The 144179-nt window shown below is 44.0% G+C and overlaps 1 protein-coding gene and 1 pseudogene across 4 annotated transcripts; both read right to left on the bottom strand.

Moving 5' to 3' along the window:
- Positions 1–14778: 14778 nt before the first annotated feature.
- Positions 14779–15105, bottom strand: LOC132523001 (anaphase-promoting complex subunit 15-like; annotated as a pseudogene).
- Positions 15106–28830: 13725 nt separating this feature from the next.
- On the bottom strand, positions 28831–132813 carry SYK (spleen associated tyrosine kinase). Of its 4 annotated transcripts, XM_060153567.1 has the most exons (14): positions 132667–132813; positions 91144–91572; positions 88641–88801; positions 75509–75644; positions 72256–72337; positions 71829–71872; positions 70068–70136; positions 60920–61001; positions 59321–59498; positions 48131–48340; positions 47100–47289; positions 35741–35881; positions 34254–34366; positions 28831–31471 (listed from the first exon to the last, which is right to left on the bottom strand). In XM_060153567.1, the coding sequence occupies exons 2-14, from the start codon at positions 91543–91545 to the stop codon at positions 31399–31401; spliced, it is 1881 nt and encodes a 626-aa protein (XP_060009550.1). In that variant the 5' UTR covers positions 91546–91572; positions 132667–132813; the 3' UTR covers positions 28831–31398. The 4 variants fall into 4 exon arrangements, with proteins under 4 accessions (XP_060009550.1, XP_060009551.1, XP_060009553.1 ...); XM_060153568.1 differs by lacking the exon at positions 70068–70136; XM_060153569.1 differs by lacking the exons at positions 28831–31471; positions 34254–34366; positions 35741–35881 and adding an exon at positions 44763–45220.
- Positions 132814–144179: the final 11366 nt, after the last annotated feature.

Below are 144179 nucleotides of genomic sequence, written 5' to 3'. Positions count from 1 at the left end.
ACGGTCTCCATTTATACACTGTGCTTCCACAAATAAGTTATCATTTGACAACATTTACCAAAGCTAACAAGAGGTGAAAACCACTGATCTATTGCAGGTCGTTATTTTACAAATGAGAAAACTGGGCACAGAGAAACAGGACTGATCCAGGACTCCCAAACAGAAGGATCAGCAGATAGCTGAGAGCTGTCAAACATCAAAGAAAAATGAACATTATGAAAAAGTGGCAATCCAATTCAACAAATGGAAAAAGGGCATACAGCAAAGTCTTGAAGGTAATTATAATTAATATAGTCAAGGAAATTAGAGAATGTAAACTATCTATAAAACACGAAGAGTTTGTTATGAAAAAGAACTAGGGAAATTGGAAAATCAAAAAAATGATTGCTAATTACAATATCAATAGGCTCAGTAGCAAAATAGACATGATTGAGGAATGAATTAGTGAACTGAAAGACCAGGCATTTCTTGCAGACTGTTCATGAGGACAAAGAAATCAGAATAAGAGAGAAAAGTGGACACATAAATGGGAGAACCAGAAGTCTCGTTACTTATTTTCCTAGAGTTCCAGGAAAACAGAGAGAATCCAGGGAGGAAAATAATCAATTAACAAATAGAAGAACACTTACCAGATTTTTTTCAGTTCTAAGCAGGACTAGCCTCACTGCTGTGTCACACGGGGACCTCTGCTCAGAAGACCCTCCATTTGATTTAATGCCCTTCTGTCACCAACTTGAAATCGTTAATAATTTAAGCTTTGAACTTGTGTTTTGTAGGTGAGGTCTGGCGGGATAATGAAGCGTGCCTGTGAGCAGAGGAGACATCATGCAGAACTAATCTCTGCCGGGTTTTTGCTGCCGGATTCGAGTTCACAGCACCCCATACATAGGGTTCCTATGCACTCAGGATGTGTGGAGTTTATTCAGCAAAACTCAAATCATGTACAGGTAAGTGTGTACCTTTATAGCCGAGGGAGTGGGGCGCTGACAGCTTGAGGAGCCACACTCTTCACTTGAACCAGAATTTGCTTCAAATGCAAATGGAAGGCAGTGGCCTTCTCAGCAACAAGAACACCCAAGGCAGCCCGGCCTAGCTTCTCTCACCTGTTTACATCCCTGTAACAGCCAAACACTTACTCTAAAGTGATGATGACACAGCAGGAAAGGGAAACACCTTTTTTTTTTTTTTTTTGCGGTACGCGGGCCTCTCACTGTTGTGGCCTCTCCCGTTGCGGAGCACAGGCTCCAGACGCGCAGGCTCAGCGGCCATGGCTCACGGGCCCAGCCGCTCCGCGGCATGTGGGATCTTCCCAGACCGGAGCACGAACCCGTGTCCCCTGCATCGGCAGGTGGATTCTCAACCACTGTGCCACCAAGGAAGCCTGGGAAGCACCTTCTGATTCAGTCCTTCCTTTCTCCTCACCAAGCCAAAGTGTCAATAAGTGAACTAAAAATACTTGAGTTGGTTTTTTGCAGTGTTTCCATTGTTCTGGTAAGAATGAAGTACACCTGCATGTATGAGGTACAAAATAAGCTAGGTAATCTCAATCGTTCTTCATGTGACTTAAAACGCTCTTTCATTTGCATTTAAAACTGGCATTGCACAATATAAAGGTGAATGCTAAAATGCACACTAACAATTTAAAATTTCAACTTTTCTTTATTTGGAACAACATTAAATAAAAACACCATGGCTAGTCAAGAAAGACTGTGAAGGAAAGGAAAGCTTTATACTTTGGTACCTTTAAGCATACTGTTTTCCTATGTTTTGAACAAGGGTCCCCCATTTAAATTTTGCATGAGGTCCTGCGAATGAGGTAACTGGCCCTGTTTAAAAAGCCTGACAAATTCACAGCAGGATACATTTTAAACATGCTTATTTTGGAATTTCAAAGGTAAAGGGGAATTTTTGAGGTTTCCAAAGAGAAAAAGAAGAGCTCATTTACAAGAAATGAAAGTGACCAGGACAAGTGATGGCCGAGCTGGGTAAAGATTCCTTTGCTGACCACTTGGGATGTGGGCACCGAGGGGTCCCCTTCCCAGGGCTCCCCACTCTGAACAGCCAGGTGGCCCAGCCTGCATCTTCTCTTCATCTGGTCTAGAAAGCAATGGAGGTGGAGAAGCCAGCATCCTGGGGCAGTAAGCAGGCTGGTTGTGAAACTCCTAGGGCTATCTCCTCACAGAAGCAGCAGGGCTGGCTCTGGATCCAGTCCAGTTTCCCGGGATGTGCAGAGATGCAACTCAGCTGGGCTGTCTCCGTGGGGCTGTGGGTGGTGGGCTGCAGCTCGAGGACACATTGGAACAAAGCGTCCCACTGCTCCAGCACCTGGACATCTGGGCCCAGCAGAAAGCCCAGGAAGATGGAGTGGGTAGTGGAGGCCAACTGCCATTTTCCATGTCAGAGGATAGCCAGGACTAACTCTGAGTTCACGCCCTGTGTTCATGTGCTGGTAGACAGCACACACACACACACACACACACACATCTACAGGAATCCACAGACATACAGACACACACAGATACCTATAGACACACACAACACACATACATTAATATACGTTACACAGATACATACATAGGCACACATGCACAAATATGCACGGACACACATGGACACACCCAGACACATACTTATATATACACACAGACACGCACATATACAGACATAGACATATACACATCGGTAGATACACAAACACACACACAGACACACAGACACAGACACACACAGCAGTGGAAATTTCTCCCTTGGCTCTTCAAATACAGAAATATACCAACCATTCACTTTGGCCAAGCAAACTCCTGTGCAATGTTAGGACCTGGTGAACGACACGGTCAGTCAGGGATCTGCCTTTCATCCCGTCCTCTTCATCCCCTGATAGAGGCACTAATGAGCAAACCCAGCCAAGCTGTCCAGGAGGAGGGATGCAGAGCAACAAAGCATTGGGAAAAAGTCCAGTCAGCCAGGGGTGTTGGCTGACCCGCTAGGTGCACACTCAGCAGCGTCCTTGCTGCTCTGGTCCAGGTTCAGGAAGGAATGGAATGCAACTTCTGCTTCAAAGCACTTACAGCCAAACGTCCATAAAACATACAATTGGATGGTACATCGTGTTACAGGCGCTTGGCAGTGGAAGGAAGGGAAGATTTATGGGGAAAGAGGGGTGGGCCAACTTCTCTGGCTGGAAGAGCTCAGGCCAGAGAGTGAGGCCAGGGCGGGCAGACAGGTGCTTTCGCTGGGCAGGCGTGAAGGGTGGTGCCGGGCCAAGGACCCCGAAGACATACGGGGTCACGTGAACAGGTTCCTGTGATGCAGGCATTCTGTGCATTTTAAACGTGCTTTCTGGATCTCTAATAGGAAACCAGTCGACACAGGTTTCCATAAGAATTCAACCACGGACTCTGTTCTGCTGGGCAGAACGCAGTCTGTAAATCCTCATGCGAGCGGATGGTGCAGGCCGTAAGGCTTATGGGGAGGTGACACGTTGCAGTTGGGAGACGGGACGAGAGGGTCTTGATTCTAATGCACAGCAGAGTTGATCCACTCGGCTAGGTCAACAGCGTGTGGAGCTGGAAAGCTGCTGTTGGCTGAAAAGGACTGGCCCTGGGGAGGAGTGAGTCCCTCACCCAGGTGCTCACAGCTCTTGGTCGAATTTGAAGCCCATTTGCAGGGAAATGCAAAGTGTAGGGTGAGTCTGCTCAGCCCACCTTCAGAATGAAATGCAAAATGACCTCGAAGGGGAAATCTTGTCTTTCTAACACAGCTGAACTTCCAGAAGTGTCACTAACCACGTGAAAGGAGGAAACCACATGTGGGGGGCAGTGGCAGCCATCAATTTTGACTTTTAAAATGCCTTTAAACTCTCCACGTGCTGGAGATGGTTGCAGAAAATGACTTCCCCTGATGGTGCTTCTGTCTGTGTGGTTAGAGACTTGCCTTAGAGGATAAAGGGCCAAGCTAAAGGTTAAGGGGATAAGTGAGGGATGAGGGAATGGATCTCATTTAATCGTTCTCTCTGTGGTTGGAAAGAGAAGGCACACAATAAAATCTCCAAGTCCAGACATTTAAAAACAAAAACAAGTGTATATTGACAAACCCACTCTGTGAAGGCCGTTCTACTCCTGTGGGAGTGGGTGATGTAGGTCAGGCAGCATCTGTGCCATAGGAGCAGGCTCTGTGCTGGGCCTGAGGTCTGGAGAATCACTCTGGACCATCCAAGGGTGCCAGGCCCGAGCTTGGCCCTGGGTTATAGCAGGGGCCCCCAGGCACAAGGCACCCCCCAGCCTTGGGGTCCGCGTGCATAGAGAAGTCCTTGGCCCTCCATCCTGGGACGCCTGGGCAAGTGAGGATCATGTGGTAGCTGCCCTTGCTCTTACGGGTCCACCTTTGGAACTTGGTTCCAGAGTTGCTCCTGGGTGCTGAGGACCACTTGGACTCCTTGTGCAGGGCCCAGCTCTGTAGATACCTGGGAGGCAAAGTCTGAGGAGTCTCCACCCACTGCCATCAAAGCCTGCCCTTTTCCTTCTCCAGCACATTCCTCAGCCTGTGCATAACTTCTAAGTCTAACCTCACCCTCTCATGCTGCAGAAACATGTGATAAGTCACGATGCACTGGTTGGAACATAAAAGCTTTCTTCCCAAGCTGAACCTCCCCATGCATGGACTGGAACTTTGCCTGGAGGAGCTGTGGTGAGAGGGTTGGGACTCAGCTCCCAAGCGGGTCGCTTGAAATTTTTCACAGTGATGTGCCCAAGTGTAGGGGAAATTGGAGGACAAAACACATTTATCTGGGGTCTAAATCCCTGCCCTCTGTGTAGTGCTTTCCATAGGCCAGTTGTCAGTTAACTAAAAGGAGGCAAAAGAATATGTAGAAATGCATCTCTTTTCTCCAACCTAGAAGAATCACCTGTCACTCTTCTTGACATTTCTCAAACATTTGGGGGGGTGTGTCAAGAAGGTGCCTCATCCTTGGCTTCGCTCCGTGTCTGGGAATCAAGAAAAGACAGCTCAGCCCTTCAATGTGATTTCCTCCACTCACTGAGGCTCTGTGACCCGGGCAGAGTGGAGAGAGCGCCAAACAAGCAGGTATGAGGTCCACGGGCTCAATGCACACCATATTGGGGGCTTAGTTGCTCCCTCTGTAAAACAGGGTGGATTAGACCTGGGATCCTTTGTGTTACCCCCTTAGAACCTACATCCAAACCATGTTGACTACATAGTAAACCTATTGTTTTTAGATTTCTTTTAATCAAAGGCCTGGACTATTCGAACTCGAATTAAGGAACCCAAGTCTTTCTGACGTCTAAGTGGCCTTCTCCAGGAATACGTGGTATGTCCTTCAATTCCCAAGGCCTCTAGATTGTGGATGAACAAGCCTGGATGAAGGGCCCTTCCAGCTCAAACTTTCGGCATCCCGCCTCAAAATGAGCCCACCTCGAGTTCAGGCCAGCAGGAGTGAACATGCACCGGGCAGATCTTTAACAAGAGGACATAAGAAACCTTTCCAATTCCCTTTCAGCCCTCAATACATAATGGCAAAGATGAGACATTGCTTCCCTGAATTGAGCAGCCAGATGCCAACCACTTACTTCGAAAATAAATCACTTACTACATCTTTTTTACCTGCCGAAATGTGATTTCCAATACTGCATCCAGTTGGCAAATTTCAGGCTTTTGTGAAAATAGGTGGAACCTAAATCACTGTCTCCAAGACTGGCAAGCTCTCGCCCAGGTGTCATGCTGCCACCTAGTGGACGCTTGGGGAGCAGCCACATGCGGTGCCCGTCCTGCAGCAAAGCGCTCCCCTGTGTCAGCCATGCCCGTGGAAGGGGCCCAGCAAGCCTGCTGCCTTCCTGCCAAGGTCAGGCCAGACCGCCTATGTTGACTCGATGGGATGGTCATCGCTCCCGTCTTTCCCTTCTTTTCTTCCCCTCCCATCTCTTAAAAGAGGTTCAACCCAATGAAATGAATCCCCCTTGGAGGCAGCTCCTGCAGCAGAGGACCAGGTTTTTACTTGGAGAGAACACTGCCGACTCTTAGAAGTCGGCAGGGTGTGGCCCTGGCACAGGTGGACTCAACCCTAGCAGGTCGGGGGCTGTTAGATTCCGGAGGACAGGGCCCCTCCCCATCAGGGTTTCAGGAATAAGGCTCACTTAGGGATCGTCATTCTGCCCTGGTCCCCCTAGTTCACTATAACAGGGTGCCTAGGGGCCCAGCACGAGCTGATCAAGTTGTCACTTGGTGGCTTCACAGGGGCCCACACATGTGCCAGGTTGGTGCCCCCCGAACATGAACTGCATAGAACTGCCATCCCACACCTGGACGGACCCAGAGCTGGTGTCTGTGGACCTTGTCAGACAGCTTGAGAAACCATCTTACAGGCTTGTGGGCCCAAGGGGTTGTGAGCTCTGGGTGGCAGAAACCAGGGTTCCATACCTGGTTCCCCTCCTGCCCCAGTGTCTCATCAGCTCCTCCCCAGGAAGCCCCAGATGCAGGTGCGATGATCATTACCGATTTAACAGCGAAAGCAGTGCCAGGCAGAAGGTGGTTTTCTCCAGGGCTCCCTGGGAGGGCCACTGGGAACTGGAGTCTGGTCCAACTCCACAGGCCACAGACAGGTTATGGGGAAAATCATCCCAAGTTCCAGGCTCCTGCTTCCGCATTGGTCCTTCCCTAGGACACTGGAATTTACTTTTACTAGAACAAAATACTACCTGGGGCGTTTCCCCAGGTATTGGCTCTGGGCCTTCTTTGGGCTATAGAAAACCTTCTGCTGGCCTTTTCATCTTCTCTCTTCTCTAGTTCTTTCTCTCTCTCTCTCTCTCTCTCTCTCTCTCTCTCTCACACACACACACACACACATACACACACACACACACACACACACACCCCTGGCTGAATCCCAGATTTTGAAAATCCCCACATATAAACCTGTCTCTCAGCCCTCCCAGGGTTTCTTTGTCCCTCTGAGGAAGGATGACAATGGGTGGCAGGGTGACATTTATCTTTGACCTCCAAAGCCCTTGAGCTGTTTCCTTGGGAGGGGGCTGGAGAGCAGAGGGGACTCAACCCTGGGGCCCTGCAGGGTGGAGTTAAAACTGATGACCTTGGGATGACCAAGGCCTCCTAGGGTCAGAGGGCAAAGCCAGAACACAGTGGTTGGACTGCGCACAATCCCCGCCAGATCTGGCTGGGCAAATCCACACGGAGAGGCCCTGATGACAGCCAGGGAGCCACCCGTGACTGTCCATCCTCTCACTGTTCTCTTGTCCATGTGGGCGGGAACCTCGGGAAATCTCTTCCAGTGCCTTTATCTGCCTGCTCCACCCCCGGACTGCCTGTGTCCGACACCAACAGGTGAACACAGCGGCTGTTAGACATCAACCACCAATGCCTGGGCACTTTCTCCAGGTGAGCCTGGCCTCCTCCAGTGCTCCCAGAGGCTCAGTGTCTCCCTGTGGATGATGTCACACCAGTGCCTGGTCCAGTCTGTGAAAAGCCTGCGGGGCCGTGTAGGGTGGGCCGAACCCGGGGAGCAGGGAAAGGAATACTGGACTCTAGCAGCTTCTAGCACAGCCCCCTTTTGTCCAGGTGACTTCTGACGTCTGCCTCCCCTCCACCACTTTGCCCACTGTCCCGGCTGGCCAGAGTCAGGGTGACTGCTGGGTCCAGAGAAAGAACCCATGGCCGTGAAGGCAGGGTGTCTCTAGGTTGTTAAACACAGCCGTTCAGAGATCAAAGTCAGGGGCCTCAGCCGGTCCCCAGTTCTCTGGTTGACCTGGAAGCAGGGGCCCGGGGCTGTCTCAGAGGATGGGGGCTGTGGTGCCCTGGCAGGCTGTTAGACGCATGGGTCAGTGAGGGCCCTCTTTACACAAATGCAATCACATCTGATGTCGGATTCTCTGAATGAGAGTACTCCTCTAAGGTCAGCATTTCTGAGCCTACAGGCCACCGTGGGAAACAGAGGAGCGGACACACAGGCACACGGTGTTCACACGTGGTTTTTCCCGGGATGCCCCAGTGACTCCCAGGGCCCTGTGCTCTTGCTGGGATGATGTGGCCAAAGCCTGGTCCGTGCAGGTGGGGAAGCTGAGGGGACAGAGAGGAAGAGAGAGTCAGGGCAGGAACAGCCAGTCCTGGCCAGGCTGCCTGCCCACAGCTGCCCCCATTTACACAGCACTGTGTCCTCAGCCCACACTCAGGTGAGCAGGGGACACAAGGTGAACATGGTGCTCCCCTCCTGCCCGTGACCCTCACCCCGACCCCTGCAGGCTTGCAGACTCTCTGGGGACAGAGTCCTTTCTTCTCCTGCCTCAGGCCTCGGGAAGCTGCCAAGTGTTGGAGGGATCAGGGGGGATGGGCCAGGTACCCTCACTGACAAGCAGTGGAGTCCAGGGGACAGTCTGGTCACAGCTGCCAGTAGCTAAAGTGCACATGTCTACAGATTGCCAACAGACACATAAAAGAGTGCTCAACATCGTTAATCATTAGAGAAATGCAAATCACAACTACAATGAGATATCATCTCACACCAGTCAGAATGGCCATCATCAAAAAATCTAGAAACAATAAATGCTGGAGAGGGTGTGGAGAAAAGGGAACACTCTTGCACTGCTGGTGGGAATGTAAATTGATACGGCCACTATGGAGAACAGTATGGAGGTTCCTTAAAAAACTACAAATAGAACTACCATATAACCCAGCAATCCCACTACTGGGCATATACGCTGAGAAAACCATAATTCAAAAACAGTCATGTACCACAATGTTCATTGCAGCTCTGTTTACAATAGCCAGGAGATGGAAGCAACCTAAGTGACCATCATCGGATGAATGGATAAAGAAGATGTGGCACATATACACAATGGAATATTACTCAGCCATAAAATAAATGAAATTGAGTTATTTGTAGTGAGGTGGATGGACCTAGAGTCTGTCATACAGAGTGAAGTAAGTCAGAAAGAGAAAGACAAATACTGTATGCTAACACATATATATGGAATCTAAGAAAAAAATAATCTCATGAAGAACCTAGGAGTAAGACGGGAATAAAGACACAGACTTACTAGAGAATGGACTTGAGGTTATGGGGAGGGGGAAGGGTAAGCTGTGACAAAGTGAGAGAGTGGCATGGACATATATACACTACCAAACATAAAATACATAGCTAGTGGGAAGCAGCCACATAGCACAGGGAGATCAGCTCAGTGCTTTGTGACCACCTAGAGGGGTGGGATAGAGAGGGTGGGAGGGAGGGAGATGCAAGAGGGAAGAGATATGGGGACATCTGTATATGTATAACTGATTCACTTTGTTGTAAAGCAGAAACTAACACACCATTGTAAAGCAATTATACTCCAATTATACTCCAATTATAAAGATGTTAAAAAAATAAAATAAAATAAAGTGCACCTGTCGGTACTTCCCTGGTGGCGTAGTGGTTAAGAATCCACCTGCCAATGCAGGGGATATGGGTTCGAGCCCTGGTCCGGGAAGATCCCACATGCCGTGGAGCAACTAATCCTGTGAACCACAACTACTGAGCCTGCCTGCCACAACTACTGAAGCCTGCGCGTCTAGAGCCTGTGCTCTGCAACAAGAGAAGCCACCACAATGAGAAGCCTGCACACTGCAATGAAGAGTGGCCCTGGCTCGCTGCAACTGGAGAAAGCCTGCACACAGCAACAAGACCCAACACAGCCAAACATAAATAAATAAATAAATAAATTTAAAAAATAAAGTACACATGTCCTCTGACCCCCAGCAGTCCACACTCACCACAACACAGGACACACAGGAGTGGAGTCCCAAGGGCACTGGTTTCTTTGGAAAGAGCCTGAAAGCAGGTGGTCCTCTGGGAAGCTGACTCTGAGGGAGCGTCAGGGCAAGCGTTTATCAATGAGGGTGCAGAGTCCATACCATCAGCAGTGGACAAAGGAAGGGGCACAGCAGCTTTTCCACGGGGGCTCCAGGGCTCACATGACCCAGCAGAGCTGTCCCAGGTGGGTCAAAACTGCCAGACCTGCACAGACCTGGACAACCCATCTGGTTGGAGACCCACCCGCAGCCTCCCTCAGGAGACCTGCCTATGCCATGAAGCTGAGAGGCGCTTAAACTCCACACTGGATGAAGTCAGGTCCCTGGGAACCCGAGATACTCCTTCAGGCCCTGGGTTTCCCTCTGGGACAGCTTCTGGCTCAGTCCTGGGAGCTCCTCCTAGTGGCCCTAACTTATGACCAGAGGCAGGTCATGGCTCAGGATGGGGCCCTCATCCTCTTCTTCCCAGGGTGGGGGACGTACTTCAGTGACTCGTTCACATGACTAGATGTTCTAGTAAAAGGGAGGCATTTTGAGCACAGTGCATGAGGCCATGGTCTCCCTTCTGGACTTTCCCAGTGCATTCACATTTGTCTATTCTTACAAAGGGGTCCCAGACTGAACGAGATTCAGGCTCTGGAGATGCTTCTGCTCCCCCTGCCCCCTGAACACCCAGGGAGTGTCTTCCTCCCAAAGGCTGCACATCAGACTCACCCAGGGGCCTTTAAACATTGCCAACACCCAGGCCACAGCCCAGACCCGAGGAAACCAGCATGACATTCCTCTGCAGGCAAGTCTGAAGGGCAGCAAATCGAGTACCAGAACCCAGACTCCTTGTTACTCCGGTGGGGCCACATCAGCCTCACCCAGGAGCTGAAAGGAATATAGGCCCCACTGTAGACCCACTGAGTCAGAATCTGCTTTTCAACCAGATCTGCAAAATCCGTGAGCACAGGAAGAAGTGAGAAAGCAACTGGGAGCCACTCGGCCCTCTCCTGGGTCTCCCTGGCACTAGCCTCCGCTGCCACTGAGAGAAGGGGGACCTGGCAGAGGAGGCAGGGCCATGGGAGCCCGGGTTTCCCTGCTGACACTTGTATTCATTTCCTGCAGCTGCCGTAACAAAGCACCACAGACTGGGCAGCTTAAACAACAGAAATGTATTGCCTCACAGTCCTGGAGGCTGGAAGTCCAAGATCAAATGATTGGTAGGGCTGGTTCCTTCTGAGATTGTGAGGGAAGGATCTGGTCCAGGCCTCTCTCCTGGGCCTGTAAATGACTGTCTTCAAGTTCATGTGGCATCTCCCTCTGTACATGTCTCTCTGTCCAAATTTCCCCTTTTTATAAGGACAAAGTCATTCTGGATTAGGACCCACCATCGCGACCTCATCATACCTAAATCATGTGCAAAGACCCCGTCTCTGAGTCAGTTCACACTAGCAGGTACTAGGCTAGGACTTCAACATCATGTTGGGGACACAACTCAACCACACTTTTTCCAGAGTGTCTCAGGGTGAGGCTGGTGCAGCAGCCCCCTCCTGATGGGTTGGAGCTGCCCACCGTCAAGGGAAATGTAGCGAGTCTCCCAGAAGGTGGCAAGCTGACTTTAGCTGCCCCAGCCATCTTCAGAAAGCATCCTCACCAACTCACAGCAAAGCCTCAGGGTCCAGCTCTGAAGGAACCATTGAGTTCAGAGCTAGAATCTCTCCAAGCTGGGAGTGAAGCTCTGGTTGGGCCCCAGTGGGGACCCAGCCATTTCCAGTCTCTTGAGATGAGCCAGTGAACAGAATGACATAGAGTCCATCTGCACAGTGTTATGGGCTGTGTCATGTGACCCAAATTCTAAAATCCTAACGAAGGGGAAATATGGACTCAAAGACAGACACTCACGGAAGGATGGCCACGTGAGGACATGGAGAAAGTAGCCGTCTGCAAGCCAAGGAGAGAGGCCTCAGGAGAAACCAGCCCTGCCCACACCTTGATCTTGAACTTCCAGCCTCCAGGACTGTGAAGCGATAAATGTCTGCTGTTTAAGCCACCTTGTGTGTGGAGCTTTGTTACAGCAGCCCTGGGACACTGCTGCACACAGGGATGTTGACCGGGGGAGGACTTGGTTCTGCTGTCCTAAGGGAAAGGTTGGTCACAGGAAAGAGCATGTAGAATGTGGTCTTGGGGGCAGGGCCTGATGGCCACACCCAGCTGCAGACATACACACAGGTGTGTAGACAGGTGTGGCAGGCAGTCTGAAGAACATAATTTGGTTCTTGTTCCGTGAGACATGGGCCAGGAGCAGCCCCACTGGGCCTTGGTCCCTGCATGGACTCCAGGGCAGGCTGCCCTGAATACCCATCAGTGTCCCTGGCCAGGGATTGCAAAGTCTGTTGGGGCCACATGTGAGACCCTGGGGTGCTCAGCAATAAGATGGGGTGTTCACAGATGCCAGGAGCCAGGGACATTATCATTGTCTCTATGAATCTGGCCTTAGTTTCATCCACAGGTGGTGTGACCTGGTGAAAAGGAGGATGGAGAATGTGGGGGCCAGGAGGGGCCCTTCTCAGAGCCTGATGATGTCCTGATGGGGCTGAGCTCCAGGGGGCCCAGCTTGGGGGTGTAGAGGGGGTAGTAAGGGTCCAGGCAGAACCCACAGTAGAGTGTGGCCCTAGCAGGTGACTTCTCTCCTCTTTTTTGGCACTACTCGCCCACCTCCTCTCACACCACCTACACCCAGTTTCTCCCCTCCCTCCCTCCCTCCTCCATTCTCTCTCTTGCTCTCTCACTCTCTTGTTCTCTCTCTCCCAACACCCAACTTCTCTCTATCGTATTGGCTGTTGGCAGAGATGGGTTCACCATGCAGCTATCTATAATTCGTATAATCCTCAGGGCCTGGGGTTTGCATGGGCTCCTTCCAAGATCCTTGGAGAGGACCTAGCAAGGTAGTTATGTTTTTTACATAAAATTTTCCCAAGTAAGAAATTTGATCTACAATCTCTCAAGACAGCTGTCTCTTTCCCTTCCATGTTCCTGGGTAGCATTGGAATAGCCATGGGCACTGTTAAAATTCTGGGAAAGGAAAGCCAAGTTAGGGATGCAGAGAGCCTGGGCTCCCTGCAGCAGAGTAGCTTGGTTCCCTGCGTCTTCCATGTATACTTAGGTCACCGCCAGCCTTCCAGGCAGCCAAGGCCACCACCCATTCTACTGAGCACGTGGTTTGAGACGGGAAGGTCACAGGTGATAGGATAGTGTCCTGTTTGCTAGCACTGGATTGGTGGGGGGGGGACTTGCAGGAGGAATATGGTGGCCACGTGCAGGGCTGGAAGCGTGTCTGAGAAAACCTCCTCATGGTGGGAGGAGGGGAGGTCCTTACTGTGAGGTGAATCCCCCTGGCAGCCACACGCCCTGCACAGTGAGACTTATACAATCATTCATATGATTGCACCATGCTTTTGTTTTTTCTTTTTGATGGGAATTAATGGAATTTACCAGAATTCCTATTTTCTTGCATCAAACCTGTAGCCATCTTACACTCAGTATGCAGAATTGCACGTTTTATATCTCCCAGCACTTTGGACCAGTCTTAGCACACCTGGACCAAAGCTGATTCTGGTGGTTCCGATGAAATCTCTTTCTTAAAGTCGGCTCCACAACCCTGCGTGTGCGCTTCAGACTCCACGAGCCTGGATCCGCCCTGGCCTCCGCGGTAGACATAAAAGGTATTCGGTTTCCCTGTTCCAGGGCTTCAGGGATGTGGCCCTCCACCGGGATGTTTGTAAGGGAATGGCTTCAAGCTGAAATTACCGTGGATTTTGCTCATTGTTGGGCATCCTGCAAGTCATCTGGGGACCCAGGTGCTGAGGCTCATGCATTCGAGGCTGAGATCTCCCAGATTCTTCTCCTGAGCGAGGCCTGAACCTCACAGGTTCCTCTGAGCCACCCTGAGCTGACAACAGCTCCTGACGCCTTCTCAGGTCCCCCAAACCCCATCCCCCTGTTTGTCAGACTCTGCCAGCAGAGAGGGAGTGAAGGAGGCAGCTCAGTTCCCAGGCTGTTCCCCAATTTGCTGACCAACACCGACAGGCTGTTCCCTGTTCTTCCATGAAAAGTTGGAACCCACATCACAGAAAACTGATGAAGTTTAACAGGGAAAACCACGAAGTCAGATTTCTACCAGCCAAGAGAATTTTAGACCTTCACTCTTCACTGGGCCACTTTGGGATTGCAGGGACCTCTTAGAGGACTGTCCTGGCAGGTGTTCAGTGACCCATCGTAGAAAACATCGGTCCACGCTGTTTGGCTTCATTGGAGAAACCCAACCTGCTGGAACTCAAGTGAGGCTCTGACCTTAACTTCCTGTCCCAGGACCCCAAATGATTCCAAGTCCCCTAAGTCAGAGCCCTGATAAAAAGGAGCACCAGTGATGGGCCACACAACGGGAGTGGATTGTACTTTTAAATATTGTCAATGCCTTGACCTCCCTGGGCCCCATTTCAGAGGAATGCAGCCATGCTCTGGGAACGCAGCCTGGACATGAGCCTTTTTAAGGCTCCAGCTGATTCTGCTGTGCAGTCTGTCCTGGGACCCAGTGGTATTAGACAAAGACATCTGGGCTGGCCACTTTCTGGGTGCTCTTTTCTGAGTCAGGGACTTTTCATTTGTAACATAAGGAGTTAATAATCACAGCTATCTCAAAAGTTGGTTGTTTTTTTTATTTTTATATCAGTCCTGTGTCTTTATTAAAGAGAGTTAGAAAGAGACTAGGTCTGGCAACCAAGGAGTGAGGTACTGGCCAGAAAGGTGGGGATGCAAGGGCAGACTGATGGGCTGGGAGGGGCTGAGGATACCAGGTGCTGGCAGCAGCTGAGGAGGTGCCCGAGGGTGAGCTTTCAGGCACTGGGGTCGGTGTGGGGGGTGTTGGGTGATCAGCTGGTTCCGCAGGGCATCCAGGATAGATTGGGCGGGCCTGGAATCTCCCTAGATCATCCAGTGGTCCTGATCCTGTGAGCTGCCTTCCATGTCCACCTCACTGACCTCTCCATCATCGGGTGACTCATTGTAGCCATTCGTCTCATCCATGCCCTGCGCGTCCCCGTCAACCTCTGAGTCCTCTTCACCATCTTCATCCTCATCTTCATCTTCCTCGTCATCACAGTGTTAGGCCTGATGCTGCTGTTCCTGCTGCTGCAGCCCTGTCTCCTCCACACAGGGTCGATCCAGATTAAACCACAATGTCTCAGTCACACAGGGGAAGGACGAGGGGAACAAGGGGCGCATGGCTTCTAGACTGGGTTTGAGTCCTGGCTGCACCACTTACTAGCTGTTTGACTTTGGCCGAGTCACTTAACCTCTCCAAGACTCAGTTTCCTCATTGCACCGTGAGGTGGCAGCTGGCGGCAACCCAGAAGCACTTCACTTTCAAAAGTTGGTTGTTTTTAGGCTTAAAATAGAAAATATATCTGAAAAGCCTTTGCCAGCTGTATTATGCAAATGCAACTTCTATTACAGAGGGCTCAAAAATGACACTGCACATACCTAGTCTACCAAAGCAGGCTGAACCATTTGTGTGCCTGAGCAATGCTCTGGGCATTCACACACTGTTTGAGTTTTTTACTATAAAGCCCTTTGCGTGCTGGTGCTCAGTGGTCAGAAGTGCAACCCATGGGCTGCTGCAGGGCATCATAGAGACATTCATTTCTCTGACCCGTGAGTGCTCACTGGGTGCTCTCCAAAAGCTGAGAATGGGGAGAGAGGAAGACTATGACCCCCACAGACTCCAATTTCACCCTGAAGTGATGTGGATAAGTAGTCTAACTTTGTTTTCTCTCCTGATGAAGCCTCCAAGAATCACCAGTGGCCTGAGGCTTCACCCAAGGACCAAGTAATGTCCGCCCCTCCCTGTTGACCATGCAGGGAGTTGTCTTTGGGAAAACCTGGGCCATGGCTGGCTTCCAAGTGCCGTGCACCGTCGCTCTGCTGGTTAGGCTGGTTCCTCAGGGGCAGGAGGACAGGGAATTGCAGCAAAAGTCCAAGTTCCACTGAAGAAGTACCTGCAGGTCCGGAAAGGATGCCCCCTGCTCCCGGTGGACCCGATTCTCGCCTGACTTGGGGCTTCCCAGCACCCACCCCACCCTCTCACCGCAGAGCAGGGGGTCAATCTCTGCACAGTGCAGGGAAAGCAGACCTTTCCTTATGCACTGAAATACTTGGCTCTTTCGAAGACGTCAGTAACAGTGCGTCAGGCCCCAGGTCCATGCAAGTAAGCGGGGGAAACCTGTTCTACACACTGAGAACTGAAAGGGGAAAAACAGTTTAAGCTGGTTAATAAGAGAGAGTTATTTTCATGTTGAGAAGAGCATTAAAAGTACAGGAAGTTCTGAAAAAAAGAATAGACACAGACACCTGTTTGACAGAGTCACACACACTCACACATACACACAAAGAATCCCTGGGGAAACATTACAAAAGAATACAGGTCCCATGAGCCAACTGTGGACCCTGTGTTTCCAAACGATAACATACAGAAGTAGGAATTCGGAATAGAATGAACTCTCTGGCACTTTAGCCAGAGAGTTCTCATCGCAGAATGTTCAGGAAAGGATGTCGTACTGACTTTAAGAGAAGAGTGTCCCAGAATGAACAAATGTCTAAAAGTTTTGATTGCAGAGTAAAGTCGATTGACGTGGCTCTCTGTTCCATTCTATGCTTTACCTCGGCAGCCCTTTTCTTTGGAGAGAGCTCCTCTGCTCAATTCTGTCCATCTCAGGACAGAACTCATCTCTGAGCCAAGGAGAGTCTGCTCGGGTCCTAATGTCCTGATACCCGTTGTGTGTTTAGGTCACTTTTTTTCTGTCTGATTTCCCCGCCATGTTCATAATCGTGTGAGGTACAAAGTGCTGGTAAGTGGGATTGGCTTCATCAAGCATCCTCTTTTCTTTCTTTTTCAGGGTTGAATGCTGACAGAAGTAAGAAGAGGTGGGGAGGGATGGAGCGGGATGGAGCAGTCTGGAGGCTTATCAGGCAGCTCGTGCTCCTCAATTCTGACAGGTGGTGGGGGTGGCAGCATGCTGCAGTGTAAATTTGCTCACCTGGGCACCCTGGCAGGCAGAAAGCTCCCTGGCATCCCTGGGAACATAAGCAGTGTCCAGGGGTCCTGCTCTCCCAGATGCCTTCAGTATGAGAGGAGACACTTCTCTGGATGTTCTCCAAGTACCTCCAGGTGCATCATGAAATTGAAAACTCATGTCCTGCACAGCAGATGCAGATGACTCGCTTACTTCGGTGAAAATCACTTTCTTTCTGGAACAACCCACCTGAGGACTCGAATTCAACAAAATGGTTTTCTTTTTTTTTTTTTAACATCTTTATTGGAGTATAATTGCTTTACAGTGTTGTGTTAGTTTCTGCTGTATAACAATGTGAATCAGCTATACATATACATATACATATATCCCCGTATCCCTTCCCTCTTGCATCTCCCTCTCACCCTCCCTATCCCACCCCTCTAGGTGGTCACAAAGCACCGAGCTGATCTCCCTATGCAATTCAGCTGCTTCCCACTAGCTATCTATTTTACATTTGGTAGTGTATATATGTCAATGCTACTTTCTCACTTTGTCCCACCTTACACTTGCCCCTCCCCTAGTACTCAATTCCATTCTCTACGTCTTCGTCTTTATTCCTGTACCGTCCCTAGGTTCATCAGCACCATTTTTTTTTTTTTGTTTTTTTAGATTCCATATATATGTGTTAGCATACAGTATTTGTTTTTCTCTTTCTGACTTACTTCACTCTGTATGACAGACTATAGGTCCATCCACCTCACTACAAATAACTCAATTTTGATTCCTTTTATGGCTGAGTAATATTCCATTGTGTATATATATATATATATATATATATGTATATGTATATATATACCACATCTTCTTTATCCATTCATCTGTCGATGGACACTTAGGCTGCTTCCATGTCCTGGCTATTGTAAATAGAGCTGCAATGAACATTGTGGTTCATGACTCTTTTTGAATTATGGTTTTCTCAGCGTATATGCCCAGTAGTGGGATTGCTGGGTCATATGGTAGTTCTACTTTTAGTTTTTTAAGGAACCTCCATACTGTTCTCCATAGTGGCTGTATCAATTTACATTCCCACCAACACTGCAAGAGGGTTCCCTTTTCTCCACACCCTCTCCAGCATTTATTGTTTCTAGATTTTTTGATGATGGCCATTCTGACTGGTGTGAGATGATATCTCATTGTAGTTTTGATTTGCATTTCTCTAATGATTAATGATGTTGAGAATCCTTTCATGTGTCTGTTGGCAATCTGTATATCTTCTTTGGAGAAATGTCTATTTAGATCTTCTGCCCATTTTTGGATTAGGTTGTTTGTTTTTTTTTGATATTGAGCTACATGAACTGTTGTATATTTTTGGAGGTTAATCCATTGTCAGTTGCTTCGTTTGCAAATATTTTCTCCCATTCTGAGCGTTGTCTTTTGTCTTGTTTATGGTTTCCTTTGCTGTGCAAAGCTCTTAATTTTGATTAGGTCTCATTTGCTTATTTTTGTTTTTATTTCCATTTCTCTAGGAGGTGGGTCAAAAGGGATCTTGCTGTGATTTATGTCAAAGAGTATTCTTCCTATGTTTTCCTCTAAGAGTTTTATAGTGTCTGGACTTACATTTAGGTCTTTAATCCATTTTGAGTTTATTTTTGTTATTGTGTTAGGGAGTGTTGTAATTTCATTCTTTTACATGTAGCTGTCCAGTTTTCCCAGCACCACTTATTGAAGAGGCTGTCTTTTATCCATTGTATATTCCTGCCTCCTTTATCAAAGATAAGTTGACCATAGGTATATGGGTTTATCTCTGGGCTTTCTATCCTATTCCATTGATCCATATTTATGTTTCTGAGCCAGTACTATGTTGTCTTGATTACTGTAGCTTTGTAGTATAGGCTGAAACAGGGAACCTGATTTCTCCAGCTCCATTTTTCTTTCTCAAGATTGTTTTGGCTATTCGGGGTCGTTTGTGTTTCCATACAAATTGTGAAAGTTTTTGTCCTAGTTCTGTGAAAAATGCCAGTGGTAGTTTGATAGGAATTGCATTGAATCTGTAGATTGCTTTGGGTAGTATAGTCATTTTCACAATGTTGATTCTTCCAATCCAAGAACATGGTATATCTCTCCCTCTGTTTGTATCATCTTTAATTTCTTTCATCAGTGTCTTATAGTTTTCTGCATACAGTTCTTTTGTCTCCTTAGATACGTTTATTCCTAGGTATTTTCTTTTTGCTGCAATGGTAAATGGGAATGTTTCCTTAATTTCTCTTTCAGATTTTTCATCATTAGTGTATAGGGATGCAAGAGATTTCTGTGCATTAATTTTGTATCCTGCTAGTTTACCAAATTCATTGATTAGTTCTAGTAGTTTTCTGGTAGCATCTTTAGGATTCTCTAGTATAGTATCATGTCATCTGCAAACAGTGACAACTTTACTTCTTCTTTTCAGATTTGTATTCCTTTTATTTCTTTTTCTTCTCTGATTGCTGTGGCTAAAACTTCCAAAACTATGTTGAATAATAGTGGTGAGAGTGTGTATCCTTGTCTTCTTCCTGATTTTAGAGGAAATGGTTTCAGTTTTTCACCACTAAGAATGATGTTGGCTGTGGCTTTGTCATATATGGCCTTTATTATGTTTAGGTGAGTTCCCTCTATGCCTACTTTCTGAAGGGTTTTCATCATAAATCGGTGTTGAATTTTGTCAAAAGGTTGTTCTGCACGTATTGAGATGATAATATGGTTTCTTTCTTCAACTTGTTAATATGGTATATCACATTGATTGATTTGCATCTATTGAAGAATCCTAGCATTCCTGGGAACCCACTTGTTCATGGTGTATGATCCTTTTTTTTTTTTTAACATCTTTATTGGGGTATAATTGCTTTACAATGGTGTGTTAGTTTCTGCTTTATAACAAAGTGAATCAGTTATGTTCATATGTTCCCATATCTCTTCCCTCTTGCGTCTCCCTCCCTCCCTCCCTCCCTATCCCACCCCTCCAGGCTGTCACAAAGCACCAAGCCAATATTCCTGTGCCATGCGGCTGCTTCCAACTAGCTATCTACCTAACTACGTTTGTTAGTGTGTATATGTCCATGACTCTCTCTCGCCCTGTCACAGCTCACCCTTCCCCCTCCCCATAACCTCAAGTCCGTTCTCTAGGAGGTCTGCCTCTTTATTCCTGCCTTACCCCTAGGTTCTTCAGGACATTTTTTTTTCTTAAATTCCATATATATGTATTAGCATACGGTATTTGTCTTTTTCTTTCTGACTTACTTCACTCTGTATGACAGACTCTAGGTCTATCCACCTCATTACAAATAGCTCAATTTCGTTTCTTTTTATGGCTGAGTAATATTCCATTGTATATATGTGCCACATCTTCTTTATCCATTCATCCGATGATGGGCAATTAGGTTGTTTCCATCTCCGGGCTATTGTAAATAGAGCTGCAATGAACATTTTGGTACATGACTCTTTTTGAATTTCGGTTTTCTCAGGGTATATGCCCAGTAGTGGGATTGCTGGGTCATATGGTAGTTCTATTTGTAGCTTTTTAAGGAACCTCCATACTGTTCTCCATAGTGGCTGAACCAATTCACATTCCCACCAGCAGTGCAAGAGTGTCCCCTTTTCTCCACACCCTCTCCAGCATTTATTGTTTCTAGATTTTTTGATGATGGCCATTCTGACTGGTGTGAGATGATATCTCATTGTAGTTGTGATTTGCATTTCTCTAATGATTAATGATGTTGATAATTCTTTCATGTGTTTGTTGGCAGTCTGTATATCTTCTTTGGAGAAATGTCTATTTAGGTCTTCTGCCCATTTTTGGATTGGGTTGTTTGTTTTTTTGTTATTGAGCTGCATGAGCTGCTTGTAAATTTTGGAGATTAATCCTTTGTCGGTTACTTCATTTGCAAATATTTTCTCCCATTCTGAGGGTTGTCTTTTGGTCTTGTTTATGGTTTCCTTTGCTGTGCAAAAGCTTTGAAGTTTCATTAGGTCCCATTTGTTTATTTTTGTTTTTATTTCCATTACTCTAGGAGGTGGGTCAGAAAGGATCTTGCTGTGATTTATGTCATAGAGTGTTCTGCCTATGTTTTCCTCTAAGAGTTTGATAGTTTCTGGCCTTATATTTAGGTCTTTAATCCATTTTGAGCTTATTTTTGTGTATGGTGTTAGGGAGTGTTCTAATTTCATTCTTTTACATGTACCTGTCCAGTTTTCCCAGCACCACTTATTGAAGAGGCTGTCCTTTCTCCACTGTACATTCCTGCCACCTTTATCAAAGATAAGGTGTCCATATGTGCATGGGTTTATCTCTGGGCTTTCTATCCTGTTCCATTGATCTATCTTTCTGTTTTTGTGCCAGTACCATACCGTCTTGATAACTGTAGCTTTGTAGTATAGTCTGAAGTCAGGGAGCCTGATTCCTCCAGTTCCTTCTTTCGTTCTCAAGATTGCTTTGGCTATTCGGGGTCTTTTGTGTTTCCATACAAATTGCAAAATTTTTTGTTCTAGTTCTGTGAAAAATGCCAGTGGTAGTTTGATAGGGATTGCATTGAATCTATAGATTGCTTTGGGTAGTAGAGTCATTTTCACAATGTTGATTCTTCCAATCCAAGACCATGGTATATGTCTCCATCTATTTGTATCATCTTTAATTTCTTTCATCAGTGTCTTATAATTTTCTGCATACAGGTCTTTTGTCTCCTTAGGTAGGTTTATTCCTAGATATTTTATTCTTTTTGTTGCAATGGTAAATAGGAGTGTCTTCTTGATTTCACTTTCAGATTTTTCATCATTAGTATATAAGAATGCCAGAGATTTCTGTGCACTAATTTTGTATCCTGCCACTTTACCAAATTCATTGATTAGTTCTAGTAGTTTTCTGGTAGCATCTTTAGGATTCTCTATGTATAGGATCATGTCATCTGCAAACAGTGACAGCTTTACTTCTTCTTTTCCGATTTGGATTCCTTTTATTTCCTTTTCTTCTCTGATTGCTGTGGCTAAAACTTCCAAAACTATGTTGAATAAGAGTGGTGAGAGTGGGCAACCTTGTCTTGTTCCTGATCTTAGTGGAAATGCTTTCAGTTTTTCACCATTGAGGATGATGTTTGCTATGGGCTTGTCATATATGGCCTTTATTATGTTGAGGAAAGTTCCCTCTATGCCTACTTTCTGCAGGGTTTTTATCATAAATGGGTGTTGAATTTTGTCAAAAGCTTTCTCTGCATCTATTGAGATGATCATGTGGTTTTTCTTCTTCAGTTTGTTAATATGGTTTATCACATTGATAGATTTGCGTATATTGAAGAATCCTTGCATTCCTGGAATAAACCCCACTTGGTCATGGTGTATGATCCTTTTAATGTGCTGTTGGATTCTGTTTGCTAGTATTTTGTTGAGGATTTTTGCATCTATGTTCATCAGTGATATTGGCCTGTAGTTTTCTTTCTTTGTGACATCCTTGTCTGGTTTTGGTATCAAGGTGATGGTGGCCTCGTAGAAGGAGTTTGGGAGTGTTCCTTCCTCTGCTATATTCTGGAAGAGTTTGAGAAGGATAGGTGTTAGCTCTTCTCTAAATGTTTGATAGAATTCACCTGTGAAGCCATCTGGTCCTGGGCTTTTCTTTGTTGGAAGATTTTTAATCACAGTTTCAATTTCAGTGCTTGTGATTGGTCTGTTCATATTTTCTATTTCTTCCTGATTCAGTCTTGGCAGGTTGTGCTTTTCTAAGAATTTGTCCATTTCTTCCAGGTTGTTCATTTTATTGGCATATAGTTGCTTGTAGTAATCTCTCATGATGCTTTGTATTTCTGCAGTGTCAGTTGTTACTTCTCCTTTTTCATTTCTAATTCTATTGATTTGAGTCTTCTCCCTTTTTTTCTTGATGAGTCTGGCAGTGGTTTATTAGTTTTGTTTATCTTCTCAAAGAACCAGCTTTTAGTTTTATTGATCTTTGAGATCATTTCCTTCATTTCTTTTTCATTTATTTCTGATCTGATCTTTATGATTTCTTTGCTTCTGCTAACTTTGGGTTTTTTTGTTCTTCTTTCTCTGATTGCTTTAGGTGTAAGGTTAGGTTGTTTATTTGAGATTTTTCTACTTTCTTGAGGTAGGATTGTATTGCTGTAAACTTCTCTCTTAGAACTGCTGTTATGGTATCCCATAGGTTTTCACTCATCGTGTTTTCATTGTCATTTATTTCTAGGTATTTTTTGATTTCCTTTTTGATTTTTCAGTGATTTTTTAGTTATTTAGTAGTGTATTGTTTAGACTCCATGTGTTTGTATTTTTTATAGTTTTTTTCCTGTTATTGATATCTAGTCTCATAGCACTGTGATCGGAAAAGGTACTTGATATGATTTCAATTTTCTTAAATTTACCAAGGCTTGATTTGTGACCCAAGATATGATCTATCCTGGAGAATGTTCCATGAGCACTTGAGAAGAAAGTGTATTCTGTTGTTTTTGGATGGAATGCCCTACAAATATCAGTTTCAATTAGGTCTATCTCGTTTAATGTGTCATTTAAAGCTTGTGTTTCCTTATTTATTTTCATTTTGGTTGATCTGTCCATTCGTGAAAGTAGGGTGTTAAAGTCCCCTACTATGATTGTGTTACTGTCGATTTCCCCTTTTATGGCTTTTAGCATTTGCCTTATGTATCGAGTGCTCCTATATTGGGTGCATAAATGTTACAATGTTATATTTTCTTGGATTGATCCCTTGATCATTATGTAGTGTCCTTCTTTGTCTCTTTAATAATAGTCTTTATTTTAAAGTCTATTTTGTCTGATATGAGAATTGCTACTCCAGCTTTCTTTTGATTTCTATTTGCATGGAATATCTTTTTCCATCCCCTCACTTTCAGTTTGTATGTGTCCCTAGGTCTGAAGTGGGTCTCTTGTAGACAGAATATATATGGGTCATGTTTTTGTATCCATTCAGCCAGTCTATATCTTTTGGTTGGAATATTTAATCCATTTACATTTAAGGTAATTATCGATGTATATGTTCCTATTACCCTTTTCTTAATTGTTTTTTGGTTTTTTAGGTCTTTTCCTTTTCTTGTGTTTCCTGCCTAGAGAAATCCCTTTAGCATTTGTTGTAAAGCTGGTTTGATGGTGCTGAATTCTCTTAAGTTTTGCTTGTCTGCAGAAGTTTTAATTTCTCCATCGAATCTGAATGAGATCCTTGCTGGGTAGGGTAATTTTGGTTTTAGGTTTTTCCCTTTCATCACTTTAAATATGTCCTGCCACTCTCTTCTGGCTTACAGAGTTTCTGCTGAAAGCTCAGCTGTTAACCTTATGGGGATTCCCTTGTATGTTATTTGTTGCTTTTCCCTTGCTGCTGTTAATATTTTTTCTTTGTATTTAATTTTTGATAGTTTGATTAATATGTGTCTTTGTGTGTTTCTCCTTGGATTTATCCTGTATGGGACTCTCTGCACTTCCAGTACTTGAGTGACTATTTCCTTTCCCATGTTGGGGAAGTTTTGAACTATAATCCCTTCAATATTTTCACAGACACTTTCATTTTCTCTTCTTTCTCTGGGACCCCTGTAGTTTGAATGTTGGTGTGTTTAATGTTGTCCCAGAGGTCTCTGAGACTGTCTTCAATTCTTTTCATTCTTTTTTTTTTTAATTCTGCTCCCTGGCAGTTATTTCCATTATTTTATCTTCCAGCTGTTTTATCTGTCCTTCTTCCTCAGTTATTCTACCGTTGATTCCTTCTAGAGAATATTTAATTTCATTTATTGTGTTGTTCATCATTGTTTGTTTGCTCTTTAGTTCTTCTAGGTCCTTGTTAAATGTTTCTTTTATTTTCTTTATTCTATTTCCAAGATTTTGGATCACTTTACCATCATTACTCTGAATTCTTTTTCAGGTAGTCTGCCTATTTTCTCTTCATTTCTTTGGTCTGGTGGGTTTTTACGTTGCTCCTTCATCTGCTGCATATTTCTCTGTCTTCCCATTTTGCTTAACTTACTGTGTTTAGGGGCTGATTTTTGCAGGCTGCAGGTTCATAGTTCCCGTTGTTTTTGATTTCTGCCCACAGTGGTTAAGGCTGGTTCATGGCTTGTGTAGGCTTCCTGGTGGAGGGGACTGGTGCTTGTATTCTGGTGGGTGGGGCTCGATCTTGTCTTTCTGGTGGGCAGGGCTGCATCCGGTGGTGTGCTTTGTGGTGTCTGTGAACTTATTATGATTTTAGGCAGCCTCTCTGCTAATGTGTGGTGTTGTGTTCTTGTCTTGCTAGTTGTTTGTCATGGGGGATTCAACACTGGAGTTTGCTGGCCATTGGGTGGAGCTGGGCCTTAGCATTGGGATGGAGATCTCTGGGAGAGCTGTTACCGATTGATATTACATGGGGCTGGGAGGTCTCTGGTGTACAGTGTCCTGAACTCGGCTCTCCCACCTCAGAAGCTTAGGCCTGACACCAGGCCGGGCCACTGAGACCCTGTCAGCCACACGGCCAGGTACGTGGGGATTTTCTTGCCTTTTGGGATGTCTGAGATCTTCTGCCAGCATTCAGTAGATATTCTGTAGGAGTTGTTCCACATGTAGATGTATTTTTGATATATTTGTGGGAGGAAGGTTATCTCCACATGTTACTCCTCCGCCATCTTGAAGGTCCCTCAAATGGTTTTCTTTTTTTATTTTCCAGATGGTTTTCTTGATCAATGATCTTTCCTACCTTTCCTTTCCTGTTCATTGTCTGTGAAGCTGAGGCGCCACCTCTTCCCCCATGTTGGGGGAGGAGGGACTCAGAGCAACTGTTCACAAGCCGTGGGTATTAACAGTGCTGTCTTCCAAAGAGCTTTGACATCCTTGGTGGTTTATAGAAATTCATGGTGTCATTTCATATGCGCTATGCAGAATAAACAGTACTAGACACTGGCTCTTTACTTTTATGAACGAGGAAGAGTTGTTTGTGACCAACATACAATTTCCACTCACTGTTCCACAGTTGAATGGTTGTCATGGAAAACTGAGTCATTTGAAGACCTCAAAGACTGCAAAGGCATAAAGTCTCATGAATCACGACTTGGGTAAAATAACGCCTCGCTGAGAAAATAGCTCCTGGAAATATCCTCAGCTGAGTAACATGTGGGCTGAGAGCATCACTTAGTCAGCTAATGCCCCATAAAGGGGCAGTGACTGGCAGTGCCCAGCTGGTGAGATCATGAGTTTAAACAGGCACAGGACGGGTTTGAATCAGCTCAGGACGTGCTGGGTGTCCAGGTGGATTTTTGCTGGATTTGGTGGTGGTGGCTCTGGAAATGTGTACTTTCTTAATGTAGGTTAATTTTGTAAAACTACAAAATAATAAATAAGTGGTCTTAAAAAGAGCTCTATGTAATGAAACATCAAGTTATGTGCCCTGGGCCCTCCTTCTGTATATAAATGCTATCATTTTATTTCTTTTTCTTGGAAGGAAAGATTGATTATATGTGTCCCAGTGTTGTGTGTATGTGTGTTTGTGTTTGTGTGTGTGTGTATGAGAGAGAGAGAGAGAGAGAGAGAGAAGGAAAGAGAGAGAGGGAACATGATGTATAAATAATCCACATTTGAGAACAGGACAGGGCTGGTTTTTCAGCTAATAAGAACAGGGTAACTGTTTCCTTGGACGATTTCAGGGACAGAATTACGTTCCCACAAGTGCACAGTCTCCCACTGTAGAGACCCCTCCCTCCTGCGTGGTAAGTCTGGCATTTCCTAAAGTCTGTGAGGAACACCAGCTTGGTCTTGCTAGTAGGCATTGAGCACAATAGTGCTTCTGTGGTCAAAGAAGCCGGGAAAATGATGAGCTAGAAAAAAATGTGTGAAAAGGTCTTTGTTGCACTTTATTCCTTGAACTTTGGGCTAATGGGGCACCAGAGTCCTTACATGGGAATGCACTCAGCCGTGTTATTTGATCAGGGAACTGCTGGGTGCAGAGCACAGCTCTGTCTTCCAGACTCATGTTTGCAGGAAGACACCTGTGAGCTATTTCTCCGGTTTTTCTTTGGATGGACAGCAGGGAGAAGGAAAAGGTGTAGGGCCTGGGGCCTGACTGTGCTTTGCCTCTGCTGGGCTCCCAATACCTGAGAAAGGCCATGATTCAGGAGGACTTGCTTTCCCTGAAGCAGGGACAAATTCCACCCTGAGGCCACAAGCCAGTGTCTAGATGGAAGCAACTGCTGCATAAAGTGGGAAATGGCAGCATCGTTTGTCCTGAACTAGAATCTCTTTCTGGCTCTTTCAAATTATTTTCATTTTTCTGAAAATCAGCTTTATGTTTCAGAAGCTGGGAGCCACTCATGCTCCTGGCCTTAGGTGTTCTACAAATTGATAGGCAGTTCAGGGTCACACAATGAGTTGTCACGTCCATGTATCAGGTGGTCATTTGATACGTTTCTTTATAGCAATGTCATTCATAGCCCCCTCCCCCCCCCATATGGGGGGTTAGTTTTCAGACCCCTCGGTTTGGCCTGTGTGGGTGGGATGGGAAAAACACATTCTCTTCCTCCAGTCAACACCACCAGAATGGGCCAATTTCAATGAAATGGAACTCTTGAGTGGACAAGAAGTCACCCAAGCTTACAGGAAGTCAGCTGTTCTCTGCCGCCCCCCTTTCCTTCAGGCCCCAGCAGCTCTCATCTTAACAGCAGCTCGGGACAGACAAGGTCTAATGGGTGCTTCTTCTAAAAAGAGAAAGTGTTTATTGGCTGGTTCTGAAGTCCCCTCCTCCCCTTGGAAAGACAAGGGTAGGTCTTAAAATCTCTCTCTGCCCGAGCTCACTTTGGTGACAAAGCCATCTCACATCCCTGCTTCCAAGGATCACAAACATGTGATTACCTGGGTTCTGCGCCCTCCCTGGGGTTGAAGAAGTCACTTCCTGAGCTGTCACACAGTGCCACCTGCTGGCCTACAGAATCCCCATCGACCAGGTCGCCCATTGCTCTTGGGGGCACAGGCTGTGGGGCCCACTGGCATTTTTAGAATATGGCTCCTGGCCTCTGTGGCCAGCACTTACACATGTCATCGTAGGTCAGTGGGTAACCCTCAGCTGCAGTCATGCACATCAAGAGGTTGAGTTTGCATGACTCGCCCAAGGTCAGTGCCGGAGACCACCTGTTGTGCCCTGCTTCCAGGGAAACCAGCCAAAGGGCTTTTTGGCAGTCATCCTCCTTCTGGGGCCCTCCTGGTCTCAGGGCCCACCAATGGAGTGTGAGGCCAGCCAACCCAGGTCTCCTCCAAACCTCTGCCTGCCAGGAGCCGGGGGACCTCTAGTGGGGCTGGGAGGGAGGCTGATGGCCAGGAGAGACTCTGGTACTTTACCTAGGCCCAGAGCAGGTAGAAGAGAGATGACTAGATCCACTAGCATGTATTCTGAGGCAGGATGTCTGCCCCACAGTGGCATTGAAGTGGTCATTCAGAATAAGGTTCAGTGTGCATGTGTGCTTATTGCAGTGTGTGTATGTGCATGGTGTGTGTGTGTATGTATGTGTATGTATGCGATGTCCATGCATGTGTGTAACCTCCTTTAAAACGGGATGGGGGCTCTGGATATCTTTTCTTGATACCCCCAATGCTCCCTAAGCTATCTGTACAGAGAAAGGGAAAGTTCACCAGCCACAATGCTGCTCTGGCCTCTTTTGGGATTTCTGTCTTGTTAGCCCACCTCTCATTAGTGTACGATGTGAGCTGTGAGGCTCTCGCTGGACAGATCCCCTGCCCGTGAACATAGGATCATGGTGGGCCAGGGCCCTCCTTGACAGGCCTTTTCCTTCTGTGCATGGCAGAAGCTTCCAGATCTGCTCCGACCAGCCTGCATACATCCATCTTTTTAGGATGTGGCTGGGGACTTACCATTTTTTAAAATACATGTTGCACATTTGACAATGCTGTTTGGCACCGTGTATTTGACAGTATAACCTATCATACTTTAATCACATCCATGAAAATCATCACAAAGCTCATTTAAAAGTTTTATTAAAAATCACAGTTGAAAAAAAGTCCAGTGACAAAAGATTGCTCTTCTGAAATGAATGGAGAATATGATGCCCGGATTGACAGGTAGAGTGTGCTCTTTGGGAGTGTGGGAGCCTGATAAACCGGCGGTCACCCCTACATGTGAAAACCCAGGTGGGGTTGCAGTCATTGGGCTGGGGTAAATGTGAAGTCACCACGCAAAGGACAAAGGCAAGGCTGGTACCAGCAAGTGCAGGGGAAGGACATGCTCAAACAAAAAGCACTTGTAATTATTTTAACCACAGAATGAACTGTGTTTCTGCTACAAAAACTTTTGGTCCCACTGAGGTGACAAAGTGTTTGTGGCATCAGCAGACAATTGGTACTGGCCAGGGCCGTGTGTCTGATGTGCTGTCCTTTTGTTCCTGCTAAACATGGACCAAAAGGTGAAGGCACATGGAGGGCGCCCAGACCCAGGTAAAGACGTGGTTAGACCCATCAGAAGGGCAGCATGCATGTGAAAGCCCAGCCCTGCAGTAAGCCCTAAGCTTCCAAATTTTGCTCATTTACATCATAAATCCTTCCACAAAGGTGCCTTTCCCTATGTGCCTTCCTCTGTGACCCCAGGGATGAGAACAGTTATCTCTAACGCAGGACACAATTTTCACTAGACAAGATTTGGGCGAGCGGCCACAGTGAAAATTCTACACACAGGCCTCTTTCCACTAGGGGGAGAAGCAGAGGACAGAGCGGAGGGGAGTGCTGGCTGCCTCCTGGGCAGGGTATCTCTTGCCCACTCACATTCTAGATGTTCTTCATCCCCAGACTCCTGGGAAGTGCGTTGAGCTGCTAGACAGTGTGGAAAATCCCACTGGAAAGAAGGCAAGAGTTCTACATGTTTATGACATGCATGCCCTCTATTCCTGTAAGTGTGTGGCCTTGCTACAGACACACTTTGCGGGTAGAAGAAGGACCCTGGGAGTTCAGCAGTGTGTATGGATGGTCTCTTTCTCAGATGCCATTACTGCTTTATCCAGCCCTTTCTGTGATGATTCTACAAACAACCTGACCACAGAGATTGTGTCACTCATCTTTATAATCTCAGGGACTCTAAATGTGCATTGCCATTGTTTTGAGTATCTGCTCAGCACACAGGGATCCTCTCTTTAACACGATGATTAAACCACCATGTGGCAAAAAAGCACGGGCGGCTTCTGAAAGTTTCTTAACACAAGTTCTACCAGTGGACCCATGTCTTCTGCTGGCTAAGCTGGGGTGCCGACTGCTGCCTTTCTCCGTGCCTGGCTCCCCTGTCATGAGTGGGGCCTCCTCTCTGGCCATAGGCTGGATGTACACTTTTAAATGTTTAGGTACCACTGAAGACAAGATGGTCTGAGTTTATGTGTCTCGACTGACCTAAGAAGGATGGCTACAGCAAATCTGATATCAATGAGATCAAACATTAGCCAAGGATTAACTAAGACTCAGGGACTAGAAAAAAATTCTCGGGTCTTGTATCTTCAACCCAAAGTCACACTCAATGAGGTTTACTTGTGGAGAGGGTCAGGATCTGTGGCTTTATTGTGAATTGATACTTGCCTTAGAAACTCCTCTTTAGATGACCTTGGCCACCAGGTTGTCCCTCACTATGAATACAGAAAAAGTCAGGGAATTCTGGCTGCGGCCCCTCTCTAGGGGAGAGCAAGCTTGGACCCCACTAAGCAGACGACAGCCCGCTGTACCCTGCTGTCTGTCCTAGGTCAGACCTGAGATGACAGACATCCTCTTCCCTACTGGGTCTCCACGAAGAACTTTATTTATTAGTCTCCAGTCAAGTACAGTCTTCAGAGAGGTTTTTGGGGAGAAAGTAAGCCAAGCCAATTCATTCCAACAGGCTCCATTTTTCATACAGATGTGAGTCTTCTGCCTCAGAACACATAGAGCAAAAGCGGTATCCATACTTCTTATTTTCCCTTAACTGGGCTACAGGCTTAGAAATTGCAGTGGTCCAGCCTGATTTTTTTAAGCCTCAAAACACTTTTATCGGGGAATGTTTTTCAGTGGCAGGGCTCAGTCTTGGGACCTGTAGGAGCCATGTTCTGGAGGCAGTCAAACCTCTTCTCCTCTCCCTTCCTTCCCTCCACGGCAGGCATCACAAGCCAAGGGCACCCTCTGGCCACTGAAAATGCAGCCGAAATGGGCAAGAGGGTTCAGCACCCTATGGTGATGCTGGGTATTCAAATGCAGCCCAGGAGCCCGAGAACTGAAAAGACAGAAAGAAATTTGGAAACAAATCCTGCAAATAACCTGCCACACAGACAAGAAACACACATGAATCCACGGGACCCTTGGTCCTGGTGTCCGTCTGTCTTCCCACCGCTCCTCTGGGACGGGCTGCTTTGTGGAGGGCGTGTTCCAGGACAGGCTTTGGGGAATGACAGTCAGTGGAACATTCCACCTGAGCTGGCTCTCCGGGGCGGAGGAAGATGGAGACTCAAAATCAAAGCATTGGAATAGTCTTCCCTCGACTGCTCATTTGCTCAAAGGCAGCCACAGAAGGGCGCGGGAGCCGTTAGTTAACCACATCGTAGTAGTAATTGCGCAGCCGCAGTTCCACTGCTACAAATCCGGGCCTGTTCTCCACGCTGCAAAGGGAAGAGAGGCATTATTGTTTGTTATCAATGCTTGTGAAAAAGTGCTGGTCACAGCAGGGGTCTTTGCAGGCCAAGCGCTAGTGGAGTGGCGCGTCCCACTTCCTCATGAGCCTGCGGTCACACTGCATCCCTGCTCTAAGTGTGGCTGACCAGAAGCCTCTGGGGAATACAGTGTTAGGCCCACCCCAGACCTAAAGAACCCAATCTGCATTCAACAAGGTTCCCAGGTGACTCCTGTCCACCTTAAAGATGGGAAAGTTTTGTTCTCAAAGTCAGGATCTTTTAACCGCAGGTTCAGAGACTGTCTCCTTATGACCTAGCAAAACAGAACGTGTCTGAAAATACTTAGTTGGTCAGTGTGCTGCAGATATATATTTAACATTTGACTCAATCTTTTTTTAAAAAAAAATGTGGACACAATTTAAACTTCCCCTCCCCACACCCCAATCAGATGGCTCTGGATTTTCTGAAAAGACGCTGCTATTCTAAACCTTAATGTGGCCAGGCCTTACTTCTGTCACTGTTGGCAGGTGAGGCGATGATGTATATAAACCATGGGTAAAAGTTTTTTTAACAACTTGCAACCTCTAAACAAACTTCTATAGACAACTCTGCTTTCTCTAACATGGGCATACTGAACAGAATCAGTTGGAAGCAAGTATTTCTTAAAATTCGGAGAGTCTATCCTTGCTTGGAAGTTAATTTTATTTTGCAAGAGTTTTGGCTATATTGCAAGTGGGTAAAATTGCCCAAAAAGTGACATAGAACTTGAGGTTAAACTGCATGAACTGTCCACATTCAACCTTTTTGACCTACAACAACTGTGATTTCACACGGTTCAGTCTAGTTATAAGAGAACAGCCAGGGACCACCCATGGGAACCAAGAATCATTTACTGTTATAAGGGCAGGGTGGCTTCTACAGAACCAAAATAGGTTGTCTTGTCAAAGGGCATCAAACAAATGGTTGCACCTACAGCTTTCAAGAGCAGGCAATAAAACTGCGTAAAAATATCAGCCATCTGTGGTCATGTCTATAGACCACACTCACTGTGGGAAGATGTCTCTGGCCACCACATTGTGTTGCAGGAGGGGACGTGATGGCCAAGCCTGGGATGTAGGACCATGTGTGGAAACCTGTGTCCACACGGAAGGAAAGCCCCCCTCCTGCTACTAAACTTCAAGCCAAAGAACACAACTTCAACATCTTTGCCAAACAGGGTGTTCTACTCCTACCATGGGGATCCAAATGCACCAAGAGTCCCTTTGAGTCTTGCTATAAGGGTTTCATCCACCCAGCAGCCTAGCACCAAGCAAACAAACTAGTGTAGGGAAACAGGAGTACAGACTGGCCCTCAGCAAAGACACCTGGTCAGGTTTCCCAGGGAACCTCTCCTTTATACCACGGGTGAGGTTGCCTCTAGGACATCACTGAGCTTCTGCAGAGGAGGGTGGTCAAGTGTCCTGTGTGTGTGCCAGCGTCCTGGTCACTCCCGACTACCTGGGTCTGGGGTGCTCTTTCCGCTCTGACCCTCGTGCCTAGTGGGGGCATTGCCGGCACTCAAGCTCCTCAACCTGCAGTTCTCGGTTGGAATGCCCCTCCCTAAAAGAGGCCAGTATGGACTCTCCAATGGAAGTATGACCCTCCCCCCAAAACTCTCTACTCTCATTCAAAGCTCCCTGTAGCTTGCTCTATAGCACCCATCACAATACATAATCAGGCGTTTATGTTGGGGTTAATTTGTTTCCTGTTTGCCTAGCCCAGAATTGTAACCTCCATGAGGAAAGTGGCAGGGAAATAACTGCCCTCTCTTTTGCTGACCCTGGGTCACTTCTAGATAATAATGAGATTCTTCACTTCCACTCCCAGCTACAGTTGTGGAAGATGCTTCCCGGGGTGTTGCAGAATCCCAGGTGGCATCTGAAAGCACCTGCAATATCCATCATCCTGAAGATACTCTTGCAATATCAGCTGTCATATCTGAGAACAAACCTGACCCTCGAAGTACCAAATCTACTGGCAGATATATGAGCTCCCCTGGATGACAGACCTGCATCATTGCCAAGTTGCAAGGGCACTATATGCACACTTCAGTGTCAGAGGGACAGAGACCATGGCTTGGAGGTTTCCCCATGATGCATGTCCAGGCTGCCAAACCCAGGCAAGGTCAAAGGCCACGTCCCTGATTCTTAGGTGCAGTGTGTTTCCCTTGCCAGCTGAGCTGCCCTGGACATCACCTGCCTACAACGTCACATGTGCTCTACCAGGCAGGCCATGTGAGGCCCCTCAGTGCAGACTCTAGGGCCACTGTTCCAAGTTCTGAGTTGCTTCTCGGGAAGTGCTACCTTGGCCAATCCATCTGTGAACTGGCCACCATCCGTGGTCATGCCTCACTCTGAAAGGTGGTCAGGAATTAGGAAGTATGACATCCCCCTGCTAAGTACCTCTGCCATCCGCTCATGCCAAAATAGCACGTATCACCAGACCAGACCCTTAAGCGTATGTTTTTACTTTGACCACCCCTCCACCCTTTGGCCAATATTATCTACGTTTAAATTTTGATATCCCGAATTAGAGTAATTGTCTATACTCTTTAGACTAAAGAATATAAGTGTGTGGTCCAGGAAGCAAGACCTCTCCCCCCATTGTTTGTTTAGAAAGGAGCCCATCCCTGATTCATGAAAAGACAGAATTCATGCTCCTTTTTAGTGCTCAGCAATTCTATCTGCCACCAGAGCATTGGGCTAAATGGCAGGAAGGGCTGGGTACTCACTCATAGGTCCAGCACAGGGTCATCAGCTCGTACATCTCTCTCGGACACCCTGGAGGGCACCCCATCCTCTCTCCTTTCTCCAGCATAGCAGAAACTTCACTGCCTTTCATTCCCTAAAACACACAAAATATTCTTGAGCTTTTTAAACATAGCACGCAGCAAAACAAAACAAATACATCCTACCCCCCAAAAGAAACAAAAGAGTACATGCTGTGTGATTTCAACTATATAAAGTACAAAAAATAGGAGCACCTAATCTATTTTTTTAATATTTATTTGGCTGCTCTGGGTTTTAGTTGCAGCACACGGGATCTTCATTGTCATGTGCAAGATCTTTAGTTGTGGCATGTGGGATCTTTTTAGCTGCGGCATGTGGGATCTAGTTCTCTGACCAGGGACCGAACCTGGGCCCCCCTCATTGGAAGCGTGAAGTCTTAACCACTGGACCACCAGGGAAGTACCAGGAGCACCTAATCTATGATGCTAGAAGTCAGATGGGTTACCCTTGGGGTAAGTTTTGTGTGTGCAGGGGGAAAGGGGGGCTTCTGTTCTGTTTCTTCATTTGGGGGCTGGCTTCATGGGTGTGTCCCAATTGTGAAAATCCATCAAGCTGTGGCCTAGGATTTGTGCACTTTTCAGTATATATATATATATGAAAGAAAAAAGGTAACAGCTACAAATTTGATAACGGGAATAGCCATTATTTCTATTTCAAATCTAATAAATGGTGATTTGGGTATACATTTGATGAAATAAAATTTATATTTTAAGGCAGGACAAGAAAAAAATTAAACAAAATTCTGTGTTTGTTTGGACATTCTCCCTCCCTCCCTGCTGTGCAGTGTGCATCTGCATTACACATTAACCAGAGCTCCTCAAAGATGGGAGTGTCTGTTTGACCATAAAGATCACTTTTTTTCCTTTCTTCTGACGCTAGCACTGTAACTTCTTTAAAAAACAGTGCTCTTTCCTAGCTCTGTAGGTCATGGTGACTTGCCGCTCCCTCTGTACATGTTTACCTGGACTGTGTATCCCTAGTGACCTTTATGTAAAATATCGGTATGTCATTTTGATGTATGATCCTTTGTCTCAAAAATATATATGACTGTGCCTTTGACTTCTAACGGTGGAACAGTTCTCAGAGCTTTCCGAGAATCTACTTCCTGGGTTATAGTCCTCAGTTTGGCTCAAATAAAATTCCCTTTTACCCTTCTTAACTTGATAGTTAATTGAATTTTTGTTGACATATTTTATGCATATTTATATGTGTAATACACAATTAAAAAAACCCCACATACTGTCCAGATAGCTTCAAATATTTCTTTCAGTTTAGAATAAAGTGAGATCATATTCACCCCCCACTCTCAAAAGATAAAGACTCAGAAAGGGTGTCCAGATTTGATGATTTTCAGGGTCCTTTAAAGATAATCTGGGGCTTATCTGTTTTGATGGTCTGTTAATTAGGAAATGAAACAAATGTAGCTCACCCGATACGGCTTCTGCCCGTAGGAAAATGCTTCCCACATTAACACTCCAAAGCTCCAGACGTCACTCTTGCTGGAGAACTTGAAGTAGTTGATGCATTCCGGAGCGTACCACTTCACGGGCCACTTCCCGTGGGTCTGGGCCTGAAAACCAAGCACATAAAGAGATGTTTCATTAAGAATAAAATGGTGGACATCATGTTTGTTCATAGCAGCACTATTCACAACAGCCAAAGGTGGAAGCAACCCAAATGTCCATCGACAAATGAATGGATAAACAAAATGGGGTATATTGATACAGTGGAGTATCATTCAGCCTTAGGAAGGAAGGGAACTCTGATACACGCCACGACATGGATGAACCATGCGGTTACCCTTTATTATGCTCAGTGAAGTAGGCAATTCAAGTCACTAAAGGACAAATATTGTATGATTCCACTCATCTGATGCCCCTGGAGTAGTCCCATTCATAGAGACAGAAAGTAGAATAATGGTTGCCTGGGGCTGTGGAGAGAGGGTGGGATGGACAGTAGCTGTTTAATGGGTATAGAGTTTCGGTTTGGGAAGATGAAAAGAATTCTAGAGATGGGTTGTGAGCAAAGTGAATGTACTGAACATTACTAAACTGTACCCTTAAAGACAGTTAAGATGGTAAAATTTATGTTATGTGCATTTTACCATAATTAAAAAAAAGAAATAAAATCATGACTCACAAAATGCCTGTGTGTATATAACTGGTCTGAATCTTAAAAATATGTTAAATATTAACATCTTAAATTTAAAAAATTTAAATACATATTTTTAAGGTTCAGACTGAATTTTTTGTATTTTTAGTCGCTTTCTCTTACCTCTTCCTTTGTCTACTCACAGCTTCTTGGAGCTTGGCGTGGCAATGCAAGAGTCAGGCCTGAATATTACTTCATGGTTTTGCTCCAAGAAATACTAGGTTGTTCATAATATATTTAACTATTACTGTACATTTGTCTACATCTTTAAGCCAACACTGTTTTGGGGGAGATGGTTTGCTAGTATTTAAAACAAAGTTGTAAACTTTCTAATTTAAAAAAGCAGGTGCTAGTAAAGAGATAAAAATCTTGCCTAGCAAAACTCTTTCTTTGGGGCTTTAGGGTTCAGCGTGGTGTAGTGAAGTCTTGATACCTCCCATGGAAGTCACTCTAACCTGGGTGACATCTCTTGAAGTGGAGGGAGGGAGGTGAGTTGCCCTACGGTGGTCAGAGGAGACAACTCGGGGATATCAATCTGAGACCACAGGTGCTAGGGCACTTCTCTAAATGACACACTGCTTATATGTCTGTCTCATTCATGTTATGTATCATTTCCAGATTTTGATTTCAAAAGTTGTGGACAATCTAGTCATGTGTGTTATTTCAAGTTTATTCTGAATTTTAAACTGATCACAAGATAAACCTTTGACAAACCCTAAATATGATGAAAAGGGAATCTCTCTCCACCACAAGCTCCAAATCCTCACCAAGAGAGACAGCACGTTTGATCGTTTTTCTTGAATCCTTCCAGAAAAATCTACATATAAGTATAAACTGGTAATATATGCTTTCTTGAGGGGTAATCAAGCTATAGGTATATACATTTTGCACTTTTTACTTTTTCTACTTAACCATGTGTCATAGATATATGTCTATGTCAGCACATGCAAAGAAAGTCACTTTTAGGAGAGTTAATTGTATGCTTCGCATAAATCTGCTACAACTGATTTAACCAGCCTCCTACTGAGAGGTCATTAAGTCGTTTACTGATTTTTGCTATTACACATCATGCTAGAATGAACATTACTGACAGTGTGTATCTTCCCTGTGTGTAGAGTACTTGTAAGGAGTTGCTGGATTAAAGGGCATTTGCATTTACAGTCCTGCTGCACAAATTCACGCTGTCATGCACAGTTCTCTGAGCACTGAGCTAATCTGCTTTCATCACTATCATTTCTCTTTAATCTTGCTTAACTCTTTAATGTTTTCCATTTCACTTTGTTTTCTTAAAGAAATTCTCCATGTTCCCATCTTTTCATTTGTGTTCAGTCTCTTTTAGCTGCTTCTAACATGGCTTCTTTTTTTTGTATAGTATGATGATTGAGACACGTATATATTGCAAAATGTTTACAACATAAGGTTAGTTAACACATCCTTCACCTGACAAAATTGCTAATTTTTGTTGTCACTGTTGTAATGGTGAGAACACTTAAGATCTACTTTCTCAGTAACTTCCAAGTACTATACAATGTAGTACTGTTAACTCTAGGCACCGAGCTGCAGATTAGATTCCCAGAATTTATTCCTCTTATAACTAGAACTTTGTACCCTTTGACCAACATCTTCTCATTTCCCCCACCTCCCAAACCCTGGCAACCAAAATCTACTCTCTGTTTCTATGAGTTGGGCTTTTTAAAATTCCACATATAAATGATATCATACAGTATTTGTCTTTCTCTGACTTATTTCATTTAGCATAATGCCCTCAAGGTCCATCTATGTTATTGCAAATGGCAAGATTTCCTTCTTTTTTATGTCTGAATACATTCTATATATTTGTCTACAGTTTTAAGCCAACACACACATACACACACACACACATGCACACACACACACATACACATATCATATTTTCTTTATCCATTCATCTATTGATGGATATTAGGTTGTTTCCATGTCTTGGCTATTGTAAATAATGCTGTAATGAACATGGGGGTAAAGATATCTTTACGAGATAGTGATTTCATTACCTTTGGATACATATACAGAATGGGATTGCCAGATGATACAGCAGTTCTATTGTTAATTTTTGAGGAAATTCCATACTGCTTTCCATAGTGGCTGCACCAATTTACATTCCCACCAGCAGTGTACAAGGATTCCCCTTTCTCCATATCCTCAACAACACTTGTTATCTCTTATCTTTTTGGTGATCGCTATTTTAACAGGTATGAAGAGACATCTCATTGTGGTTCTGATTTGCATTTCTCTGATGCTTAGTGATGTCAAATACCCTTACATGTATTTGTTGGCCATTTGAATGTCTTCTTTTGTCATAGAAATATAGAAAAAAATAGAATACTTCTATTCAGGTCCTTTGCCCATTTAAAAATCTGATTATTTGGGGGGCTTTACTATTGAGTTGTATGAGTTACTTATATATTTTGGATAATTACCAATTATCAGATAGATGGCTTGCAAATATTTTCTCCCATTCTGTAGGTTGAACTTTCATCCTGTTGATGTTTCTTTTGTTGTACAGAAACTTTTTAGTTTGATGTAGTCCCACTTGTTGATTTCTGCTTTTGTTGCATGTGCATTTGGTGTCATATCCAAAAAATCATTGCCAAGACCAACACTGAGGAGCTTTTTCCATATGTTTTCTTCTAGGAGTTTTATGGTTTCAAGTCTTACAATCAAGTCCTTAATCCATTTTGAGTTAATTTTTGTGAATGTTATAATATAGAGGTCCAATTTCATTCTTTTGCATGTGAATATCCAGTTTTTTAACACTATTTATTGAAGAGACTATTTTTTCTCCATTGAACATTCTTGACTCTCTTGTCAAATGTTAGTTGACTATATATGCATGGGTTTATTTCTAGTTTCTTGATTCTGTTCCAGTGATCTATGTGTCTGTTTTTATGTCAGTACCACACTGTTTTGATTACTACAGTTTTGTAGCATAGTTTGAAATCAGGAAGCATAATGCTTTCAGCTTTGTTCTTTCTCAAGATTGCTTTGGCTATTCAGGGTTTTTTTGGGTTCCATATGAATTTTAGGATTATTTTTTCTATTTTTGTGAAAAATGCCACTGGAATTCTAATAGGGATTTGTATTGAATCTATAGATGGCTTTGGGTAGCATAGTCATTTTAACAATATTAACTCTTCTGATCCATGAACACAGGTTATCTTTCCATTTCTTCAATTTTTTTCCATCAATTTCTTATTTTTGGTACATAGATCTTTCACTTTCTTGGTTAAATTTATCCCTAAGTACTCTATTGCTTTGATGCAATTGTAAATGAGATTTTTTTCCTTTATTTCTTTTTCGGATAGTTCACTATTAGTGTATAGAAATGCAACTGCTTTTTGTGTGTTGATTTTGTATCTTGCTATTTTACTGAATTTGTTGATTAGTTTTCAGTTTTTTGAGGGAGTCTTTAGGGTTTTCTATATACAGTTGACCCTTGAACAACGTAGGGGTTGGGGGTGCCGACACTTCACACAGTCAAAAATCCATATATAACCTTACAGTTGGCCCTCTGTATCCACAGTTCTGCATCCATGGATTCAACCCATAGTGGATTGTGTAGTACTGTAGTACATACTAATGAAAGAAATCCATGTGTAAGTGGACCTGCACAGTTCAAATCTGTGTTGTTCAAGGGTCAACTGTATAAGATCATGTCATCTGCAAATAGAGATGAGGTAATTTTGGTTTATAAGCCTTTTATTTCTCTTCTTTTCTTTCTTTCTTTTTTTTTTTTTTTTTTTTTTTTTTGCCTAATTGCTCTGGCTAGGACTTCCAGTACTGTTTAATCAGTGGTGTGAGTGGGCACCCTTGTCTTATTCCTTATCTTAGATGAAAAACTTTCAACCTTTCTCCACTGAGTCTGATGTTAGCTGTAGGCTTGCCATACATGGCCTTTATTGTGTTGAGGTATGTTCCTTCTATACTGACTTTTTTGAGACTGTTTATTATGAAATGATGTGAATTATGTCAAATGCTTTTTCTGCACCTAATAAGATGACCATATGATTTTTATCTTTCACTCTATTAATGTGGGGTATCATATTTATTGATTTGAGTATATTGAACTATCCTTGAATTCAAGAATAAATCCCACTTGACCATGGTGTATGATCTTTTTAACGTGTTGTTCAATTTAGTTTGCTAGTATTTTGTTGAGAATTTTTGCATCTATATTCATCAGGGATATTGGCCTATAGTTTTCTTTCCTTGTATCTGGCTTTTGTATCAGGATAATGTTGGCCTTGAAAAATGAATTTGAGAGTATTTCCTCCTCTTCCATTTTTGGGAATAGTTTGAGAAGGACTGGCGTTAATTCTTCTTGATATGTTTAATAGAATTCTCTTGTAAATTCTGTTAGGTCCATTTGGTCTAAAGCACAAGTCAAGTCCAATGTTTCCTTATTGATTTTCTCTCTCTATGACTTATCCATTGTTAAAAGTGGGGTATTGAAGACTGCTACTATTATTATATTGTTATCTATTTCACCCTTCAGATATGTTAATATTTGATTAATATATTCAGGTTCTCCAATGTTGGGTACATGTATATTTACAATTATTTTATCTTCTTAATGAATTGACCCCTTTACCATTATAAGATGACTGACCTCCTTTGTCTCTTGTACCAGTTTCTGGATTAAAGTCTGTTTTGTCTGATATAAACATAGGTATACCTGCTACTTCTTGGTTTACATTTGCATGGAATATATTTTTCTATCCCTTCACTTTGAGTTTTTCTGTGTCCTTAAAGTTGAAATGAGTCTCTTGTAGGCAGCATATAGTTGACTTTTTTTTTTGTCCATTCAGCCACTCTATGCTTTTTTGATTGGAAAATTTCATCCATTTACAATTAAAGTAATTATTCATAGGTAAAGACTTACTAATACCATATTACGGTTTTCTGGATGTTTTAAATTTCTTTTGCTCCTTTCTTCCGCTCTTACTGTCTTCCTTTTTGATTTGATGAATTTCCATAGTGGTATACTTTGCTTCCCTTTTCTCTATCTTGTATGTATCTGTGACAAGTTTTTGACTTGTGGTTACCCTGAGGCTTACATAAAACATCTTATAAATATAAGTCTATTTTAAGGTGATAACAGCTTAACTTCGATTGTATGCAGAAACTCTACCCTTGTACTCCTCCCCACATGTTATGTTTTGTTTTGTTTTGTTTTTTGTGGTATGCGGGCCTCTCACTGTTGTGACCTCTCCCATTGTGGAGCACAGGCTCCGGACGCGCAGGCTCAGCCGGCCATGGCTCACAGACCCAGCCACTCTGTGGCGTGTGGGATCTTCCCGGACTGGGACACGAACCCATGTCCCCTATACCGGCAGGCGGACTCTCAACCACTGCGCCATGAGGGAAGCCCATGTTATGTTTTTGATATCACAATTTATGTCTTTTTGTATCATGTATCCATTAACAAATTATTGTAGCTATAGCTATTTTTAATACTTCTGTTCTTTAATCTTTATATCAGCATTAAGTGATTAACACAACAGCATATTAGAGTAATGGGGTATGCTGAATTTGACTATATACTTACCTTTAACAGTACGTTTTATATTTTCATATGCTTCCATGTTCCTAATTAGCTTCCTTTTATTTCAGCTTGAAGAACTCAGAATTTCTTGTAAGGAAGATCTAGTGGTGATAAACTCTCTCAGCTTTTGTTTGCCTGGGAAAGTCTTTGTCTCACCTTCCTTTCTGAAGGACAGTTTTGGAACATAAAGTATTCTTGGTTGGCAACGTTTTTCTTTCAGAACTTTGAATGTATCATTCCAGTCTCTCCTGGCCTGTAGGTTTGTGCTGAGAAATCTGGTGGTAGCCTTATGGGGAGCTCCCTTGTAAGGGACAAGCTTTTTTTCCTCTTGTTGTTTTTAAGATTCTCTCTTTGCCTGATTTTTGACAATTTTATTATTTTGTGTCTTGGAGAAGATCTATTTGAATTGAATTTATTTGGGGACCTATGAGCTTCATGAACTTGGATGTCCAAATCTCTCCTCAGATTTGGGAAGTCTCAGCCATTATTTTTTTATTTTTAATTTTTTGTTTTCAGTATGCGGGCTTCTCACTGCTGTGGCCTCTCCCGTTGCGGAGCACAGGCTCTGGATGCACAGGCTCAGCGGCCATGGCTCACGGGCCCAGCCGCTCTGCAGCATGTGGGATCTTCCCGGACCGGGGCACGAACCCGTGTCCCCTGCATCAGCAGGCAGACTCTCAACCACTGCGCCACCAGGGAAGCCCTCAGCCATTATTTTTAAAAATAAGTTCTCTGCCCCTTTCACCTTCTCTTCTTCTTGGACTTCAGAAATATATAACTTGTTTCTCTTAATGGTGTCCCATAAGTCCCGTAGGCTTTCCTCACTTCTTTTTATTCTTTTTTTCCTTTTTGCTCCTCTGACTAGCTAATTGCAAATGACCTGTCTTTGACTTCACTGATTCTTTCTTCTGCTTGGTCCAGTTTGTGGTTGAAACTCTCATTGAATTCTTCAGTTCAGTCTTTGTATTGTACAACTCCAGAAGTTCTGTTTGCTTCTTTTTTATGTTCTCTATGTCTTTGTTGAACTTATTTTGTTTTTGTACTGTTTTTCTGATTTTTATTAAATTGTTTATCTGTGTTCTTTTGTAGCTCTCTGAGCAGAATTATTTTGAATTATTTGTTAGACAATCTGTGTATCTCCATTTTGGGGGGATCAGTTATTGGGAGTTTACCATGTTATTTTGGTTGTGTCATGTTTCCCTGATTCTTCATGATCCTTGCAGCCTTGTGTAGGTATCTGTACATTTGAAGATGCAGCCACCTCTTCCAGACTGTATGGGGTGACTTCAGTAAGGAAGGACTTTCACCTGTGGGTGGGAGCATGCTGGAGCATACTTTGACCCTGGGTCTAGGGCATGGGTCCCCAACCCCTGGGCCAAAGACCAGTACTGGGCTGTACAGCAGGAGGTAAGCAGCAGGCAAGCGAGAAAAGCTTCATCTGTATTTACAACCACTCCCCATTGCTCGCATTACCACCTGAGCTCCGCCTCCTGTCAGATCAGTGGCAGCATAGATTCTCATAGGAGCACGAACCCTGCTGTGAACAGCACATGCAAGGGATCTACGTTGCGTGCTCCGTATGAGAATCTAATGCCTGATGATCTCAGGTGGAGCTGAGGTGGTGATGCTAGCTCTGGGGAGTGGCTGCAAATACAGATTATCATTAGCAGAGAGGTTTGACTGCACAGAGCCCATAATAAATCAATTGCTTGCAGACTCATATCAAAACCTTATCAGTGAGTGGCAAGTGAAAACAAGCCCCGGGCTCCCACTGATTCTGCATTATGGTGAGTTGTATAATTATTTCATTATATATTACAATGTAGTAATAATAGAAATAAAGTACACAATACATGTAATGTGCTTGAATCATCCCCAAACCATCCCCACCCCCGGTGTGTGGAAAAACTGTCTTCCACAAAACTGGTCCCTGGTGCCGAAAAGGTTGGGGACTGCTGGTCTAGGGTACAGGATATCAAGTGCAAGGGTATGTGATAGCTCCAGGTCTGGGGGTAGGGCTTGATGTTTCACTTGCTTACATCTCTGTGGTTCACAAAACAACAACTGTGTGCTCCTTGGCAATAGCTATAGGGGATCTGCAGTGGCTTCAAGGGCTGTTGGGGTCCTCAGTGGTACCTCCAGGCCCAGCAGCTAGGGACCAGGCAGGTGTTGGCAGTGGCCAGAGCCAGTGGTGTGCATACACTCAGCTGTGGGGGCTGGCTGCAGCTGCCTCTGTAGTGACTGGGGCTGGCTGCAAAACACATAGTGGCAAGGGCTGGGCCTAGCAGCACAGGTTGAGGCCAACTGTGGGTGCGCTAGCAGCTGCAGTGACCCTGGGCTACTGACATGCTCTTTTGTGGCTGCAGAGACTTGCCGTGGGTACATGCGTGGCACTAAAGGTGATGGGAGTTGGGCTGACAGTGTGTAAGTGTACAGCTGCAGGTGAGCCCAGTGGTGCAGGCCAGTGACAGGAGACAGGGCTATATCCAAGCCCACAAGATGCCATAGGGGCCTTGGCTGTCAGAGTGCACTCCTGCAGCCGCACAGGCTCATCCCAGGTATATGCACAGCAGTGGAGGCCAGTAATGGGATTTGAGCTGGCAGCGTGCAGGTGCACAGCTGCAGGAGATAGCCACGAGTGCACACATGCTGGTGGGGATCAGCCATTGGGGTCCAGGCAGCTGCAGCAGCTGGAGCGGGCTGCTGGTATGGATCCTGCTCCCCAGTGGGTGAGGTGGGGGGAGTAGGGAGGGACTCAGGTGTCTGGTGAATTAGAAAACCTGTAGGGCAAAAACCCTCAGCAGTGAAATCTGTGGGGAGTCCATGATGAGATCCTGCGTGATGAAAGCTGGGGGGATCTGCAGCATCTGCAAGGGAGGTTGAAGTCCTCAGTAGTGAAGGCTGCTGGGGTTCCTTTGCAGAGTAGGTCACCAGGAACCATGCTCACTCCTGCTGTGTAGCTGATAGTGGTAGCCCCCGCTCTTCTCCCTTCTTCCTTGTTCCTAGCTGTCTCTAGACAGCTCAGTTTTGCTGGCCTCTGGGTTGGGTGAAACTGAAGCAGGTCCTTCGTGCACTGCTCCAAAAGGCTGGGGAAGCTGGTTGCTCACCCTGCTTTCCCTTTCCTGGTGAAGAGAACTCTTTCTAGCTGGGTTCTTGCCTCCACTGAGCAGTGCTGACCTGAGGGATGGGATGACGTAAGCAAAATTAAGCTATTGTTCCTTCCCCTTTTATGTAGTTATTCTCAAGTTTTTCATTCCACTGTGCTGCTAAAGCTTCTTAAGTGGACTCCAGCATTCTCCCAGAGCTGTTTCATTCACGGATAGCTGTCTAACTGTTGATCTTTGTTGGGGGACAGAAGCCGGGGTCTCCTACTCCATCGTCTTGTTCCTGATCCTTTGCCTTTTACTTCTATACTGCCTTCTATATTTTCTTCCCCACTGATTTTCAGAGATTCACTGGTTTACTTTCAATGGTATGTTGTTTAATATCTGTGGCAGTTGAAAAAATTGGCCCTCGTGTTCTTTGACATTCCTCCCCACTCCCTTGAATATGGGTGGTCTGTGGCTGCTCTGACCAATAGAATAAGTGGACATGACTCTGAGTCAGTTCCTGGGCCCTGAACTTAGGAGCCTGGCGGCCTCCACTTCCTGCCTCTTGAGTAACTTGCTCTTAGGACCCAGCTGCCATGCTGTGAGTAAGCTCAGGGGCACATGGAGAGGCCACATGTAGTTAAGTTATTGTTTAATGGGTACAGCCCAGTGGAGGTCCCAGACCACAGCCCATGTCAAATCAGTCATTCGCTGTGTGAGTGAGCAGAGTGGAAGTAAATCCTCTGCCCCCTTGGAACCACCTCCTGAGACACTGTGTGGAGCACAGATGCACCATTTCCACCAAGCTCTGCCTACAGTGTAGAACTGTGTGTAAATAAATGCTTGGCATTGTTTTAATGCACTAAGTTTTGGGATTATTTGTCATCTCAACTTCTTCATCTCCTCTTTGAGTCCTTGTTTTAGTCTATATTTTCTTCTAATTATCTTGATGAAGTGTATGTTACAAAGTGTCTCCAACATAAAATCTATTTTTTTTCTGGTGTGCATGTGTGATTGTTATTCTAGGCTATTGTTCCCTTTGCTCCATCTCCCAGCAGTCCCTGCAAAGGGCTCACTTGATACTTTGCTCATGATGGCTCATTTCTGAAGCAGCTTTGCTTTGGGGCCAGCTTCTCTATGAAGAATGGAGTGAGGAGCTGTGATGGGAGCTCTGCTACTGTTGCTCGTACCTTTGTGCTGACCCTTAGCTGACCAAGAGCTGCTATCTGCTGCTATCTGTCATACCCACACCTGGCTCTCAGAGAAAGGGTGGGTGGGTAGGTGTGGATACTTAGGCATATTTCTCCAGCCACTCCAGGGTGTGGCACACAGGGCAATCCCACAGATCCCATCCTGCCATTCACTAGTTAGATCTTCAAGGTATGCTGTCTATTTCTGAGGTGGCTGGACATTCCCAGGGACCTGAAGAGGTGGGAATCTGTTCTTGGTACACTCTTCCACCACCTGGTCTCAATCCTAGTACATCTTCTAATTGATCAACATAGACTCTACATACAGACTGTGATTGAATTCATATGAGGATGGGGCTTTCTTATTTTTTCCCCTTCTTTTAGTTGCTATTAGTTCATTTGAGGGTTCAGAGAGGAGCTTTGAAAAGTCCTGCAAGAGTCAACTTGTTCAACGCATATTTTCCAAAACAATTTAACAAAGGAATTCTATTCTTGTTTTTTTCCAAATGAATCATCATTAATACCTTGATTCCCTATTGCTCCAAGGAACATAGTTTGGAAGATACTATTCTGAGTAAATCCCAAGTTGTGACATATTAGAGTATTTCCATTTTTTAAACAATAGAATCAAAGCTTAAGAAGAAAGTTTCTTACATAGTTATTTTTAAATAAGGAAATTGCTTCTTGAAACCCTACCATAATAAATTAAGAAACCATACATTTGCATTTCAGATTTTTACTACCTGATGCTCTGAATACTGGCTAAGTTGTTCCTACCTTGTAGTAGTTTTCATCAGCACGAAGTGCTTTGGAAAGTCCAAAATCACTGATCTTGGCATAATGTTGAGTAACCAGCAATACATTTCTTGCAGCCAGATCTCTGTGCACAAAATTGCACTCTTCCAAATACTTCATTCCCATAGACACCTGATGAACCAGCTCTATGATGTTCTTATCCTTGACATGCCTGAAAGTCACAAATGTGTTATTAGTGATAGTGAACAAGAGTCCATTTTAGAACAACCAACCATGCACACAGAATATGAACCCACTCACTTCCTATTCTTCTTAAGCAAGAGTCACAAATGGTGGTGACTGGTGTTCAGCTGGTAGAATTTTCAAGGTATGCTTTGAATTGCATGAAAAGCAGTATAATGGGGTGGTCAGACCTGGCTCACCAACAGACAGGCTTCAGTTGGAATCCCCCTTCCAATATTGGATAGCTAGCAAAACCAACCCTGAGTCTCAGTTAAGTATAAACATAATGTAGCAAATGCGATAAAGTAATCAGTGGCTATTATTACGACTTATTCCATGTGAGTTCCTCCATCTCAACCATGGCTGGAGATGAGCACAGAATGATTACTCCATCGATGGTTGTAATCAGTTAATAGCAACGGATGTTTTCAGAAGTAATTACTCAAGGGAATGTAGAGGTCAGCCAGACATGTAAAATATCACTGTTTTCTTTTATAATTGTTTATTTAAATATTTCTTTTAAAAGAGCATGTTTTTTCTGCTTGGTGAGGGGAGACTGCTTGCCAAGATAGTCTAAGGCTGATTCTATCACCAGGCCAGTACAGAGTGAGCAAAGGAGACCAAATTGTTGGATTAGAGTTTTTCTTTACACATTAAGAACTAAAGAGCACTTGATCCAAAGACTACAGCTCTCTTGTCTCCCTGAGTGTGGACCAACCCTGGGAAGGTGTGGGAGGAGACAAGGCTTCCTGTAGAAATCAGGTTATGATGTGCATTGGGCAGGTGGGCCCTGCCCCTCACAGTATGAGCTTCTGGGGTACCAAAGATACCTGTTCTGCTGTAAATATTTGTTGAGTGGACCAAGTTCCGCCATCTCCATAACCAGCATCCAGGACTCGGCTTCGCATATCCCAATCATGCGCACGATGTAAGGGTTGTCAAGTTGCTGCATGACGTTTGCTTCTGCTAATAACTCATCTTTAAGCGCGGGGTCATTGGCCTCGTTTTTCAGGATTTTCACAGCCACTGTTTTCACAACTCTGCAAAAGAAATCACAACACATAAGAAGCTTTTCAAAGTGGCTCACATGTAGGTAACTATCTTTCATGAAGCATAATTCCTACGCTAGAAATGATGTTATAGAAATATCTGTCACAGAATGGAAATGCGTCTTAAGAAGCCATGTTATACATGACTAATTTTCCAATCATGTTCTCTCATTTTATAGACAAGGAGAGGAACACTCAATTGGTTAAAAATAATGGGAGAGTGCTGAAGAATGCCGCAGCCAAGCAGAAAGCCAACACATTGTAGAATATTTAAATAACTTTCCAACAAACTTTACAAACTATGACATACAGGAATTCCAGTAACATCTTGAGATGTATCATCTCAGATTATGTGTAGTGTATGTAAATACAACATGCCTTTAATATATGTTACAATGAATTTCTAGCTGGAGAATTAAAAAACATATACTGTTAAAGCTCATAATTTATAAAACTTTTAAAAACTGAGCTTTGCTAATTTTAAGCACACTTCAACGAGTTTGAAAAAAACTAATTACTTTCCATTTTCTAATAAAAACACCACCTGGGTCATGTTTCAACTCTTGAAAATATTCTGATATAGTGGGGCTTAAATAAATGAATGGAACTTAACTACGTATGATTTGAGAAACTGCATCTCTCCATGATACAGTTCCCACAAATACAAGAAATATACCTCTTTTGTTGAACTCTGAAATGGGAGAATAAAAACAGAACTATCCCATAAAATAGGTAAAATAACAGAGTAACAGACTAAGTCTGACATACATTCAGAAAAGAACATACAGCTTCAGTGCAGAACTCAGAAGAGTATTTACACATTGGACACATGCTATAGCTCCTACACAGATAGAGATACACAGCATCACCAGCACCCTAGAAGACCCCTGCATCCTCTTCCTGAGACCAAGGAAATATTATCCTATGCTATCTCTAGACAGTTTATTGTTTTACCTTTCACATTTCAGTCTGCCATCCACCTGGAACTGGTTTCATGTATGGTGTGAGGTAGGGGTCAAAATTAACAAGGAAAAACCTCTTGATTCTTCCCAATGTTTAAGGAAGAGAGAACACCCACAAACTCTTCCAGAAACAAAAAGAGGAAGGGAACTTCTCAACTCATTTTATGAGGATGACATTAACCTCATTAAAAAAAAAAGAAGTTACAAGAAAATAATTTACTGATATCCCTCACGAACGTAGATGTAAAAATTCAAAGGGAAATATTAATAAATTAAATTCAGTGATTTATGAAAAAGATATGATGAATATATAATTCATGAACAAGATGGGTTTATTCCAGGAATGCAAGGTGGGTTGAACATCTGAAAGTCAATCAGTATAATTCACCACATGAACACAATAAAGGAGAAAAAGCCCGTGGTCCTAGCAGCAGAGGAGAAGAAGTATACAAAAAATGTAATACACATTTAGGATTAAAAACAAATCCCTCAGAAAAGTAGAATAGAAGGAAACTTTCATAATCTGATAAACAGTAGCTATAAACCTAATGGTGAAATGTGGAAAGTTTTCCCCCTGAAATCAGGAAGGAGGAATGAGGCTACTGTCACTTTTATTCAACACTGAACCACAGTTCCTAGTTAGTACAATAAGGCAAGGAAGAAATATAAAAATATAAGGATTGGATGGGATGAAATAAAACTGTTGTTATTTATAGATATATTTCTGGGTCAAAGAATACATAGATAAACTACTGGAAATAATAAGTGAGAAATAATAGGGGACTTTAAGCAAAGTTGCTGGGTATCAGGCCAACAGACTAAACCAGTCATATCCCGCATTCAAGCAATGCCAAGGAATAACAAGTAAGAATTTCTAAATTATACCACATATATTAACATCAAAAATACTAAATACCTATGAATGAATCCAACAAAGAAGTTGTACAAGACCTCTACACAAAAAAACTAAACAACTCTGCTCAGAGAAATAAAAGACCCAAGTAAATGGAAGGATGGGTCACTGTTATTGATTGGAAGACTCGGGATTGTAAAGACATCATTTTGCCCCCAATTCACCTATATGGCCTCTCCTCTCCCCAAATCTCTAGCTGAAATTATGTATCTATAGTTATATCTATGTTAATTTATATATTTAATTAAGCAAGGAATTTGAGTATCACAAACTAGTTGAGAACATCTATACCTTAATACAGGATAATTTATATTCATTTTACAAAATAACTGTGATATATATATGTATACACATATATTTAAAAATAAGCATAGCAGTCACATATATATATATACATATACATATACATATATATATATATATATATATATATATACATGTATCCACACACACATACGGTGGAAGGGGCAGGATTAAAAGTGTAAGTTTCTGTGCATACTTTTGTCTATATTTTTGACCCTTGAATCATTTACATGATTCAAGGGTCAAGAAAAAAAAATTACACTAATTCCTTAAATTTAAAATAGCATCAAACAACCAAACCCAATTATATTCCTGTCAAACAGATTTTCAGAGAAGATTTGTTTCAAAGGACTTTAGAAACCAGTATTTTTCAAAGTACTTAGGGACCAGTACTTTTACTGAACATTCCCTGTTGGATTCCTTCTAAAGACCAAATGAAGTACAAAGAGATTTTTAGTAATTTAGCAATTCTAACTGTTATGTAATATATACTATTATTTGAAATTACAGGATAAAGTAAATAATTATGCTAAGGATATTTGTAATCAAGAATTTTCTGGAGGGAGAGCAGGAAGATGGCGGAAGAGTAAGACGCGGAGATCACCTTCCTCCCCACAGATACACCAGAAATACATCTACACGTGGAACAACTCCTACAGAACACCTACTGAAGGCTGGCAGAAGACCTCAGACCTCCCAAAAGGCAAGAAACTCCCCACGTACCTGGGTAGGGCAAAAGAAAAAAAGAATAAACAGAGACAAAAGAATAGGGACGGCACCTGCACCAGTGGGAGGGAGCTGTGAAGGAGGAAAAGTTTCCACACACTAGGAAGCCCCTTCGCGGGCGGAGACTGCGGGAGGCGGAGGGGGGAGCTTCGAAGCCGCGGAGGAGTGCACAGCAACGGGTGCGGAGGGCAAAGCGGGGAGATTCCCGCACAGAGGATCGGTGCCGACCGGCACTCACCAGCCCGAGAGGCTTGTCTGCTCACCCGCCGGGGCGGGCGGGGCTGCGAGCTGAGGCTCTGAGGCTCGGGTTTCGGTTTCGGACGGAGCGCAGGGAGAGGACTGGGGTTGGTAGCTTGAACATAGCCTGAAGGGGTTAGTGCACCACAGCTAGCCGGGAGGGAGTCCGGGGAAAAGTCTGCACCTGCCGAAGAGGCAGGAGACTTTTCCTTCCCTCTTTGTTTCCTGGGGCGTGAGGAGAGGGGTTTAAGAACGCTGCTTAAAGGAACTCCAGAGACGGGCGCGAGCCGCGGCTAAAAGCGCGAACCCCAGAGACGGGCGCGAGCCGCGGCTGAAAGCGCGGACCCCAGAGACGGGCGCGAGCCGCGGCTGAGGGCGCGGACCCCAGAGACGGGCGCGAGTCGCGGCTGAGGGCACGGACTCCAGAGATGGGCGCAAGCCGCGGCTGGAGGCGCGGACCCCAGAGGCGGGCGGGAGACGTTGGGGCTGCTGCTGCCGCCACCAAGGGGCCTGTGTGCGAGCGCAGGTCGCTCTCCACGCCCCTCTTCCGCGGAGCCTGTGCAGTCCGCCACTGCCGGGTTCCCGGGACCCGGGGACGACTTCCCCGGGAGAGCGCACAGCGCGCCTCGGGCTGGTGCAGGGTCACGCCGGACTTTGCCGCCGCAGGCCCGCCCCGCATTCCGTGCCCCTCCCTCCCCGCCGGCCTCAGTACGCCAGAACCCCCGAATCAGCGGCTCCTTTAACCCCGTCCTGTCTGAGCAAAAAACAGACGCCCTCCAGCGACCTACACGCAGAGGCAGGGCCAAATCCAAAGCTAAGCCCCTGTGAGCTGTGAGAACAAAGAAGGGAAAGGGAAATCTCTCCCGGCAGCCTCAGAAGCAGCGGATTAAAGCTCCACAATCAACTTGATGTACCCTGCATCTGTGGAATACCTGAATAGACAACCAATCATCCCAAATTAAGGAGGTGGACTTTGGGAGCAAGATCTATGATTTTTTTCCCTATTCCTCTTTTTGTGAATGTGTATGTGTATGCTTCTGTGTGAGATCTTGTCTGTATAGTCTTGCTTCCACCATTTGTCCTAGGGTTCTATCCGTCCATGGTTTTTTCTTAAAATTTTTTTCTTAATAATCAATTTTAATTTTAAGAACGTTATTATACTTTACCTTCGTCCTTTCTTTCTTTCTTTCTTTCTTTCCTTCCTTCTTTCCCTCCTTTAGACAACGAATCATCCCAAATTGAGGAGGTGGTCTCTGACAGCAAGATTTATGATTTTTCCCCCTTTACCTCTTTTGGTGAGGGTGTATGTGTATGCTTCTGTGTAAGATTTTGTCTGTATAGCTTTGCTTCCAACATTTGTCCTAAGGTTCTATCCGTCCCTTTTTTTTTTTTTAAAATAAGAATTTTTTAATTCAGTAACTTTATTATACTTTATTTTATTTTTACTGTATCTTCTTTCTTTCTGTTTTTCCTTCTTTCCCTCCTTCCTTCCTTCCTCCCTCCCTCCCTCCCTCCCTCCTTTCGTTCCTTCTTGCCTTCTTTCCTTCTTTGCTTCTTTCTTTCTTTCTTCCTTCCTTCCTTCCTTCCCTCCTTCCTTCCCTCCTTTCCTTCTTTCTTTCCTCATACTTCTACTAATTCCCTCTACTTTTTCTCCCTTTTATTCTGAGCCGTGTGGATGAAAGGCTCTTGGTGCTCCAGCCAGGAGTCAGGGCTCTGCCTCTGAGGTAGGAGAGCCAACTTCAGGACACTGGTCCACAAGAGACCTCCCAGCTCCACATAATATCAAACGGCGAAAATCTCCCAGAGACCTCCATCTTAACACCAGCACCCAGCTTCACTCAACGACCAGCAAGCCACAGTGCTGGACAACCTGTGCCAAACAACTAGCAAAACAGGAACACAACCCCACCCATTAGCAGAGAGGCTGCCTAAAATCATAATAAGGCCACAGACACCCCAAAACACACCACCAGACGTGAACCTGCCCACTAGAGAGACAAGATCCAGCCTCATCCACCACAACACAGGCACTAGTCCCCTCCACCAGGAAGCCTACACAACCCACTGAACCAACCTTAGCCACTGGAGACAGACATCAAAAACAGGAGGAACTACGAACCTGCAGCCTGCAAAAAGGAGACCCCAAACACAGTAAGATAAGCAAAATGAGAAAACAGAAAAACACACAGCAGATAAAGGAGCAAGATAAAAATGCACCAGACCTAACAAATGAAGAGGAAATAGGCAGTCTACCTGAAAAAGAATTCAGAATAATGATAGTAAGGATGATCCGAAATCTTGGAGATAGAATGGACAATAGAATGGACAAAATGCAAGAATCAGTTAACAAGGACCTAGAAGAACTAAAGATGAAACAAGCAACGATGAACAACACAATAAATGAAATTAAAAATACTCTAGATGGGATCAATAGCAGAATAACTGAGGCAGAAGAACGGATAAGTGACCTGGAAGATAAAATAGTGGAAATAACTACTGCAGAGCAGAATAAAGAAAAAAGAAGGAAAAGAACTGAGGACAGTCTCAGAGACCTCTGGGACAACATTAAACGCACCAACATTCGAATTATAGGGGTTCCAGAAGAAGAAGAGAAAAAGAAAGGGACTGAGAAAATATTTGAAGAGATTATAGTTGAAAACTTCCCTAATATGGGAAAGGAAATAGTTAATCAAGTCCAGGAAGCACAGAGAGTCCCATACAGGATAAATACAAGGAGAAATACGCCAAGACACATATTAATCAAACTGTCAAAAATTAAATACAAAGAAAGCATATTAAAAGCAGCAAGGGAAAAACAACAAATAACACATAAGGGAATCCCCATAAGGTTAACAGCTGATCTCTCAGCAGAAACCCTACAAGCCAGAAGGGAGTGGCAGGACATACTGAAAGTGATGAAGGAGAAAAACCTGCAGCCAAGACTACTCTACCCAGCAAGGATCTCATTCAGATTTGATGGAGAAATTAAAACCTTTACAGACAAGCAAAAGCTGAGAGAGTTCAGCACCACCAAACCAGCTTTACAACAAATGCTAAAGGATCTTCTCTAGGCAAGAAACACAAGAGAAGGAAAAGACCTATAATAACGAACCCAAAACAATTTAGAAAATGGGAATAGGAACATACATATCGATAATTACCTTAAATGTAAATGGACTAAATGCTCCCACCAAAAGACACAGATTAGCTGAATGGATACAAAAACAAGACCCTTATATATGCTGTCTACAAGAGATCCACTTCAGACCTAGAGACACATACAGACTGAAAGTAAGGGGATGGAAAAAGATATTCCATGCAAATGGAAACCAAAAGAAAGCTGGAGTAGCAATTCTCATATCAGACAAAATAGACTTTAAAATAAGGACTATTAAAAGAGACAAAGAAGGACACTACATAATGATCAAGGGATCGATCCAAGAAGAAGATATAACAATTGTAAATATTTATGCACCCAACATAGGAGCACCTCAATACATAAGGCAAATACTAACAGCCATAAAAGGGGAAATCGACAGTAACACATTCATAGTAGGGGACTTAAACACCCCACTTTCACCCATGGACAGATCATCCAAAATGAAAATAAATAAGGAAACACAAGCTTTAAATGATACATTAAACAAGATGGACTTAATTGATATTTATAGGACACTCCATCCAAAAACAACAGAATACACATTTTTCTCAAGTGCTCATGGAACATTCTCCAGGATAGATCATATCTTGGGTCACAAATCAAGCCTTGGCAAATTTAAGAAAATTGAAATTGTATCAAGTATCTTTTCTGACCACAACGCCATGAGACTAGATATCAATTACAGGAAAAGATCTGTAAAAAATACAAACACATGGAGGCTAAACAATACGCTACTTAATAATGAAGTGATCACTGAAGAAATCAAAGAGGAAATCAAAAAATACCTAGAAACAAATGACAATGGAGACACAACGACCCAAAACCTGTGGGATGCAGCAAAAGCAGTTCTAAGGGGGAAGTTTATAGCAATACAAGCCCACCTTAAGAAGCAGGAAACATCTCGAATAAACAACCTAACCTTGCACCTCAAGCAATTAGAGAAAGAAGAACAAAAAAACCCCAAAGCTAGCAGAAGGAAAGAAATCATAAAAGTCAGATCAGAAATAAATGAAAAAGAAATGAAGGAAACAATAGCAAAGATCAATAAAACTAAAAGCTGGTTCTTTGAGAAGATAAACAAAATAGATAAACCACTAGCCAGACTCATCAAGAAAAAAAGGGAGAAGACTCAAATCAATAGAATTAGAAATGAAAAAGGAGAGGTAACAACTGACACTGCAGAAATAAAAGAGATCATGAGAGATTACTACAAGCAACTCTATGCCAATAAAATGGACAATCTGGAAGAAATGGACAAATTCTTAGAAATGCACAACCTGCCAAGACTGAATCAGGAAGAAATAGAAAATATGAACAGACCAATCACAAGCACTGAAATTGAAACTGTGATTAAAAATCTTCCAACAAAGAAAAGCCCAGGACCAGATGGCTTCACAGGCGAATTCTATCAAACATTTAGAGAAGAGCTAACACCTATCCTTCTCAAACTCTTCCAAAATATAGCAGAGGAAGGAACACTCCCAAACTCCTTCTACGAGGCCACCATCACCTTGATACCAAAACCAGGCAAGGATGTCACAAAGAAAGAAAACTACAGACCAATATCACTGATGAACATAGATGCAAAAATCCTCAACAAAATACTAGCAAACAGAATCCAACAGCACATTAAAAGGATCATACACCATGATCAAGTGGGGTTTATTCCAGGAATGCAAGGATTCTTCAATATACGCAAATCTATCAATGTGATAAACCATATTAACAAATTGAAGGAGAAAAACCATATGATCATCTCAATAGATGCAGAGAAAGCTTTTGACAAAATTCAACACCCATTTATGATAAAAACCCTGCAGAAAGTAGGCATAGAGGGAACTTTCCTCAACATAATAAAGGCCATATACGACAAGCCCACAGCAAACATCATCCTCAATGGTGAAAAACTGAAACAATTTCCACTAAGATCAGGAACAAGACAAGGGTGCCCACTCTCACCACTCTTATTCAACATAGTTTTGGAAGTTTTAGCCACAGCAATCAGAGAAGAGAAGGAAATAAAAGGAATCCAAATCGGAAAAGAAGAAGTAAAGCTGTCACTGTTTGCAGATGACATGATCCTATACATAGAGAATCCTAAAGATGCTACCAGAAAACTACTAGAGCTAATCAATGAATTTGGTAAAGTGGCAGGATACAAAATTAATGCACAGAAATCTCTGGCATTCCTATATACTAATGATGAAAAATCTGAAAATGAAATCAAGAAAACACTCCCATTTACCATTGCAACAAAAAGAATAAAATATCTAGGAATAAACCTACCTAAGGAGACAAAAGACCTGTATGCAGAAAATTATAAGACACTGATGAAAGAAATTAAAGATGATACAAATAGATGGAGACATATACCATGTTCTTGGATTGGAAGAATCAACATTGTGAAAATGACTCTACTACCCAAAGCAATCTATAGATTCAATGCAATCCCTATCAAACTACCACTGGCATTTTTCACAGAACTAGAACAAAAAATTTTGCAATTTGTATGGAAACACAAAAGACCCCGAATAGCCAAAGCAATCTTGAGAACAAAAAAAGGAACTGGAGGAATCAGGCTCCCTGACTTCAGACTATACTACAAAGCTACAGTTATCAAGACGGTATGGTGCTGGCACAAAAACAGAAAGATAGATCAATGGAACAGGATAGAAAGCCCAGAGATAAACCCACGCACATATGGACACCTTATCTTTGATAAAGGTGGCAGGAATGTACAGTGGAGAAAGGACAGCCTCTTCAATAAGTGGTGCTGGGAAAACTGGACAGGTACATGTAAAAGAATGAAATTAGAACACTCCCTAACACCATACACAAAAATAAGCTCAAAATGGATTAAAGACCTAAATATAAGGCCAGAAACTATCAAACTCTTAGAGGAAAACATAGGCAGAACACTCTATGACATAAATCACAGCAAGATTCTTTCTGACCCACCTCCTAGAGTAATGGAAATAAAAACAAAAATAAACAAATGGGACCTAATGAAACTTCAAAGCTTTTGCACAGCAAAGGAAACCATAAACAAGACCAAAAGACAACCCTCAGAATGGGAGAAAATATTTGCAAATGAAGCAACCGACAAAGGATTAATCTCCAAAATTTACAAGCAGCTCATGCAGCTCAATAACAAAAAAACAAACAACCCAATCCAAAAATGGGCAGAAGACCTAAATAGACATTTCTCCAAAGAAGATATACAGACTGCCAACAAACACATGAAAGAATGCTCAACATCATTAATCATTAGAGAAATGCAAATCACAACTACAATGAGATATCATCTCACACCAGTCAGAATGGCCATCATCAAAAAATCTAGAAACAATAAATGCTGGAGAGGGTGTGGAGAAAAGGGAACCCTCTTGCACTGCTGGTGGGAATGTGAATTGGTTCAGCCACTATGGAGAACAGTATGGAGGTTCCTTAAAAAGCTACAAATAGAACTACCATATGACCCAGCAATCCCACTACTGGGCATATACCCTGAGAAAACCGAAACTCAAAAAGAGTCATGTACCAAAATGTTCATTGCAGCTCTATTTACAATAGCCCGGAGATGGAAACAACCTAAGTGACCATCATCGGATGAATGGATAAAGAAGATGTGGCACATATATACAATGGAATATTACTCAGCCATAAAAAGAAACGAAATTGAGCTATTTGTAATGAGGTGGATAGACCTAGAGTCTGTCATACACAGTGAAGTAAGTCAGAAAGAAAAGGACAAATACCGTATGCTAACACATATATATGGAATTTAAGAAAAAAAAAATGTCATGAAGAACCTAGGGGTAAGGCAGGAATAAAGACGCAGACCTCCTAGAGAACGGACTTGAGGTTATGCGGAGGGAGAAGGGTGAGCTGTGACGGGGCGAGAGAGAGTCATGGACATATACACACTAACAAACGTAGTAAGGTAGATAGCTAGTGGGAAGCAGCCGCATGGCACAGGGATATTGGCTCGGTGCTTTGTGACAGCCTGGAGGGGTGGGATAGGGAGGGTGGGAGGGAGGGAGACGCAAGAGGGAAGAGATATGGGAACATATGTATATGTATAACTGATTCACTTTGTTATAAAGCAGAAACTAACACACCATTGTAAAGCAATTATACCCCAATAAAGATGTTAAAAAAAGAAGAAAAAAAAAAGAATTTTCTGGTTAAGGGAAATGAGATACAATTTTTAAAAATCAAAGAAAATAAGTGAGAACACTGGGTTATCACTGAATGATTGCATTTTAATTAATTAGTACATATGTGCACGTGTGTACATATAAAGATCAAAAAAAATATAGACACGTTTGTTAACAGTAGCGGTGTTTGAGTAGTAAAGTAGGATGTTTTTATTTTCTTATATTTTGCTTGTTTCTATTTTCTAATTCTCTGGAAGGGACACATAATACATCTAAACTAATATGTATATAACTATTACATACACAGTTAATATATATAATGGATGCTTTCACTTCAATTGTACCAGAACAGAACAAAAACTACACTGTTGATAACAAAGGATTTAGCCATGCCAGGTTAAATTTTGCATCTGAGATTAAATAAACACAATACATGTATATGTGGTAGTTTCTAGAATGTAAGCTCACATGAGAATGAGTGTGTTGTGACAGGGCACAGCTTTGACTTACTTTTTCATCTGGTAGTAGCCCTTCTTCACCGTCCCAAAGTTCCCAGAGCCCAGTTCCTTGTCCTCCAGGGTCAGCAGCTTCCGGTCCAGGTAGACCTCTTTGGGCCTGATCTCCTCGGGGTCTGCATAGGGGCTTTCATAGACCTCGGTGTCCATGGGCAAGGCTTCTCTCTGGGCTTCTGCAACGCAGTCAAGAAATGCACAACCCTGGGGCTGGATTCCCCATGAAACTGCCATCGTCCCTCCAACCCCTACCTCCTGGGCTCACAGCTTGCCTTTTAAGACCTTGGTTACCTTGGGCAGTTATGGTGTCTGTGAGCGCTCAAGGCACTCAAGGCAGCTGGTAGCGGGGTAGGAAAAAGCCCTTCATCCCTGTTGTACTTGACCCCTGTTCTTGCACTAATGAACATTGAGAAAGGGTCTTCCTGCCAGAGGCAAAGACAGATGGGGCCCTCCTAATGGGCCGTGGTGGCTTTAAACTATGTCTGAAAATTGTGACCCTCCTTCATTGAGAGGTGGAATCTATGTCACCTCACCTCAGTGGCTTTTGTAATCATGTCAACCAATAGAGTATATCAGAAGTGATGTCTGTGATATACTCAGGCAAGGTTCTAAAAGGCTATGCACCTTCTGCCTGGGTTGCTGGAAATCTGCCTCTTGAAGCTTCAGATGCTATGCAATTGTCTAACTGCCCTGACCCCTTCTATGCTGTGAGAATGTTCCAGTCAGCCCAGGCGGAGAGACCAGACTGAGAGCCTCCGAGGCTCTGTGGAGACAGGGAGATGCTGGCCAGCCGCCAGAGCCCCAGCCCCAGTCTCACCACAGCCTCCACCCCCTGCTGGCCCAGCTCCACCCCCAATCTCCCTGCAAGAGGCCCTGAGCCACCATGGACCAGCTCAGCCTTGTCCAGATTCATGATCTGCATGAGATAATTAAATGATTGCTGTTGATTTAAGCTACTAAGTTTGGGGGTGCTTTTCTTTTTGTAGCATTAAACAGACCAAGTTCACCAATTTAAAAAAACCTGGGGCCACCTAGAAAACCTAAGAAGGTCACCCAGAGGTCCCATTTCTGATCAGTCTAGTAGAGGCCTATTGAGTTTGAGGGGGTGCCTCTCTGAATCCTATCCTCTCCTGGCCTCACAGAATCACTACAATTCCCTGAACATGTGTTGAATTCCAACAACTCAGACATTCCTTCAGTTTTTACCAGTCACCCATTTCTTTCTGCACCTCCTGCTGAAACGTATTCTTGAACACAGACATTTTCCCAAGAACAGGATCTTAGAAATGGAAACTTTGAGTAGTATCAGTTATTGTTGCAAGAGGTGAGAAATCCTGAAGCAGCAGGACTGAAGGATATTTTCCACGTGGCCAATTTATTGTGATGGAGGCCGTACAGACCATTTCATCCAACAGACAGCACTGCTCACAGACACGTGGCATCTGTCCCCTGCCACCAGATGACAGGACCACTTGCTGCTAACCAGTGCTATGTTACAGCTGCTGACAGTGGGGTGAGCCCACCCTGCAATCGGCAAGGGACTGTGGGAGACAGCTCTGTGCTGTGAACACCCAGGGACAAAAGGTGCATCTCTCACCTCTTTCGTTGGCCCAGGGCCCTCGGTCTGGCTCATAAGGGTTGAACGTCACCGAACTTTCTGGCCTTTGGGATGAGGAGCCCTGAGGCACACAAATGATAACAGCTCACTTTTCTTCAGGGATAACACTGTTGAGTTGATCTGCGTAATTATTTTTATTTCCAAATAATCACATTTTAACTTAAGCAGGGAAGACAAAGGAAGGAACTAGGAAAAGAGATGGGAAAATAACAACGACATGGCTTATCTCATTCTTTGGGCAACTGATGGGATGCTGTGAGGGTTAAATAAAGCTCTTGCTCCCACAAAGAAAGGGGCAGGCAGGGGTCCCATTGTGAGAGAATTAATCATAACTGTTTGGGTGGTATTCCTTCCTACTTACATGCCCTTTCAAATCCTACTTCCACTTACTAAAAGATGCTGAAGATTCTCATTATCCCTTTGGATTTGTTTTCCTCCATTACTTCTTTCCCTTTAATTTTATATTGTAGGGAAGTTATTTAAAAAGAAACACTAGGTATCCACCAGCTGCTCCCACCCACTCCCCAACTCCAAATACCTATGCCTTCCTAGTATCCTCTTATATCTTTATCATCCATGGAGATGTAGCAACTTTTGGGTAGATGCCAGAGGGTAGCGCTGGTCAGTAAGCTAGAGGTCCCAAGAGGAAGTGGCTGCCAGCAGCCCAGGGTCCACTGCCCCTGCTGTCGATCTTCATCATTGTCGTAATCATCATCATCATGGACCCTGTGAGATGGGGAAGCCTCTTTTTGCTAGCCGGAAGGAAAGTAATTCTTCCTTGTACTCAGAGCAGGTAACTGAAGCATATGGAGACAAAGCCTTGCTGGCCATTATTAATGGCAACCTTCCCTATTACTTATTCAATTTGCATCAGTCTGCAGCATGAAATAATGGGGGGAAAATCCACTGTTATATTCCTATATCCTTTCCCTTCCAAAAGTCTCTATCTCAAAGTCTGTCTGATCCACCTTCACCCCAGCTTAAAACAAGGGTATTGCTACTAAATTTGGTTCATGGGAAAACCACGATTCAAACTATTTTTTTGGCATGAGTGAGTGGAAATTTTATATATCTATTTACCTTAGCAGTGCCCAAACACTGGCCACAAAGGAATGAGATACTGCCAGATTTTGGAGAAATTTAAAGAAACAGAGACAGTAAGCTTAATTTTACACAGTCACTTATCTCCTGGTACACACTGAATCTTCTGCTGCCTTCCTGATATCCCAAGCCCGGGAACCAAAAGTACAGTAACAAAGTCACAGTGCATCACTGCCGCCACTTGTCCACTTGTCTCCAAACCTTCTTGCTACCTACTGAGCTCTACAGAGCCACTGCTCACTGGGCAAAAGGCCCTTCTGACAGCCTACGGGACATTCGCTCTTATGTGTCAATGGCGTGTCACTGGATCTATTTTCTGACGACTATCTCAGCATTCTTATCAAACTGTTTAATAGAAGTAGCTATGATATATCAAAAATGAAAACAGAATATAAGTTACAGGGGGCATAGTCATTTATTCACTGAATTAGAGCTTTTCTACTAAATTTGGTTCACTCAACCCACCACTGATGCTAACCAAAAATGGGTTCAACAAACACATGATGAATGAATGAATGAATGGAGATACCCTTCAAACTGGGAGATGTGAAGTGTAAACTTAATGTGATTTAAAACTGAATTCTCTCTCAAGTTCTTATATTAACAAAGAATAGGTGTGGATAATTCCAAATGACAATATACCACTTTTAAAAATTTACATATAATTACGAGATTATCAGACGTGCTGTGAGCTCACTTCTCATTTATAAAATAATTATCTTGTCTCAACAGAACTGTCCTAGGAGAAACTAGGTAATTCCCAAGGCTTGTCATCCTCCTGCTCTGCTCAATTCTCTCTGGCAATCAAACTCTAAGATGGAAATAGTTTTCAAATTTTAAAAAAAGGTCTCTTTTAGGTTCACATTGACTATCATTTCAATTTCTCTGATTTTCCCTCGAGGTAGGGAGGTTCTGAATCCAAAGAGACAAAACTTCAAGACACCAGGACCAACCATCATGGACAAAGACAGGGCACCAGCACCCCTTCTCTTGACTGGAAGACCTCCCACCCTTTGTTCACTTAGAGATGTATCCTGGGGCTGCAGCCTCTCCATCCCTGATGGAACGTTCTCCAGAGCAGGACTTCATAAAGGCTGTTACAATTAAGTCAAAATGCAATTACCTGCCATATGAATCCTGTGGGAGAGAATTTAAAAACAGAGGTGGGGGGTGTAAAAAGTACTGAAAAGGATACTAGGGCACGAGGAGTAAGAATCAGTAGGGACGGACACAGTTTGCCTAAAGCCCTGGACACAGTAATGTATACTCTGATTAGCTGTGTGGTGCTCACCCCTCATCTGTCTTGGCTATGGATAAGGAAACGGGTTGGGGGTCTTCTTTGAAAGGTCGGGTCCCATCTTTTAAGCTGAGGTGGTTCAGGACTTCATTTCAATGCTTCCCACATGGACCACCACTTGACTAGGAGCCTTTGCAGAGCCTTGAGTTTCCCTCAATAACCACATCAGCTCCCTGTGCGGACCCCTCGGCCCTCCCTGCCCTGACTGGGACAGAGGATGGAACTACACTCGAGAGACTGTTCTTTGGAAGAAATGGGAGGTTTTCTGCTGTGTCTGTTAAAAGGGTAGTATTGACTTTATGTGAAGATGAAGATACAAAATACAAGTTTCATCTTTCCCAGAGTACTCGGTGAATATGCCATTAGTAAAACAATGACAAAAGCCCTCTGGAATCAAATGCTCAGTTGAAAAGGAGAATTTGAGGACTTTGTAAAGAATGAGCTCTAAGGCAAAATGATAAATTATCGAAGAATTTAAAGAAATTTTAATTTAATGAAAAACATATTGCTGGCCCAGTTTGCTGGTCCAGTCTATCATTTGTCATTATTCTTTCTTCCTTGTATTTGATAACTTATTCTGTCCTAATCAATAGCATCCCCTTTTCTACACAGAGAACAAGGTATAAATGAAATGTTGAATGTTGCTTTTTTCCCCATTTTTGCTGGTATTCGAAACAGAAGTCAAAGCTGAAGGACACCACTAGATGGCACTAGCTACCTTAGCTTTCCACCTTCCAAAGAGCAATTTGCGATTTTTCTTTAAGTTTTGCAAATTCAGGTAAAAACAGATCACTCCACAACAATAAAAAGAATATTTGTTTAGGTTATAAATTATGATCTGTGATCTCTGACTGGCCAGGCTTAACTGCAAGTAGGATATATATTTGACAAATATTCTTTCCGTGCCTGTTTCTAAGAAGTGCACATTCAGAAGTGAACAAAAGAGAGAAAAAAAATATTGCTGTTATGGAGCTGGTAGGCTAATTCAGAGTTTCCTGATTGGGGAGTATTGCTAGATGTTCTGATGGCCATTTATAGACTTTAATTTTTAGACTTCTTAAAAGACATTTTCAAATCAGGCAACAGCAGTAATAAAGATGACAACATATTTGTCACAACTGAAGTGACAAAAAGAGCCAGTAGGCTTCAGAAATATTGGCTGCCCAAACCAGACATGGTTCTGGTCTCTGGTGGAATGACCATGGTCCCAATGGGGACTAAGGTTCCACAGGTGAAGGCAGACTCTTCTTGGCCACGGTATGAGATAATCTTAGGTTTGCTTCAGATCCATGAAAACAAACACTTCACCTTCATAATTAATCTTCCCTCACCTTAGAAGCAAAGATCTAAAATCTGGCCCTTTATAATCATGTGGAAATATTTTCTCAGGGGTCTGGTCCACTGCTCCCACATTACCAAGTAAATGGGTATGACTTAAGGATTCTTCTTTCCCTCCCAGCTGAACACTAGTGAATCATGTATGAAAATGTCTTAGGGCTTCCCTGTGGCGCAGTGGTTGAGAGTCTGTCTGCCGATGCAGGGGACGTGGGTTCGTGCCCCGGTCCGGGAGGATCCCACATGCCGCGGAGCGGCTGGGCCCGTGAGCCACGGCCGCTGAGCCTGCGCGTCCATAGCCTGTGCTCCGCAATGGGAGAGGCCACAGCAGTGAGAGGCCCACGTACCGCAAAAAAATAAATAAATAAATAAATAAAATGTCTTAAAATATTCCAACCAGCAATGTATGTGTTGGAATAAAACATGTAAAATGGGTTTTAACTTGAAATTCTGGAACACTTTTCCACAACTAAGATAAATGTGAATGCTATGTCTCATCTTAGAGACTCTGCCTTTGAACTGTGAAACAGAAGCACAGTCTTTAAGGCTGCTGTTGTTCCAACTCTGCCAATCATCCTTAATAGAAGGATAGGTTTATGCACTTAAAGTAGCAAAGAAAAATATTCCAAGGCTAATAACAGGAGAAATTTTATTCCTGTAAGGACTACAAGTCCTTAGAGTAAGTGATGGCAGGGGGTAAGGAGAGGGTGAATTATACTTTGATTTTTCAATTAAATCCATTTATATTTTTAAGTGTTAAAACGTACTAATCTCTAAAGAGAAGAAAAATACACCTGCTCTAAAGTTTTTATTATGGAATTTCAAATTATCTGATTAATAATATTCTGCAAATCAAAAAACACTTGTCATTAACTACCTACATGCTAGAGTTAATTCAAGTTCAAACATGTCCATTTTGTGCCTGAATTATTAAAAACAACTATTTATATTGATCAAATTAACAAATTCAAGAAAATTATTTACACCTTAGCTTAACAAATGGGATATTTGACATAATTCCCACAAGTCTTTTCTCATGACTGGTTAAATAATGGAAAATTCCCCTTCTATTTGTGAAAACTAAGTATTAGTTCTCCTAAAATATTTCTGGTGAGCAATTAAAATATTTTTAATCCATTGCTTAAATCACACAATCCTTCCTTTATCAATTAACTATTGATATTTTTGATATTTATGAAAATTCAATGCATACTTCAAAGTTGTTATAAATTTACATAGGGACTTCCCTGGTGGTCCTGGGAAGTGGTAAAGAATCCATCTTACAGTGCAGGGGACACAGGTTCAATCCTGGTCAGTGAACTAAGATCCCACATGCCTTGGGACAACTAAGCCCGTGCACCACAAATACTGAGCTCACACGCCTCAACTAGAGAGCCCGTGTGCCACAAACTACAGAGCCCACGCACTCTGGAGCTTGTGCACCACAACTAGAGAAGAGAAAACCCCCATGCCACAACTAGAGAGAAGCTCATGCACCACAACGAGAGCCCACGCACTGCAACGAAAGATCCTGCATGCCTCAACAAAGAGCTCACGTGCCGTAGCTAAGACTCGATACAGCCAAAAAATAAAAATAAATAAATAAATAATAAAAAAAAGAAACAGCAACAGCATGCTTTAAAAATAAATAGACAACAGCCCTCTTTTAGCCAGAAAAGTATTTCCACAGTATTAATCAGATTAGTTTCTAATATTTAATTATCCTTTAAAATTGATTAAATAATTTAGGAGGGGCAAATTTTAAAAGGCACAACAGGGTTTACTATGAAAAGTGGGTCTGCTTGACACCCCATTTCCTACTCCCAAGGCAACTAGTGTTATCAGTATTTTCTGTATTCTTCTGGAACATTCTACACTATATCAGCACATATATACGTGCATGACTTTGTTGTCTTCAATTAACATTGTATTTTGGAAACAATTCTAGATCTCAGCTACCCATCACAGTATGAATTTTATTGTAGCTGATTTCATTTATTTCTCATTGCTTGACTTTTAAATTATTTCCAGATTTTGTCAATGATACAACGTTAGAATAAACATTTTCATATATACATGATTACACATAAATGCAAGAATATTTGTATGATAAATACCTACAAGTAAAATTGCAGTTAAGAGGTTATATGTACTCTCAATTTTGATGGATGTTGTGAGATTGCCTTTCTTAGAGATTGTACGATTTCACACTTCTCCAATAAATTACAGCTGTGCTTACTCACCACACCCCTGTTGTGTGGTGTCACCAAGCTTGTTTATTTGGATCAGCTTCACAGGCGGACATAAAGGAGCCCCACAGTTTTAACTTGCATTTCTGTTATATGAAATGGAACAGCTTTTCCTATGTTTAAGAGCTATTTATGTTTGCTTTACTATAAACTATTGCCCATTAATCTGTTAGACAGTTAAAAATTTTATTGATTTATAGAAACTCCTTACATACTAAAGATATTAACCTTATATATGGATCATCATTACTAATACTTATTCCAAGTTTATTATGTTTCTTTTGATGATGTTATGGTTCTTATCCACACACATTTTATTTTTAGGCAGTCTTACTGATATTTTCTTCAACTTTCCTTAGACATGTTCTTTAATTTAAAGATCTACTAAAACTTATTTTCTGTATATTTCTTTAGTCACTGTGGGTGACCTGAGCTGGCTTCAGCCTGCTTGGGACAAGGACAGGGGTGGGAGTGGGGCTTGTCTCCTCACAGTGCTGGGTTACTGTTTCCTGGGGTGATGGCATTTTGATGTGTCAACCTGGCTAGCCTGAATGATATTCCTGTGTTAATGAATCAAACTGTGATCTTGGTACTGCTGTGGAGGGATTTTGCAGAGGTAATTAAAATCCTTAATTTGCTGATTTAATTTGAGGAGATTATCCCGGATGGGGCTGGCTTAATCGGTCAAGAGTCCTTAAAAGAGACTGAGGCTTTCCTAAGCGAGAAAGGGCACCAAGGGGAGAGGGGTGACTGACCCTTGGCTGGCTGTGAATGATAGCTTTGGCTCTTCCCTGCGTGGTTCCACCCTGCTCATCCTCCCTTCGTGATGATCTGCTCTATGGACATTGAACTTGCCCCTACAGTTGTGTAAGGCAAGTCCTAGTGATAGGTCTCTATATCTGTGTGTGTGTACATGTATATAGATGTGTGTTTGTATAAATATGTACATGCGTGTGTTATGTATGTACCCATGTGTGTGTATGTGTGTGAGTGTGCTGTGTGTCTTTCACGCATAAATCTCTGGTCACGCTTCTCTGGGTGAACCCTGAATGATGCCCTTGGAAACCACAGAATTAAGATAAATGTGGATTGCTGTTGTCTACTCTGTCTGCAGTGAAACTGCTCATTTCTGGGACTGCGCATGGGGAAGGGCTATGTGTTGGCACACCAGCTGTGGGCCATCATAAAGAGAACAATGAAGAAACAAGCGGTGGGAGCCAGGGGCATGGCCCACGTCCACGGGGGCTCCTCCATGGCTGCCGGTTAGACCTGGTGCGTGGAGAGGCCAAGGAAGCCAGGCGAGCGAAAGGTTCTGGGCCTGCTGATGGGGCACCATGCATGGGCAACTCAGTGTCCCTCCCTGAGTTGTGCTATGAAGCTTCGTCAACGTAGCATTTGATCAGGACTCCTGAAAAGATGACTCATGATTGAAAAGCACCCTGAACCAGAACACATTTTGAATCACCTCAGTTGATGGGGTACCATCTGACCTACTTCTCCCAGACAATGGTCCTGTGAGATGCCATCCTGGCAACCAGGTGAGCCCTGTCCAAGGAGAAGGGGCGAATGCCAACAGGGGTCGAGGGCCAGGTGGGCCAGAAGGTGGCCACCGTGGAAACTCTCCATGAGTTTCGCCTTTGATCATGGGGAATGCTGACCTCTTCAAGGTCAATGCCTCAATCACCTACTGGCCCTGGTGGCCTGAAACAAACACCAAGTCATGGGGCAAAAGGGACACCAACATAGAGCATGTGTTGCCTTGACAACCTGGTCCCCAACTCCTAACATGCCACCCTGGCATGGGTAGCCGTCACTGTCACCCGCCCCCCCCGCAAAAGGGATGCCCCCTCATGGCTGATGTTTCCCACAAGCTGATCCACACTGACTGGGAGCATGATATCAAAACAGATAGTTATTCCATTCAGGTTTATTACATAACTTTTCCCCTCAAACACCACACTAAACTCACTTCTCTGTTCTGTGGTCAACAAGATTGAGAACATCTAGAATATGACTGCCACTTGGAAAGAAAATCTCAGGGCTTTTATGCTTTTTATTTCCATTGTTTCTAATAAGTACTTTAGGCAATCTGCTTCATGAACTGACACTCAATTATATGCTGAAATGTTTGGAAAAATACCAACCAATATGAAAATGGAAAGAGTTATTAATAAAATAATCAATTTTAACCCCAATGATAAAACTGAAAAGTAAAAAAAAAAGCAATCCATATACAAGTTATAAATACATTTTTTGAGGGAGGTGATTCATGATAAATAAAAATCTTTAAAAAAGAACTTTTTATGTCCTTCATAATTCAATCATATAGCAAACTATGAAAATGCATTACATGTCAGTTTTTTTTTTTTTTTTTTTTTGCGATACGCGGGCCTCTCACCGCTGTGGCCTCCCCCGTTGCGGAGCACAGGCTCCGGACTCGCAGGCCCAGCGGCCATGGCTCACGGGCCCAGCCGCTCCGCGCCATGTGGGATCTTCCCAGACCGGGGCATGAACCCACGTCCCCTGCATCGGCAGGCAGACTCTCAACCACTGCGCCACCAGGGAAGCCCCTATATGTCAGCTTTACTGTCTCATAAAGAAAAATGGCGTTTCTAATTCTCAAATTCCACCTTGTCTTTATATACGTTATAGTTAAAGTTCTGTGTTGGAACTCTACAGCCACAATGAAGTTACTGTGGCACTTGATATTTATAAAACCAATGGCCTTGTGTAGTCCCTGGGCAGGATCCACACAACCTTGGCTGTTCCTTCTGCCAACATGTAATTTATCTAGTCAATTACCATAACGCTGCAGCATGTGATTCTGGCTTGCTTTGAAAAGACTTTGCCATATGAGAATTCCCTCCCACCTATCACATGGACTGAAATAACTTCCAAGAGCACATTATAGCGGAGAGAGCACACTCACGGTGATGGACTTTGCAGGAAAGGGACTCGGACCACACAGAAAGCAGGGCGTGGGCTGCCCAAGAGGGCTACATATGGCAGGGACATGAGACCAGAGCAGCAGGAGGGTCAGCAGCAGGGCACACGGAGTGGGTAGCCACAGGGCAGAGTGTGGGTGCTGAGTGCGGGTCTGTCCTACCACTTAGTCAGGGACAGCAAGCAGGGGACGTTTTAGCACCTTTCTGTGGCCAGGCTTTGGGAAGGAGTATGATTTGATTCTTGAGATTATTCCACCCGCTGACCAAGTCTAGAAACCATAACGGCAAAGAGGAACAATAAATGTTTCAGAAAACAAATACAGGCTACCTTACATGACATGCTATTTTAACCTGTTCTATAATTACACTAACGCCCTCCAGATTCTGTTGATGAGATGCACTAGGGGCAACAGATGATCATTAGAAAGGCTTCAGGAAAAGCCGACCACTTGAGCAGAAGGATCTGGAAAAATACTTTGGCAATATTTTCCACAGAAGGCTATAAAATTTGAGTTTTTACATTGAATAGCCGACTTTTCATACAGAATTATTAAGTCACAAACTCAAGACAAATCATCCTAAAGAAACTAATTTTGCATGCTCAATTTTGTTACTTCTTGTGGGTGCTGGTTCCATGATGTTTGTGGAAATTCACTGAGTTTGGCCCTTAGGGAACATGCATTTTTTTCCTATATGTTTTTCACTAGTCAATACAAAGTTTTTCCAAAATGTCCAACTCCTTGAAGCCATTAGGTGATGCAAGGTTAAACAGAGGGCTTGATATTCTTTTAAGAGTATTCAGCCCTAAGCCCTCATGCCTCTTAGAGGAAAATGGACCTGTCTCATGATGGGTACAACCTTAAAGTTGACTCACCAGGCCCATGAGCTGTATAAAGGATAAAATAAAATGATGACTCCATTAAGGTGCTATATTTTAGAGGTTGATCCCAAAGTTCATCGGTATTTTAGCAAGTTCCAGTTCCCCCAGTCTGTGGACAGGGGCTGCGCCTGGAGAACCTGCCTGGTTCAGCACAGCTGCAGCTTCTGAGCAAGTCAATAGCCCCCTCAGAGGGCAGAGTGGGCATTCTGCCTTTTGCAGATTTTAAGGGTTAACAGGCAGAAAGTGAGGTATAGAGTGCACAGCTCACGATGGGGTAATTTTCATTCCTCACAGATGGCATCAAAGGGCATCAAATGTCCACAGTGAGGTCCCCCTTAAAGTAGCAGGACATCATTCCTGCTTGGAGTATAAATCCGTGTGTCAACTCATAACAGTCTGCAGGGAGAAGAGAGCTGGAATTCTCTCTTTTTGGGAGTATCAGGCATGTGTTGGGCAAACCCACGTGGAGAAGTGTGGACAAACCACAATTCTCACCTCCTATTGACATGGAGGGAGATGTGGGTTCTGGCCAAGCCCCTGACTTTAAGGGCTTCTCTCATGTGATGGCACAGAGCATCCCCATTCCAAGCCTTCCTCCACCAAGGTATGGCCAAAGCAGCTCTCCTGGAAAGGGTGATTTTTCTGATAACAATGTCTCGGTTGATTTAACCAAAAGAGTTGGGCAGCCAACCTCAGTGAGATGTCTTACACACCTGGCTCGCCACACCATCATGCACGTGGTCACATGGATCGTGCACACGCCTCCACATGGACGGACCAGGGACTGAGCCTGAACAATATGCTACATTTCCCAAATCTGCCAGGAGGCATATTTCTGATTTAACATTGGGTTGCATGGTCATTTAGTATACGTTTAGAAAATGGAGGAATTTTAACCTACCTAAGAAGTTAAGTTGGCTAGCTCGGATCTGAAAATAGGCTGATTCTAGCTGACACCCACAATCCCAGTTTACCAAGTGTGATGAAAACAATTACCATGACTCCTGTTATCTAAACATGCTTTTCATCATGCTAATATACAACTGTTTCACTTTTAACAGCATGGCTAAGTAACACTTACCACAGGATGGGAACTTGGAAGTTGTGGACGGAAATTAATATTTCCTGGTTAGAAAGAACATGGACAGTTATTGCTATGTTGGTGAAAACCAACTATTTATCCCCTCCCCCACTGCAGATCAATCAATGTGACTGTAAAATATTACTGCTTGAGGAGTAGATACATTTTCTGCATACATTTCTTGATACCCTCTTTCATCTTTCTCACATAAGCAATTAAAATGAATTTGTTTTTTAAAGTTAAACTTATCAGCTATTTTTTGATGAACGATATCTATAAAACTGGAGCAATCTGACATTATTTTAATCAATCAGTAAAAACAAAGCCTCATCCCATCTTGTTTGAGTTTGCAACAGACCAAATCTAAAACGAGGCTGATTATTACCAACATCTGAAAGAGTGAGACTCCAATGTCTTGGCTACTCACCCATTTGCCCATCGAATTTTTGACATGGAACTGTAAGAACTCTTAACAAACCATCTGACTTATAAGAATAATGCTCGACGAGCTGAAAAAGAAGAAAGTAAGAAAGTATAATAAATAATGGAGGCAGGCAATGGAGAAATCCTGACCTGGAGCAGCTGACTCCCCTTTTGGACTTTAAAAGTGATTCAAGGACAGCGCTTAACAACAGAAGGTGCTTCCTTGGTGGTATTCCTGATCCCTTCCCATGCCTCTCTCCTGCCACCTCAGACTTCTGGACAGAAGTCCACATGCCACCTTCCCTTTTGGACTCTGCTCTTGGCTCACCCTCTTTCTTTCTTTCTTCTTCTTTTTTTTTTGGGGGGTAGCAAGTTGCATTTATTTGTTTATATTCTCCCATATCTGTGTGATATTATAACAATGAATTCAGCACGCTAATGTTCATTCATTTATTCAGTCATTAAACAAACATTCTGCTGTGTACTAGGTCCTGAGATAGGACAGAAGGTAAACTATGGTGAATCATCCTACAGTTGAGGTACTTTCTTGGTGGAGAGAGATATAAATGAACAATGTAAAGTGATTAATGGTGAAATAGTGCTGTGGGCAAAGGCTTTGGAAGGACCAAACAATTCAGCCCAAAAGTTTCAGAGAGAAGACATCACAGCACAGGTGATGTAAGAGCTGGGACATGGGGAAAGCTGACCCTTTGGCAAATGGCCTTATGTTGACAGGATATGGACAGCCTTGGCTAATGGCTCCCAGAAAACTATGAATCATGATGCCTGATTGCTACATTAAAAAATAAATGAATGGCAAATAGATTTATTTATATCTAATCAAAATTATGCAATAGGAAGACGGTCTTAGTTTTCACATTTACTTTTCTCATACAGACATTTCCTCTTCAGACAAGCTAAAATCTTCCTATCTGATATTTCTTCCTTATCTGTTTATTGGTACCTTTTCCAGGTAAGGACTCGTTGCTTCTGAATCTTCTTTCCTCTCAAAACTTACCTATTTAGGTGAATGTTTGTTGAATGAATATATTTTATCCTTCCAGGGAACATTCTGTTTTTTAAATTTTATTTTATTGTGGAAAGAACACAACATGAGATCCACCTTCTTAATAAATGTTTCAATCTGACCAGCCCTAACACGCTACTGAGATGGACATCAAAGTTCTCTCTATTCTGTTAAATGCAATAGTGTGTTCTAGGGCTAAATAGTATTGAGGTCCCTACAACAGCTGAAATATCACATATCTCTCCAATGTCATTCAAATATCTCCTTACAAGCTTATGTTTTCAGATAATCTATGCCACAAGGGTGTCTGGGAGGTGGGCATACATGTTAGGATTTCCCTCTTGGGCAGGGGTCTGCAAACTTTTTCTGTAAAGGGCCAGATAGTGATATTTGAGGCTTTTTCACTCCACATGGCATCTCTGTCATACAGTTCTTTATTTTTTTTAAAAACCACCCTGTAACGTATAAAAACCATTGTCTTCAAGTACTACACAAAAGCAGACCAGGGGCAGATCTGGTCCACAGATGTGTTGACTCTAGCTCTAAAGAAAGGAATACTAGAGTAGTGTAGCAGTTACCACCTCTCAGACTCCTGGGTGGGGGAAGGGCACAGAGGTACCTTACATTGATATCAAGGAAAACCAGTGAAATCACACTTGTAAAAATGGAAGGTACTGCTGGCATTTTTATGCTCTTTCTTAAACATATATACAAGGGGAAAGATTTAATTAAGGCTGAATACTGTGAGATACTGGAGGAATCAGTAAATGGGAAAGCGTAAATATGGGAAACAGTCTTGGGAAGGAACTTTCCAACAATTAAAGATGTTTAACATTATAGTCAGCATGCAGACTTGGAAACTGTGACTGGGCTCAGACAGGGAAAATGGTCATTCAGGAGAAGTATAATGGCTGTGTACCAGTGATGGAGCCCAGGACCCTCAAGCATTAGGCTGACAGATGGACTCCAGTGCCTTTAAATGCACACCATCAACAATTCTTGTAGGAAGTGAGAGACTCTGACGGGAAATTAATACCAGAAGGCAACATTCCCTACTCATCTCTCTGATTTGCATTGGGCATTAGTACCTAATAGGTTAAATACTCTTTCAAAGCGATACCATTAAAACAAAGCAAAGTCTGTGGTTGATAATAAGCTACATGCTAATGATCTACAAACCAAAAGACAATGTCAGCATTATGACTAATATGAATAAATATTAAAATACCCAGAATTCAAAGAAGAAGATTTTGTCCCCAACTACAGCATTAGGAACCAAAATACACCGTGTGGTGGTTACTCTAAGTGCTTTAAAGGTAATGGGGATCCCTGATCACAGTTTTTAAAAAGGCAAGATTTTGAGTCGGGTCCTTTCCTGCTGTAACCACACATGAGGTTCCTGGTGGGGCCTGGTGTGGACATTTGAACCCATCCCCGATGATGTCCCGCACCTACAAAAGCTCAACGTAGCTGTCGCTCTTGGGATGGCAGAGTCCCTTGGTTTTCTCTGTCTCTGGACCCACTACAGTTTATAGGATGCTTTGCCATTTCCTCATGGAGCTGTGATTTAGAATGAAGCCAAGTCATTCGTGCCCAATGGAAAGCAGGGATGAACACCGGATTAGGGCTCATTAGTGCCTAAGAAACTCCCAAATTACTCTCTGTTTTCGGGTTTACTATCAGGTAGGTCAAGAAGAACCCCATTTTAGACCAGGGCTGAACAATCCTATACGAGTGGCGGCCTGAAGTGCAGGTTCAACTGCCAGGTTGCCCTAATTTTGCAGCAAGATTCATTTTGCAGTAAGAATGGCACCTGGCATTTTATATTAAATTTGGCCTCTCACAACTCAAAAAACAGTCTGATTAGCCACTTCTAGGCCTACCTTCCCATCCATCCACACCTTTCTATTGTGCGTATTTGTATGATAGGCAGAACGTCTTAGAAAGAAATGCCTCTAGAGCCCCAAGGCTGGGTCTCTGGTTAAAACTAAGCACAGTCCTGAGTGGGTACCACTTACTAGTGCCAAGAGCTAAGGGGCTCTGGATAAGCTATGGGAGCCTCTGTCACCTGACATGATGACCCTAGACCTGGATGACCCTAGACCAGTCATCCAGGAACCTGAAGGCTGAAAAGCAGACTCTGATTGGGCAGGTCTTGGCAAGGACCCAGGTGGCATATTCTAACAAGGTCCAGGGGCCGGTTCCTCTCTTTTCTGAGGTTGATGTATACCTGCCATAGTGTGTCGAAATTCTTCCCGCCAGGGATGGAGAGCTTCCCTGTTTTGTCCTTATCGATGCGGTAGTGCAGCACCTTCCCCTCGTGCAGCAGGCACAGGGCGTAAGACCCGTTGTCCCTGGACCTGATCCTGGAAGAGAGGAGACAGCGCATCACCATCACTCCTACCGCCTGGAAGGGAGGAGCGCCCTGGGGAGGCACCCTGCAACAGCGTCCCAACCTCGGGGACAAGGGGTCAAGGACTTTGTACCCAGGGAGGCCCAGTCCACAGCTCAGTGACACCGCAAGCTCCAGACAAGGAAATGCTATGGTCAGGGACAGGCCACAGCCAAGCCCAGCAGGCTGGGGAGCGCTGGGTGGGCATCAGGAGAGGCCTGGGCTCTGGGGGCAAGTCCTCTGTTTGCCTGGAGCAGCAACGCTGCTCAGCGTACCAGTAAGTGGGACCCTCAGCATTCCGCAGCTGGGGAGTCTGGAGAGCCCTCTTCACTCCCCTCCTCTCTTCAGTGAGGTCTGCATTTGGATCCGATTCCAGGGAGTGCAGCTCCCCTGTCTAGCCAAGGGTGGGCGTGGAGAGGGGGGGTGTCTGGTGGGCATTTTAACTAGGAACCTTCTGGACCCCAGATGGAGGGGGCTGAAAGCCCTCTTCACTCCCTCAAACTCGCTCTACCCTTTGCAGGGAGGAGAGGGCGGGACCAGGACGGGTATTTAAAATGTTCCATGTGATGCGGTCAGATGACGTTGCCAGGAGAAGAAAATGTCCTCCAGCGTGGGGTGGTGAGCAGCAAGCAGAGCCAGGTCTGCACTGGCTATGCTGGGCGCCCAGGCTCTGCTTCCTGGTCCCAGTGGGTGCTCCTGGGCACCACCCCCTTCCCTTATTCAGGAAATGAGTGTTGTGAGTCTGATACCGAGCAGAGAGGCACCCGCTGTGATACAGGGGGACCTGCCACCCACGGGGAGGGCCTGTGGGACTTGGGGAGGGCGCAGGCCAGGTGGGGCTGCAAAGGCACGGAATGGAGGTGAAGCCCCTCCCCAGCTGAATTCCTCAGTCATCGCCATCCTCAGCCCATCTTCCCCTCTCAGCAACTCAAGCCCTTGGGATCACAAGATCTGTGAGAGGGTGAGTCACCGAGGTCCCAGTGGTCCCAGAAAGTCTCTCCGGCCTTGGCACTTTCTAAACTGAGGAAACTGAGGCCCCCAAATGTTAAGCAATGTGCCCAATGCACTGTATTTTGGGAAGAGTTCAAATATGCCAAGCTGCCGTCGTATTTCCACGTTGAGGGGAAATTTCTGATGCCTCCTTTCGGTTGTACGAGGCCACATCTACAAGATGCACTTTGGAAGCTGACGTGGTCACCCTTGGCCTTGTAGGTTCACCTCAAAAAGCTAACCCAGGACTTGAGATATGAGCTGTGTCTTTGGAACCTCGTTTTAAAAATAAGTTTAAGTCGTGCTTGGCTGTGCGTGATGAACGGGTTCCCTCCATGCACCAGCGCTCAGGGCAGCTGGTGTGGGTGGCGGGAAATGCCCAGACCCGCCTCGGCCTCTAGGGGCCGCTTCTGAAACCTTCTGCCCTGTGAAAACATCCCTTCCTCCCAACCCAACCAGGTCACCGGCACCCCAAAGTGTAAGCTCCCTTTCACGGTTACATGGCCCATTAAGGCCAGCTGGTTGCTGTCAAACCGAAAAACCACCACACAGAAAAGGAAAAACATATTTTTATATGAGGGATAACTGAGTCTATCTTGTAGGGAAGCTATTTTATAATGTGGGGCTACTCACACCTGCTTTGTTTATTTTATAAGCATCCGTGGCAAACAAATAGGATAGTTTGGAGGTACAAAGAACTATACAAATTATTAATATGAAGCAATATCAATTTACGTATATGCATATAAAAGGTGACCTTGGGATAATGGTGCTCAAAGGCCATTCCAAAATACCACTCTCTTTGATTTAAAGTCCTTTGTATCTTGGACCTCAGGGTCCTGGAATCAAGTAACTGGATCTGAACTCTGGTTTTCCAGATCCATGTCCAATGCCCAACCATTCCACCTTGCCTTATGCCCTGATTGACCTTTTGTTGTTAAAACTGGGATGGAGGATCACAGAATGTCTGGGGAGATGGTTCAGTCACCTCATTAGAAATTGGGAAATGCAAATTAAGACCACAATGGAAATACCATTACACGCCCTTCAGACTGGCAAAAACTAAAAAGACCAAAAATGCTAAATATTTCTGAGAATGAGGGCAATAGGCACCCTCGTATACTGCCTGTGGGAGCATGAATCAGTTCAATCATTTTGGAAAACAGTTTGGAATTCTCTACTGAAGTTGAACCTATTTATCCCCTCTGAGTCAGCAAAACACTACAAGATATACAAAACATGTGCATTCTGCACCTATAAAGTATGTGGGGATGCTTATAACAGCTTTATCTGCGATTATCAAAAACCATAAGCAGCCTAAGTGTTCACTAAGTGCAGAGTAAGTAGGTTGCGGGGTATTCATACCACAGAATGTCATAGAATAAAACAAACAAATGGCAGTGATACAAAGCACAGATGAGTCTCACAAGTATAAAACGTATACTGTGATTCCACATGCATGAAGTTCCCAAACAGGCAAATGCGAACGGTTTTGATGTACGCCTAGGTCCTAGGTGGTGACGAGAAAGAAAAAAGTCAGGGCATGCTGGACACAAGGGTGCAGGAAGTGGTGTCCTGTAACAGGTGGGTGTGAGTGAGCGGCCTTCTGTGATGCTGCTTTTGTTTTAGTTCTTGACTCCAGTGGTGTTTGCTTTAGAATTATCCATCAAGCTGCACTTACAGAGTGACTCACTCTTCTGTGTGTTTCGTATTTTCGTAAGAAAAACAGCATTAAAAGAGAGCTGATGCAAGGCAGAAATAGAGCATCTCTTGCTCTTGGGCAGTGATTTCTGCAAAGGCACACGCTTCCTTGAGGCTCCCCCCGAGAATAGGTCCCAGAGGAGTTTCTCTCCCAGAGCTCCAGCCAGGCAACCTGTTTCAGCTCCCGGGATGCCAGTGGCGACAGCTACCTGGTGAGCACAATCTAAGGACCGGGAGGCACAGGGACAGGCTGTGGACATGCAGCCTGAGCAGCCCCCGAAGCAGCTGGCAGGAAACGAGGGCAGAGAAGGGAAACCCACAGGCCCAACATCTGTAGGTGGCAAAGCCCAGAGGCTTGGTGACACTAACGGCCAGTAACTGTGAGGTGTCTGCTGGCTGCAGGCAGATCCTGGGCTGGGCTATTTTTAATCTAACATATGGAAAATACTGGTTTGGAAGCTGAAGTAGCTCCTCCTCCTGGCCCCCTCCTGTTCCTCAGAAAGCCCCCCTCTGCCCTGGAACACCCGCCAGGTTTGTCACATGGACGCCCAAAGGGGAAAGAGCAAAGACTAGTCTTGCACCTTCTCTTGGGGTTGCTGGCCTCCATCCTCCAGGTCAACTATCTTCAGGCATGTTCCCGGAAGCCCCAGAATACTGTATTTTTTCCCAGTGAGTCTCTTGGAACAAGCAGGCTCACGACAGATTTGTGTTTTGCTACGACAGGGTGTGGGACTTCAGCGCTCTTGAACTGCGAAGTTGTCCTAACTGGCCTTAAGACCATCTTGAGGTCCTTGGTGAGAGGGCAGGAGAGCCACCTTGCCTCTGCGGGTGGATGGTCTCAGGCTCTGCGATGAGCAGGCCTTGCACCTCATAGACACCAAGCACTTGGCCAAGCTGAGGTGGGGAGAGTGTTCGTTCTGCCAGGCACAGCCTGGGGGGGCTGAAGCCCTTTTCCACCCTCCTATGACCTCCTGGATCAGAGAAAACATGTGGTAATGATGCCCAGATACTGACAGGGAAGTGAGGACCAGGAGGTGGTGGGACCCTCAAGGTGACCTCCACCCAGCAAGGTCTGGGGACAGTGCATTGTGTCTTCTGCAGACAGAACAGGACAGCTGGGGCACATCCTAGCCCACCAGGCATTCTCACTGTCCTGTGCATTTGTTTTCCCATGGGCAGAGTAGAGCGTGGCTGGCTGGAGGGGAAAGGGGGTGCCTGGGATAAGCTGTGTACCTATGGCCGGGATGGGCTGTACAAAGAGACAGGGAGGGGCTCACTTCCAGGGCTGACGCTGTATCGGGTGGTCAGATACTGTGGCATGGGGCCCAAAGGTGGCTTCGAGACAGCAGCTGAGGAAGGAAGGAGAGGATATGGGAGTGGCACGCCCAGTAGTATGCTTGCCAGTATAACGCTGAGAGCATCCCCAGACTCAGGAGAGGTATCAGCGCTAATGATCCACGGCAGACAAGAGGAAATGCAACTTCTGGGTGCTTTTGCTTTGCACTATAGCAAAATTTAGGCACGTGAGCATTCCATACATGCAATGAAAGCAGGATCAATATGGAACACAGGTCTAAATGTGGGGCCATGCCAAGCTATTCTTTCACACATCTGCCTTTTAAAAAGTTTTATCAATTCCCCTCTCTCTCCCTCTGCTCTAGTTTATGAGGTGAAACTAGGTCATGCTGCTTCTCCTCCAGCTTCATGGGGACCTTGATCAGACCAATGAAGTGATACTGACGTTAGTCCACAACCCCCTTTAAACTTTTCACTTCAGACAGGCCATGGCCCTTTATGCTGACCTGCGGCTGCAGAACCACACGTGTCGAATAAAATGGCACGCTTTGATCCATGATGGCAACACCTAAGAGCGCTCACAGAACTCAGCTTTTATTGTGGCATATGAGGGTCATGCAGTCTCATTCATCTATGAATAAGGTTTTTTCTAAACCCAGAGATCACTTTTGAAATTTAAATATATAACAAAAAGTGAGTTATAACTTAAGGAGGGAAAAGTGAGTGGCAAATAAGAGCAAAAAAAAAAAAAAGTGAGATTTAGCTAAGGACAAACACCAATATCAGTGCTGCAGTGGACAGGGGGAGAACAACCCGGGCCAGCAGCAAGGTGGGCACCTGAACCTGAGATTCCCCCATTAAAGCAAGGACGGTGAAGAAGAAAACCTCTTCAACTCCGGAGAACAGTGTTCCCAGCATAGAACACTCAGGAGTCCCACAGATGAATATCAATCAAATACGAGCTCAAAAAGATCACCCAAAACATAAGGAAACAGGAGTTATAAGAAAGAGGTCAGGGAGGGAAAAAGAGCAGGAGAGACAGAGATTTATACACCTAAGGACTTTCTGTATTGGAATCATCAGATACAGAATATAAGCTAACTATACATGAAATATTCAAAGAGACAAAAGATGGAATCACAAAAACTAGCAAGCAATAAGATACTCTCAAAAATATAGAGGACTATTTGAGAAACAACAAAAACAAATGGAATTTCTAGAAATTTTTTAAAAATATAACTGATGGAAAAAGCCAGTGGATGGGTTTAAAGTAGATTAGATACAGATGAGGTAAAAATTAATGAACTGGAAGACAAATCCAAGAACATTACATAGTTCAGTGCAAAGAGAAAAGGCAATAGAAACTAAGAAAGAATAGAGGATAAATTAAGAAGGTCTAAAACACGTTTAATAGGAGCCTCTGAAGGAAGAAATGATAAGAAAGAAGGATGATAATACTTGAAAAAAATAGATGAGTATTTTCCAGAACTGATGAAAGAATCCATGGTTGTAGGAAGCACAGATACAGGACAACCACTGGCTTAGCTTTAAACATATTACCTTGTTCATCTCTGTAACAACTCAGGCAACACAGTAGTTTCCCCTTTTTATCATTCAGTAAGCTGAGGTCAGAGAGATGAATTAAGCTATCTAACTCACAGAGCTATTAAGTGGCTGTGCTTGCCTGAACTTAAGTTTCTACAAATAGAAGCAGTTTCAAGGTTAACTCTGTCTCAACCAGTCAAATAATACAGGAACATTCCCTAATGCACATATGGTTAAAGACCCTCCAATGAACTTGGAAAATCTCAAATGATCACTATTCTTAACGTAGCTTAGGTAGGCATCCAGCATCTTGAGCAGGCTCAAATGTGGTCCTCAGACCAGCATCACTTGAGAACTTGTTAGAAATCCAAATTCCTGAGATATAACTCAGGCCTAGTGAGTTAAAAACTGGGGGGTAGGGGTGTGTGGTTTGACCCAGCAATCTGTGCTTTAACCAGCATCCAGGTGGTCTGCACACAAACAGAAGGTTGAGAATCACTGCTTACATCATCTGCTCTGGACTTTTTATCCATCCTGTGGAACCCCACTGAAGGTACTGTTTTCATTCTTCATCCTTTCTCCTAGTTTACATTTGTTCCTTGCTCATGGGGAATACAAGTGTGTATTCTTATAAGCTATCTCAATGTCTCTGAAAAAATGTAGCATATTCTGAATACATTTTATCCTGGTTACCTTACACTGAGTTGTACTTGCACTGAAAAAGATTACTAATAGCTATTTCCAAAGAGAGGCATCCACCTGCCATCCAGTATACCTGATGGGGAAGGGGGAGAGGGAGGGGGAGGGCATTGGTGAAAGGTATTGTTCTAATATTCAAGGATGGCCGGTATGTCACCCAGTGTCCCCAAGCCAGGTCCAACCTGGACAAGGACCACATGGTTTAGCACATTCCTGATTCTGGGTGCACACAACCCTTTTCCTTAGAAAGCCACTGTCACCAAATCTTCTAGTACCCAGTTGTGTACAGAATGGTGTATGCCCTCATTGGACCATCTGTGCATGTTGCTCATTGTTTTACCTATAGGTTCCCCTGGAAGGCCTCCTACAGGGCCCCGAACATTAGAGGAATGAATAAGTGAATGTGTGTGTGTGTGTGTGTGTGTGTGTGTGTGTGTGTACGCGTACATGTGTGTAAAGGAGGAGAGGGTGTGAGGGGCATCAGGCTATAATGGAGAAGGATGTGGTGGGGAAGGGAAGGGAAGAAAAGGGAGGAAGGGAGAAAACAATGAGAATGTCATACTCCATCTAGAAAATGGCTAATGAAGAAGGGATGACTCAAAGATTAAAGTGTTTATTTCTCCTTGAAAGGGACAGGGGAAGGAAGATCTGGGGTACCTGGATTTCAGATGCACATAAGAGCACATCACACAGGGAACTCAATTGTTCTGCAGGGCTGGAAAGGTGGTTGACTGTGGAGGGCATGTGAAGGATAAACGGCACCACTACTTGGTACCTGCTCAGAGGCCTCTGCACTGTCTTGTTTCTCTGCATACAGGGCCCCAGGCTACCTGGGATGACTGTCACATATTAAAGAGCTGTCATGAGAAAAGCGTGGGTCGAGGAGTCCCACCCATCATATGCAACAACCACAGGCCAGCGCAGGGTGCTGAGGCCCACCCCCAACTGCAGGGGATGTAACGCTCTACGACCTCAGGACCCGCGAAGCCCACAGGTCACAGCTCGTACACTCCCCAGCACGTGTGCCTCTCAGACCCTCGGACTCCAACTCTCCTGGGCTTCCTCTAGGCCTTTGTTCTCACCTTCCTGCCCTGCCCACACTACTCAGCTATGGCATGGGCAACACTCGCTCTTGACTTCTGCAAACTACTGTCCTGGTCTAAGACCTGACTCTCTGCCATCTCTCCCCCTGCAGAACCCTCATTCCCCTCTCTTCAGAATCCAGGGGACCAGCCCAGAGGTCAGGGTCTTCCTCAGGACCTCACAAGTCTCTCAGACCTGACTGCACCACTGGTTTGGCCCAGGAGACTCGATCTGGCAGCACCTCGTCCCCACCTGCTCTCCTGGGATCTCCTTCAATCCCCTCCACCTCTTAGTCCCACGGCAACGCTGGCCTGGCGTTCACCAAGCATTTCCAAAATAAGACCTGCAGTCAGCACCTCTTGCCTTCCACCATTCTCACCCAGCGGCTCTGGGCACAGCCGCCCCAGCACTCATCCTGCTGTGGCTCTTCCTCCCTCCTGATGGAGTCCAGAACTGCCTTACTACCACCTCAACCTCAGCTAAATCTAATCGGCCAGTTTAAGGATCATTTGGCAAATATTACAGTTGGTGTGTAAATAGGATGACCCTCTGGTCTGAGACAGCCCTGCTGACCCCTGCTGTACCCCCTCCCATCATGTTATCGGCCCCCTTTCCCTCTCCCTGAGTGGACAATCCATTCCCCAGTCCACCCCTTGGGGTCAGGAGGGACTTCCTGTCTGGTTGGACAGCCTTTCCTTCACACAGCTTGTCACTCCTGCCCTGCTCCTGGGCCAGGCCACACTCAGGTGGCAGTGTTGACCCCTAAGACTCTGCACTGACACTTCCTCCTGCCCAGGACCACTTTCTTTTCTTTCTCTACTGATTCTCTTCTCCTCACTGCTCAGAACACAGCTGAAACGTTCCTTTCCCCAGAAAAAGATTCCTACCACTGAGACCTGTTCTGAGCACTTGGGCTCCACCCGTGAAGATGGAGGCCAGTCCCTGCACTTGGGCATGCAGAACAAGTGGGACTGACGGACAACAAACAAGCGAACAGAAATAAAGATACCAACAGTGTCATTAGATGGGACGACCGTGATGGATGGAGCGGGACATGTAGTCACACGTCACACAGTTTGCAGTATGTGTTTCTGAATTTAACATCTTCCCCTAGGCTGTAAGCACGGTGCAGGCAGGGACTAAAGTCTAGTTTGTCACAGTCCTATCACAATGCCTGGCACACATCTGGTGGAATGCATTATTTTGTGGAATGAGAGGCTATTTTTGCAGCTTTTTTTTTTTTTTTAACAGCATACTTCTAAAGTCAGAGAATAAGAACTACAGTGAAAATGGCATTGGCGACTTACTGGTTTGATGACTCCTTTGACAAATCTGAGATACTATCTTTTCTGTGCCATGTTAATTCAGCCATTTGGAGAGCTGCCATCTGTGTATTTTAAAGGTCACCTAGAACTCACTCTTGACTCTGTAAGACTTGCAAGGACATTTAGCCAAAAACAATAAAATGTTTTCCTGGGTACTAAGCACAAAGCAAGTGACAATTCCATTGCTTTTCGTTTGCAGAACATGGAAATTTTAGAGCGTTTTTGTTCTGAGATCCCTTACATGATGACACAAAGGGACTAGTACATTACATTTCAGCAGATGTGATGTGCTCTTGGAGCAGCACTTGTGAATGTGAGCTCTGAGCTGTCCTGCACGAACCACATGGTGAGATACTTCTGAACTGGACAGTCAGAGAACCATTGACCACAGCCCGTCCCCATGGCCTCGTTTGGCCCAAGCAGGGCCCAGCAGTGTGACCACATGGCCTTAGAGTTTTGTATGATTTGTAAAAGATATTTAATCACAGCCGGAGAAGACCACTCTTTCTTCCACTCCAACTTCCTTTTCCAGAGTTGACAATGATCCTAAAAATGGACATGCATTACTCAGAATGAGGTGTGAACCTAGAGGAAGGACTGAGTTTTCTTTTTTCAAAATGAAGAAAATACTACCAAATTATTGTCAAATGAAGAGGGAAACACTATACTGTCAAAAGATGTAGAAAATAAAAGGTGCTATAGACATGTGTCAGGAACTTAAGTAAAAATAAAAATATTACTTTTTCTAAATTTTGTATGTTTAAGGTATTGATAAGTTTTTTAAAAATTTTTAATCTTTGTGATTTTTTTCTCACTCTAAAATATACTGTATTGTATACCTAATTTTGTGTTCTTTCTTAAAGAGGGTCTCCAAATTATATATGCTTTGGACCCCACCAATTCTGGATCCTTCCTTTGGGGGAGAGGATACAACATTTTCGGAAAGTAAGCTTTGTTTCTCTTTCCTAACAAATCTATTTTGTAGTCACGCCTGAGCTGTGGCTAATTTCTCAAAATGGCAAACTGTGCTGTCATATGAGGCCTCAGAGAGCTGAGGGGACTCATCCCCAACACAGCCTGTCCACTCTGCCTCTGTCCCTGATGTCACAAATGAGGCAGAGCTCCAGCCCTGACCCACAGGACCTGGGCTGAGGGTCCCTGTCTGGTGTTCCCATCTGGCCAGCCAGACCCCAGACACAGGCAGGTGCCTTAGTCAGAATACCACAGGCTGAGGGGCTTTAACAACAGACGTTTCTCTCAGTTCTGGAGGCTGGAAGTCTTGGATCACGATGCTGGTGAAAGCCTGTTCCCTGGCATGTAGACAGCCGCCATCTGGCTGTATGCTCACGTACGTGGCCTTGCCTCTCTGGTGCAGGCAGAGTCCAGCCTCCTCCTTTTCATAGATAATCCCATCATGGGGCCCCATCTTCATGGCTTCGTCTAAACCTAATCATCTCTCAAAGGCCCCACCTCCACATCTGTTACACTGGGGGCTGGGGCTTCAACATACAAATCTGTGGGGACACAAACATTCAGCCCATCATAGCAGATGATGAAAAGCCACCTCTAGAAATGCCACAGATGACTGCAAGGGAGGGTCTATAGGCCACACTGTCCATCTCCTCTGTAAAGAGCCTTTATTCTCCAAGGACAGTACAAAGTCCCTGACAGCCACTCTTCACAAAGCCACTCCTGAACAGTCCCAGCCAAGCTGTGTGTACAGGAGACAAGAGCGGGGAGCGGGCATTCTGAGTAATGTGCCCTGGCACCACGCCTTGCATGGGGAGAACGGTGGAGCCAGAGACAGTGGACGCCTTGGACGTGGCTTTTGCTTCTGCTTCCTCTCAGCTCAGACGTGCCAGGGACACCACATTCCAGCTCTCATCTCCTACTTGCCTGACAGCCTTGGGCAAGCTCCTCTGTGCCTAAGTCCTTGTTTGAAAATCAAGGGATTTAGACCATTAGCAGTGAGGTCCCTTCTGGCTCAGGGGTTCTGCTACTGCAAATGGATTTCATACCATAGTTCAAGAGGAGAGAAAATATGTACAGTGTGGCCGGTGAGCATGCTCACTTCTGCACCTCTGCACTGGCTCTTTTCTTTTTTTTTTTTTTTTTTTGCCGTACGCGGGCCTCTCACTGTCGTGGCCTCTCCTGTTGCAAAGCACAGGCTCCGGATGCGCAGGCTCAGCGGCCATGGCTCACGGGCCCAGCCGCTCTGCGGCAATGTGGGATCTTCCCAGACTGGTGCACGAATCCGTGTCCCCTGCATTGGCAGGCGGACTCCCAACCACTGCGCCACCAGGGAAACCCTGCACTGGCTCTTTTTTACACGCAGCCAGACGAGTACCATTGAACTTCAGTTGGATCTGCCCTAACACCTTCCCGAAGCTGGACAGACTGGTTTGCCCAAAGCAAAGTCCTCCCAATGCCCGAGAGCCCTCAGTAAACTGGCCCCCATCCTCCATTTCTCCCCCTCTCACTCTGCACCAGCCACAGTGGCCTCGTGGTGGCCTGGCCCTCCTAGCACACTCCTGGCCTCTGGGCACCCACACATGCTGTTCCCTCATCAGGATGGCTCCCAGCTGCTTTCAGGTCTCTGCTCAAATGTCTCCTTCACAGTCAGGCCCTTCCTTGCCATCCAGCATAAAACAGAACCCCCAACCACAGCATGCTCTAGTCCCTTCCTTAAATGCTCCGATGCGCTGTGCAACTCTTGTTCAATCATTCAGTGTCTACTTCTGCCAGTGACATGTGGGCCCCACGAGGCAGACGCCTCCGTCTCCAATGCCCAGGACGGAGCTGGTTTCCAGTGCCTCACGCAACTGTGGACACCAATAAATGCTGGTCCACAGATGGACGAGTCAGTTTAAATGATGGGAAAGTAGGCAGGAGACACATTCTTTAGGGAAACCTGGATAAGGCCGGAGAAGACCCAGTTGGAAGGACCCCACAACTGTGGGGCTGTCCCAGGGTGGGTGCTCCCTGCAACACCCCCTTGTCTAAGTGGGGAGCAGACGGTCTCCCTGAATGCAGCTCTTCCCCAGCGAGAGTCTGAGCCCAGGCTTCTGAACCGGTGAGAAGGCAGAGGTCTTGCTGTTTGGATAACCCAACTTGGGGCTGACTTAACGTACCAAGATGCCATGTATGCAGTCCCATGAGAGGTGTGTTGGAAATTATTCCTAAGAAGTTGGTAAAAGTTCAAACCTCAGGGGAAAATGAGCTGATAGGTGCCACACTGAGGCAAAAAATATCCCTCTGTCCCATGATTTCTGCCAGTGGCCATTACTGCATCCACTAAGCCATCATCCCAGTCATGCAGTGTGCCAGCCTGGGCTGCTCTGGACTTGTTTTTAGGATTTTTTTTTAAGAGTATTGTGTTTAAGATCATTTCTTAAATAATGGGGATTATAGGAAAGTCTGAGGAAAATTCTTTACATAGATGGATACTCAGAGAAAACACTTCAATTCTAGGAAAAGTTCACAGCGCCAGCTGGGTGTGACTCCACATCCTTGGTCACGGGGCTACACTGCTGTGTAAGTGTCCGAGGCCAGATTGGGGCACCCAGTCAGCATGTCCGGGGCGGGGGTCACTGAGCAGTGACAAACACAGGTGAGCATGCCTTGGCTGGCAGCCCCCCGGCATCCCACCAGCCACAGCACCTCAGGGGAATGAGGTCGACACCTGTCCAAGACAGCTCCTTGCCCTCTCTGGACCACCGCCCCTGCCCCGAGGCAGCCTACATCTCCAGCACCTCCAGGACTGAGGTGCACTGAGCACTGAGGATAAGAGTGAGCAGGCCTTGAGACACACACCTCATTTCTGAGATTATGAGGCCAGAGTCTGCACACCTGCTTGTGATCAAGTTCCTGCACTAACCTTTCATATGAGCGACTCCCAGCAAATTTTCTTTACTATCCATCCTACTGGTACTTCTCCCCAAAGAGAAGAAAAGTCTGAGATCTTGGAGCAAATGTGAGCAATCACACTGCAGTATCTTTAGCTTGGATGGATAGCCACAGAGAGTGTTATGCATCCCATGTTTATCATTAAAAGCAGAATACGTGGCTGAATAGATATTCTTCAATGATGTCCCTTGGTGCCCAAGAAAAATGTTCACTTTGGGGCCATACTGGGCAAAACAAATGCTGAATTCCATGAGATGGCTTCAATTTGAGATGTCTGTGCAGCCAACCAACACACGTGTTTTGATGATAGCACATGATCCCTTCCCCAGAGTCACCAGGACTCCAGGAATGTGGAGGCTGAGCTACCCCTAACTGTCCAAGCAGGCCTGGAGCTACTGGGTGAAGGGAAAAGACACAATACTTACAAAAACTTTCCATTTGTCTTTGATCCTATCAGGACAATCTGCTCAGATTCATCCCGAGAGATTTTTCCGTGGAACCAGGGCATTTTTTCATGGGCTGTGGTGGCGATCAGCTTCTCCAGCTGAGGTTTCTGGCTGATAATGGCCTGCTCGAGAGCTTGACCCTGTCACGAGGAGAAGAGAGTGAAGCCATACCAAGCGAAAGTGACGAGAAAGACGCAGAAAGCATTTCCAATCTATCCTAAGTCCTGACATGGTAAAATGTAATCACATTTATTTATGTGTTTGTATGTTCATTCAATAAATAAAGCCAATAGATCTTATATATTGTTTAAGTGCCTTCAAGTATATAACTAACAAAATAGACTTTAGGATACAGAAGTGGGCACTTTAAAAGCCACATTGGGCTTCAGAAACCATCTGGTATAATCCATGAGGTCTAGAGAATGGTCTTCCTGCCCTCTTCCAATCAGTCGCCTCCTAGAACTGACTGTTCTGTGTTAGACGCTGATCACATAATAACAATCAGGAAGATGTAAGACGTGCTTTTTCCTGTCTGCCTCTACAAGGCTTCACTCTGAGCACTTACACATGTTGCTGCCTGTAACTGCAAGAGATGTGATCACAGAAAGAGGAGATAAACCTTGACAACATGGAAAACAAAAATGAGAAAAAGGCTGACAGCTGGGTGAACTCGCTTCTTCAACTGTTCTTAGTGGGAGAGAAATAGATATCTTTCACAGTAGTAAATAAACAACCTGAGCTGATTATTCCAAGTTATAAAAAGAATCAGAAGTGAAAATAAAAACATAACCAACCCACGTGAGGAGATGGAAGGGGGGAGGGAAGGCAGAAGGTAAGGTGAATTTGAAAATTTTGTCATGCTTCACAGATGGAATGAAAAACAAAAGCAGTAATAGTTACATACCAGAGAGGCATCCGATTCAAAGTGAGCAGAGGGCAAAAGCAAAAGGGTGTGGAATACTACTCGGCCATAATAAGGAACAGACCCCTGACACACAGCTGACTCACGAATGCATTATGCGGAGTGTAAGAAGCTGGTCTGAAAAGGCTACATGCTGTGTGAGTCCATTTATATGCATTCTGGACAAGGCAAAACTATAGGGACATAAATCAGATGAGGAGTTGCCAGGGGCTGGGGTTGGGGGTGAACATGAGGATGCTTGATGGGTGATGGAACTGTTGCATGCCTTGACTGGGGTGGGGGGCTACATGATGCCATGTGATTGTCAAAAAATCATAGAACCAGGGCTTCCCTGGTGGTGCAGTGGTTGAGAGTCCGCCTGCCGATGCAGGGGACACGGGTTCGTGTCCCGGTCCGGGAAGATCCCACATGCCGCGGAGCGGCTGGGCCTGTGAGCCATGGCCGCTGAGCCTGCGCGTCCGGAGCCTGTGCTCCGCAACGGGAGAGGCCACAACAGTGAGAGGCCCGCGTACCGCAAAAAAAATAAATAAAAATAAAAATCATAGAACCATGTACCTAAAAAGGATGAATTTCACAGTGTGTAAATTACACCTCAATAAATCTGATTTATCTGATTTTAAAAAAGACTAAAAAGATGGTCTAAGACTTATGTAATGAATACTGATGAAAAATACTGAATACATAGTATCTGTTTGCAAGACTGAATTCAGTGCAGAACATATTAAAGGAGTAAAGAAGTCGGTGTATAGAATCCTCAGAAAGCCTGTAGTGTCATACATCCACATGGATATATAGAAAACATACATCCAGGAAACACAAGGAAATGGCTGAACACGTGGGTCTGAGCAGGAGACCATCAGCCAGCCTGGTGGCTCCTGATATTAAGTGCTGTTGAGAGTGTGGCAGGAATGTAAGTTGTCACAACCTCTGGGACCTTTCTGGATGACAACCTGTCAATATGTCCGAATCCTTCACTGTGGCAAATCCAACCTGTTCAGGGTTATCCTGCTGATGCTGCATAAAGCGTTAGGAGAATGTTACTAGCAGGATTATTTATAAACAATGAAGATGTCCATCAATAGGTACTAGTAAAATAAATTATGGTGCACAGGAGGGACCATCAGGCAGCCAGTAACAGGCTGATGCAGCTGTGTGTCTATGGACATGGAAAGTTCTGCAAGAGATATTATGAAGGTGTGAAATCAAGTGCCAATCAGTGTGTCCAGTATGACCCTCTTGGGTAAATAAAAACCAGTATATGCCTGTGATGCCTCTCTGAAAGGGCCCAGCACGAATTGGGTAACAGTGGTTTCCTGTGGTGGAGAAACCACATGGCTGGCACTGTAAGGGCCCACCCTCTCAAGTGTGACCACAAAAGAGGAAAGGCTGTCTTCTTGGAGTGAGGCATTTGGGGGCCCACGCTGATGACTAAGGGATAGGTTGCTTATCTGAGGCACCACTGCATGGCTCTCATGCAACTGGGTGCCTGTGTGGAATCCCAGGGCCGGCGAGCACACGAGACCGTGCACCGCCGCCGCCGGGGGACCGGCTGCCGCCCACCTGTAGGTTCCATGTCTGTTTCACATACTCCCGGATGAGGTTCTCCTTCAGGTCCTCAAAGGGGCCGGTTTTGGGCTGCACCCCGGGCGGCCGGTTGAAGGGCTTCTTGAGGAGGCAGATGAGGCCATCCAGCTCCTGGGAGTGGTAGTGGCAAAGCTCGGCGGGGCTGCTGTGGGCCCTGCCGCCTGAGATGGCGTAGGTCCCGTTTAGCTCCCGCTCAATGGTGTAGTGATGCGCCTTCCGGTCGTGCGCCACCGACAGGGCAAAGCCGCCCAGGTAGTTGCGGCTCTGGCGCAGCAGGTAGAGCCCGTCGCTCATGCCCCCCTGGGCCAGGTAGTCTTCTGCCTCCTCCCGGGTGATGTTGCCGAAGAAGAAGGGCAGGTGGTTAGCGCTGTCGCCCATCCCTGCGCCTTCCCCTCAAGTGTCCACCTGGCAAAACAAAGACGGGGCAGTGGTCAGGACCTGAGCGGCACGACACTGTTAGAGCACCAACCCTCCAGATAAGGAGACAAGTCCTCCCGCCAGGCAGAAGCTCTTCCCTCTGAGACTCGGATCTAGAGCCTGAACTAACTGTGCCCTCGTCCTTTCTGCCCACATAACCATTACATTTCCAAACACACCCTCTCAGTATTGAACCAAGAAACAGAGCATTGGACCAATGCAGTCAAATTAATCTTTTGTGTGCATGTGTGGGTCGGGGGGTGGGGGGACAGAGAATTCTAAGAGACAAACTAAAAAGAGAAGTCCCCTTCCAAAACAGGGCTTAGGAGCTCTCTGACAGTCAGTGGGGCACAGGGGCAGAACCCAGACGAGCCCCTTGTTCTCTGGAGATGCAGTTGTCCAGAACACTCACGCTGGTCAGAGTTATGTGCAGTGAAGATGTCACTGGACTCCTTCTACGTGAACATTGAGGGTCTACTGTGTCACACGCTATAGCTGGACACCAGAGAGCTGAGCACTGGCCACATTTATATATGTCAAACCTCTGGCCAGGAGGTTGGACGGGCAAGTGGCTGCCCTGAGGCATGAAAGTGCCATCCTCCCAGAGCCCCAGGCCTCAGAGACACACTGTCCCCTTCCCACCCTCCTCCGGACCACTTCCTGGCACCCGTCTTGTACCATCTGCCGGAACAGTATCGAAGAAATAGTGCAGGTTCCACATTTGATGAGGACACCTGTCACCAAAAACAGATACTTCTCGCACTAAACAGAAACACACTTCAGAGGGGAAGTGTGAAGGCAGTGAGTGCAATTTGACAGGAAGACTGTTTGATCATTTGTGGTTGTAGATGAGAAGGATCTATAATGCCAGTCCAAAAAGTATCTAAAATAGTGTATATTTTAACCAAAAGGGGATTTTCATCAATGGAAAAGTATCTAGATGACTGCATCTGTGCATCTAGGGAGCAAAGCACATACCCCTTCATGTTATACACACAGACATACACACAGACACCCAAAGAAACACACACAGACCCACACACCACACACATACAGAGACACAGATACACACACACATGATTATGTGAAACAGCCTCTTCTCAACAGGACTTACCTTACAAAAGACAGTAGAACATAGTGCCTGCCTGGTAGAGGTAACAGAATTTTCTCCAGGCAATACTGCCAAATCCTGAGTGAGCCCCCCAAAAGACATGGGTTTTATTATAATTAGATTGTACAAATAATTTTCTCATTTGCTTCTCTTAATATTTGACTATCAATCACTAATTTTTCTTTGTCAATGTTTCTAAACATTCATCTTCCAGCAAGGTTTTGTTTTCTCTTATAAGTACCATCCATATTTGCTCTTAAAGCAAAGACATCTGCTATTAACCAAAAGACATCCCTGGAAAGACGGTGAGTAGATGTGTCTTTGGGGAGCAGTAGTTCCCTTCTGCTTCTTTCTTCTTCTCAGGCTAATCCCTCTATGCCATTTGTGTTACAGTTTCAGCCCCTGCCCCCCCATCCCCCAAAGAGTGAGGGCTCTGGACTCCTTTCTCATGCTCTGCTCTGTTCCTGCAGTGGGTCTTCCAGGGCCTCACCTATCTGTCATGCACAGTGAGCCCACCTGCACTTCCAACTCCTGTCCCCTGCAGCCCAGCACTTTTCCAACCTCCACGTGCCTACACATCACCTGAACTCTGTTAAGCGCAGGGGCCAACCGAGCTGCAGTGCCAACAATCTGGGTGATGCTGATGCTGGGCCCCTGACCGTATCTGAGGCTGAGATCTCCATGTACTACCCCCTGCCTTCCTCAGCCCAGGCCCTCCCCCAGCCAGGAACCCAGAGTCCTTCAAGAGTCCTTGCTTTCTCTCAGGCTGGTTTCCCAAATGGCTGTGGTGTGTGTTCCGTTCCCTCTGTATCTCTTACCACTGCCCTTTCTAATGCACCCTCCCAGCTGCACTGCTGTAAGCACTGATGTCCTGCTGCCCTGCCATCCCCTCCCCTCCTATTCTGCTTCATCTGCCCCGTAGGCCCACAGTTCCCTGCAGCTTGCCCCATCCCTCTCTGCCTATCAGCCTCATTCCTAGCAGGCTCGGTCCACAGGCCACGGCTGTCCCCTCCTATCTCCTTGCTTACACACTCCCTCTGCTTGAGGGACACACCATCTTGCACACCTGCCCCAGATGCACCCTTGATCTCAGCTGTCCCTAGTGCTTGGGACTTCTCACAGAGCTGCCACCCACCACTGGCCTCAACAGTAAGTCTTCAAAAACAATATTGTAAGTGTTTACAAATATTTTTTAATTTACATAAACCTTAACAACTATTATTTTTAAAATTCATCAGTTTGCCACTAAGATTTACATCGGTGCTGGCCCTCTGCTGTGAATCCCACATTGAAGCGAACCAACATGACAAGATAGAAGACAGGCCCATCTTCCAGGCCCATGAGGGATGCTCCTGAATGGCTCTGATGGTGCATGTCAGACTCACCCCTAAGCAGGTGGTACCTCTCTGGCTTCCCTGGGAGGGGAAAGGCCTGGCTGCCCTCAGTGTCAGCAGTGCCTGGCCAAGCAGCCCTTTTATAATGGTGTGATTTCCTGGGCTGGAGGTGACACTGGGAGAGGGCCTGAGCAAATGCACTGGGCCGTTGCCGTTGGCGGTGGTTTTGACAGTAGAGATGGTTTACTGCAAGGACAGCTTAGGGCACATTCTTGGGCTATTTAATTTGGGAGATGAACAACATCTGCGATGCCTTCTCAGGACCGGCTCCCACCACTGCCCACCCGGGGCCTTCTCCACAACACAGGCCACGGTGATGGGAGACGGTCACCTTCATTGCAGCCGCTGTCCACAGAAGCTGCGTGACCGCACTGCTGCTCTCAGCCCTGTTCCTCAGACAGTAGCTCTCGCTCACTATGGTAAATAAGTACAGACAGCAGCTTCCCCGCTGTGCTGTGTACTCCCCTCCACAAGCCCGTTGACTTGGGCCCCTCTCCGTCCACACTTGCTCACAGGCACTGCTTAAATCTTCCTTTTCTTTGGACCCCAGGGAAAGTCTGTAGCTCAAACTCTGTTTAACACACACAGGGATAATACTCTCCTCAACAGTGCCTAGAACTTGCTACCTATTTTTTTTGTCTATTTCAACATTCCCAGTTATTTCTCGCCATGTGTGAAATCACTTTATTGTGATAAATCAGCTTTATTCCAAAGCTCAAAACTGAGAAACAAAAGAGGCCGTTGGTCCCCGTGGACCAGGCCCCCCAACTCCTCCCCAAACACCCCCAGCACCTCGGCTGGTGCACAGGTAGCTCTTGAGTAAGGTGAGGCTTCATGCTATTGCCGGGTCAGTGCCTCAAAACACTACAGCATTGGGGAGGGTTGGATTGGGAGTTTGGGACTAGCAGATGTAAGCTATTACATATAGAATGGATAAACAACAAGGGTCTATTGTGTAGCACAGGGGTCTATATTTGATGTCCTGTAATAAACCATAATGGAAAAGAATATGAAAAAGAATATATATGTATAACTGAATCACTTTGCTGTATACCTGAAACTAATACAACACTGTAAATCGACTATACTTCAATTAAAAAAAAAATAACACTACAGTATCATTTCCCTTTTGGGGCCTTTTTATGACACAGGTTCAAGGTGGATTTCACACTAGAAAAATGTTTTATAACATGAAATAATGTTTTGTGATGCCTAGGCAGCCTATCCCCCTTCCTGGCTTAGTTTTTCTCCAGAGCACACCTCCATGGGTAACAATCCTTTAACACACTGTAACTTGCTGTTGAATTGGATTCTTGTCTCGGTCCCCGCACCAGGGCGCCAGCTCTGAGAGGTGAGAAGAGGATGCCTTTGTTCACTGCCCTGTCTCGGCACACAGCAGGTGGTCAAAAATATTTGTTGATTAATAGGTATTGTAATAGGGAAGAACAAATCTGACTCCATATTGGATGTGTTTCTCTTACTTTAACCTTTGTATTCTATTGCTTTTGCTACAAGTTAATCACTAAAGAGATGTTGCCCATAGCTTAGAGAACACATAATGGCCCATCTCTGGAAACCCTGCCTCCCATGCCTGAGTGTTAAGCTAAAATACCTTTGTTTAGCTCACAGGAAATATCCTGACAAGGCCCACCTGTGAATGGCCGCAGGAAAAGAAGAAATTAACACATTGCCTGCAGGGTCTGGCCAGAACCAGGAAATATTTGCAACAACTTAGTGTCAACCTTTTTTACTTTACCTCCTTACCTCCCCCTCTTTGCTCTAGAAAAGAAACTAGCATCCAAACCCCAGTAAAATGGTTCTTTGGGACAGTAGTCCATCATCTTCTCGGTCTGAATAAAGTTGCTACTCCTCGCCCCAATACCTCATCTCTCAATGTATTGGCCTGTCGTACGCCGATCTTGGACTTGATAACAGTATGATTAAGTGAAAGCAGCTTTCAAAATAATGTGTCCAGAGCAATCTAGTTTTGTTTTTAAAAGGTTATATGTACCCAAGTATGTAATAACATACACCTAGAGAGTGAGAAAAGAGACATAAAGTCTGAGAGGACAGTGGGTATGGAGGAAGAACCCTGGCTGGTTTTACTGGCCTCTTTTATATTTTCTGTCAAAGCCTCTGCACTGCCCCATCCTCTTCTGCCTACTGTCCTCTGCCTGGCCTTTACTCCACACTCCATTAATCTGCTCTTGCCAATGCCACCAACCTCTAAATGGCCAAACTCAAGGTCACTCCTCTGGCCCTATCTTGCTTGACCTCCCAGCAGCGCTGGATGCCACCCAGCACTCCCACTTCAGTGGGTCAGTCCCTCTTCTTGGCCAAGCCCTCCCCAGTCCACGGCTCCTTCCTTCACTTAATCTGCAACCCAGTGTTGGGTCTTCAGCTGCATCTTCTCCCAGCACACGGCCCCACTGCCAACGACGTGCCCGTGGATCCCACATCCATCTCTCCAGGCTGAGCTCCTGACCTAAACGCTGTTTACCTGACGTTTCCACCTGAACATCTAAAGGGCAACTCAACCTTCAGGTGCCTAAAACGGGACTTTCAATTGCTCACGCTTGGTCCTCCCTGAACCCCTTCTAATTGAGGAAATGACACCAACTCTAACCAGTTGCTCAGGACGAGACCCTAGAGACTTTCAGGATCCCTCCTTTTCACTCATCATGCATGTCTAATCCACTAGCTTAGAAAAGAACATGTTTTCTTTCGGATGTGTCCAGGCCACCCTGGAACATGTCCCTTTGAGAAGCAGTGAGCTCCATTCAGAGACCAATGGGCTCCATCACGGGCTGGGGAATCTCAAAGGAGGTTGGACCAGTTGGTCTCCAGGGATCTCTTATCAGTTTTCCTCTAAAACATATCCCAAAGCCATGTCTTCTCTCTTTTTCCCCTGACATTCCCTGGGTAGAAGGTCCATCACCTCTCACTCACGTGGATGGAAGTCTTACCCGTTAGTTCTCCCTTCCACCCAGCCCTCCTCAAGGACCATTCCCCACACAGCAGGCAGAGTGATGCTAGCAAGCCATCTCCCTCTCCCAGACACATCCCAAACCCTCTTCCTCCGGCCTTCAAGCCCTACTTGGTTAGGCCCGAGCCCCCTCCTCACCTTGCCCACTTTCCCATCTCACCCGTGCTTACCACGTCCAGCCACACCACCCTCCTTCCTGTCCCAGATGCTGTACTTTCCCCCATGGCTGGTTTCCTCCTTCTCAGGCCTGTGGTCTCAACTCATGTCACCTCCTCAGAGGGGCGCATGCTGATGGCCGAGTCTAAGGTGGCTTCATGACCCGGTTCATCTTTATCTCCTGAAAAGGTTTATTTCCTGCATCACATTCACCACAAGCCTGCCCTCGTACAAGGTAAGGTCCAAGGTCTGGAAGTATCGACCTGCATCCCCAACACTTAGGGGCTTCCCAGGGGCTCACAAAATACCTATTAAATGGAAACCTGCTGATCTCTCCTTTTTAGAGTTTCTACAGTGAATAATGCCATTGCTTTACTAATATAAACTCTCACTGTGCAGCTGCTGCTTCGCCCAGGTGGAGAGCATGGTTGCAGAGTCAGAGAACCTCGGAGAACATGCGTCCAACCTCCTTCGAGACCCACACAATTCCAATTTGCCCAAGACCCTCTTAAAGGTATAGTTGGCTTCAATGCCACCACCGCCGAGATCTAAACACACAAGTGCACAGGCCCCTCTTGGGCTGCTGTCGGTAGCCCACAAATGCAGCCATGGGTGGCCTCGGCTCCCAGTATCCACACTGGGTTTCTAGCAAATGAAAAGCTGCCCTTTTCACATGTGGTCAAAGCACGTCCCCCACCCTTGATTTACACACTAAGACCGCTGCATTTGCCCCCTCTCACACTCATTTTGTTGGTCTCACCCATTTCCATCTGTCACCTTTCATTAAATCAGCACCGGGCTTCTCAACCTCGGCACTCTTGACATCTGGGTTGGATCATTCTCTGCTCTGGGGGCTGTCTTGTCCACTATAGGCTGGGGTAGCAGCAATCCTGGCCTCCGGCCACTAATTCCAGCAGTTTCCTCCCATTCCCCAATCATGGCAACCATTTCCAGACATTGCCAAATGTTCCCTGGGGGCAGTGTCCCCAAATGTCCCTTGACTGGAAGCCACTGTGTTAGTGGTTTGGCCTGTCCACAAATCTGATGTGTTCCTTCCACTGCTCGAGCACCTGCACCAATAAATTAGATAAATGAATATCCCTCTATCGAATGATCACTCTGAGCACAGGACAGGGAGAGGTGGAAAGGATCAGAGCCCCGTGGAAGTAAATGTGCGCTGACCCTGGAGGAGAGCTAGGGGTGCAGAGCAGAGTCTGGGAGCCAGACAGGCTGGTGTCCCATCCCAGCTTGTGTGACCCGGGCACATTAGCATCACAGGTCTGCACCTGTGAGAGCGATGACGGTGGCACCAAAGTCGCCGTAACTCACCGCAGTCATGATGGAGAGTGTGGAGGGGTGCCCATGACAACTGGTACCTCACAAGTGGGAGTTCCGAATAAAAGAGAGAAGGAGTGGTTCATGGTGGAATGGTGAAGGGGAGGTATGGGCAGCCCACACTTGAAAGGAGAGTGTGTGTGTGTGTGTGTGTGTGTGTGTGTGCACGCAACCCCAGTAGACACCTTCACAAAGGCAAGTTGGAGGCTTGAATGGAACCACAGACAATGTTTTCTTACTTTAAAATCCTGCCTAGTCAGGTAAGGCTTCATCCTCCATTCAATGCACTTTGAGGAGTTACATCTAGAATAGAGCCTATATCATCCCTGGGCTTTGATTCTGGCTGCCCACCGCCCCACACCCCCCCTAGGAGCCCCACCAGCAGCTCTCCCAGAGCCTGCAGAAACGAATTCCTGTGACCTACGATGAGCCCCTTGAATCCAACTAGCACTCTCATGTCTTCCTCGTTTGATCTAAGCAGTACTGTATCCTTTTGCACTTCCTGACATGTTACAATCTCCCCTGCCAACTAGACTCTCACAGTGCATTTCCCCAGTCCCAGAACCAAGGCTGCCTGCATGACCTTTGCCCTTTAAAATGCATTTAGCTTTGAAAATATCACTAAGTTCTAGCTTATCAGACAGCAGTTTCATAGATTAAGAGGAATAGCCCAGGCTTGTCATCATAAACAAAATGTTTCAGATAAGATTTGAGCTAATTTTTTTTAAAAAAGTCACATTTCTGGGGGCAGCCTGAGTGGAAGATTAGGTACAGCTGCTCACATCTAGGCTAGTAGCTGAAAAAGCTGTCTGGAACCCACAACTCAGGTGGAAGGAAATTTCGTCCCCAGCACAGGACAACCAGAGTGAAGTCAACGTGATGAAGCGGGGCTGGGCTCTGCATGCTCACCCACCTCAGCTTTATAACCTATTTTTTCCTTGTCTGCATCCTGAAAGCCATTAGAATAGATACTCCGTAAGGATCAGTATGTTTACTGTATTGTTCCCTACTGCCTAGAACAGAGGCTACCCTAAGAATGGGCCTCTACCCTGCAAAGCTCGGTAGAGAATTATTATAGAATGTATACATGGCAGGCAGCCTCCTAGATGACGCCATCAAACCTCACCTCTTGGTTCCAGGCCTTCGTGTGGTCCCTCCCACACTGACTGAGGGCTGCCTGCACAGTGAGAGTGTGGGATGCCTGAGCCTAGTCTGTAAAGGCCTTTACAATTTACACCTGGTCTCTGGGTCTCTCACCCTCGGAGAGGCCAGATGCCAAGTCGTGAGGATGCTCAAGCAGCTCTTTGGGGAACTGAGGCCTGCAGATAACAGCCAGCATGGACTTGCCACCCATAGGAGGGAGTCACCTCAGAAGAGGGTCCTCTAGGCCCAATGAGCCTTCAGACTATGCAGCACATGTGACTGCAGCCTCATAGGAGACCCTGATCCAGGCCAACCCATCTCAAATTCCTGACCCACAGACACTGTGAGGGATGCTAAATGATTATTGCTGCTTCAAGCCACTAAGTTTAGGGTAATCTGTTATGTAGCAGTGGATAACTAATGCAGCATGTGGAATAGGGTCACATGAGAGAAAGGGGCTTCATAAATATTTGAATGATTTGTTGACAAACAAGGCCCCCAAATCTGGGGAGTGAGTGAGGGAAGTAATTAGAGGGGCTGGGTTCTGGCAGAGTTCGAATAAAACTTTCTGGTACTGGGGAGGGAAGAAGAGGAGGAGATAAACCCCTAAGGTCAGGAGGGAGGGAAATGAAGTACCTGTGCCCGGCGAGTGTCCCTAGGAGCTGCCATCTCAGTCTGCCTTCCTTCATTCCCTACTTCTACCCGCTGAAGGCTGTCAGAGGCACTGACTCCAAGCCCTGCAAGGCTTGGGAACCAGGATCAGAGGCAGATCCCAGAGTTCAGATTAATTTACTATCTCTGACAACTGTAACTCACACACCTACACAGCATCCTTTCCTTCCCTTCTTCCTCCTCTCTCCACTGTGTCAATATTGCTACCCTTGCCTCTATTCTCTTTTCATCTAATGCATAAAACAAAGCACAGTCAGCTCTCATTTTTGGCGGCGGTAGTTAGGCTCTACAAAGGCACAGTGAACAATGAATTTTCAAATGCTGAAACACTGCTCCTGGAGAAAGACTGGGTTAGGTTCTTGCGAGCCTCTGGTCCACGATATTTTTGTCAATAGATCAATATATAACCTTGTTTCATGTGTATTCCTGTTTAAAGAAACTTATTTCATATATATTGTTGACTTATTAACATTGCATTCACGGCCAACAGCACCATAACCCACACCTGAAGGAAGCTTATCTAACATGTGGTTTCTCTGTAAGGCATATCACAACCTTCTTGCCCTTAGGAACACCAGACAGCACTTCAGCACTATGCTTGGGGCTCTTCTAAATAAGAAAAGCACAGAAATATACAACACACTTGGCACTAAACAGACCACAGAAAGGACCCTTCTTTGTGTATGAGCTGAGACAAGAGGGCAGAGTGTCTCCTCATTCAACCTCAGCGGGCAACGTATGTCTTGGGCAACTCAAGTTTTTCACTGCCCTGCGCGTGTCCACAAATAACCACACAAGTGTGGTGGGTATTGATGTGGGTGTTACAAATCTATTTTAGCGAGACGGTGGATTCATAAATATGGAATCCGTGAATAATGAGGATCGACTGTAAGTGACTTTCCTCCACTCTCCCCCCACCTGCCCCGAAAAGCCCCCACCTCGTGGGTAGATACACGACGATGCCTTAATATAAGACCATGCTCTTAAATGTATTATTCTTATTATCTAAATCTGTGTTCAGTCCAGTGCTTTTTGTTTTGTTTTGTTTTGTTTTGTTTTTGCGGTACGCGGGCCTCTCACTGTTGTGGCCTCTCCCGTTGCGGAGCACAGGCCCCGGACATGCAGGCTCAGCGGCCATGGCTCACAGGCCCAGCCGCTCCACGGCACGTGGGATCTTCCCATACCGGGGCACGAACCCGTGTCCCTTGCATCGGCAGGCGGACTCTCAACCACTGCGCCACCAGGGAAGCCTCCATTTCAGTGCTTTGAAACTTGGCGTGGAACCAGAAGAGGTAGCCTAGCTCTCCGTACTTTATTTATTTTTTTTAATTTTTCTTAATGTTTTTTAATTTTTATTTTTTAAATTTTTTAAGAGTGTAGAATATTTTTATTGAATAATAATGTATACCTTAATCATAGATTCCATAAAAATCCCAACACTTGAATGCTAAAATATCAGCTACAAAACGATCATTTGCTTACTTATATACATTTTATTCTTTTCTTCCTCCAAATTTTTAAATAAATTTTTATTTTATATTGGAGTATAGTTGATTAACAATGTTGCGTTAGTTTCAGGTGTGTGGCAAAGTGATTCAGTTATACTTATACATGTGTCTATTCTTTTTCAAGTTCTTTTTTAAAACCCTATCTGCCCCGGTTATCACTGGCCCAGACCTGCGCTTCAAGGCTTCTGCTTTTCTTAAGACCCATCAAACCATGGCTCCTGCAGGTGCTGTCCTCTCGACTACAGAGTTCAGCCCTTTCTACTTCCTGTGGAGAACATTTCAACAGCACTTAGCACATTAAAGGTGGCTGATTTCTTATCACTGGGCCACAGTTTCCCCACATAATGTGGACTGAGGTGACAGTGGCAAGAAGTAAATGGTACCCTGGGGAGACAACATCTGGGGACAATTTCTGCCATTGCCCTACCATATAGGGGAACAAAATCAGGAAGATGCAAAAAGATAGCTTGGCTTACCATGCTCAAAGCCACACAGCCACCTCAATGCAAAGCAGCCCTGATAAAATTTGCCTGGGAATTTCCTTTGCAGGTCGAAGCTGAGAAAATGAAGTACCAGGACTTTGGTAAAAGGAAAAACTTCATCTGTGGGTTTGACTGATTTTCATAAGAAAGAGGAAAGAGCCCGGCCCAGAGGGAGAAGGGTTCTTCCTGGGTCAGTCAGGGACTGGCTGATTAGTTACAAGAAATGACCAGGCAAAGGGAGATGCAGATGATGCAGATCCACCTCAAACAGCACCTGCAGACAACTGCCCTCCATCAGTCTGCAAAGGGCCCTGGGCACTGCCTGACCCAGCCTGAGTTGGCCCCATGTCCACCCGGCCTCCTGAGTGACACCAGCTGGCCTCGTGCAGGGCTGTCCCCAGCCCCCCTGAGGCCTGCTGGGCCGGTCATACTGCTGTAGACCTGGTCTTCCGAGACAGAAACATACTTTGCGACTTCCGCGGAGTGGCCCCTGTTTTGCATTTGTGGTACGGCACAGTTTCTTAGGTACAGACACACACATTTCAGAAACAGAAAGTAAGTCTAAGGCTGGCAAGAACATGATGTTTCACTAATATTTAGAAAACAGGGGCTGTTCCAATACTTGAAAACATTACCCAAACCTTCGAAACTGAGTTTTTTTGCTTTGCCTTCAAAAACCCTGAAGGTGCTGAAAACGCATCAAGGAAAGACTGATGTATCTCAACCAACAACATCTGGATTTTCAGACTCCACAAGAGATGTTCAAGAACCTCTTTACTATGTCCACCTAATATTGCTCCCTCAACCTAATAAGCACAACTCACTGATACTACGCCTACATAAACGTTAACTCTTAACATAAACATTCACTCTCAACATATTTGGTTACAGATAAGCCACCAGCCCACCACAGTGAATTTAACTTTAAAATATGAATCATTTATTCATTCAGGATGTTTGCTGGGCATCTACTAAGTGCAAATCATTTTGTTGGGTGCCCTGTGGAATAGAAAGGGGACCTCCTGCCTCCAGACAGTGAGTAGGCATAAGAGGCTCATGGGTGGCGGGATCTGCTCCAGGGGCCCTGCTTCCATGCCCAGGATTGTGAAGATCCAGGGTCTCTACTGTCTATACCTCTTCTCACTGCCCAGTGTGACTGGCCAGGACCACTGCAGACGCAGCTTCTAGGCAGGAACTCACCATGCCCATGCCGTGCACTTCAGGCTCAGCCCTGGAAATGCAGGTCCCGACCCAGCTCAGGCCCGCAGGTAGAGAAGGCAAGTCTGGATTTTAAACGACTTCCTGGTGATTTTCAAGCACTCTCCTGTTTGAGAACCTCTGCCGTAATCCAATGTATCACTCCCCAAGTGGGACTGGCAGAGAGAAAAGGGAGCTGAGTATGTCTCCCTCCAGGATATAGGGAGGAAGGGAATCAGGAGATGGGCCGAAACTGGGCTGCCAGCTGCCACGGCAGCGAAGCGAACCAGGGAAGAAAATTAAAGTCCCCTATAGTGTGCCTGCTGAGCCCGGGGCAGGAAAACTCGGCTCCAACTCCATCAGGGAGGGAAAGTTACCCCTGCACTACTCTACCAGGGCACCAAGTCACAGGCATGCTCATCATGAGGCCGGATTTATGCACAAGGATGCGGTGATTAAAAATGAGCTATCCAAAAATGGGCAGAAGACCTAAATAGACATTTCTCCAAAGAAGATATACAGACTGCCAACAAACACATGAAAGAATTATCAACATCATTAATCATTAGAGAAATGCAAATCACAACTACAATGAGATATCATCTCACACCAGTCAGAATGGCCATCATCAAAGAATCTAGAAACAATAAATTCTGGAGAGGGTGTGGAGAAAAGGGAACACTCTTGCACTGCTGGTGGGAATGTGAATTGGTACAGCCACTATGGAGAACAGTATGGAGGTTCCTTAAAAAACTACAAACAGAACTACCATATGACCCAGCAATCCCACTACTGGGCATATACCCTGAGAAAAACCATAATTCAAAAAGAGTCATGTACCACAATGTTCATTGCAGCTCTATTTACAATAGCCCGGAGATGGAAGCAACCTAAGTGTCCATCATCAGATGAATGGATAAAGAAGATGTGGCACATATATACAATGGAATATTACTCAGCCATAAAAAGAAACGAAATTGAGTTATTTGTAGTGAGGTGGATGGACCTAGAGTCAGTCCGTCATACAGAGTGAAGTAAGTCAGAAAGAGAAAGGCAAATACCGTATGCTAACACATATATATGGAATCTAAGAGAGAAAAAAAAATGTCATGAAGAACCTAGGGGTAAGATGGGAATAAAGACACAGACCTACTAGAGAATGGACTTGAGGACACAGGGAGGGGGAAGGGTAAGCTGGGACAAAGAGAGAGAGTGGCATGGACATATATACACTACCAAACGTAAAATAGATAGCTAGTGGGAAGTAGCCACATAGCACAGGGAGATCAGCTCGGTGCTTTGTGACCACCTAGAGGGGTGGGATAGGGAGAGTGGGAGGGAGGGAGATGCAAGAGGGAAGAGATATGGGAATATATGTATATGTATAACTGAGTTACTTTGTTATAAAGCAGAAACTAACACACCATTGTAAAGCAATTATACTCCAATAAAGATGTTAAAAAAAAAAATGGGCTAGACTTAGTGAAGAATCAATGAGCACGGGATCCTATCCAAGTTGTCACTGGGTGATGCCCTCTCATGCTCTCCTGAGCAGAAGAGGAGAAGTGTGGTTGCTGTCAGTGGGCTGAGGCCCAGGTTGCCCCGGAGTGGGTCCCAGGACATCCCCCCACCCCTCTGAGAACTTCACTCAGCCACTGTGTCCTGAAAGCCACCTTGTCACCCACTCTGCTTTGGGGAAAGGTAAAAACAACACACAAAGTCACAGACAAGAGAACTCACATTGAAAGTGGCTGAGAGCCCTCACTGGCATTCTCTTCCTATGGGCAAACCACACAGGGAATCTGAACAGGCAGCAAAATTACTGAGTTTCCCCTGGTCCTGATTCAGATGGCTTTCCAAGACCCTTTCCCACTCAGAGAACAGAGCTCCTGGCAAGGCCGTGGTCATCTCACAGTGACTTGGCCTCTCCTGTCCCCTGTGGTGGTACCTGGAGAAAGTTTTTAGCTTCCAGGCACTATTTTACTTTCCTGTCCCCCCACCTCATTCACACAATATTTACAGGGACCCTGCAGCTGCTAGAAAAACCATACCACCTGATTTAAATGAAACACGCCTTTAAATCCTTTAAATGAAAGGATTACATCATCTACAGAAAGTTTTACTTTCTGTAGATAATTTTTACATTAAAAATAGCCATCACTTTTTTTCTAGTCAGTGAAAGAATAATGTGAGTGACTCATGATGGCAAAATATTATAGAAGCTTATGATCGTATTCTTAGATTTCATAAACCTGTGACATATATATACCCAATGCTTAAACAAGTGGCAAAAGGTTCTATGAGGGAGAGAGAGATGATCTGACCACACAATAACTGCAGGCAAGGAGTAGGATGGCAAAGACCTGAGCCCCGGCTCTTCTGGGCATGCGGTCAGTGGGAGAAGGCTGGCTGTACAGGGAAGAGTACACACAACACATGAGCACAGACATGAACTCACTGAAGCACGAGTGTGGTATCCTTCCTGTGGGCAGCCACAGAGGGTAGAACTCTGAGGTCACCCTTCTGGATTTATTTGATTCAGACACATCTGACCCACCTTCCTTTTCTGGATTCAAGCGTAGGTCTGCAATCAGAAGCCCAGGACAGCATGGAGTATGGGATGGAAAAGAGCCCAAGATGGAGAGATGTATTTAAAGGGAGAACAGCAGAAATGGAGAGAAAGCAGAAGACAAGCCTTACCAGCTGGAATACTTCCTGTCCACACTGTGTCTGCAATTAGGGAAGTGGGCCTTCTCCTCCCAAATCGGCAAACCAACCAGAAAGCAGAAGTGCAGTTCCCCACGCAACCAGCCTCCTTCACTTGCGGGTACAAAAGAACACCCCAGGGACATGGAACCCAACAGAACAGATCGCACCAATGGCTGATCCTGTTACGCTGAGCCAGCCAGGAAATGCACTCTCCCAAGAGTTCTTGCTAAGCAAACATTGTCCTGAAGTGCTAGGTGGGGTATACCAAAATCATCTTGGTTATTTTATATTTTTAAAAGCCCTAGGACATTGTAAGTTCAAATTCCACCTGAATGGTGGATCGAATAGGAGAGGAGTCCTAGGAAAGGCCTTCTCAGAGAACTCAGGATACTGATTCATGGCTGGAGACTGGAGAGGTAAGCAGGTCATTATGGCAGGAAGGCCAAAGTGTAGGGTCAGAGTACATGTGCCAGCCCTCCCCGACTCTGCTCCCAGGACTCCTGGCAGACAGCCGCTCATGGTACCAGCCGGAGACACAACTCCACAGAGGACCTCTGGTGAGGTCCTTCAAGCTGAGTCAGGAGGTGCTTTCCAAGCATCTCCTAAACATCCACACCCTCTGCAGGAAGAATGATTTTGAATTTCTCACTTCAGGCTGCGTCATCCCCCACGCTTGGAAAAAGAGCTGGGAAGAGCCTAGTCAGGCTTCTCTCTGAAAAGGTGAGGAAACATCCGTGAAAGGCAAGATGGAGAGACACCCTCTCCAGACACCTGAAGCTGGAAGGAGCTCGGTGGGTGGTTTACAGGGGTGAGGCCAGGAGACTCCCAAGGATGTGTTCAGAAAAGTAACAGTAGCCAACCTGCCCCTGAAGCCAGCAAAAATGACAGCTCAATGCAAAAAGCATTATCATTTTACAGGTGATAAACCCAAGCCACAAAGAGGTTTATGCCAACCAGGATGACTGTGAGAAGGACGATGACGAAGATGACAAGGATGACAAGCAGAAGCAGCTCCCTCGTAGGGCACTGGCTGACCTGCATAACATCCCTAAGGGTAGCGGCTACTGTCACCCCCAATTCACAGACTTGGACATTGGGATCAAAAAGGTCAGTTACTTTCCAAAAAACACACAGGTAATAGTGGGAGACCAATGTTGGAAGCCAGCCCTTCTCTTAGCTACTGCCTTTAGAGACCCTCAGGTGGATGTGAAAAGGCGCCTCTATCAGCACATCCAAATGCAAGTTCAGAACTTTTGCAACATCAGCATCACCAGGAACTTGCAGGAACTTTGGCTCAAGGACTCCATCCATGTAATGGCTACAGACGAAAACCTAAGTCCTCTCAGATAGTGCTGTCCTCCGAATTTCTGAAAGTAGTGCATCACCAATTCCACGAATCTTATCTTGCAGTCTTCCAAACACGTCCTCTCTTCAAACAAAACCTGATCACAACACTTCTCTGCTGAAGATCCACCACTGTCCACTCTCTGATCTCAGGATAAACGTGCCCCTGTCCCCCAGCATCCACATCAGCTTCCCTCAGATCTCACTCCCACTGGGCTTTCTCTGTACAGCATCCTCGGATGCTCTCAGACCATCCAGCTCCCCTCAAGGTACCATGTGCCTTTGTTTTGCAATACTGACCACTGTTCTGACTAAATTTTAATTTACCTTTACTTAGACGTGTCTGATTATTTGATGAATTCCTGTCTACCTGAGGAGGGCCGAGATTATATCTATTCATCTCTCTCTCTTACTTTTTAAATAAACTTTTAATTTTAGAATGTATTTAGATTTACAGAAAAGTTGCAAAGATAGTACAGAGAGCTTTCATGTACCCAACGTCCAGCTTCCCCTATTATTAACATCTTACATGATTATGGTACATGTCTCACAACTAATGAACCAATAGTGACAAATTATTATTAATTAAAGCCCATACTTTATTACTTTCTTTGCATTTCCTTAGTTTTTACCTAATGTATTTTTTTTTCTGTTCCAGGACCCTAGCCAAGATACCATATTATATTTAGTTGTTATACCTCCTTAGGCACCTGTTGGCCATGACATGTTCTCAGACTTTCCTTGTTTTTGATAACCTTGACAGTTTCGAGGAGTACTGGTCAAGTAGTTTGTAGAATGTGCTTCAATTGGCATTTGTCTGATGTTTTTCTCATGGTTAGACTGGGGGTTATGTGTTTTGGGGAGGAAGAACACAGAGGTAAAGTTCCCTTCTCCTTAGACCTTACCAGGGTGCGTGCTGTCAACATGACTTATCACCACTGATGTTAATCTTTGATCCTGGGCAAATGGGGTTTGTCAGGTTTCTCCACTCTAACGTTGCTCTCCCACCCCATCCCCTTTCCATACCACCCTCCTTGGAAGGAAGAAACTCTGCACAGCCCACACTTAAGGAGAGGCACTTATAGATCACCATAACAAATATTTATACAATAATGAAAAAGTTTGAAATATGGTGAGAATTACCAAAATGTGGTGTGGAGACATGAAGTGAGCAAATGCTGTTGAAAAATGGCACTGGTAGAGTTTTTTGACACAGTGTTGTGACAAACTTTCAATCTGTAAAAAACACAAAACCTGTGAAGCACAATAAAGGTAAGTGCAATAAAACGAGCTATGCCTGTATTTTTCCATTGTTGGACTGAATATCTTATAAGTATCAAGGAGATCAAGTTGATTGACAGTGCTGCTCAGGTCATCTACATCCGTACTGATTCTCTATCTACTTCATATATCAATTACTGACAGAGGGTGATGGAAATCTCCAGTTGTAATAGTGGATTTGTCTATTCTCCTTTCGGTTTTATCAGTGTTTGCCTTTTTTATTTTGATGCTCTTTTGTTATGTGCACGCAAGTTTAAGATTGTTCTGTCTCCTTAGATAGCTGATCCCTTTATCATTATGTAACATACCTCCTTATCCCTGATAATCTTCCATTTTCTGAAGTCTGCTTTGTCTAAAATTCATATAGCTACTCCAGCATCCTTTTGATTAGTGTTAGCATGGACTATCTTCCTCCATCCCTTTACTTTTACTTTATATGGGCTTTAACATTTAAAGTGGGTTTCTTGTAGACAGTATTCAGTTGGGTCTTGGTTTTTGATCCGCTCTGACAATCTCTGTGCTTTAATTTGTGTGCTTAGACCATTTGCATTTAAAGTGATTACTGACTTAATTGGATTAATATCTACAATGTTTGTATCTGTTTTTTTTTTTAATTCACTGCATTTGTTCTTTTTTCTCCTCTGTTTCTGCTTTCTCTGGTTTTAATCAAGCATTTTATATGATTCCATTGTATATCTTCCCAGCATATCTTTTAAAAATTTTTAGTGGTTGTCTTGTAGTTTACAATATATCAATACATTTTAAAATTTAAATTCCATTTTCAAATAATACTATACTGTTTCATATATACAGGTACCCCGTAACACAGTATTCCCAATTCCTCCATCCTGTCTTTAAGACAATACTGTCATTCATTTCATGTACCCATATGCTATAATCATCCAATACACAGTTACTTCTATTGCTTTAAACAGTTAACTTTTTGACCAATTAAGATTATGAAAAACAAAATATCTTATTTTACCTTTATTTTTCTCTTCTTTATAATGCTCTTCCTTTATTCAGAGAGATCCAAGTTTCAGACCTATATCACTTTCCTTCCACTAAAGAACTTCTTTTAGTATTTTTTGTAGGGCCAGTCAGCCAGTGGTGAATTTTCTGTTTTTGTTTGAGAAAGTCTTTATTTCTCTTTCACTTTTGAAGGGTAAATTTATCTGGATATAAGATTCTAGGTTGTTGCTTTTATTTTTTTCCTGTCAACACTTCATATCTTTTACTACTCCAATTCTTGTTTGCATTGTTTTTGATGAGAAGTCTGCTATAATTCTTATCCTTATTCCTCTGTAGGTAAGAGTTTTGTTTTTGTTTTTTTCATCTGGACTCTCCTAAAACTGTGTCTTTTGTATTTGAAATAATCAATCCCCCACCAACCTCATTTACATGCCAAGCCACTATTCCCCTGCCCCAATCATCCCAAGGTCAGGTACCAGGCAACTAGGAACAGCCCCTACGCACCATGGCCCACTGAAATCATTCAGACTAGCCAATCCCAAGCCTACTTACCCTACCTCACCTGTTCTTTCCCACAGAAACCACAACAAAGGCTCTTGTCCACATTTTCCCCTCTCCCTCTGCCTCCTGACCAAACCTGGTGATTCCCCATGTTGCCCAGCATGGTATGCTGCGCCTGCTATTTCTAGAGATATGTGAATATAAAAACTTCTATCTTCACGACAGTTATTTCTGTGTCTTTGTGTCTTACCATACCTCAGTAGAACATAACCCAGGTACCCTTAAAACAAGGTTTCTACAGGTAAAGCCCAAGAAAGTGGAGATGCTTCTGAGACTGTGACCTATTGGAGTTTCTCTCTCTCAAACTAGTCCACACTTGGCCTCACCAAAGTGACCATTTAAGAGTTCCTGTCTGGTTAGGGCTCCAGCAGCATCAGGCCAGGTAAGCAGGTTTTGGTGTTTCTAAATACACCTGTCTCTTCCAGACTTCTAGGTGACAATCTGCCCTAAGACTTCAGTTCTCTGATAGTCTAAGAAGAATCACTGAATCACAATTAGTCCAGATTTTTTCTTATTCTAAGAATAAAAGTGAGAACACCTATTTTAAGTTCTTTATTTGTTGAAGCTGAAACTGGAAGATGGTGTCTCTTTTCTTTCACCCTTACCTGGTATTTATCCTATTAGAGATGGCCCACAAACATTTGTCAGATGAATGAATAAATGAATGAGTAATTAGATGTGATTACTCTATAACAGATGGTCCATAAGCATTTGTCAGAAGAAAGAATGTATGAATGATCCAGATGTGATTACTCCATAATCGATGGTCCATAACCACATCATACCTATGAATTTATGAATGAATGAAAGAATGATTCAGACGTGATTTTCTGGTCCATAAACATTTGTCAAATGAATAATGAATGAGTGAGTGAGTGAGATGTGATTGCAGTTTTATCCAGACAGGCGTCCCAACTGCTCATCTCAAATCTAAGGCAGCCCACAGGTGCTCCGGGGTCCTGAGTCCACTCCACACTATTTCACTCCAAATCACTAGAGAGCCCAACATCCTCTGACACACAGTGTACACCCTTTCCATATTTTCTCCTCAGGAGCTCTGAGACAGTCGTAAACTACTTTTGCCTCAAATGATTAGGTCTCTGCTTTTTCATGCAGGTCTGGAATGCAGAAGGAAAAAAATATTTGTTTTTCACACTCCCCCAAATACAATATATTTAGAAAACCTTGATATGCCCCATTTAGATATTGACCAGTGTTATTTTCTACCTGGCTAATTAATAAACCATAATCTTGTCCCAAATTACAGAGAAGTTGTGGGCCTTATTGTCTTAATTCCCTTCTTTTTCCCTCTGCACAACCTTTAACAACATTTGAGGTCTACACCAAGAAAACTACAATAACTCTGCAAAATTAAGGGCCTTGTGTTTTGACAGCAATGTTCACTTTTCACTTTCACCTGAAGAGCAAGGTCAAGCAGCATTTTCTGTGCCTTATTTCAGGCAGAACCCTCTTGTAGAGTCACAGAAAGCCTTGCATACATGGGGTGGAGAGGTGGTCTGTGACAGGCTCATGAGTCCCAGCTTAAGACAAGAGTCCCTGGGTCCAAACACTGGACCTGTTGCAGCTGAGCCTCAGCTTCCCTCATTTGCAAGACGAGAATCTTGGTGAAACCCACCTCCAAGAGCAGTGTGGGGATTCCATTGCCAACCTGCGTGAAGTGCTCACAGCATGTAGCCTGGCACCTGGTATATGCCCCGGGTTGGCCATGAGGATAAGTGTCCTAGTGGCAGGCAGGGTGACGACTAAGTGCACACCCTCACTATTGGAAATGACCTCCTTACGTAGATTTTCTTATCCAATCACTCCCAGGATGGTGTGTTCACACATTCCTCTTCACCTGTCTCTGTGGTTCTGCAGCTAGGGTGATGCCATAATTACAAATGTCACCTAATGCTAATTGTGTTAGGGGGGATATCATGCCTTTTTTCAGAAAGGAACATCAAAGTGTTTAGAGGTGAAATTTTATAATATCTGTAGTTTACTTGGAATGCACTTCAGAAAAAAAATATGGAAAAATATTACCACAACTAAGTCATGAGTATACACATGATCATTACACTCTTTTCTCCATGTGTCTGCATATGAGAAAATATTCATGATAAAAATGTAAGCTTTTTTTCATGCAAAAAGATTAAAAAATGAGCATAAAACTTACGTTCCATAATATGGGCTTTAAAGACAAATTTGAAGCCTGTCCCCATCGGCCACCACTCTGACTACACGAGGGCCCATGATTATGTTCAGGCACATCAACTGCAGCCCTGGGCAAAGATGATCAGCAAAGACGCTCTGTATTTTACGGATCTTAGTGGAAAAAGTGGGGATGACCACACACCCTAGACACAAACACACTCCTAGCACATAAAGTGATAGAGAGGATCAAGAATAAGGTGCAAGAAACTTTGAAAACATAGAGCCTTAAACAAAAAACATTCTCTATTATGACATCATTGAAAGTATTTTGTTCCCAGAAACCTCCAACTGCTAAAATGACCAACATTTTATCCTCCAAGGAGCATATGACCTTTATCACAAGAATTGCTTGGGTTCAACATCTCCCACCTAAAGAACAGGCTCTGCCCCACCAGAGGATGCCTTTCTCCCATTGGCTATGTGGTGCCCACCTATTTAGGCAACACCACTTTTGCTCGTGCTAATTAGCATTTAATTTTATAAATTGCATCTGGACTGGAGGAACTATAAATATCTAATAAAAACCAAAGGTTTGGCCTGTTTCCAGTGGGACCTTTAGGCTGTCTTGAGTGTTGTTCAAAGAGATAGCTGGCTTCCTGGGCATGCTCCGGGTGTGGACCTGGCTCTTTACACCTGAGCTGTATGATGCAGTAAAGACCCCACTGGAGGGAAATGCCTGCCGTCGCCCTGCTGCACAGAGCAGTTTCTGCCTGACAACCTTCTGAGTCAGCCAGTGCCAATATGACCTGTGATGACCTAGGGGTCTGAATACTGGGAGCCACGAGGACTTTCTGGTGTGTGTGTTTTACAGCATTTCATCACGAGCCTCCAACTGTGCAGCTGGGAGGGAACTTGCCATAAAATCAGTCCCTGGTTATGAGAAAGATATATACTTAAAAATACTGCTATGAAAAACTATTCTTTCATAAGAAAACACTCGTGTGAGAATCAGACTCTTGTTTTGAGAACTCACTAGGGTTGTTACCAAATTTAAACAAAAATCATGTTGATGAAGTGTCAGGACTTTTAATCCTGATGATTGTGATCTGACCTCTGGACCTGTTCACCGATGTCCTCCTGGTACCAGAACAGTGCCAGGCACACAGTAGAAGCTCAAGAAGAACCTGCTAATTTAATTAACTAATACAAAATGCAAGGCAAAGAGATTTTCACTGGATTTTAAAATAGTTCTTTTCTTTCAAAGATATGTCTCATAAAAACAGTCACATCTAACTGGGTGTTAAAAATCATTTCCCTGATTTGTACCAAAAAAATAATAAAATACAGTCATTTCTCATTATTTGTGATAATTATGTTTTATAATGTTGCCACAAACACTGAATTAGCAAATATTGAACCCTTGCTCCTAAGGGAAATACACAGCTAGGTTCCAAAGAGCCTAAGGTCACATTTTTGTCAACCAATCAATACATAACCTTGTTTTATGTGTGCTTCTGTTTAAAGATACCTTATTTAATATATACTGTTGATTCATTACCACTGAACTCACAGCAAAAACTCCATAATTCATGCCTAAATGAAGCTTATCTAACACATGTATTTTACCCATAAGGTACAACACAGCCTTCCTGTGCTTAGGACACCAGACAGCACTTCAGCACTGTGCCATTTTTTTTTAATTAATTAATTAATTTTTTTTTGCAGTACGCGGGCCTCTCACTGTTGTGGTCTCTCCCGTTGCGGAGCACAGGCTCCGGACGCGCAGGCTCTGCGGCCGTGGCTCACGGGCCCAGCCGCTCCGCGGCATGTGGGATCTTCCCGGACCGGGGCACGAACCCGTGTCCCCTGCATCGGCAGGCGGACTCTCAACCACTGTGCCACCAGGGAAGCCCCAGCACTGTGGATTTTAAACAGCAAAATCACCAACAAAAAGCACAAAAATTAAAATGTACCACTCAATTGACCCCCAAAATGACACTGTTTATAGGATGAGCTGAAGCTAGAAGCAGAGCTTCACCTTATTCAGCCTCAGCTAGGAACACGCATGTAGGGTGACTCAAGTAGTTTGCTGCTCTGCACATGTCCACAAAGGACTACAAAAGCACCATGGGTACTGATTTGGGGGTTACAAATAAATTTTGGTGAGTAGGTGAATTTGCAAATATGGAACCTGCAGAATCCTAAATATAAGTATTAGATTCATTCTTTATCCATTTTGAGTGACTTCTAGAATATTCACAAGGGGCCTCAATGGTCACAAGCTAGATGAAAAAGTATAAGTTACTGTAAAAATCAACACAAGGGTAAAGGGATACTAACATTTGGAAATTTCACATCTCAATTCATCTCAGCTTCTGATAACCACCTTTCCCTTTATTTGCTTCGCTCTCTAACAAGATGTTTCTTGGCACTCTCAAAAATGTAGGCTTTATGTACATTTACTAAAAATCAGTCCATTGCATAAGAAAAATCCGTCTGGTTTACTATCATAGGTGTTGATATTTGCTGTAGATGAGCCGCACAGCTAACATGGCACAATCAATGCCTCGTACACAAGGCAATGCAGCAAAGTAAATAAAAGAATAAACAGACTTTGTACCTAGAGGGGCCTGCTGCTCACCAGCTCTCCAGCCTTGAGCAAGTTACTCTCCATAAAAAGGGTTCTACTTTATTTGGGATGTTCTTTCTTTAGAAGAAATAAAGGCAAAAATGGTAAACTGGCAGTGTTTGTTAATTATGAGTGTTATTGCACTTTTCTGAACTTTTTAAATGGTTATTGTGAAGAATAAATGAGGTTACATCTGATTAAGTCCTGGTGCTGGGCCTGCTCTTTCTTTCAACTTGACTGTAAACAACTTGAGTGCAGAGAAGGATATTGGCTACAGCTGTAGCCTCAACACCTGCCACCATCCCTGGCTCATGGAAGGTGGCCAGTGAATCAACGTAATGAACAGATCAAGAAACCAGCCAATAAAACGGCCCCAGTTGGCCAGGTAGATCAGAGAGGCTGGCAGAAGCAAAGAGTGCCACGTGAACTTTTGTGGTCATTCTGAAGTTTTCTGTTTGTTTGTTCTTAACTGTTCCTGTAGAAACTTAGTTGTTTGACAAAAATGCCAAACACGCTAAAGTCCTGTATGATGAATATCAAAATATCAGATAGCCTGGATGTTGACCGAGTAAAGATGTCACAACCCCCTTCTCTCTAAAATCACCCCCCAAAAAGAACAAGAAAGAGAAATGTCATGGAAGTAGTAGACCACTCTCACCCGGAGCAACAACCCAAGAGGAACAACAAAATGCAGCAAAGGCTTGTCCTGGGAGCATGAAGACTTTTAGGGAAGATGGTCAAGGAAGCGGAGGTGCTGCTGCAGACCTCAAAGCCTGCAGATGTGTAGCTTCTATAGAGCAGGAGGAAGCCAGCCACCGCCCAGGGGTGGAGAGGAGATTCTGAATGGCTAGCAGCCTCCATGGGAAGAAGTAAAGGTTTAAGCAATTCTTCCTTCCTTCCTTTTCTTTCTTTCTTTCTTTCTTTCTTTCTTTCTCTTTCTTTCTTTCTTTTCTTTCATTTCCTTCCTTCCTTTCTCTCCCTTCCTTCCTTCCCTTTCTTTTTCTTTCTTTCTCTCCCCCACTCTGTCTCTCTCTCTGTCTCTCTCTCTGTCTCTCTCTGTCTCTGTCTCTCTCTCTCTCTCTCTCACACACACACACACAAACACACACAGCATTACTTAAAATGAGGAAGATATTCTGTTAGGCTAGAACACATGCTGGGCCGCTCCCTGACATGATTCATTTCCAAGATGAGGAACCTACCCTGGATCTGTACAATTACACTAAAAGAATAAAAGGAGAGAAGCAACAAGAGAAACAAATAGCACACAAAGAACATTGGCCAGAAAATCCTCCCAAGGGGCAGATGAAATCACAACCACACATATAGCCATGGAATCAAAGGACTTCACAGAAGAGTCACTGTTAAAAACAGTAGCTCTAAATGGAGACATGAAAGGCAGGGGATGAGACGGGAAGGCAAGAAAAGTCATGGGAAATAAGCTGGAGATCAGGGGAAAATGCAGGAAAGAAATGATGGCTATTATTTCAAACAAAAAAGAGAGCAGACATTAACACTGTGAAGAAGGTGGTGGACAGGATGGAGTAGCCTGAGAAAAATGAAATGAAGATGAACAAAGAGTGAAAGAATTCAACAGAAAAGGACTAGAAGGACAAAGGAGATCTAAAATATGCAAGATGGACGTTCCTGAAGTAGAGAATTTAAATAAAGGAGTGGAAGAGATGTTTAGAGTCATAAAGTAAATTTCCAGAAATAAAAGAGGACTTTTCTCCTGGATTCTCTTATCCAGGATCCTATAAAGGGAAGGAAAGTACTGGGCTTCAGACTTCTCCCGGGCCATGTTCCCAGCCAGCATAGAGAGGGCTGAGGTCCCCAGAGGAGGCAAGAGTGTCCAGCCCAGAGACAAAAGGTCCAGCTGGGCTAAGGGCTGGCTACAAGCAGCACAACTTCAGGACATGGACTAAGTGAACTGTGAAAAGTAGCAAGGCTTTAACGCTTCTGCCAAGAGTCCAAAGGCCAAGCAGGCCCATTACACCTCCAAGACGGCTTCAAGATCACTCCAGATGCTTCTTATCTGTGCAGACTCGGGGCCCACAGCAGCCTAGGGTGTCTAAGTCTGAGGGCCTGGGCTGCTGCTCCAGGTGTTGGGTATGCACATAAAATCACAGAAGAGTGCTTTCAACAGCAAGTTCAATAGCAAAGCTCTAGGCCAGAGCAGTGATTCTCTACCCTGGCTGCAGGTGACAACCACCAGGGTACTTGAAGTACTGGTGAGAGGGTCCTAGCCCAAACTAACTCAGAACCTCCAGGGCTGGGGCCCCGACAGCACTATTTTTTTTTTTTTTTTTAAGTTCTCCGGGTGATTCTCATGAGCAGCCAGGACTGAGAATCACTGCTCTAGAATTACTGCCTCTGTATGGAAGGTTCAAAACTGATCCAAACAGAGCTGACCACTGAAGTGAGCAGCGGCATGGGTTATGGAATGGAGGAAGATGGGCAGAGTAAAAATTTCAAAGTTTTACATAGAATTCTAAAGGAGAAACAGGAAAGCCATCATTCAGGAAACCACTTTCAGTTCAATAAAACCTCCTCACACACACTGATTTTGAGACGTACTTATTTTGCTAAGACAGTAATTCAGGTAAAAGAATCTTGCCCGTGCTCGCCTCGCCCATCACGCATGCGTACTGGCCGGGGCGTGAAGTCAGCTTGGGAATAGCATACGTATTGCTCCACTTCCTGATGTTGGGCTGAATCATGAAAGGAAGTTCTATAATTCGCAAACCCTTACAACTGCTTCTCTTGTGGTGTTTTATCTCTCCTGAAACTGAGCAGCACAGGAATTCCAGAGACGGGCAAATGGCACATCTCTCCCCCGCCACCCAGGATGAGAATGAGGCAGAGATGGAGCCTAGTGGACGGGGCAGGCACCCAGGTGGAGTGGGTCTCCCTACCTGCGGTGGGACCCTCCACCTGTCCCCTCCCCATCGCAGGCTCCTCGGGTGCTGCCTCTCACAGGATGACCTGCCTCTCAGCCCACCTCACCCCTGCCACTGCCCTCGGAGTTCTCAAATGCACATTCCAGAAATGAGTCTTGTTTTCTTGTATTTGCAAGAACAGAACATGGTCACGTGGTAAGCACTGCATTTTCCTCATTTTGTCTTGACGAGGAGCACACTCTCTCTTCAAATCTTCATTTTAAAGTGGACAGAACCTTGGATTCCAAATATTTTGAGAAAATGACATTGGATTTTTTTTTTTTTTACTGCACAGAAATTAGTCAGTACTAAAGTTCTTTCCATTACCTCTAAATCCTCTTGAACAAAAAACTAGTTTATTCTTTAAGAAACTATACTGAACCAAAGAGTGCTTAACCCCAGCCTAGTATTCTCCAAGGCTGGGTTCCCACTAGACCGCTCCAAGAAAACAACTGGGAACCATTTCCCTTCCTATGTTACTCATTAGTAAGTAACCTCTCACTTACCCAGACTGCCATGGTTTGTTTGCATGTGCGTGTGCACACACGTGTAGGTGTGTGCTGTGTATCTGTGTTGGTGGAAGCTGTTGTGGTGAGTAGGAGACTGTCACTGTGTTGAGGATGAAAGAGCCAGGCCAGATCCTGTGGACAAGACTTGGGGTCTCATCTGAAGGATGTGGGCATTCTGATACCACCACCACTTTCCAGGGTCAGAGCCTCTTAAGGAAATGGGAGACAACCGGGGTCCACACATGGAAAAGTGTAATGATGCATTGTCCACACGCAGTGGTACCAAGGGCTAGGAAACGTGGGAGGGGGTAGAAGCTTGTGTCTCCTGACTCCCCAGGAAGAATCGCGTGGGGCTCAGGTGTAACACAGAGTAGTTAATCTGTCCCCAAAACCGTACTGCAATGATGGAGATGTTTGTTCTACTTTGTCCCACACAGAGCCACCAGCCACATGTGGCTAGCGGCCCCTGAAATGTGGCCGTTGTGACTGAGAACTGATTTTTACATTTTATTTCAGTTTAAGTATTTGAAATGTAAATGGCCACATGTGGCTGGTGGCAATGTTCTGAACAGCACAGTTCTAGGTCCTTGCCAGGGAAGCTGGAGAGAGGCCATCTGTCCTCACCTGGGCTAGGTGTCCGAGGTGGAGCAGCAGGCAGCACCTCCCTGGGACCAAAGTGATGGGATTGCAGGTCGACAAAGGGAATATTATAAATTCACCCTGAGGAACAAGCTGTATGGTCCAGACACTTCTCCCTTCCAGATGTTTCTCCTACTTGGGCCAAGCTTGGGGCTGTAGGTTTTCTTTCTATTAACGAGAGACACATTTTACTCCAAATATCTAGCTTACTGTATCCAAATCCTATGTGACATATTGAAATGTAAGGAGGGGACTTTAAGAGCACCTACACATGCACAGTGGGCCCCATGCTGGGAGCACAGAGCTCACAAAAATGTCCACAGCATGGTCTCCAAACGGATGTTGTAAAAATATATGACAAGGGCCAAAATAACGTTACACAGCATTTTAGCACTTCAGGTGAGAGTGCTGCCAGGAAGCCCTGAGCAAGGTATCCTTGTCCAATCACTGGGGACAGGAGAGCACGCTCCTTAAGGGCTGCCTGTTAAAACCCAGGAGGGTTCCCAGGTGTACTGCCAGGGAATAGACACTCATTTGCTTCAGAGTCAAATGACACTTGGGCCAGAGCCACTCTTTCTGTGACCTTCCCATAAAGTCTTCTAATATCATTTTGTCCCCAGAAGACCCCCTTTTCAATCCCCAGGTAACCAGAGGCTACGTAGCTCCTTGACTTCCTGTACCCAAATACGACTGCTCTGCAGGGCACCTCTTTGCAAGCCATTCTGATGGGCACTCTGCACAGTGGGTCTCTGGGTGCCACAACCACCCAGGGGCAGGTCTTTCTGGCCTAGTTTTGAAGATGAGGTGGCCAGAGCTGAAGGAGTTTCAAGGAAGGATGAATTGAGACAGGCTGGGACCCGGGACCTGGGACCCGACACCTGGGACCCTTTGCTGCAATGTTCACACCTGGACAACGTCTCCTCCAGGAACAAAATACAAAGAAACTATAAGAGACTAAAAATAACCATGTGCATGTAGAGTTGGGGCAAATTATGGACAAGAAGGTACAAAAAAGACCAAAGAAGCCCCAACTGCCACTTCTGAAGAGCCAGGAGCAAAAGCAGGTACTGCGCATGCCCCCTGCACTCAGCACCACCAAAGGGGTGGGCAGACCACCTAAGTCACCCCTCTGGCCTGACCCCCCGGACCTACCCCTACCGTCACCCCATATAAGGAAACAGCTCACCCCCCACCTCAGGGAGCAAGCAAGGGAACCTGTTAACTTGTTCCCACTCCCCCTTGCTGCAGCAGGGGCCCCAATAAAGCCTTGCCTGAATTTCTTGTCTGGCCTCTGATCAATTTCTTTTGCTTAAGGAGGCCAAGAATCCTGGTCAGTAACAGCATCAGAGGTGTGTGCCTGGTCTGCTTCCGCCACCCACACTGCCCCCAGAGGGGCTTTCAGAACTGGATGTTTATGGGTTACAGTCCTAGAAGTTTTATTACAAAATATAGATGTGGGTGCCCTTGGTGAGCCCCAGGGTCTCCCCATGTGAGTGCTGCATGGTGCTCCCACGTGTGTGCTTGGACGGACAGGGTCAGTACCGGGAGGCCCAGCCACAGACTGTCCCCAAATGGCCCATAGCGGGAGCGGCCCCTCTGTCACCATCTGCTGCAGGCTTCGAGGCCCAGAAGTCACAGACACCAAGAAACCCAGGCCCTGGCTCTCCACCCACAGCGAGACTGTTCATTCACGTCCTTCTCTTGAGAAAAACCTGTTTCACATGAAACAGGCAGATGACAGAAGATAAGTACAGTGGACTTGGAGTCACACTAAGAACTAATCTGAGAGATGGAAATCATTCAGTTTATCTTGGGTAGAAAATGTTACTGGTGGCTTTTCTATCAGACAAGTGCGCACATTCTTTCTCTGAGAATTGTTTCAACGCGCTCACCTCCCACAAGTCTCACAGCAGTGTGCTGAGAACACGCTGACATCCTCCCTCAAATGCCTGCCTCTGTAACTGCCACAGGCCTCCAGACTTTGTGAATCCACGTTCCCAAGGAATGGAGTGTTTGCATCATAGAAACATGTGAGTTCTCTCTCTCAATCATTCTCCTTCTCTCAGTCTCTCTCTCTCTCCCTCTCTCTCTCTCTCTTTCTCTCTCTCTCTCTCTCTCTCTCTCTCTCTCACACACACACACACACACACATACACACACAAAGTGGGGATGCACCAGCTAATATGCCCAAAGTCTCTACAGTCAAAGGCACACACAGCTGCCACTATACCCAGTGTACCAATACATTCAAATTTGGTGGAAACTGCATTAGGCTTGAAGGATGTGCCTGTGTGCTATACAATCCCATTAACTCATTCTAAACCAGTGGTACTCAACCTTGGCTGCTGTACTTGGTGGGGAGGCCTTAATCATGAATTTCCAAAGGCAGGTCACACATTAGACCACATCAGAAACTTTGGAGGCAGGCTGGGCATCAGTGGGCCAGACAAGCTCGGGTGACGGCTGTGCACAGGCACACTTGAGAACCTCGACTGTATAACTCTGGGCAAACCACCCAACCTCTCCAAGCCTAATGCCTTGTTTGGAGACAGAATGGTCCCAACAGCCATGACTGATGCTTTGTTGCTGAATTAGTTCTTTTCCTGGTCTCATCCTACTTAGCACCCAGACCCCCAAGCAAACCTCATTTTATCATGATCACTGCAAACATCTGTATGCAGAGTAAAAATGTACATTGCACTTTTTTTCTCAAAACCAATTCCCTTACTGCCTTCCCCAGACAACTGCTACTCACAGTTTGGTAACTTTGCTTCTGGATCTCTCTGCATATTTACACACACACATCGGTATAGGCAGACTTGCATCTATATGTAGTAAATAACATTCCAATAGAGCCTACATGGCTATGTGCATGTATGTGTTTTTAAAAATATAGCAATATATTACATTTTGCTGTTTCACTGAATATAACTTGGACATCTTTATTTTTTGGTCTACAAGATTCCACATGTTTAAAAAGGCCACATATGATTCCAATGCATGGATATACCATAGTTTATTTAACCACGCATGATACATATTTCCCTTCCTTTTCTCTTTCTTTCTTTATTTTCTTTCTCTCTCTCTCTCTGTCTCTCCCCCCTCCTTCCTTCTTTCCTTCCTTCCTTCCTTCTTTCTTTGCTATTACAAAATAAAATGTTGCAATGAATTACTGTATGCACATATATTTCCCCACCTTTGTTAAGTTATGTGTGCAATAAGTTCCTAAAAGTGAAATTGTTGAATCAAAACACATGTGCGCTTTACATTTCAGAAGACGTTACCCAACTGCCCTGCTGGTGCTGACCTGTGGGAGTGTCTCTTTTCCCCACACCTCACCACACAGCAAACCCTTAAATCAATGCAAGATTACACAGAGGCAAAGCATATTTGTGTGCTTTCGGTTCATTTACATTTTGAGTTGCCTGTTCGCGTCCTTGACTGATCTTTGTATTGGAGTGTGTTTATTTTTCTCATTGATTTGAAAGAACTCACTGCATATGAAGGCTACTGGTCCTTCACCACAGACCTTGAAAATAAATACATTTTATAGGTTTTTTCCCTCACTTATTTATATATATTTTTCATTTGTATAGGGACTTGCTTACAATTTTAGAAAACCATACTTATCAACTGTTTTCTATTATGGCTCCATATTTCCTACCATATTTATAAAGGCCTTCACTCCACAATTATTTTAAAACTCACCTGTTTTCTTCTAGCACTTTTATGATTGCACTGTTATATTTTTATTCTTTGTTAAATTCGGAACTTATTTTGGTATACAGAGCAAAGCTTTATTTTTCCCAAATTATCAGCTGGTTTTCCCAAGACCATTAATTGATAACCCATGCTCCATTTCCTGACTGATGGGAAAGGCCACCCTTGCTTTGCACTAATTTCCATGTGAAATTTGTGTCTGTTGCCCCACTTTCCATTGCAGTTTTGCCTTAAGATCTTACAGAATTTGTCTCTCCTCATCATTCTTATGTTTCATTTTTTTCTCTGGGTCTCATAGGTTTCTTTTCTTAAAAATAATGCTAATCTAAGGTGGAAGGACAATTGTTTCTTGAGCATTTTAATTTGCTTAGTTTTGTGTGTGGTGTCCACGTACATCATGTTCCATAACCATCTGTGCACAAAGCTCACTTCAGCTGGCTTAGAAATCTCTCCATCATGATACCGGAGAGCTCTCTTGTGCTCTCAATGGCAGCACAGCAAGGCCACTTGGGAGGAGAGACCAGGCTCCACTTAACCACCTGCTGTGGGAGGAACTGTTTCCCCTCCCAAATTCATATGTTGAAGTCCAGACCCCCAGTACCTCAGAATGGGACTTTTCTTGGAAATAGGGTCTTTACAGGGGTAAGTTAAAATGAGGTCATTAGGGTAGGCCCTAATCCCCTATGATTGATGTCCTTATAAAAAGGGTAAATTAGGACACAGACACATGCAATAGAGGGAAGAAGATGTGAAGATACAGAGAGAAGATGATGTCCACAAGCCAAAGACAGAGGCCTCAGGAGAAACCAACCCTGCCCACCTTGATCTCAGACTTCCAGCCTCCAGGACTGTGACATGATAAATGTCTGTGGTACTTTGTTCCAGCGACCCAAGCAAACTAATACACCATTCCTCTATTAATGGATACTGACAGTTCCCAGAGTTTTCTTAGAAGGGATAATCTAGAAAGAATATCGTGCACACATCTTTGCAGGTATTGGCTCCTTCGGGGAAATCATACATGACTTTTCTATCTTCATTCTAGAAGGCATCTTTTTTTGCAGTTGTCAAGCTGCCTTTCTTTCACTGAGCCACTGAAATCCCACCTGCATCACAAGTGTTTCCACCATGGAATAGAACTACTTTTGAAATTTTCCTTTATCTCCTCCATTCCAACCTTCAGGACCCCATGTATGTCCCCTCCCCAACTCTAGGGACAGTAATGTGTCCAGAGAGTAGCAATTCTGTCCTGTGTGGGGACAGCCACAGAGATGCAGGCCTGATGTGCAGACAAAGGCTTGGTGCGTCCTTTTAAACCAGCTTCTCACATTACTTTAGTGCCCTTTGGGTGGTAAATTTGAAAGTCAGCTCAATCTGTGTTGGAAGGAGACGTATGCAAAAACATCAGATATTCTCATATTAACCTGTCATTGATTCAGGATTTTTTTGTCCAACTCCTACTGAATTTGCTTAATTTCTCAACACAAAGCTATAAAGATAATAATAAGTTTTCTAAAACTCCTGGTAAAAGAGTGAATCGACACGTCAAACTGGGCTTATGCCCTCCGGCTGCCTTCTCAGGCTCCTGTCTCCACTGATAGGACTTGAAATCTTCTCACCACCAGGCATGATGGCAGGTCCCTTTTTGCTCCTCATTGGAGTAGTGGATAGGAATTCTGGTTCTGGATTAGAAACACCTGGGTTTTCGGCTTCGAATCACAGCACCATCACTTAGCAGCTGGATAAGTGAAAGTCACTTTACCTTTCTGGGCCTCACTGCTTACCAGCAGGTTGAATTAGACATTCTCCAAGATCCTTTCTCCCTCTAATATCTCTGGTGTCCTTAAACATGTTTCTAAGAAACTTATGATTTGGGACTAGCAATTTCCTAATAATCAGTACAGACTTGACCACTGCAGCCCTCTCCTTGGACACACTTCCTGCCTAAGCTACAGGATGGCTGGCCCAGCTCTCAGGGCAACAGTGAAGACCAAAGAAGCCCCAAGCCTGCCATTCATGCCTGCTCTAGAGAGCTCCTCTCCCTCCTCCCTGTCACTTCCTTCACAGCTATGACCATCAGCTGATTGGTGTTGCTAAAAAAAAAGAAAGGAAAAAAGGAAGTGGTGGACTTGCCCTTCAAGTAAATACAGCAGCTATAAATGCAGAGAAAGAAAAGAAACAGCATTGAAAATAACATAGAATATAAATCCATAACCACGCTGGGGAGCAAAGGAGGCATATTACTAGTGGGCTGGAAACTACTGCTATCGTTGAAGGAAGCAGAGCGAGATGGGCTCAAACTGAAGAAAGAAACCACAGCCTAAGTGTAGGCAGCTGGGGATGGCTGTGAAGAGCCAAGGGTGTGGTGCCTTGGAAATGACAAAGCCTGGGTGGGATGGGGTGAGGGAGAAGCAGAGCGGGAAGCAGGCAGGCAGCCAAGCCCTCTCCAACTCCTCAGCTGCTGGCACCCTTAAGAGCAACAGGAGTCCCTCTGTAGGAAAGACGTGCATTTGAAGAAGCAGGGTATGGCCACATCCATGAAGAACAGAGAGCACCTGCACCGCCCCCCCCATTGGTTACTGGCTCGTCCTGCCCTGCTCATGTCTCACCTTCCTCACATCTCATGGGGGACAGGTTACAAGAGGGCCATGCAACACACACAGCATTAAAAGACTAACTTGTAGGGCACCTCAAAAACAAGACCAGCATACATCCTAGAAGTACCAAGCACATCAGGAAAGCTAACCGCACAAAGGAAGGCACCCAATGGGCAAACAGATGAGTAGGTGCCAAAGAAGACAGAGGTCATGGAGCAAGAAGAGAACATCTACGCTGGAACCAGTAATAAAAACAAATATTAGAGAAAAAAAAAACGAGTATTAGGCAAGAGCCTAATGTATCACTTAAAAAATAAATAATTAACTACCTTCAGTGCTTGCTAAAATATAAATGACTCAATAGATGGCCTGAATAACAGGATGGACAGGGCTGAAGATCTTTCTTAAGAAAGTAATTAACCTGTCAGTTCCATGAAATGCAATGAAAAAGGTAAACCAGAGGGAAAGAATGAAAGAAAAAGTGCATTCCCTGCAGCTTTGTTTACAGTATCAAAAATTAGAAAAAAGTCCTAAATGTCTAGCAATAAACAATCATTTTTCACCCTGGAATAAAGCACGATGATCACTGATAGGAAGGGCTCCCCCAATACTGTTGATTCAAAAAAGAAAGTTGCAGGATGATATTGGTATTAAGAAGGCACACACACACACACACACACACACACACACACACACACACACACCCCACCACCACCACCACCACCACCACCACCACCACCACCACCACTACATCGTCTAAAAATACACACATATATACACATGCATGAATGCACAGGATGAAAGATTAGAAGAATATGCACCAAGTTGCCCTCTCTCAGTGGGGATGGGCTGGGGCTGAGGGTGGTGGTTAAGGAGGGCTTCAATGTCGCCTGTTATATCTGAATTCTTCACCAATGGATATGTACTTAGACATCAGTTATGCAATTTAACACTTTTCAAAAAGAAAATAATAGAAAGTTCTCCCATCTTGCAGGCCAGAGAAACTAACTTCAGAGACAGTACTTACTCATCTGTGACCTATTTGGGACTGCTCTTATTAGCCTCCAGCCAAGACTACAGGCGCAGACTCCCAGAGCCACCCACCTGGGAAAGACTGTGACAGTTATGCCAGTTCTAACCACAGGCCAGGTATGGGCACTGCATGCATGATCTCCACCGTACATCACAGTGAAATCCCCTGTAATCCTTCCATCTACAAAAACTAAAAACAGTAGCTTGAAAACACAGTGAGATTTGAACCCAGTGGGACCTCAGCCCCCCTACTCTCAACCACTGTTGATAAAAATATTCAGTGACTGTGACTTTGAAGCATTAGGGCAATCAAGTGATTCATATACTCTTAGCATTTTGGAACTTCCCTGGTGGTGCAGTGGTTAAGAATCTACCTGCTAATGCAGGGGACACGGGTTTGAGCCCTGGTCTGGGAAGATCCCACGTGCCAGGGAGCAACTAAGCCCATGCGCCACAACTACTGAGCCTGTGCTCTAGAGCCCGTGAGCCACAACTACTGAGCCCAAGCGCCACAACTACTGAAGCTCATGCGCTCTAGGGCCCATGCTCCACAACAAGAGAAGCCACCACAATGAGAAGCCCGCACACTGCAACGAAGAGTAGCCCCTGCTTGCTGCAACTAGAGAGAGCCCACACGCAGCAACGAAGACCCAACACAGCCAAAAAATAAATTAATTAATTTTAAAAAAATACTCTTAGCATTTAAGAGGTATTCTGCCTCCACCTAAGCAAAGCCCGAGGATCTTGTAAAGGGGTAGCAGGTTACCCAGTGTTTCCCAAAGTGGACTTCGGAAGTCCTGGTCCCCAAGGTGCTCCAAGAACCAATGAATGCATCCTATGACCACAGGGGTGTAAGAGTTCAGTGACGTATGTCCTGACCATGCACAACACCTGCACAACGGCTCTGAACAAGCCCACGACAGTTACCCTGCTTACTCAACTTTATTCTGTCTCTCATTTCACTCACTTCAACAAGGAAAGCTTCCTCGGGAATACCATTTAAAATTGCACAGCACCCACTTCAGAAATCCAGGGAATCGAGGCTGGCCATCTGATTAAAGCCCTGTGGATTCCCTAGTCCCAGGAAAATACATATTCCCATCAATCAGATAATAAACCATCAGGGTCAGAGCAAATACAGAGGTGACACTGAGACTGATTTAAAACGTAGCTGCTGACCGCTAAATTGGAGCTAAAAGTAATCTTTCACGAAGCATGACTCAGAATATGTCCTGACGGGAGAAATTATAAAAGTTCCAAAAGTTACAAAAAGTAATAAGTTATATAAATGAGCAAATATCCATAGAAATCAAAAGTTTGGGGAAAATGTTTTCAACAATTATGACAATGGATTTACAATGGATTTGAAAGCTACATGAATGTTGATAAGAGTTATGTTAAGACTCCAAAAAGTATACAGGGCAGCAACTTGCAGAAAATATATTTAGCTAACCAACTCCCCAAAATATGCTTCAGTTATTAATAGGTGTGTAGCAAGACTGAAAAGAAACCGTCAGACTGGCATAAGGAGGCGGAGGGTTCCAGAAAAAGAGAGAAATGGAACTGATAGGTTGCTTGGTATATTTGACTCAGTGGGAAACTGAGTCAAGTGGGGGGTGTTTAGCTTTGTGTCAGAGAGCTGGGGAGAGAATTGTAACAGGTACAGGACCAACTGAGAAAACACAAAAATGAAACAAGAGTTTACACCAGGAAAAACAACATGGAGTAAATGAAAGAAAATGGAACTATATTATATACTGTGCTCTAGCAGTAAATATAACCACAGCAAGGTAAACAAACACCAAATAGCATCTTAACCCTAAATTGTAGAAAGATTATCCTGAGTAATAAGAGTCTAGGACTGCCATGCACTTATTTATCAGAGTAGGTAGTCAGGAGACATTGTCTAAAACTGATACATTAAAAAAAAAAAAGTGCAAGTGAACATAACATCAGGAAATAAGAAAAAAAATTTTAGAAGAAAGAGCTAAAAAGATTAAAAGATTGCTTTTGGGGAGCAGTACTAGAGCATTGGAAGGTATTCTTATAAATTGAAATTAAATAAAAAGAAAGATTAACTCTGGTCCCACCAAAAAATTTCCATGACAATTGAACAGAAAACGGATAGATTTAATAACTTGTTGGGCTGACCAAGACAAAAAGATGGAGTGGGAATGTAGGAGGTTAACTGTTGGACATTCAAATGCTCTTTGTAGCCATTCTGAGTATAACTAAACAAACCAATATTTAAATTGTGACTTTTCCTAACACTTGGCCCTTGGCCCTCTTCCTTCCTTCCACACTCCCCCCATTGACTGTATCCAGGCCTGAGCCTCACGGACCCTGACATCAGCCCTACACTCTCCTGTCAATCCTGCTGCCTGCCCAGACTCTCTTCAGATCAAAGATGTGACACTCAGCATGCCAATCTGCAAGCCCAGTGTCCTCCCACATCTGTGCTCCCCTCCAGGGCTCCAGCACAGCACTAAGGGATACTGCCTTCTCCAGTTTCAGGAGCCAGGACTCCAGGGTCAGAGACAGGTACCCCCAGGACAGAGGATGCTGCTTACCAGATACTGTCCATCATAAAAGCTTTCAGTATATCCCCCTTAGTAATTGAGGTGTTAACAATATTCTAAATCATCCTCACCTTCCTCTTCCCATCATCAGCCTCTGGCAGCCACCAAAACAAATACACAGTTTCCCAGAAATAAAAGAATCAAGAAAGAGTCATTTCTGAGTTGTTAAACCCACTATAATAGAAACTAAATATTCTTTCTTCTACTGGTATTTTTGGCAGTGGCTAAATTTGACTATACTTAAGATTCCAATGCAACCACCTTTCAGGATTCATAGGGCAAAACTTACATAACTCTTATTAAAGTAAAAAAAAAAAAAATTCAAACCGACGCAGGCTAACATTTTGCCAGACAAAATTATAAGCTAGTAGAAAACTTTCCTGCTAATATAAAGTCAAAATGAATGAATAAATTTTTCCTTTAAAATCCAATCAGCCTAGTTTTTTTAAATCTTCCTACAATTCCTCAGTTTAAAAAAACTCTCTTTTTCTGAGTGGAAAAAAAAGAAAACCCAACTTGTTCAATTCCAAGGTAGAAGAGTAAGATGGTAAGATATAATTAAGTCAGACAATTTAATTCCAATCTCTCTTTAAGACTCTGCCTTTTGATTTCAACTGCTGTAAAAGAAAAGCAATGTTCAGTGTGCAGACATTTTTAAAAAATTTCTTACCCAAAGGCCTAATTTCCTAATTTTCTCTCCACTCATTTGCAGCTAAATCAATCCAGAAGTGGAAGAAAGTGTTGGGGGGCAGGGTGGTGGTGAGTTAGGGAACCGTTGGAAAAAAAATCTATTTGGTGAAAAGCTGAGAAAGCAAAAATTAGCTCAGATTGTACAAAATACCCGGCCATTCCTTAGGTACAGATAACAGACAGAGATAGAATGAGCTGCAAAGTGAACAGGAAACAGTATTTCTTCCAAGGCCATGTAGCTGTGAAGGGTGGTAATAGCCCTTCTTTAAGTAACTACTGCCTTCTTTCTCTAGAATCAGACTGTCAGAAACTTTGCTGTTGGAAAGTCTCTCAGTAAGGATGAAACATCGTATTCTCACTTTGGAGGATCTGTATTTTGATTGTTATCACTGAAAATTCAGGAAAGTCTTGCTATTTCAGGCTTCCTGGAAAGGGGGGAACTACCCATCTAATTACTGGAAAGTGTGAGTTGTTGGGCAGTAGAAATGTAATTTGCTTTCAGAAGCAATCGGTAGCTTGACAGAATCTAATACAGAATCAGTCCCATAGCCCTAACTCCAAAAACTGCTGAAAAACAAGGTTTTTTGGTGAGTTTTATAGGGAACCTCATTTAGTGACATTGACACACGGCTATTTGTAGCCTCTCTTTATTCCACTTAGTGAGACTTTTCACACTGTTTGTGCAGAAATATTAACATGTGGGATTGTAGGATGCTGCCCAGGCTGTGTTGGAGTGGTGTGTAACATATGGCATCAGTATGTATGCAAACCTTTCTAAATTCTGAGAAATGCCTTTCTCAAGGCTGAAATTCAGATTCTAAATTTGAATTCTAAATTCTCAAAAACCCTGAATTCCAAAACATATCTTGGCACAAGGGTTTTGGATAATGATTATGGATATGCTATGTGCTAAGTGATGTCCTACTAAGAAGTCTTTGGTTTAATAGAGAAATCAGACCTGCACTTAGAATACTAAATATGAACCTAAAGAAGGCTAAGGTAACTTATTTCTGAAATGCAAATCTAGGGATAAAATTATCTTTCTGACAATTTCATCCCTCAGGAAAGATAAAGAGCTAAAATATACACCTCACTTTTATCCTTGGCTTAAAACATTAAAAACATTCTGGTTATTAAGATGATTTACAAAATCCTACATATTGAAGCACTCCAAATACAAAGAATATAAATGTTTCTATTTTAGCGCAAAATTTCCCTAAACAGATCAAAAGTTCAATGCAGACAGAACAAAATAATTTGATAAAATATTTTTAGTAGACAAGATTTCTCACTTAAAATACCTAATACTTTACAAGTATTTAAACCTTTTACCTCAAAGACAAACATATCCAGGCACTGTTTGGCCTTTTTTTTTTTTTTTTTTTTGCAGGGAGAGGGAGATGTGATATGCACATCAGTGAATTAAATTGCATTTAAGTAAAATGCCACCTGTGTAACAGCAATGAATTTGTTCTTACTAAAACAAAGAAAACAAATACTAGAATCAATTCCATTTCTTTCAGGAATTCTCCATCATCCCATGATTTTTCTTTTTTAACGTGAAGATTCAGATGTGACAATTTGAATCTCCAAGTCTTTAAATTACATCTCCAAGTCTTAATTACACACTGAAATGCCTCCAGGGTTTAAGAAAATGAACATCTCCAGTCAACAGTTTTACTTGGGTTAAACGGGAATCTTTGGCAAGTCAAGCAAACTCATTAAAATAACCTGCAATCCTGTTTCCAAAGGCCACCTGGCAGGATGGCATGGGCCTTTTGATCACCAGTCGGGAACGTCTTGGGTTAATGAGTGGGAAGACTCTGCACCGTGAATGAGATTCTCTTTCCCAAGCAGCTGCCCCTCAAACAGCCAAAAGACTGAAACTCTAACTTCTCCAATGATTGTCTTGCTAGTTCTTGATATTCAAACAAACCAAAAAAAAAAAAAAAATTCGCTTTTGTATCGTTATTTAGGTGGGTTTAAGGTTTTGAAGCCATAATATGACCAAAAATATCTTTAACTCAAATTCACATTTGACTACACAAAACTTCACTGCTCTTCAAGTCATTCACTGGCTGATGAAGTTATTTTACCATGAAAATGTGGAAAAAAGGGCAATGATGCTACATTTTCGTAGTGGTTCAGAAACTTTCATGGTTTTATGCAACTGCTCTTTCTTTCTGTAGTAAAAGTATGAATAAAACCTTTGCAGGCATATAAACATCCCTACATTGAGTCACTTCGACAAATACAGTGGAATTTTCCAGTGCATTCTGTGAATGGCCAAACGAAAATGTGTCCTTTCCGAGACCCCGACACGGAGTTTCTTGTGCCTGCGGGACTCCAGCTAAGTCTCCCAGGACCCAGCCGCTTCCGCACTTCCTGCGCTCGCGGCAGCACCTGAAGTTTTGGCTTCTCGGCACAGGCCCCCACCCACGGGCCCGGCTCCCCGTACAAAAGCTGGACCCCAAGAGGCACTAACTAGTTTTAGGAGAAAAGCTGGCACAACTGACTAGTTTTCAATAGAAAAATTTTATCAAATGTTCCCTCCGATTATCAAAGCAGGAGGGCCCTAGGCGTACCCGTCTGGGTTAGCATAGGCGCACAGACCTTGCGCGGGCCAAGGAGGAAGGGCCGCATCCTCCCCTCTCTCGGCGCCTTCTCCCCTTCCACGCCGCCTTCCCAAGCCTAAAGGTGCGTCCCGACTGCCCAAGCGGAGAGAGCAAGCGGCCACACCTACCTGTATCAGGTGAGGCTAGGGCGGGGCGCGGGTCTCCGGGAACCGGACTGGCGCGAACTAGGGGGCAGCTCTGGGCGCCGCGCCGAGCAGCCCCCTCCTCCTCGCTGCTCCCGCCGCCGGAGTCGCCTCAGTCGCCCAGTGCATGGCGCTTCCTCATTTTGGGCAACTTCCTTAACGCTCCCAGGCAGGCCCCGCGCTTCCTCCAGGCCGCCGCGCTCCACCGCCCTGGGACCGCCCCGCAGCCCTTGCGCCGCGACCGCCCAGTGTGCCATGTGCGCCCCCAGCGCCCAGGGCAGGGCAGCGGCGGCCGGAGCGCGCCGGAACCCAGCCCGCGGGGTTGGCCTACAAGGCGGGAGGCCGGAGGGGAGAAGAGAGAGGAGCCAGATGGGCGATCCTTGCCAATTCCCGGGCGCAGAAGGCCTGGACAAGGGGGCCTCATACCAAAAAAGGGCGTGCGGCCAACAACAGGAGCCTCTTGCCACCTGGCCTGCCTGCTGCCTGATCCTTCCAAGGACCGACAGGCAATCAGGGGCACGCTCATTTGCCGTGCAATTGCTTGGGAAGAGAATCTTGTTCACTGTGCGGGTATTCCCAGTTACCAACCCAAGACGCTTCTGCTGACTGGTGATCAGAAGGCCCCTGTCATCCTGCCAGGTGGCTTCTGCCTTAGGTGAACATCAGATTTTATAGCGCACCTTTGGGTGAGACCAGCCTGTCCAACAATTCAGTTTTCTGAGGGCTTTAATTATTACAAGGTTCTTGACAGTGAGTTAAACTTGCGTCCTTCTTACCCACGAACGGTTCTGTTTCATCCTAATTAAAGTTTCATCCTTCTCCGTAGTCTTTAAAATAGTTTAAAAACACCTACGTGGTTCCCCTTCCCCCTTTTTTCTGTTAACCCTCTTTAAAATTTTCCCATAAAAGTTGCAAGCCCCTCACATTCTTGGTAACAGTGGCTAACAGTGCCTGTTTTAAAAAGCTGTACCTGAACCGAAATACAATTAATAAAATAAAATATATAGTGTGTTAGATTATAATTGCCATGGAGAAAAATAAGGTGATAGGAAGCATTTACACTCGGTTGGAGCCCCTCAGCATTTTCCACTGGGACATTCTCTTCCATTTATTTTTGCCACGAAATTTTTATTCCAATTGCAAGATTTTTATTATGGTTATATTTGTTAACCACTGGACTTAATTTTACTGCAAATAACCAACAAAATATCCATTGTTGTCTAAACAGAGGCTGCAGATCCTCTGGCAATATTGTTGGAAATGGGCAGGAGGGTGATCTGTCTTGCTTTTACTAAGATTACAACGTTTCCTTAGGGAATGCTAGTGGGAGATGAGATGAAGTTTTGGATCCATCTCTAAGCCACCCTTTAGCATTGCTGCAGTCCTTCCCACCTTTGAGTCATCTTGAAAGTTAATTAGTATGCTTTTTTTTAAAGTTAAAATCATCACACAAATGCCTAGAAAAAGAATCCTCCCAAAAGTCAACACATTTCTCCCAGCCTTTCTTCCTTCACCCCATGTGCCATTTCCTTTTGCTGACTTTGCTTTTTATCTTTCATTCAAATAAATCTTAGCTGTGATCACATGCGGGTCCTGGAAGCCCTCCTAACAAAGCCCTGCACCCAGAGGGTCTCAGGGACTCCTGACACCTTTACTTTTTAAAGTCTCCTGTTACCTGAGGTCCTTTATTTTTATATTTCTTTGAAAATAGTCAATATATATTTTATATGTGGTTTTGCTGTGTTAATTGCACCTTATGAAGTCTTTAATGTACACTTATGTTGTCTGTTACCATTGCTTCTTGCTCATGGTGCCTGGCTTCCTTGTGTATTTGGCTACATTGGATGTGATCCACTCATTGTCCTTGAAAAATTATTTGTGGAGATTAATTGAGGCCTAGGGAGAAGGTACTTTCTTTCAGAGAGAATTTGCCTTTGCTTCTGTCAGAAACCTAGGGTGCAACTGGTGTTTGGACAATTTAAGGTAAATTCTCAGCTTTTGTGTTTTGGGACCACCTAGGTGATATGAACCTGGGCTGGAAATTTGGGCACAATTTTGGTCAGCTGGTGGTTACTGTTTCTCAAGGATTCATTTCTTATGCTCTGTGCTCTGCTCTGTGCTTCCATTCACATTTCTTTTAATCTTTGAGTCCGTGTTTTTTGTATTCCATGCTTTCTCTCCCTTAGTTCACGCCATCATTTTGGTGGAACACAATCTTCAGGAGTTTCCTGAGAAGCAGAAGTAGGTATTTTTTTCCTGTACACAGATATTTATTTTTTAAAAAACGTATTAACAAGTAGATACATTACAGTTCATATGACTCCACAGGTGAAGTGTGTCTTTAAAATAATTTAGGCAATCATATATTTCTAATGGCCCTAATACCCCCAATGAGAGTCCATATTTAACATCCCTATGTTAATTATCAATACCTGGGGTGGGTATGTTGCCACTGATAAAAGAAGCCATGTAGTGGTGGCCTCCAATGTGGTTAGAATTCTAGCTGACCACTAACTGGGATATGAATCCCAGATAAGGGAAGCGGAAGTAGGTATTTTAAAGACCTTCCATATCCCAAAAGTTTCTACCTTCAAGTTTGATTGATGGTTTAGATTGTAATTACACCTTTTTCTTCTCTCAAGATTTGAGAGAGAATTGTCAGGATTTTGTAGACTCACAAGATGTAGTTTTTGGGAGGTGGGGACATGACCTCATTGTGATACTCTCAAACTTCTGTTTTGTAGATGAGCCAGCATTTTTCTAAATTCATCCAGTTAAGCGCTTCTCCTTTTCTTGTTTGGTTACTATTGGTAACTTACATTTTTATTTCTCCCCCTTCCATTTTTTACTGGGAAGGGGTAGAAGGGAGGTGTGGGTGAAAGAGGAGGAAGGTTCTTTATTTTTTTCTAGATAGTGGCTATTATTTGGCTGTTATGAATAATCCTGCCATGAACATCTGTATACAAGTTTTCGTGTGGATATATGTTTTATTTTTTTCTTGGATATAAAACTAAGAGTGGAATTGCTGGGTTATATGGTAACTCTACGTTTAACACTTTGAAGAACTGCCAGACTGTTTTCCAAAGTGACTTTACCACATAAAGGTGGCCAATAGGCACATGAAAAGATGTTCAGAATCACTAATTATTAGAGAAATGCAAATCAATACTACAATGAGGTACCACCTCACACTGGTCAGAATGTCTGTCATCAAAAAGTCTAGAAATAACAAATGCTAGAGAGGGGGCAGAGAAAAAGGGAACCCTCCTACACTGTTGGTGGGAATGTAAATTGGTACACCCACTATGGAAAACAGTATGGAGGTTCCTTAAAAACTAAAAATAGAGTTGCCATATGATCCAGCAATTCCACTCCTGAGCATATACCTGGAGAAAACTATAATTTGAAAAGATACATGCATCCCAGTGTTCATGGCAGCACTATTCACAATAGTCAAGACATGGTGGCAACCTAAATGTACATCAACAGATGAATAGATAAAGAAGATGTGGTATATATACACAATGGAATACTGCTCAGCCATAAAAAAGAAGGAAATAATGCCATTTGCAGCAACATGGATGGACCTAGAGATTATCATACTAAATAAAGTAAGTCAGACAGAAAAAGACAAATACCACAGGATATCACTTATAGGTGGACTCTAAAATATGACACAAGTGAACTTACTTATGAAACAGAAACAGACTCACATAGAAAGCAAACTTATGGTTACCAAAGGGGAAAGGGGGTGGGAGAGGGACAAACTAGGAGTATGGGATTAGCAGATACAAACTACTATATATAAAATAAATAAACAACAAGGTCCTACTCTATAGCACAGGGAACTATATTCAATATCCTGTACTAAATCATAATGGAAAAGAATATGAAAATCAATATATATATGTATAACTGAATCACTTTGCTGTGCACCAGAAACCAATACATTGTAAATCAATTATACTTCAATTAAAAAAAAAAAACAACAAAGTGGCTTTACCATTTTTAGATTTCCACCAGCAATGTGGGAGGGTTCCAATTTCTCTCCATCCTTATCAGCTCATGTTATTGTCATTTTGATTATAGCCACCCTAGTGCATGTGAAGTGGTATCTTACTGTGACTTTGATTTGCATTCCTTTATGTCATAATGCTGAGAATCTTTTGATGTGCTTTATAGCCATTTGTATATCTTCTTTGGAGAAACGTTTATTCAGATCCTTTGCCCACTTTTCAGTTGACTCATTTTTATTATTGAGTTGTAAGAGTTCTTTACATATTTTGGATACAAGTCCCTTATTTGATATAAGATTTGCAAATATTTTATCCCACTTTGAGGGTTGCCTTTTCCCTTTTTTGATGGTATCATATACCAAACAAAAGTCTTTAATTTTGATGAAGTTCAATTTTCTCAGTTTTTCTTTTTTTGCTTGTAGTTTTGTATTATATATAAGAAGCCATTTTCTAACCCAAGATCTTGAAGATTTGCTCCTATGTTTTTCTCTCGGATTTTTATAGTTGTAACTCATACTTTTATGTCTCAGATCCATTTTGAGTTAATTTTTATATATAGTTTGGGGCAGAGGTCCAATTTCAGCTTTTTTTCAGGCACATATCCAGTTTTCCCAACAGTAGGTGTTGAAACAACTATTCTGTCCACAATTATCTCGACACCCTGTTGAAGATCAACATAAAGGTTTATTTCTGGACTCCCATTCCATCTCATTGATCTATATATCTGTCCTTACACCAGAACTACAGAATCTTAATTACTGTAGTTTTGTAGTAAACTTGGAAATTGGGAAGTTTGAGTCATCGAGCTTTGTTCTGTTTCAAGATTGTTTTGGCTGTTATGGTTCCTTTGCATTTATTATATGAATTTTAGGATCAACTTGTCAATTTATGCAAAAACAGAAGTTGGGGTTTGATAGGGATTGTGTCGACTCTGTAGATCAATTTGGGAGCATTTCCCTCTTAACAACATTAAATATTCTTATCCATGAACATGGTCCATTTTTTTAGGTCTTCTTCAATTTCTTTCTTTTTCTTTCTTTCTTTTTTATGGTTCCTCTACTTCTTTGAACATATTTATAATAACTCCTCTGAAGTCTTTGTTCACTAGGCCCACCGTCTGGGCATACAAAGGCTGTTTCTGTTGCCTGCTTTCTATTCCTGTGTATAGGTGATGATGCTCTGATTCTACGCATGTCTCATTTTCTTTTTTGGTTGAAAACTGAACACTTTAGGTTATACATAGCAAGTTTGGAGACTGATCTCTCCACCAGGGCTTGTTGATGTTTGCCTGTTTGCCGGTGCATTTGTCTGGTATTGGCTGGACTATTTTCCTGGCTGTGGGAAGCCTGTGATGTCACTCCTCTGAGGGCACAGCCTTGGGTGTGGGACAATATCTCTGACCATGGGGAGTGATTGTGGTCTTAATGGGGTCTCTTTGACTTTGTCTTTCCCTGATCTCCTTGACGAGCTTCTGACTGGTTTGCTGTTGGTGTCACACCAAGATTTTAACCTCTTTTAATTGCCTGCTGATTTCTTTGTTGTTTTCAACAATGCCCTGGGTATAAATTGCTCAACTGTCTGATCCAATTAAAGTCAGTTCTCTTTGCAGGGACAGATGTTACTAGGCTTTGAGGCTTGCTCCTACTCGGGAAGGCTCTTTTTAACTACCTCTTGTTCTGGTTCTGTTAATCTTCCAGCTGGTCTGTTTTGCTTATTGCTACTAGTATTATTAAGTTACCATCTTCCTGTTAATTGCTCACCTCCAGAACCTCTATTGTTTTTAACAACACTTTTAGATGTGAACTTCCTTATGTTCTATTCCCATTAACTAACATTAGTCCCTATGGACCTACTCATCCCTGAACCAAACAAATAATTGTTGCACCCTCCTTGGCATGCATGCTAGAGATTGTACTTGCATATCTCAGACAGTAGAAAATTAAACTTATAAAATTGACACTTATGGGCTTCCCTGGTGGTGCAATGGTTGATAGTCCGCCTGCCGATGCAGGGGACATAGGTTCGTGCCCCGGTCCGGGAAGATCCCACATGCCGCGGAGCGACTGGGCCCATGAGCCATGGCCACTGAACCTGCACGAACGGAGCCTGTGCTCCACAACGGGAGAGGCCACAACAGTGAGAGGCCTGCATACCACAAAAAAAAAAAAAAAAATTGACACTTTGTAAAAAATGACTGGTATTTTTCTTTTAGTTCAGTAGTACTCAAATGAATTTTGTTTCTTTAAGTCTATATGTGGTCTTAGGGAGATGGTGAATGATTTGTGGAGGAAATTAAGTTAAATATAAAGTAAATAACTTGATGAGAAAATATTATTTTAAGAAAGTCTTCTAATGTAAAGCATTAAGCGTACTGGTATGAAATTCTATTAAATATTAGTACCCTGGGAATCATAATCTATTTCAAGCGTACCTAGAAAAAATATGCCTAGAAACAAAGAAACATATTCTGATGCAAAATATGTTGCAGTTCCATGAATGGGCATTTCCTGCTTGCATTTCCCATATATCTCTTCCCTTAATAATGTTTGAAAAACTTGACTGATTTGAATTTTCAGGTTTGATCTGGGGTTGCAATTGCCACCTTGAAACTCAGTTAAAAATGAAAACTTGTCATTCTTTTCATTCATACAAATGGCCAACAGGTACATGAAAAGATGTTCTACATCACTAATCATCAGGGAAATGCAAATCAAAACCACAATGAGATACCACCCCACACCTGTTAGAATGGCTATCATCAAAAAGACTAGAAATAACAAATGTTGGTGAGAATGTAGAGAAAAGGGATCCCTTGTTCTGTTAGAGGGAATGTAAACTGGTGCCACCACTGTGGGAAGGAGTAGGGAGGTTCCTCAAAACATTGAAAATAGAGCTACCATATCATCCAGGAATTCCACTTCTTGGTGTTTGAAGAAAATAAAAGCATGAACTCGAAAAAATATCTGCCCCCCCATGTTCATTGCAGCATTATATTTACAATAACTAAGATATATAAACAACCTAAGTGTCCATTGGTGGATGAATGGATAAAGAAAATGTGGTGTATAGACACAGTGGAATATTACTCAGCCATAAAAAAGAATGAAATTGTGCCATTTGTTAAAACATGGATGGACCTCGAGGGCATAATGCTAAGAGAAATAAGTCAGACAAAGACAAATACCATGTGACCTCACTTAAAAATGGAATCTAATATATATATGTATATATAAGCCCAAAGGTACAGAGAACAGACTGGTGGTTGCCAGGGGAGGTAGGGGACAGGAGAAATGGGTGAATGTTTTTTGTCTTTTTTTGCTTAAAAAATTTGTATTTATTTTTGAAATTAAAAATGAAAAGCTTTCAAATTAATGTATCTTTTATATTATTAACACAGTTTGTTGTGAAATTTGTTGCCATATAGAAATTGAAGAAAGGAGTGACTGACTGAAGTTATCTGTCAATACATACTTTGACTTTTGAGTCTGGGGACCCTCAAGTCTCCCTCCTCTCCAAATGGGGGCTCTTTGATTTGAGTCAAAGACAAAATAGATTGCAAGGAATGTCAGGGGGCTACTAGACAGATGGGGTTAAACGAAGACAGAATTTATATACAGAAATGACTCAAGAAAGAACTCTGGATTTCCAAAGAAAATATATATCTAATAAAAGGGGTAAAATATAGAAGTCATCCCAAGTCACAACTCTAGAGGCAGCTACTCAAACTTTTCTTGATGTAGTTTCAGTCATTTCTCTGCATACAGAGACATATAAATGTGTGATTATATAAGATGTTTTATCACTCAGTTATAGGATTACATAACATGTTATGGAAATACATTTTTTAACATCTTTATTGGAGATTAATTGCTTTACAATGGTGTGTTACTTTCTGCTTTATAACAAAGTGAATCAGTTATACGTATACATATGTCCCCATATCTCTTCCCTCTTGTGTCTCCCTCCCTCCCACCCTCCCTATCCCACCCTTCTAGGTGGTCACAAAGCACCGAGCTGATCTCCCTGTTCCCGCTAGCTATCTATTTTACTTTTCATAGTGTATATATGTCCATGCCACTCTCTCACTTTGTCACAGCTTACCCTTCCCCCTCCCCATATCCTAAAGTCCATTCTCTAATAGGTCTTTGTCTTTATTCCCGTCTTGCCCCTAGGTTCTTTTTTATTTTTTTAAACTTTTATTTATTTTTTTTTGGGTACGCGGGCCTCTCACCACTGTGGGCCCCCACGCTATGGAGCACAGGCTCCGGACGCACAGGCTCAGCGGCCATGGCTCACGGTCCCAGCCTCTCAGCGGCATGTGGGATTCTCCCAGACCGGGGCACGAACCCGCGTCCTCCGCATCGGCAGGCGGACTCCCAACCACTGCGCCAGCAAGGAAGCCCCAACCCCTAGGTTCTTAATGACCATTTTTCTCTTTTTTTTTTTAGATTCCATATATATGTGTTAGCATACTGTATTTGTTTTTTCTCTTTCTGACTTACTTCACTCTGTATGACAGACTCTAGGTCCATCCACCTCACTACAAATAACTCAATTTCGTTTCTTTTTATGACTGAGAAATATTCCATTGTATATATGTGCCACATCTTCTTTATCCATTCATCTGTTGATGAACACTTAGATTGCTTGCATGTCCTGTCTATTGTAAATAGAGCTGCAATGAACATTGTGGTACATGACTCTTTTTGAATTACGGTTTTCTCAGGGTATATGCCCAGTAGTGGGATTGCTGGGTCATATGGTAGTTCTATTTTTAGTTTTTTAAGGAACGTCCATACTGTTCTCAATAGTGGCTGTATCAGTTTACATTCCCACCAACGGTTCAAGAAGCTTCCCTTTTCCCCACACCCTCTCCAGCATTTATTGTTTGTAGATATTTTGAGGATGGCCATTCTGACCAGTGTGAGATGATATCTCATTGTAGTTTTGATTTGCGTTTCTCTAATGATAATGACATTGAGCATTCTTTCATGTATTTGTTGGCAATCTGTATATCTTCTTTGGAGAAATGTCTATTTGGTCTTCTGCCCATTTTGGATTGGGTTGTTTGTTTTTTTGATATTGAGCTGCATGAGCTGCTTGTAAATTTTGGAGATGAATCATTTGTCAGTTGCTTCATTTGCAAATATTTTCTCCCATTCTGAGGGTTATCTTCTCATCTTGTTTATGGTTTCCTTTGCTGTGCAAAAGCTTTTAAGTTTCATTAGGTCCCATGGGTTTATTTTTGTTTTTCTTTCCATTTCTCTAGGAGGTGGGCCAAAAAGGATCTTGCTGTGATTTATGTCATAGAGTGCTCTGCCTATGTTTTCCTCTAAGAGTGTTAGAGTATCTGGCCTTACATTTAGGTCTTTAATCTATTTTCAGTTTATTTTTGTGTATGGTGGTAGGGAGTGTTCTAATTTATTTCTTTACTTGTAGCTGTCCAGTTTTCCCAGCACCACTTATTGAAGAGGCTGTCTTTTCTCCACTCTATAATCTTGTCTCCTTTATCAAAGATAAGGGGACCATATGTGCGTGGGTTTATCTCCAGTCTTTCCATCCTGTTCCATTGATCTACATTTCTGTTTTTGTGCTAGTACCATACTGTTTTGATTACTGTAGCTTTGTAATAGAGTCTGAAGTCCAGGAGCCTGATTCCTCCAGCTCCATTTTTCTTTCTCAAGATTGCTTTGGCTATTTAGGGTCTTCTGTGTTTCTATACAAATTGTGAAGTTTTTTTTTTTTCTACTACTGTGAAAAATGCCAGTGTTCATTTGATAAGGATTGCATTGAATCTATAGATTGCTTTAGGTAGTAGAGTCATTTTCACATTGTTGATTCTTCCAATCCAAGAACATGGTATATCTCTCCATCTATTTGTATCATCTTTAATTTCTTTCATCAGTGTCTTATAATTTTCTGCATACAGGTCTTTTGTCTCCTTAGGTAGGTTTAATCCTAGGTATTTTATTCTTTTTGTTGCATTGGTAAATGGGAGTGTTTTCTTAATTTCACTTTCAGATTTTTCATCATTAATGTATAGGAATGCAAGAGATTTCTGTGCATTAATTTTGTATCCTTCTACTTTATCAAATTCATTGATTAGCTCTAGTAGTTTTCTGGTAGCATCTTTAGGGTACTCTATGTATAGTATCATGTCATCTGCAAAGAGTGACAGCTTTACTTCTTCTTTTCCAATTTAGATTCCTTTTATTTCTTTTTCTTCTCTGATTGCTGTGGCTAAAACTTCCAAAACTATGTTGAATAATAGTGGTGAGAGTGGACATCCTTCTCTTGTTCCTGATCTTAGTGGAAATGGTTTCAGTTCTTCACCATTGAGGACGATGTTGGCTCTGGGTTTGTCACATATGGCCTTTATTATGTAGAAAAAAGTTCCCTCTATGCCTACGTTCTGGAGGGTTTTTATCATAAATGGGTGTTGAATTTTGTCAAAAGCTTTCTCTGCATCTATTGAGATGATCATATGGTTTTTCTCCTTCAATTTCTTAATATGGTGTATCACATTATTGATTTGCATATATTGAAATATCCTTGCATTCCTGAGATAAACCCCACTTTTTCATAGTGTATGATCCTTTTACTGTGCTGTTGGATTCTCTTTGCTAATATTTTGTTGAGGATTTTTGCATCTATATTCGTCAGTGGTATTGGCCTGTAATTTTCTTTCTTTGTGACATCTTTGTCTGGTTTTAGTATCAGGATGATAGTGGCCTCATAGAATGAGTTTGGGAGTGCTTCCTCCTCTGCAATTTTTTGGAAGAGTTTGTGAAGGATAGGTATTAGCTCTTCTCTCAATGTTTGATAGAATTTGCCTGTGAAGCCATCCAGTCCTGGGCTTCTGTTTATTGGAAGATTTTTAATCACAGTTTCAATTTTAGTGCTTGTGATTCATCTGTTCATGTTTTCTATTTTTTCCTGGTTCAGTCTCGGAAGGGTGTACATTTCTAAGAATTTGTCCATTTCTTCCAGGTTGTCCATTTTATTGGCATAGAGTTGCTTGTAGTAATCTCTCATGATCCATTGTATTTCTGCAATGTCACTTGTTACTTCTCCTTTTTCATTTCTAATTCTATTGATTTGAGTCTTCTCCATTTTTTTATTGATGAGTCTGGCTAATGGTTTATCAATTTTATTTATCTTCTCAAAGAACCAGCTTTTAGTTTTATTGATGTTTGCTATCGTTTCTTTCATTTATTTCTGTTATGATCTTTATGATTTCTTTCCTTCTGCTAACTTTGGGGTTTTCTTGTTCTTCTTTCTCTAATTGCTTTAGGTGTAAGGTTAGGTGGTTTGTTTGAGATGTTTCTTGTTTTTTTAAGGTAGGATTTTATTGTTATAAACTTCCTTCTTAGAACTGCTTTTGCTGCATCCCATAGGTTTTTGGTCATTGTGTTTTCATTCTCATTTGTTTGTAGGTATTTTTTTATTTCCTCTGATTTCCTCAGTGATCTCTTGGTTATT

This window comes from Lagenorhynchus albirostris, chromosome 7 (genome assembly GCF_949774975.1).
Source record: "Lagenorhynchus albirostris chromosome 7, mLagAlb1.1, whole genome shotgun sequence".
Lineage (NCBI taxonomy): Eukaryota > Metazoa > Chordata > Mammalia > Artiodactyla > Delphinidae > Lagenorhynchus > Lagenorhynchus albirostris.
This window is presented reverse-complemented; position numbering and strand designations above follow the sequence as displayed.

Coding starts and splice junctions, on each gene's coding strand:
- SYK (XM_060153567.1), bottom strand. CDS start 91,545: ATGGGCGACAGCGCTAACCACCTGCCCTTCTTCTTCGGCAACATCACC. Junction 70,137..71,828: donor TTCCAAGTTCCCATCCTGTG/GTAAGTGTTACT, acceptor TATGGTTTCTAG/ACTTGGTCAGCGGGTGGAAT. Junction 34,367..35,740: donor ACGGGCAGAAGCCGTATCGG/GTGAGCTACATT, acceptor TGTGTGTTTTAG/GGAATGAAAGGCAGTGAAGT.